General features: G+C 44.3%; 2 protein-coding genes across 4 annotated transcripts; one reads left to right on the top strand and one right to left on the bottom strand.

Moving 5' to 3' along the window:
- Nucleotides 1-14821: 14821 nt before the first annotated feature.
- Nucleotides 14822-70256, bottom strand: TUBD1 (tubulin delta 1). 2 transcript variants are annotated; one of them, XM_077296193.1, is made up of 9 exons: nt 70106-70256; nt 58441-58622; nt 57303-57450; nt 55932-56148; nt 33741-33972; nt 32376-32540; nt 31161-31295; nt 18524-18707; nt 14834-16597 (listed from the first exon to the last, which is right to left on the bottom strand). In XM_077296193.1, exons 2-9 carry the CDS (start codon nt 58607-58609, stop codon nt 16495-16497), a joined length of 1353 nt encoding a protein of 450 aa, XP_077152308.1. In that variant the 5' UTR covers nt 58610-58622; nt 70106-70256; the 3' UTR covers nt 14834-16494. The 2 variants fall into 2 exon arrangements, with proteins under 2 accessions (XP_077152309.1, XP_077152308.1); XM_077296194.1 differs by lacking the exon at nt 32376-32540 and having other exon boundaries at nt 14822-16597.
- A 139-nt stretch (nt 70257-70395) lies between these two features.
- Nucleotides 70396-115037, top strand: RPS6KB1 (ribosomal protein S6 kinase B1). 2 transcript variants are annotated; one of them, XM_077296191.1, is made up of 15 exons: nt 70396-70732; nt 79882-79928; nt 81199-81319; nt 84604-84672; nt 87319-87466; nt 87581-87638; nt 90061-90161; nt 92481-92571; nt 94142-94232; nt 97334-97441; nt 99490-99552; nt 101833-101910; nt 104293-104400; nt 105297-105409; nt 111712-115037. In XM_077296191.1, the coding sequence occupies exons 1-15, from the start codon at nt 70601-70603 to the stop codon at nt 111947-111949; spliced, it is 1566 nt and encodes a 521-aa protein (XP_077152306.1). In that variant the 5' UTR covers nt 70396-70600; the 3' UTR covers nt 111950-115037. The 2 variants fall into 2 exon arrangements, with proteins under 2 accessions (XP_077152306.1, XP_077152307.1); XM_077296192.1 differs by having other exon boundaries at nt 70554-70732; nt 79882-79940.
- Nucleotides 115038-144179: the final 29142 nt, after the last annotated feature.

The following is a 144179-nucleotide window of genomic DNA, read 5'->3' on the forward strand; positions in this document are numbered from 1 at the left end:
AAATTATCCTTCACAATTGGTGCAGAATCCAACCAGAGGAGCAGCACTTTTAGACCTAATACTATCTAATAGACAGAATAACAAATCTGCCAGTCGTCTTGCATCTAGGAAATAGCGACCACAATACTGTACAGTTTCACTTGTCTTTCGCTAGGGGGACTTGTCAGTGAGTCACACAAATACTGAACTTTAGGAAGGCAAAGTTTGACCAGCTTAGGCTACTTTCACACTAGCGTCGTGCACTGCACGTCGCTATGCGTCGTTTGGTTGAAAAAAAGCGTCCTGCAAAAGTGCTTGCAGGATGCGTTTTTTCACCATTATTTGCATTAGCGTCGCATTGCGACGCTTTGCCACACGTCGCAACCGTCGTGCGACGGTTGCGCCGTGTTGTGGCGGACCGTCGGCTGCAAAAAAGTTACATGTAACGTTTTTTGCTGCCGACGGACCGCCATTTCTGACCGCGCATGCGCGGCCGGAACTACGCCCCCACCTCCCCACACCTCCCCGCACCTCACAATGGGGCGGCGCATTCACTGCTAGCGTCGGTACGTCGGCCCGACGCACTGCGACGGGCCGAGTACGACGCTAGTGTGAAAGTAGCCTTAGAGATGCCCTTAATCTGGTTGACTGGGACAATGTCCTCAGAACTAAGAATACAGATAATAAATGGGAAATGTTTAAGAACATCCTAAATAGGCACTGTAAGCAGTTTATACCTTGTGGGAATAAAAGGACAAGAAATAGGAAAAAAACGAATGTGGCTAAATAAAGAAGTAAGAGGGGCAATTACCAGTAAAAAGAAAGCATTTAAACTACTAAAGCAGGATGGCACCGTTGAAGCGCTAAAAAATTATAGGGAGAAAAATACTTTATCTAAAAAACTAATTAAAGCTGCCAAAAAGGAAACAGAAGCACATTGCTAAGGAGAGTAAAACTAATCCCAAACTGTTCTTCAACTATATCAATAGTAAAAGAATCAAAAGTGAAAGTGTAGGCCCCTTAAAAAAATTGTGAGGAAAGAAAGGTTGTAGATGACGAGGAAAAAGCCTTCCTGACATGCGCCGTACTAGTACTGCTCTGCGGGAGCTGCGTTCCCGCAAACCACAGTGCTAGTACGGCGCTGCTATTTCCGGTCATCGTGCTGCTTTGCGCGGTGATCCGGTGAGGATGGCTGCTGTTCTTGATAGCATACCATCCCGGCACGTCACCACGTGGGGCTGATCCGCCCCCCTCACTTCGGCGATCGCTGTGATTGGCTGCTGAAATCTCACCAGCCAATCACAGAAAAGTTAGCAATAAAGTTGTAAAAAAAAAAAAAAAGCATGTGAGAGGCTGTGATCTATGCTGTGTGAAGTAGCACCAATCACAGCCGTCACAGTGGGTGGGTTGATCACCACGTCACCTCACCTGATTAACCCCGATGGTGCCGATTGGCTGAACAATAGCCATACCTCCCAACCGTCCCGGATCCCGCGGGACTGTCCTGATTTTGACAGTCAGTCCCGCGATCCCGGGAGGGACATTAGTTGTCCCGCACTACGTGCCTAGGGCGGGGACAATGCAGGGGGCGGCACCTGAGCAAGGTTTGTGGCTGTTTTTTTTTTTTTTTTTTTTATAAAAGCTGGGTCACCTCCCGACCGACCCCGCCCGCCTCCCACCCACCCTCCTTGAAGACGATACTAACCCTGCTCCAGCGATGGTCTCGGCTTCTGCAGCGCTCCTGAATGAGCGGTCACGTGGTACCGCTCATTATAGGTCATGAATATGCGCATATTCATGACCTTAATGAGGTATCACCTGACCGCTCACCCAGGAAGAAGGTGCTGAGCCGGGAGTCAGGACAGAGCGAGAGGGATGGCCGCGCGGTGAGGAGCAGGTAAGTATGAGGGACGGGGGACAGGATAGGGGGGATGAAGGACGGTAAGCCGCACCATTCAAGATGGGAGCGTGGGGGGGTGGAGAGATGAGCCATGCATACAGGAGGGGGGGTCATTATACAGTATGGAGCATCACGTGGGATAATTATACAGTATGGAGCATCATGTGCAGCCAGTATACAGTATGGAGCATCATGTGTGGCCCTTATATAGTATGGAGCATCATGTGTGGCCATTATAAAGTATGGAGCATCATGTGTGGCCATTATACAGTATTGATCACCATGTGGGGTCATTATACAGTATGGAGCACTGTGTGGCCAGTATACAGTATGGAGCATCATGTGCAGCCAGTATACAGTATGGAGCGCCATGTGTGGTCATTACACAGTATGGAGCGTCATGTGTGGTCATTATACAGTATGGAGCATCATGTGCGGCCATTATACAGTATGGAGCATCATGTGTGGCCATTATACAGTATGGAGCATCATGTGCGGCTAGTATACAGTATGGAGCATCATGTGCAGCCAGTATACAGTATGGAGCATCATGTGCGGTCATTATACAGTATGGAGCATCATGTGCGGTCATTATACAGTATGGAGCATCATGTGTGGTCATTATACAGTATGGAGAACTGTGTGTGGCCATTATACAGTATGGAGCATCATGTGCGGTCATTATACAGTATGGAGCATCATGTGTGGTCATTATACAGTATGGAACATCATGTGCGGTCATTATACAGTATGGAGCATCATGTGGGGTCATTATATAGTATGGAGCATCATGTGCGGTCATTATACAGTATGGAGCATCATGTGTGGTCATTATACAATATGGAGCATCATGTGTGGTCATCATACAGTATGGATTATCATGTGTGGCCATTATACAGTATGGGGCACTGTGTGGCCATATTTTTTTGTTTATAATTATTGTATATGAAACAGTGTGATCAGCAGTGCAAAATGGGTGTGGTTGGGACGTGGATATGGGTGTGACTAATTATGAATGGGTGTAGTCAGAGGCGTGGCCTAAAATTTGCCACAAACTTTATACCTCTTTCCCGTCTTAAAAAGTTGGGAGGTATGACAATAGCTTAGAGCCAATCACCACCAAAGGGGTTAATCTAAAATAGCGATCAATGACCTGCAAGCCATCTTTACCTCAGATGTGGCGTGCAGAGCGGTTGTCCAAGCTCCTCTGTGTCACCTAAGACAAAGACTCCATTGGTGGCCAGTGTGATCAACCCAGCAATCTCCTGCCTCCAAGTGCTGCTTCTCCATTGTGATCCTCCTGCGATCTGCCTGCTGTGTGACTCCTGTGATCACAGCAGAGCAGCACCACCTCCCCCACCCCTTTCCCATCCCCTCATCCCTGTTCCAGTACCCCCTCCCCCCTCCAATAGAATTTTTAGCGAACATTTTTGCACTTTTTTCCTGTGCGTGGCATCCCGCGCAGAGCATTGTGCTCTTCCTGTGTCCGCAGCGCTTTGATCAGTATCGCTGCTGATCAGAGACTGCGCCATGGGAATATTTATTTTTTTTGTAGCTAGTTAGCGTAGCGGACTACGCAGTCTAAGTGACGTCCGATTTTTTTTAAAGAAAAAATAATAATTGTAGTACAGTGTAGTTTTAGACGTAGCAAAGTAGCATAGCCAGCGTCAGTGTTTGACGTCCCCTTTCCCAGTCCCCCCATCCCTGTTCCAGTACCCCGCTCCCCCTCCTCCAATTGAATTTTTAGCGCATTTTTGCGCTTTATTTCTGTGTGCAACATCCTGCGCAGAGCATTCGTGCTCTTCCTGTGTCCGCAGCGCTTTGATCAGTATTGCTGCTGATCAGAGACTGTGCCATGGGAATTTTTATTTTTTTATCTAGTTAACGTAGCGGACATTGCAGTCTAAGCGACGTCCTATTTTTTTTCAGAAAAAAATAATAATAGTAGTTAGTACAGTGTAGTTTTAGACGTAGCAAAGTAGCGTAGCCGGCGTCAGAGTTTGGTTTTTCTTCTACATTTTATCTCTCTACTTTTTATTTCCTCTCTGTTTTCTTATAATAAAGAGCACCCTATACACAAGCCCCACACATTACACATGTAAAAGCACCACTTGCATACACATCCCCAGGGTTTGAAAAAAATTAAAAAAATGGCCCATTCGTCACGAAGGCGCAATTCACCAGAGGAGGCTTACGCCATCCTTGCGTCCGACACTGATTCAGCCAGTGAGGAAGATCCCACATTCCTCTATTCCTCCTCATCTAGTGAGGAAGGACCCCCAACAAGGCGCCCTAGGACCCAGGCAACTCCTGCAGCAATCGATCCCATATGGATTGCACCCCCCGAAAATTATCAGCCCGTCATTCCGGATTTCAGCAGCAACTCAGGAATCCAGTTTGACACCACTGGCCTCACTGAAATTGACTTCTTCAAATTCTTTTTCAGTGATGAAATAATAAATCTTATGGTGGCCCAGACAAACCTGTATGCCCAACAATTTTTCACCAAAATCCCATATCATATCATATGTCATATGCCAGATGGACCCCCGTAAATGCAGCAGATATGACGACATTTTGGGGAATTGTGCTGCATATGGGCATAATAAAAAAACAGCTTCAGCAATACTAGAGTACTGATATTCTCTACAGCACACCAGTATTCCGCATGGCCATAAAAAGGACACGATTTGAAGGGATCCAAACATTTTTGCATTATAGTGATAATGTGCAGTGTCCTCCCTGAGACTATCCCAACTTTGATCATTTATACAAAATTCGGCCAGTGGTTGAACACTTCAGCAGAAAATTTGCTGAGGCGTACATACCCCAGAGGGACATCGCTGTTGATGAATCTCTCATTCACTTCAAAGGGAGGCTAAAATTCCGACAATACCTGCTCAGTAAGAGGTCCTGGTATGGAATAAAGCTGTACAAACTGTGCGAGAGTACCTCAGGGTACACCCACAAATTTATGGCCTACGAGGGGAAAGGCCCCGTCTCACACAGCGACGCTGCAGCGATACAGACAACGATGCTGATCGCTGCAGCGTCGCTGTGTGGTCGCTGGGGAGCTGTCACACAGACAGCTCTCTCCAGTGACCAACGATCAGGGGAACGACTTCGGCATCGTTGAAACTGTCTTCAACGATGCCGAAGTCCCCCTGCAGCACCCGGGTAACCAGGGTAAACATCGGGTTACTAAGTGCAGGGCCGCGCTTAGTAACCCGATGTTTACCCTGGTTACCAAAAAAAACAAACACTACATACTCACCATCTGTTGCCCGTCAGGTCCCTTTCTGTCTGCTTCCTGCTCTGACTGAGCCGCCGTACAGTGAGAGCAGAGCGCAGCGGTGACGTCACTGCTGTGCTCTCACTTTACGGCGGCTCAGTCAGAGCAGGAAGCAGACGCCAAGGGACCTGACGGGCAACAGATGGTGAGTATGTACTGTTTTTTTTTTTTTTACATTTACGCTGGTAACCAGGGTAAACATCGGGTTACTAAGCGCGGCCCTACGCTTAGTAACCCGATGTTTACCCTGGTTACCAGTGAAGACATCGCTGGATCGGTGTCACACACACCGATTCAGCGATGTCAGCGGGACCTCAACGACCAAAAAAGGTCCAGACCATTCTGACACGACCAGCGATCTCACAGCAGGGGCCGGGTCGCTGGTACGTGTCACACATAGCGAGATCGCTACTGAGGTCCCTGTTGCGTCACAAAACTAGTGACTCAGCAGCGATCTCTCTAGCAATCTCGCTATGTGAGACGGGGCCTGAAGAACACACAAATTAACCCCCCTGAATGCCCCCCCGTCCTGGGGGTAAGTGGGAAAATTGTGTGGCAATTGCTGCACCCACTGCTAGAGAAGGGTTATCACCTCTACATTGATAACTTTTACACCAGCATCCCACTCTTGAAGGCCCTCTCTGCCAGAGGTACCGCTGCTTATGGCACCGTGCAAAAAAATCAGTGAGGCCTCCCTTAGCCGCTAATTAGGCAAATGCTGAGAAAAGGGGAAAGCAGAGCCCAATGCAGCGACAACATCCTGGTGGTCAAGTATAAGGACAAAAGGGATGTCCTTATCTTGACAACCATACACCGTGACAACAGCACCCTTGTCAATGTTCATGGGACCACAACACAAGTCCGAAAGCCAGATTGTTACTTGGATTACAATCGGTACATGGGGGGTGTGGATCTTTCAGATCAGGTCCTCCAACCATACAGTGCCATGCGAAAAGCCAAAGTATGGTACAAAAAATTGGCTGTTCACATTGTACAGATGGCACTGTACAATGCTTTTGTGCTGTTCCGGTCTGCAGGCAATATGAGGACCTTCCTTCAGTTTCAGGAGGAAGTCATCAAGGTCCTAATGTTTGGCACTCAGGGAGGTGAGGGCACCAGTACTTCTGAATCTGATAGTGCCCGTATTGTCCTAGGTCAACATTTCCCAGGACAGGTTCTCCAAACAGCGAAGACAGGCTGATCACAGAAACGGTGGAGTATGCTCCAAGAGGGGAATCTGAAAGGACACAACTTACCATAATGAAACCTGCCCTGAGAAACCTGGCCTTTGCATTAAGGATTGCTTCAAAGCGTACCACATGTCCACAAATTACTAAAATTAGTTTATACCCTGTTGACACAACACTTTTATAATCTGATGTACCCAGCACATCTTACACATAACACCACATTATAAATTCATACACCAGTAAAACCAAAAGCATTATAATTATTACTATAAAATTATGCCTCTAGATAAATTCTTTCAGAGGTGTAGTTTTCAAAATGGGGTCAATTGTGGAGGATTTCCACTGTTTAGGCACATCAGGGGCTCTGCAAATGCAACATGATGCCCGCAGACCATTCCATCAAAGTCTGCAATCCAAAACGTCACTCCTTCCATTCTGAGCCCTGCCGTGTGCACAAACAGTGGTTTTCCCCCACATATGGGGTATCGGCATACTTAGGAGAAAATGCGCAACAACTTTAGTGGTCTATTTTCTCCTGTTACCTTTGTGAAAATAAAAAAATTGGGGCTAAAAGATCATTTTTGTGGAAAAAATGTGTTTTTTTTATTTTCACGACTCAACGTTATAATTTTCTGTGAGGCACTTTGAGGTTCACGGTGCTCACCACATATCTCAATAAATTCCTTGGGAGGTCTAGTTACCAAAATGAGGTCACTTATGGGAGATTTCCACTGTTTAGGCACATCAGGAGCTCTGCAAATGCAACATGACGCCTGCAGACCATTCCATCAAAGTCTGCAATCCAAAACGTCACTCCTTCCATTCCGAGCCCTGCCGTGCACACAAACAGTGGTTTTCCCCCACATATGGGGTGTCAGCGTACTCAGGAGAAATTGCTCAATTTTAGTGGCCCATTTTCTCTTTTTACACTTGTGAAAATAAAAAAATCGTTGCTAAAGGATCATTTTGTGGAAAAAATGTGATTTTTTTTTCACGGCTCTACGTTATAAACTTTTGGGAAGAGCCTGGGGGTTCAAAGCGCTCACCACACAGCTACATAAGTTCTTTAAAGGGTCTAGTTTCCAAAATGTGGTCACTTGTGGGGGTTTTCCAATGTTTAGGCACATCAGGGGCTCTTCAAGCACGACATGGCATCCGCTCTCAATTCCAGCCAATTTTGCGTTCAAAAAGTCAAAAGGTGCTCCTTTCCTTCTGAGCCCTGTCGTGCGCCCAAACAGTGGTTTTCCCCCACATATGGGGTATCTGCGTACTCAGGAGAAATTGCTCAACTTTAGTGGACCATTTTCTCCTTTAACCCTTGTGAAAATAAACAGATTGTTGCTGAAAGATCATTTTTGTGACTAAAAAGTGAAATGTTCATTTTTTCCTTCCATGTTGCTTCAGCTCCTGTGAAGCACCTGAAGGGTTAAAAAAACTTCTTGAATGTAGTTTTGAGTACCTTGAGGGGTGCAGTTTTTGGAATGGTGTCCCTTTTGGGTATTTTCTGTCTTATAGACCCCTCAAAGTGACTTCAAATGTGAGGTGGTCCCTAAACAAAATGGTTTTGTAAATGTTATTGAAAAAATGAAAAATCGCTGGTCAACTTTTAACCCTTATAACTTCCTAACAAAAAAATATTTTGGTTCCAAAATTGTGCTGATGGGAAATGTTATTTATGAACTAATTTTTGTGTCATATCTCTCTGATTTAAGGGCATAAAAATTCAAAGTTCAAAAATTTATAAATGTTCAAAATTTTCACCAAATTTCAGTTTTTTTCCACAAATAAATGTAAGTCATATCGAAGAAATTTTACCAGGATCATAAAGTACAATACGTCACGAGAAAACAGTCTCAGAATCACCAGGAACCTTTAAAGTGTTCAAGAGTTATGGCCTGATAAAGTGACAGTGGTCAGAATTGAAAAAAATGGCCTGGTCAGAAAGTTGAATACAGGCTTCGGGGTGAAGAGGTTAAACACCTTCTTCTCAACGGTATTCACAGTGGAAAATAAAATGCTAGGTGAAATGCCAAGAGACAAAGAAAACCCTATATTAAAGGGAAGAGATGCAAAACCGGCTAAATAAGATTAAAATAGATAAATCTCCGGGTCCAGATGGCATACACCCATGAGTACTAAGAGAACTAAGTAATGTAATAGACAAACCAATATCTTATATTTAGGGACTCTATAGCGACGGGGTCTGCTCCACAGGACTGGTGCATAGCAAATGTGGTACCAATATTCAAAAAGGGCTCTAAAAGTGAACCTGGAAATTATAGGCCAATAAGTCTAACCTCTATTGTTGGTAAAATATTTGAAGGGTTTCTGAGGGATGTTATTCTGGATTATCTCAATGAGAATAACTGTTTATCTCCATATCAGCATGGGTTTATGAGGAATCGCTCCTGTCAAACCAATCTAATCAGTTTTTATGAAGAGGTAAGCTATAGACAGGACCAAGGTGAGCCACTCGACGTGGTATATCTTGATTTTTCCAAAGTGTTTGATACCGTACCACACAAGAGGCTGGTACACAAAATGAAAATGCTGGGTCTGGGGGAAAATGTGTGTAAATAGGTAAGTAACTGGCTTAGTGATAGAAAGCAGAGGGTGGTTATAACTGGTATATACTCTAACTGGGTAGCTGTGACCAGTGGGGTACCGCAGGGCTCGGTGTTGGGACCTAGTCTCTTCAACATATTTATTAACAAAATGGTGGAAGGTTTACACAGTAAAATATCGATGTTTGCAGATGATACAAAACTATACAAAGCAGTCAATACAAGAGAAGATAGTATTCTGCTACAGATGGATCTGGATAAGTTGGAAACTTGGGCCAACAGGTGGCAGATGCGGTTTAACAATGATAAATGTAAGGTTATACACATGGGAAGAAGGAATCAATATCACCATTACACAGTGAACGAGAAACCACTGGGTAAATCTGACATGGAGAAGGACTTGGGGATCCTGGTTAACCCGTTACTTGCCAAATTATAAATTTTCATTTTACGGATTTTTCAGAAAAGGGCGTCCCAATATTCAATTAAAAATGACAATGACATGATTTCCTATTTTGAAAACATTAACATTTACAAACACAACACAAAAAATTGGACCTAATTATAAAAATTATAAAATCTTAGTTGCTAGAAGCAAAAGATTAGGCATCCCCAAAAAAAGGACATTGGTAGATAATGGGTTAATGATCAACTTACCTGGAGCAGCCAGTGCCAGGTAGCGTCTGCCAAGACAAACAGGATCATGGGGTGCATTAAAGGGAATCTGTCACCCCAAAATTTGCCTATAAGCTAAGGCCACCGGCATCAGGGGCTTATCTACAGCATTCTGTAATGCTGTAGATAAGCCCCCGATGTAACCTGAAAGAGGAGAAAAACAGGTTATATTATACTCGCCCAGGGGTGGCCCCGGTTCTGTTCGGGTCCGATGGGTGTCACGGTCCGGCGCCTCCCATCTTCATACGATGGTGTCCTCTTCTTTTCTTCCTGTCACGGCTCCTGCGCAGGCGTACTTTATCTGCCCTGTTGAGGGCAGAGCAAAGTACTGCATTGTGCAGGCGCTGGGCCTCTCTGACCTTTCCCGGAACCTGTGCACTGCAGTACTTTACTCTGCCCTCAACAGGGCAGATAAAGTACGCATGCGCAGCAGCCGCGGCAGGAAGAAAAACAGAGGATGTCATCGCATGAAGATGGGATGCGCCAGACCTGGACATCCGTCGGACCAGAACCGAACCGCCCCTGGGTGAGTATAATATAACCTGTTTTTCTTATCTTGCAGGTTACATAGGGGACTTATCTACAGCATTACAGATTGCTGTAGATAAGCCCCTGATGCCGGTGGCCTTAGCTTATAGGCGAATTTTGGGGTGACAGATTCCCTTTAAAAGAGGTCTGCATACACATGATGAGAGCATTATACTGCCTCTGTACAAATCCCTGGTTAGACCGCGCATGGAGTACTGTGTACAGTTTTGGGCACTGATGCTCAGGAAGGATATAGTGGAACTAGAGCGAGTACAAAGGAGGGCAACAAAATTAATAAAGGGGATGGTGGAACTACAATACCCAGAGAGATTAGCAAAATTAGAATTATTTAGTCCAGAAAAAACATGATTGAGGGGTGATCTAATAACCATGTATAAGTATATAAGGGGACAATACAAATATCTCTCTGAGGATCTGTTTATACCAAGGAAGGTGACGGTCACAAGGGAGCATTCTCTGCATCTGGAGGAGAGAAGTTTTTTCCACCAACATAGAAGGGGATTCTTTACTATTAGGGCAGTGAGAATCTGGAATTCCTTGCCTAAGGAGGTGGTGATGGCGAACTCAGTCGAGGGATTCAAGAGAGGCCTGGATGTCTTCCTGGAGCGTAATAATATTGTATCTTACAGTTATTAGGTTCTTTAGAAGGACGTAGATCTGGGGATTTATTCTGACGGAATATACACTGTGTGCAGAATTATTAGGCAAGTTGTATTTTGATCACATGATACTTTTTATACATGTTGTCCTACTCCAAGCTGTTCAGTCTTGAGAGCCAACTACCAATTAAGTAAATCAGGTGATGTGTATCTCTGTAATGAGGAGGGGTGTTGTCTAATGACATCAAAACCCTATATAAGGTATACTTAATTATTAGGCAACTTCCTTTCCTTTGGCAAAATGGGTCAGAAGAGAGATTTGACGGGCTCTGAAAAGTCCAAAATTGTGAGATGTCTTGCAGAGGGATGCAGCAGTCTCGAAATTGCCAAACTTTCGAAGCGTGATCACTGAACAATCAAGCGTTTCATGGCAAATAGCCAACAGGGTCGCAAGAAGCGTGTTGGGCAAAAAAGGCGCAAAATAACTGCCCATGAATTGAGGAAAAATCAAGCGTGAAGCTGCCAAGATGCCATCAGTTTTGCCATATTTCAGAGCTGCAATGTTACTGAAGTAACAAAAAGCACAAGGTGTGCGATACTCAGGGACATGGCCAAAGTAAGGAAGGCTGAAAAACTACCACCTTTGAACAAGAAACATAATAAAACGTCAAGACTGGGCCAAGAAATATCTTAAGACTGACTTTTCAAAGGTTTTATGGACTGATGAAATGAGAGTGACTCTTGATGGGCCACATGGATGGGCTAGAGGCTGGATCAGTAAAGGGCAGAGAGCTCCACTCCGACTCAGACGCCAGCAAGGTGGAGGTGGGGTACTGGAATGGGCTGGTATAATCAAAGATGAACTTGTGGGACCTTTTCGGGTTGAGGATGAAGTGAAGCTCAACTCCCAGACCTACTGCCAGTTTCTGGAAGACAACTTCTTCAAGCAGTGGTACAGGAATAAGTCGGTATTGTTCAAGACAAACATGATTTTCATGCAGGACAATGCTCCATCACATGCCTCCAACTACTCCACAGCGTGGCTGGCCAGTAAAGGTCTCAAAAAGAAGAAAAAAATAATGACATGGCCCCCTTGTTCACCTGATCTGAACCCCATAGAGAACCTGTGGTCCCTCATAAAATTTGAGATCTACAGGGAGGGAAAACAGCACACCTCTCGGAACAGTGTCTGGGAGGCTGTGGTGGCTGCTGCACGCAATGTTGACCGTAAACAAATCAAGCAACTGACAGAATCTATGGATGGAAGGCTGTTGTGTGTCATCATAAAGAAAGGTGGCTATATTGGGCACTAATTTTTTGGGGTTTTGTTTTTGCATTTCAGAAATGTTTATTTCTAAATTTTGTGCAGTTATATTGGTTTACCTGGTAAAATAAACAAGTGAGATGGGAACATATTTGTTTTTTTATTAAGTTGCCTAATAATTCTGCACAGTAATAGTTACCTGCACAAACAGATATCCTCCTAAGAAAGCCAAATCTAAAAAAAACCCACTCCAACTTCCAAAAATATTAAGCTTTGATATTTATGAGTCTTTTGGGTTGATTGAGAAGATAGTTGTTGATCAATAATAAAAATAATTCTCTAAAATACAACTTGCCTAATAATTCTGCACACAGTGTAGACTGAACTGGATTGACAAATATCTTTTTTCGGCCTTGCTAACTATGTTACTATGATGCTTTTAGTCTGGGAGGGGGCCAGTATCCAAGGCCCCTCCCGACCTCGGACGAGATAGTACGTCCGGGGTCAGATCCCCTGCTTTGATATGGGCTCCGGCGGTGAACCCGCATCAAAGCCGGGACATGTCAGCTGTTTTGAACAGCTGACATGTGCCTGCAATAGCGGCGGGTGGAGTCGTGATTCACCCGCCGCTATTAACTAGTTAAATGCTGCTGTCAAACGCTGACAGCAGCATTTAACTAGCGCTTCCGGCCATCCGGCTGGAAATGCACGCATCGCTGACCCCCCATCACGTGATCGGGGGTCAGCGATGCGTCGGCATGACAACCAGAGGTCTCCTTGAGACCTCTATTGTTGTTGATGCTGGATTGCTGTGAGTGCCACCCTGTGGTCGGCGCTCATAGCAATGCTGTAATTCTCCTACATAGTGGTGATCTGAGCAACACCTCTATGTAGCAGAGGTAATCGAGTTGTGCCAGCTTCTAGCCTCCCGTGGAGGGTATTGAAGCATGGCAAAAAAAAAAAAAAAAGTTTTAAAAAATATGAAAAAAAAATAAAACAATATAAAAGTTTAAATCACCCCCCCTTTCGCCCCATTCAAAGTAAAACAATAAAAAAATAAATAAATCAAGAATACACATATTTGGAATCGTCGCGTTCAGAATCGCCCGATCAGTCAATAAAAAAAAGGATTAACCTGATTGCTATACGGCGTAGCGAGAAAAAAATCAAAACGCCAGAATTACGTTTTTTGGTCGCCGCGACATTTCATTAAAATGCAATAACGGGCGATCAAAAGAACGTATCTGCACCAAAATGGTATAATTAAAAACGTCAGCTCGGCATGCAAAAAATAAGCCCTCACCTAACCTGAGATCACAAAAAGTGGAGACACTACGGGAATCGGAAAATTGCGCTATTTTTTTAAATTTTTAGCAAAGTTTGGAATTTTTTTTTACCACTTAGATAAAAAAGAACCTATACATATTTGGTGTCTATGAACTCGTAATGACCTGGAGAATCATCAAAATGGCAGGTCAGTTTTCGCATTTAGCGAACCTAGCAAAAAAGTCAAACAAAAAACCAGTGTGGGATTGCACTTTTTTTTTTGCAATTTCACCGCACTTGGAATTTTTTTCCCATTTTCTAGTACATAACATGCTAAAACCAATGATGTCGTTCAAAAGTACAACTTGTCCAGCAAAAAAATAAGCCCTCACATGGCCACATTGACGGAAAAATAAAAAAAGTTATGGCTCTGGGAAGGAGGGGAGCGTAAAATGGAAACATGAAAATACCCAGGGTCATGAAGGGGTTAATACCAGCCTGCAGCCCGCCTGCCTAGCCTTTGCTGGTTATTAATTATAGGGGGACCCTATGTCATTTTTTTGGAGGGTCCCTCATTTTAATAACTAGGAAAACATAAGTATACAGCCATCAGCTGATATTAATAGCCTGGGAAGCTCCATGGGTATTACCCCCTTTCCAGGCTGTAAAACATCTGTCCCCAGCTGTCCGCTTTCCCTCTGCTAGTTAATAAAATTTCAGGGGACCCCACGCCATTTTTTTCAGAAAATAATTTATTTAGTAATAAAATATATGTACAGTAAACTACACACGCAAAACACTCATATAGCTCACTCACCTATTTATTTCTATTTGTATATCTATCTAATCTCTCATATATAAATCTTGAAGAACATTTCCTTGAAAAACTAAAGGTACCGTCACACTAAGTGACGCTGCAGCGATACAGACAACGATGCCGATCGCTGCAGCGTCGCTGTTTGGTCGCTGGAGAGCTGTCACACAGACAGCTCTCCAGCGACCAACGATGCCGAGGTCCCTGGGTAACCAGGGTAAACATCGGGTTGCTAAGCGCAGGGCCGCGCTTAGTAACCCGATGTTTACCCTGGTTATACCAGTGTAAAATGTAACCCGATGTTTACCCTGGTTATACCAGTGTAAAATGTAAAAAAACAAACAGTACATACTCACCTTCGCGTCCCTCGCCGTCCGCTTCCTGCACTGACTGAGTGCCGGCCCTAACAGCAGAGCGGTGACGTCACCGCTGTGCTGTGCTTTCACTTTACGGCCAGCGCTCAGTCAGTGCAGGAAGCGGACACCGGGGGACGCGAAGGTGAGTATGTACTGTTTGTTTTTTTACATTTTACACTGGTAACCAGGGTAAACATCGGGTTACTAAGCGCGGCCCTGCGCATAGTAACCCGATATTTACCCTGGTTACCATTGTAAAACATCGCTGGCATCGTTGCTTTTGCTGTCAAACACAACGATACACGGCGATCTGACGACCAAATAAAGTTCTGAACTTTCAGCAACGACCAGCGATATCACAGCAGGATCCTGATCGCTGCTGCGTGTCAAACAAAACGATATCGCTATCCAGGACGCTGCAACATCACGGATCGCTAGCGATATCGTTTAGTGCGACGGTACCTTAAGTGACAGAATTGCTCTCATGGTAAAATTACATTGCAGTCGGATTGCATTCGTATGCAAATCAGATGTCATTCGGATGCTAAGTGTTAAAAAAAATCACATTGTACTTGCAAGAAAATCGCATGACACTCATTTCACTTTTCTGGACATATATCAGACAGTGTTTTTTTTTTTAAACAGTGATGGGTATGAGCCCTTAAAGAGATTTTGCAGCCTTAGCCTACACGTCTGCAGTCACTATGTACACTGTGGTCTAGGGGGTAATGTTTCTCCTTATGGAGAGTGACATACCAGCTGGCTTGTCCAGGTAAGGAGGCTTATTCGCCGTGCAATGCTCCTCTGGGAAATTAAATATTCAAATTGCCTCTTCTGAGAAAAAGATGACTTAAACTCTATAGCGCCACCTGTTGGAAGTAGCGATCCTACAAGTCACAATCAACCCTTTAACGAGTCGTGCAATATGACTTAGGATAAAAGCCAAATCAGTATCTCAATTGCGAATGTACACTGTGAGGATTCTTCGCTGCCGGGAGTGGGCAATCATGTCATTACAAGTATGCAATCTGCATACTTCTGGCCACATTCAAATTAGACATGTCCTGCCTCGCTCAATACACGTGTCTTGTCAGTTCAAATTTTTTTGCTCTAAATCTAGCACCTCTACACAGAAACCCCCATATTTAGAGAGGCCATGCCTATCTAGTCATGTGATCATGCACCCGCCACTGGTCCTGGACAATACTCACAGCGCACATTGTGCACTATGAAAATTCACAAGTAGTCCAAGGCCAGACAACCCCTTTAACGAGAGTCAATCAACCATATTGTAAGTAGATCAGTGCTAGTTTATAAATGGTGCTATTCAAAACTGCAACACATGGAAAAATCAAGCGCTAATACAGCCATTTTACAGAGAAAAGAAAATATTACTCTTGGAAGAAGTGAAGTAAAAAATTAAAGTACAAAAATGGCAGTGGCAGGAAGGGGATAAAGTTGTATTCCCTTTTCAGAAAATTATGACATAACTATAGGATGTGGGTCCATGCTTAGCAATTTTTGGACTTTCCATAGAAGTGAACGTAGAGAGCTGTATCGAACCCCATTTTACTCACAGTGGGACCAGGATCGATCAGACATATATGGCAAGGGTGGTCATACCATTGTTGTAACCTGTGCCATCATTCAGGGGCCTAAGAAGTAATGGAGTCCATTTCCATATTCAGAGCCCGTGGAATTTTGTATTACGATGGGCTATATGACTTGCAAAGGGCCCTTACATAGTTCTTCCACAGGGGCATCTTCTGTCAGTGTCCACTAATAACTTATGCCGTATCCTGTGGTTGTGCCATAAACTTCTGAGACAGAAAATCTATTTAGTAGCTGCATTGGTCACAACAATCTGGCAGACTGTAGTTTCCATCTAGTTAACACTCTTTTTTATAGTAATGACAACAAAGGCAGAATAAATAAGATTTATTAAAAATATATCTTTCTAGTAAAAGCTGATACATTTCACTTCGGAGCAGCAGATCCTGCTATAAAACAAGCAGAATAATCATATCATGGGAATAAATACTGCACTCATAAAGTGGAGTAACTGGAAATAATTTGTTCAAGTGTTGTAAAACTCTGCAGGAAATCTTCTTCTTCAATGCCATATTTTGTGTATTGGTGAACATATGCTCTGAAATAGAAAAATCACTCATGAGTAACTCCACCCAAGTAATATTTCCAAGCTGGAAGCAGTTGATCTGTAAAACCTTGCTTTTGTGTGGTGTCACTCTAGACACCGATTTTATTTATGTGTATTTGATTTTTCATTGACTTAGAAGGTCTGGTTACTCCACGGACTGTATTCAATCTAATCTAGTCTTTTTATATTCTAATGCAATATGTTATAGCACCACTCATAGAAAACAAGCCCTTAAACAGCGGCATCGACAAAGTGGTGCCACTAATCTACGTTCCCCGCACTTAAGTCTCATACTTACCAGCCGCTGTGGTTGTCTTCTGCAGTTTGTGACCTGCCGGATCACTCCAGTGTTTCCCTCTCAATCCGGAAATCACAACTTAATGTAAGTCTATGGGTGCCAGAACAAGGCCAGAAGCAGGATCTCATAGACTTACACTGAGAGGTGTGCCCGTTATCTCTGACTTCCTGTCAGTCAGAAGTTGGGGTCACAAGATGGAAGATCGGGGTAGGAGTGGTGCTGGGAAAAGCTGAAGACAGCGGCTGGTGAGTATAATATGAGGGTCAGGGACTTTATGTTGGTGGCACCACTGCAACTCTAACATTTTAAAAATTAGTTGAAGTGGTGCTTTAAAGGTGTAATCCCATCTCCAAGATCCTATCCCAGCATATAGTAGGTGTAATAATATTAACAAATACGTCCAATTATTAGAAATGTAGTATAGTTCTCCTTGATTAGTTATGCCACTTTCCTCATGTGCAGGCATTGCAGTAGTTTAGGTATCCATGATTACGACCACTCATATAGTGACATAATTGAGTCACTATTTTACTACTTGCTGGCCTACTGTTAATAGATGCACGTTTATGCAAAAAGCGTGGCCATTATCAACAGGCAAGAGATTTGGACTAACCATCAGTAGAAAGACAAGTAAACTTTTATAAAGCTGTTGTATGGCAGCCACATCTTGGCTGTGTGTTATCCGCAAGCCAAACTCTTCGTGGGACCCCAGCCTCAAGCACTCTGCCCAAACACAATGAAGGAGGACTGTGCAGCTATTATAGAAAAATGCACAGTCCCCTTTATTTTCAATATGGCACTGATTTATAGGATCAGTTGGTATAGGAAGACAATATCAAACGTGATTAACCTCAATGAGCTGACTGCACTCAGTTTGCGGCCTTTAGACCAACGCTGAAGCCTGGGGTGGCGGGTAACCCGCTGATCATGAGGTATTTAATCCCTTGACCACAAGGTAATGATATAAACTCTATGTATTATTTAGACACTGTATTTCCCTATCTTTGAGTATTAGTACTGAACCCTGTAAGATTATATGTAATCCATTATTATATGGTACGGCTGTTTGGCTACAATACACTGATATTAATTCAGAAAACTGCCATTTTGTTACATTATTATATAATATCAAAATAATATACCGTACTGTGCCACTTTCTAACATGGTTATATTAATTGCATGGCCGTGATATTTGGGTAACCATATAAAAGTTTATATTGAGCGTTTGGGCTAATATGTGGAGCTTGTTTGACCCCATGATGTACTGTGGTGGGAAGTAGGCAAGGTATTATTTAAGCATTATAGGATATATCATTTATGGGCGAGTCACAACTGTACAGAACACTTTCAGAGTAAATCCGGCTGAAGCCCACCAATGTTGAAGGGCCTGGAAGTGAATATAAAATGTATAGAAGCCTCCAGATGTCAAATGTTAGAGATAAGAATAGGGCAGATTAATTTTTACTGCCATCTCCTTTTGTTCTAGAGGGGTGTAATCTATGGCCAGAGGGGTCTGACAGCTGCTTTCTCTCCTTAGAACACACACACTCAGCCAGCATTATGGCCCTCCAACATAAAAAAAAAAAGAGGATGAGGGATAAAGCAACAAGGTTCTTACTTTGAAGCAAACATGTTCCATGCTTTTCCAACAATGTTGTCTAAAGGCTTCAGGAGGCCTTGACTGTTGCTCATTAAAGTGGCAGACTTCTCGTATTTGTTAAAAGCTCTTGGTGTTTTCCAAATACTAAAGGAATCCTCCGGTGTCAACCAAGAAGTATACAATGCTGGATCTCTGAAGCCCTCTGCAATGAAATCAGACAGAAAACGCAATTGTCAAAGATCAACATGACATGTGATGCCTTACAGTGCTGATGGCACCACAGAAATACCGCTACAGTGCCACTAATGGTGCGGTCACAATACGCTGTAGTCAGATGGAACTCGGCAAGATGTCCTGTTGTAAAGTTTTATGCTAAAACCCAAGTGCCTCAGTCCTTCTCAGCCCTTAAGGTACCGTTACACTAAACGACTTACCAACGATCACGACCAGCGATGCGATCGTTGGTAAGTCGTTGTGTGGTCCCTGGGGAGCTGTCACACAGACAGCTCTCTCCAGCGACCAACGATCAGGGGAATGACTTCGGCATCGTTGAAACTGTCTTCAACGATGCCGAAGTCCCCCTGCAGCACCCGGGTAACCAGGGTAAACATCGGGTTACTAAGCGCAGGGCCGCGCTTAGTAACCCGATATTTACCCTGGTTACCATTGTAAAAGTAAAAAAAAACACTACATACTCACCTTCTGATGTCTGTCACGTCCCCCGCCGGCGGCTTCCCTGCACTGAATGTGTCAGCGCTGGCCGGCCGTAAAGCAGAGCACAGCGGTGACGTCACCGCTGTGCTCTGCTTTACGGCCGGCCGGCGCTGACACATTCAGTGCAGGGAAGCCGCCGGCGGGGGACGTGACAGACATCAGAAGGTGAGTATGTAGCGTTTTTATTTTTACTTTTACAATGGTAACCAGGGTAAATATCGGGTTACTAAGCGTGGCCCTGCGCTTAGTAACCCGATATTTACCCTGGTTACAAGTGAACACATCGCTGGATTGGTGTCACACACACCGATCCAGCGATGACAGCGGGTGATCAGCGATGAAATAAAGTTCTGGACTTCTAGCTCCGACCAACGATATCACAGCGGGATCCAGATCGCTGCTGCGTGTCAAACACAACGAGATCGCTATCCAGGACGCTGCAACGTCACGGATCGTCGTCGTTCTCGCTGCAAAGTCGCTTAGTGTGAAGGTACCTTTATCCACATGTACGCTTAACAAATGGTTAGGTTTTAATACTAGAGATTAGGACTATCCCAAATAGGGTCACTATGGTGTGGTGGGTTGGCATTTACATAGTTTTTTTTTCTTCTCAAAATTATGTTAACTAACCACCCTGTGTTGTCATGTGTTATTGCGATTCATTTACTGCAGGGTATTTGCTTGCTATGTTTTATCTTAGGTTTTTGTCTGTTTAGTTGCCAGTGTGAACATGCGCTGTATGTACACCAACTTATATTCCAGTTCATCTCTTTAGGTTTTTGTTAAAGTTTTATATTAGGGTATGTGCACACGTCAGGATTTCTTCAGGAATTTTTGCAGTTTTTTTGCGGATTTCCCTGATAAAAACGCCATAATACTGCATAAAAAACACATACATTATGCATCCTATCATTTAGAATGCATTCCGCATTTTGTGTGCACATGTTGCGTTTTTTTCCGCAAAAAAAACGCATTCCGGAAAAGAAGCAACATGTTCATTATTTTTGCGGATTTTTTGCGGATTTCCCATTAAATTGGAGTGTCAGGAAAAAAACGCAAAAAAAAAAACGCATGCGGATTTCTGGCAGAAATGTCCGGATTTTGTCAGGAAAATTTCTGCAAGAAATCCTGATGTGTGCACATACCCTTAAGCAAAAATTCCATTATGATAATACAGCTGTATTAAAGGGAACCTGTCACCCCCAAAATCAAAGGTGAGCTAAACCCACCGGCATCAGGGGCTTATCTACAGCATTCTGAAATGCTGTAGATAAGCCCCCGATGTATCCTGAAAGATGAGAAAAAGAGGTTAGATTATACTCACCCAGGGGCGGTCTCGCTGCGGTGGGCGTCGCGGTCCGGTCTGGGGCCTCCCTTTAAAGGACACAGCTATTTTGAGCCTCAAGGACAAAGCATTTTTTGGGGGGATTTTATTTATTACGGTGTCCCAAGCCATAGTGGTTTGATTGCTTAGATGACAGTCATCATAAGAGAGTTTGTTTTTTTTGGGAAGGACAAGTTGTATTTTATAATAAAATCACCTTTTTAACTTTACCTACAATTGATGTGCTAAATTTAGTCTTTGGGTCAGTACATATGTGGCCATACCAAATTTGTATAGGTTTTCTGTGCATAACAAACTATACAGAGCTATATTTTGTTGTATTTTATTTCCATCAACAGAGCTGTATGACAGCTCACTTGTGGCGCAAGTTGATGTGTTCATTGGATATATTTTGAGATACGTTAATTTTTATTTTATTCACTTTTTTGAGGTAGATAAATTAAAACTATCAATCCTTTTTTTTTTTTTAAATACAATGCTCACTCTATGTGATAGCTAGTGTAACATTGTTATAGCTGGAATCGTTATAAAATGGAAATGCCATTTATAATTTTTCATTTCATGTACTAAAGAAACTGATAAGGATAAAATGCATTTACGGTATTTATTTTTACATTTAACATTATTTTTTTTTTTACAGTTTTTATTTTAGTCCCACTTGAGGGCTTGAACTTGCATAATTTGAATAGAGATGGCGAACCCGAACAGTAAAATTCAGCATCCGTACCGAACACCTTCTGTTCGGGCACGGACACCGAACATGGACTTCACCCAGGAAGTCCATGTTACTGTTCGGGTTTGCTGTAAATAAATAATAAAAAAAAAAAAGAGAAAGAAAAAAAGTGGTGTTGGTTCCCCTGTATTTTTGATGACCAGCCAGGCACAACTCACAGTTGGGGGCTGCAAAGCTGGTTATGAAGAATAGAGGGTTCCCCACTCCGTTTTTTTAAATTATTTAAATAAATTTAAAAAAAACAGCGTGGGTTCCCCTCCATGATTGACAACTAGCCTTGCTAAAGCAGACAGCTGGGGGCGGGTATTCTCAGGCTGGTAAGGGGCCATTAGCATTAGAGCTGGCTGTCAGTCAGTGCGGGGTCGTGATTATAGCAGCAGCTCACCATGTACTGAGCGGTGACTTTTACGGACTTGGTGATACCAAAATCTTTTGGTTTTTTTTCTTTACATTTTTTAAATGGGGAAATGGGTAATTTGAGGCTATATTTTATTTTTTAATGTTTTCATTTTTTTTTATTTTACATTGCTTGCATCTGTGATTGTTTCATCATTTATACTATATACTGCAATAGAAGACTATTGCGGTATATAGTGAAAATTCTTGGTCTCCGATGTTTGAGCTGCACAGGGGTGACGAGAGAGGGGGTGTTCAGCAGACTCCTGGCTGTCATAGTAACCCCTACAGTTTCCAGTGATCGTGTCCTGAGGGGCTGATGGGGCCTGGTGTGCATTGCACTTAAACTTCTCGTTCAGAGATTGACAGTGGCATCTAAATGGTTAACAGAATCCAGAACTCTGCTCCAGCCAAGGCTGCTAGGTACAGATGCTTGCTAAGTAATATAGCCAGTATCTGCCACGTGTGGTAGGAGCTCCTGAGTCTCCTCCACACCTTTGGACCTCTTCCCAGGGTGCCAATTCATGTCTTAATGAGGGGAAGGCGCTAATAAAGCACCTGGGAACATTTGATATGGAATGCTCATTTACATCTGTGTCCATGCAGTATGACTACAGATTAAAACCAAAAAATAACTTGAACACTTTTAGCTCTAAAACGTGGAGCCACGCTACATGTTTTTTAATAGCACAAGCTTTTACTGTAAACCCGACAACCTTCAGACTCATTCATGAGTCCTATTACATAGTCTCCCTCAGACTGCAAAAAAAGGCTCTGAATCCTTCCTGGGGGAAAGAATACTTTGAGGTTTAACAAGTGACAATGACATAACATGGATGTTATACATTATAAGCCAATTTGACAATGTTTGGAAATTAGTGGTGGACCATCATCAATAACCAACATCATCTCACATGCATCTATGATATACCAGAAGATCATTACAACTGGAAATAAACATCTATCTTGTGACTATATCAGAAATGTATACATTTGGAAAAAATGTCCCATATACAGTGGGTGGGAAAAAACTGGGATTTTTGTGTACTCACTGTAAAATCCTTTTCTCCGAGCCACTCATTGGGGGACACAGGTATATGGGTATATGCTGCTGCCACTAGGCTGACACAAAGTGAATACAAAAAAGTTAGCTCCTCCTCTGCAGTATACAGCTACCACTGGCTCCAGCCCGAACCAGTTCAGTGACAAAGCAGTCGGAGATCATAACCATCAAATACAGGTACAACATGTCAAACCAAAGAACAAACATAGCCATCAGGTCAACAGGGTGGGTGTTGTGTCCCCCATTGAGTGGCTCAGAGAAAAGGATTTTACGATGAGTACAAAAAAATCCCTGTTGCTCCTTTGCCTCATTGGGGCATACAGGACCATGGGACATCCTAAAGCAGTCCCTGGGTGGGAAAACCGACACAACAGATTAAACCCCACATACCAACTGTCTAAAGATGCGCTACCACTGCCTGCAGAATCCAGTTCTGTATCTGCTAAGGCCTGAGTGTGGACATTGTAGTGTTTCAAGTATGTGTGCAGGCTGCACCAGGTCGCAGCTTTGCAAACCTGTTCTGCCGATGCCTGGTGCCGAATGGCCCAAGAAACGCCCACCGACCAAGTGAAATGTGCCTTGATCCCCGCTGAGGTAGGCTTGCCTGTGATGCGGTTAGATTCCTGAATTGTTGAGTGACTCCACCTGGCTATTGTCGACATTGAAGTGGCTAGTCCCTTCCTGTGGCCCTCGGGAGCATGAACAGCGTGTCAGTCTGACAAAAAGACTCCGTCCGTGAAACATACCTTCTGAGAGCTCTCACAAGATCCAAAGTATGAAGAGCCTTCTCCACACAGTGTACCGGTGCTGGGCAAAATGAGGGTAGGACAATGTCCTCGTTAAGGTGAAAGGAGGAAACTACTTTTGGCAAGAAGGGCGGAGACAGTCTGAGAACCCGCCTGATTGACGTTACCGCGACGAGGAAGGCGACCTTCCATGAAAGGTGCGTTAGCAAGACGTCCTGTAGCGGTTTGAAGGGAGACTGCTGTAGAACACCTAGCACCAGGTTAAGGTCCCAGGCGTCCAAAGGTGCTCTATAGGGAGGTACCACATGGGAGACCCCCTGAAAGAAAGTTCTCACCTGCGGCTTGGAAGCAATCCTGCACTGAAAAAAAAGAATCTGCCCCTTGAGGAAGCTCAGTGCTAGGCCCGAGTCCAGGCCGGACTGAAGGAATTCCAAAATAGTGGGAATGGAAAATACAAGAGGAGGATGACCGTGGTCTCTTCAACAAGTGAAAAAGACTTTCCAGGTGCGGTGATAGATGCGTACCGATACAGGCTTCCGAGCATTAATCATTGTGGTAATCACCTCTTGGGAGAAACCAGCTTGGGTTAGGACCCAGGATTCAAGGGCCAGGCCATTAAACACAGGGCCCCTGAGTTCTGGTAGCAAATCGGGTCCTGGGAGAGCAAGTCCGCTCAATCCGGTAGTCGCCAGGGGAAGTCGGCGACTAGTTGCACTAACTTTGCATACCACGCCTGACGTGGCCAGTCCGGAGCGACCAGGATCACTGGGACCCCTTCCGTTTTCATGTTCCTGATGACCCTCGGAAGCAACGGCAACAGGGGAAACACATATGGAAGATGAAACTGACACCACGGAAGAACCAGTGCGTCTACCCCGATGGCTTCTGGATCAGGGGACGGAGCTACAAACTCGGGCACCTTGGCATTTAACCTTGACGCCTTCAGGTCCACGTAAGGGGTCCCCCAGCAATGGCAGATCTGCTGGAAGACCTTCAGATGGAGAGACCGGGATTGCTGTGAAAGGACCGGAAATGTGTCTGCAGCTGGCGGCGAAAAGGTCGCCTAACTTTCTGCTGGGAGAGGAACTTACTCTTCCCACCTGTGGCATCCGAGATAAGCTGGTCCAGCCTCTCTCCGAACAAACGACCGCTCTGGTAAGGCAGAGAGGTTAGGGACTTCTTGGATGAAGAGTCTGCTCGCCATTCCCTGAGCCATAGCGCCCATCTAATAGATACCGCGTTTGATGCCGCAAGCACAGCGCAGTTAGCCGCGTCCAGGGATGCGTTTATCAAATAGTCCCAGGCCAAAGAGATCTGATTGGCCAGATCTGCTGCCTCTGGGGAAGATCACTATTCTGTATGGCCCTATTCAGAGAATCTACCCAGGATACCACGGCCATGTCGAGGCGAAGGAGGGAGAGAGTGCCGAGCCTGAAGCCTCAAAGACCGAACGGGCAAAACTGTCTATCACGCGGTCCGTGGGATCTTTAACCCCTTAACCACCTGGAGCTTTTTTTGGTTTCGCGTTTTTCGCTCCCCTCCTTCCCAGAGACATAACTTTTTTATTTTTCTGTCAATATGGCCATGTGAGAACTTATTTTTTGCAGGACAAGTTGTACTTTTGAATGACACCATTGGTTTTACCATGTCGTGTACTAGAAAACAGGAAAAAATCCAAGTGCGGTGAAATTGCAAAAAAAAGTGCAACCTCACACTTGATTTTTGTTTGGGTTTTTTGTTAGGTTCACTAAATGCTAACACTGACCTGCAATTATGATTCTCCAGGTCATTACGAGTTCATAGACACCAAACATGTCTAGGTTATTTTTTTATCTAAGTGGTAAAAAAAAAAAATTACAAACGTCTCAATTTTTTGTGATCTCTGGTTGGGTGAGGGCTTATTTTTTGCGAGCCGAGTTGATGTTGTTAATTATACCATTTTGGTGCAGATACGTTCTTTTGATCGCCCGTTATTGCATTTTTTTCTCGCTACAACCTTTAGCAATTAGGTTAGTTTTTTTTATTGATAGATCGGGCGATTCTGAACGCGGCGATACCAAATATGTGTAGGTTTGATTTTTTTTTAGTGTTTTATTTTGAATGGGATAAAAAGGGAGTGAACTTTAATATTTTTTAAATTTTTTTTCATATTTTTAAAAACATTTTTTTTTTTCTTTTGCCATGCTTCAATAGCTTCTTCTACATAGGGGCAATGCTCAGATTGCCCCTGTGTAGCTAAATTACAGCACTGCTATGAGAGCCGACCACAGGGTGGCGCTCACAGCAATCTGGCATCAACAACCATAGAGGTCTGCAGGAGACCTCTGGTTGTTATGCCGACGCACCGCTGACCCCCGATCACCGGCGCGTGCATTTCCGGCTGGATGGCCGGAAGCGCTTGTTAAATGCCGCTGTCAGAGTTTTTAATTGCGATTCCGCCTGCGCCTATTGCGGGCACATGTCAGCTGTTCAAAACAGCTGACATGTCCCAGTTTTGATGCAGGCTCACTGCTGAAGCCCGCATCAAAGCAGGAGTTCTGCTATCGGACGTACTATTCCGTCCGATGGCAGAAAGGGGTTAATGGAGGATCCGTCTGGCAAGGATAGGAGGGTTTTGGAGGCCAAGCGAAATAAAGGTGGATCCACTGGAGGGATTCCGCCCACTGCTTACGTCGATCAGATGAGAAAGGGTATCTGGCCTCAAGAGGCTTCTGAGCTGTGAAGCGTTTGTCTGGCCCCTCTCTATGCTGCCGAACTATGTCTTGAAGCTCGGCGTGATTGGCAAACATGCTATGAGGACGCTTGGTCCTTTTGAAGGACACCCCTAGGATGGGACAGGGCTGTTGTCCTGCTGTAGCCTGGCTTCAGAAGGGGGTACATGGAGGCGACACACCATGTTCCCATCTGTTGCTGGTGCGGGGAGATCGGCGCCCTGAAGGGAACCGTTACCCCTAAAATCGCTCAGGCCTGGCTTGCATGGTGCAGGAGGGGGTATGTGGAGACGACACTCCACGTTCCCGCCTGTTGTTGGTTTGGGGGAGATCGGGCCCTTGAAAGGATCCGTCGCCCCTATATTCCTCTTAGAAAATGGTAAAAGGTAAAAAAATTGAATAAAAAATAAAATAAAAAATTATGGTCTGAAGACCAGACCCATGTGCCTCCTACGGACACTAAGCATGAACTGGTTTTCTGTATTCTCTTAGTGTCAGCCTCCTAGTGGCAGCAGCATACACCCATGGTCCTGTGTCCCCCAATGGGGCGAAGGAGAAAAGTATTTAGTCAGCGACCAATTGTGCAAGTTCTCCCACTTAAATATATGAGAGAGGCCTGTATTTGACATCATATGTAGACCACAACTATGAGAGTCAAAATGAGAAAACAAATCCAGAAAATCACCTTGTCTGATTTGGCAAGATTTATTTTGCAAATTATGCTGGAAAATAAGTATTTGGTCACCTAAAAACATGCAAGATTTCTGGCTCTCACAGACCTGTAACTTCTTCTTTAAGAGGCTCCTCTGTTCTCCACTCATTACCTGTAATAATGACACTTGTTTGAACTTGTTATCAGTATAAAAGACACCTGTCCACAACCTCAGTCACACTCCAAACACCACTATGGTGAAGACCAAAGAGCTATCGACGAACACCAGAAACAAAATTGTATCCTTGCACCAGGCTGAGAAGACTGAATCTGCTATAAGTAAGCAGCTTGGCGTAATGAAATCAACTGTGGGAGCAATAATAAGAAAATAGAAGACATAAAAGACCACTGATAATCTCCCTCGATCTGGGGCTCCACGCAAGATATCACCTCGTGGGGTCAAAATGATCACAAGAACGGTGAGCAAAAATCCCTGAACCACATAGGGGAAGCTAGTGAATGACCTGCATAGAGCTGGGACCACCGTAACAAAGGATACCATCAGTAACACACTACGCCGCCAGGGACTCAGATCCTGCAGTGCCAGACGTGTCCCCCTGCTTAAGCTAGTACATATCCGGGCCCATCTGAAGGTTGCTAGAGAGCATTTGGATTATCCAGAAGAGTATTGGGAGAATGTCATATGGTCTGATGAAACCAAAGTAGAACTGTCTGGCAGATACAAAATTTGTCGTGTTTGGAGCAGAAAGAATGCCGAGTTGAATCCAAACAACACCATACCTACTGTGAAGCATGGGGGTGGCAACATCATACTTTGGGGCTGTTTCTCTGCAAAGGCACCAGGACGACTGATCTGTGTACATGAAAGAATGAATGGGGCCATGTATTGTGAGATTTTGAGTGCAAACCTCCTTCCATCAGCAAGAGCATTGAAGATGAAACGTGGATGGGGTCTTTCAGAATGATAATGATCCCAATCACACCGCCAGGGCAATGAAGGAGTGGCATCGTAAGAAGCATATGAAGGCCCTGGAGTGGCCTAGCCAGTCTCCAGATCTCAACCCCATAGAAAACCTTTGGAGGGAGTTGAAAGTCCGTGTTACCCAGCAACAGGCCCAAAACATCAGGGTCATTCCATGTCAAGTGAACCAATGATTTTTACCACTATATTTTTAATTCTTTTGAGATTTTGTTATTTGGTAATAGTGTGTCAGAGAATGCAAAATGTGAAGAAAAAAAGAATTCTAGATTTTTTTTTATTTTTTATTGATTTTCAAAGTTCGGAAAAAGTGCGAATTTCGGTGTTGCCTGCCTTTACATTTCTCCCCATAACTCAGGCTAGAAAAGAGATAGAGAAACAAAATAAACACCATTCTGCTCAGAACTGTACAGGCTTTCACCAGATATGTCACAAGAGTATCATTAATAATATTTTACACATGTGAAAGCAAACGCAAAACTTTAAAATGCATTTCCGAAAAAAAACGTTTAATTTAAAAATTTCAAAAACTGCACATGTGCCTGTTATGCTCCTAGCCACTTCTGCACCAAAATACAAGCTGGTATCATGATGGGATAAGATTTTAAAAAATAAAACTATTACAGTGTCAGTTCAAAAATCTGGATTTCAGGTCTGTTCAGCCTGTGGTGTAGAAGTGTGGGGTCCATATTTACCAAATAATCCATGATTGATAGATATTCCTGTATTATTTTATTATTTTAGAGCTTAGAAGCAGGAGAGGACAGAGGAGAAGCTTTGTTAGGGCCAAACCTGAGATAGAACAGGGGTAGACAGTGACTGCAGAGCAGATGACAGGCCGGCAGCTCGGGTCTCCAGAGGCCGTATTCACACCAAATCTTAACACCGATGCAACTCCTCAAATGGAGGGAGAAAAATACTCTTAACATCCAGTTCATGTATTGTACAAACCAGGACTACGTAGAGGAGGAGAGTTTGTTATATCGGTTACAGGAAGCAGAACCCATCACAGGGACTCAGCAACACCGGACTGTCATTCCATGTAGTGGAAATAAAGACAGTGACGTCCATGACGTGGTAGAAGGCGGCACGAGATCGGCAATGGATGACACAACTGGTTATGTGACCTGTGAATATGATCGTTGCTGGCGGCTACTGAACTCTCCAAAGATTGTGAAAATGAAGACGTAGAAAGGAGTTTTCTGTACCTTCTGGTCCAGCGCCGTCCTTTGTGTATCCAAGAAAATCAGACATTGTAAAAGTGAACAAAAAACAGATATAACTCAGGAGGGAGCCGAGCACCATGACAGCCGTCCATACTCTGACACAGAAGGAAACGGCCATTGCTAGTGAGCGCTTATGGACAAGATGACATTTCACCCACTAAAAGGGACACATTGATGATAACAGGCCAGTGTAAAAACCTACTATTAATTGTTTGATTAGTTCATATTTTATAGTACGAGGATTTAACTACTGGACTATTCTTCTTAAACACTTCAGAAATGACATGTTTAGTGATATAGTAGAAAAAAATTGTTCCATGTATAAATAGGTGGTAAAAATATTGGTTCTTTTATTCTTGTTTTTAACATATAATTAGGATCAGACTGTATTTAGATAATCACACTTGAGGATGTGATCACCTTTTATCTTTTGGCTTGTTCAATGAATTCAGGTTGAAAATGCTGAGCAAGTTGTTATGATGATTAAGATGTATTTATTCTGGCACTTCAGTAGTTGTTTTTTGCGTTTCTTTATTGTTGTTGTTATAAATGTTGAATGCAATAAGTTGTAATTTGAAAAGAAAAAGGGAAGAAACTCACACAAACATAAAATCAGATGATTCAAGGCTTAAAAAAAAATACAAATTTGATAGGTCCCAAGTTGAATCCCTGTATAAATATAAACAAGGACACAAGTAACACACATGCATGTTTTCACAAATTTAAAACATAAGTTTTTTTCAGAATTGCGCATCAAAATGTTTAATTTGATTTCACCAAAACAAAATATAAAGAAACATAGTCTTGTGACATATCAAATGAAAGCCGGTACCGTTCTGAGAAAAATGATGCCTCTCCCACCTCTATATCTTAATTCTAGCCCGAGATATGATAAAAAATACCAGGCCAAAATCGGCGCTTTTTTAAAACTTTAAAAATCTGTAAATAATTAACTGATGAAGAAAAAAATTCAAAACTTTTAATTTGTAATTAACTAAAGTTGTACTTCATAAAAGCAAAAAATAAAAAAAATCTAAAGACGTCAGGTAAAAAAAATAATTCATATTTGGATCACTTGAAATGGAATGACCCATCACTGGTTTAGAGGAGATCTGCATGGAGGAATGGGCCAACATACCACCAACAGTGTGTGCCAACCTTGTGAAGACTTACAGAAAACATTTGACCACTGTCATTGCCAACAAAGGATATATAACAAAATATTGAGATGAACTTTTGTTAATGACCAAATACTTATTTTTCCACCTGCAAATTGCCTCTTCAGAGAAAAAGAGGATTTGAACTCTGTAGCGCCACCTATTGGAAGTAGCGATCCTACAAGTCACAATCAATCCTTTAACGAGTCTTGTAATATGACTTAGGATAAAAGGCAAATCAGTATCTCAATTTTCAGACACGGTGTTTCGGGCTGTTGGCCCTCGTCAGTGCAAAGCATGAGAACTGATTTGGCTAGGTGAGAGGCTCTGGAGTGAGGTCTAAGTGGTAAGACCTGACGAGGGCCAACAGCCCGAAATACCGTGTCTGCAAATTGAGATACTGATTTGGCTTTTATCCTAAGTCATATTATAAGACTCATTAACGGGTTGATCGTGACTTGTAGGATCGCTACTTCCAACAGGTGGCGCTATAGAGTTCAAGTCCTCTTTTTCTCTGAAGGAGCAATATGCATATTAAATTTCCCAGAGGAGCATTGCATGGCGAATAAGCCTCCTTACCTTAACAAGCCAGAGCTGGTATGTCACAGTCCACAAGGAGAAACCTTATTTTTCCACCATATTTTGCAAATTAAATCTTGCCAAATCAGACAAGGTGTTTTTCTGGATTTGTGTTCTCATTTTGACTCTCATAGTTGTGGTCTACCTATGATGTCAATTACAGGCCTCTCTCATCTTTTTGAGTGGGAGAACTTGCACAATTGGTAGCTGACTAAATACTTTTTTCCCCCACTGTATGCTATTCACACAAATAAAAAAAATATAATCAGCAATAAGCACAGTACTGTATAATCATAGAAAAATTATATTTTATAAATGTCATACAAGACTCACCGGGTGAAGCACCTTCTATGTCTTTTCCACGGAATATAGCAAGGTTTGCTACAGATTTGTTGATCTGCAGCCCAGCTGTCAAAGAGTTTCTTCCTGTGGCTTCCTCAGACGGGAGTTGAACTTGCCAGTTGATGCCTAAAGATTAAAATGAGAATTCTTAAGTTATGTAACTATTGTTTTACTCTTAAGAATAACTTATCTATGGTTTATAGATCTGAATTTTTAATTTAAAGTTCTGGGTGTTGTGCCTGACTACCACTGCGATGTTGAGCCAAGTTTGACTCTATACTCGTCCCTGTCAGAGAAAATATCTGATTAATTGACTTACTGAAAGTCAATGACCTCTTTGACAATGCCCATCTATTGATCATGTATTACTACATGATTGGCTTTAACAACCTGAAGATCATGGCTGTCTCCATAATACCTGCAACCTTGGGGAAGGAAAAAAAAGGGGATGTCAACATTTTTGTGACAGTGCAGAAATTAAAGGCATTTTCATAGACAGGCTGAAGCTGCATAAACCCTTTAAGAGTACAAGGCATGTGCACGACGGATTGGCATTGTGCAAGTCTCGTATTCTAATGAATAAGACATATCTGCAGAACATGCACAAGCTTCGGCAAGTGTGTGGGGTTGTAACTTGATGGGCTCTGCTCACTTCCAATGCGACTCTGGATGATACTAGATATCCCCTTTCATTTAAAAATATACTAATTTAGATTGACTGTGTTTTCATGTAAAATAATAGCAATTTCAACATTTTTATTCTTACTGACCCTGAACTTTTTACTGGGGACACATCTGAGGTTCCTTTAGACACACACATATACATACGCAATAGTTGATTATTTTTGTTTCCAAAGAGCTTAAATTCTAACACGAAAGTTTAAAATGACCCAAGACAGACGAAAGAGCACCGAGTGCCAACTGCATGTCTAGTTGAGGACACAGATTCTGAGAAGTGTCTGTTTTAGTATGGGAGTTAATGTCGAATATTTTGGTGGAGTGTGGATTGTGGGTGCTGCAACCACACTATATGCCAGTAAAGATGCTTCTTTACTGTATGTGGAAGGAGTATTTTTTCCACTGAACTAGCCAAAGTCACCAGAGCAATATCCAACATAAATAAACCCACGACGCTTACAAGAACACACATTCAGGCTGCATAGTTATCTGTATTTATTTTAAGCTCCGCTACATGACTGCTCGCACCTTCTTCCATTTTTGCATCAGCAATGAGCATTTGTCTCAGATGTTTGATGAGACCATGCCAAGTAAATGTGCTATACGCCAGGGAGTGTTCAGACATCTGAGGAATGTTACGAAGACCTAACATCTTGAATTCCGGGTGTGGAACCAGGCTCTCCATTAGTTCCCCTGAGAAGTAAGGGAAAAAGCGTGTATTAGCAAATCTGACGAAAGCAAGTATAGTACGCATTATTTTAAAAGATTTCAATATAAAATAATGTTTCCAGTTTATTGGAATTTCAGATTGCAGATTAGTGTTCTCAGTGGTTAGCACTGCAGCCTTGCAGCGCTGGGGTCCTGGTTTCAAATCCCACTAAGGACAACATCTGCAAGAGGTTTGCATGTCCTCCCCATGTTTGCATGGGTTTCCTCTGGTTTCCTCCCACACGCCAAACACATACTGATAGGGAATTTAGATTGTGAGCCAGGGCCGTATTTGCCACTAGGCACGTGAGGGCAAGTGACTAGGGAGGGGACAATGCAGGGGGCGGCACCTGAGCAAGGTTTGTTGTTTTGTTTTTGTTTTTTTTATAAAATTTGGGTCACCTCCCGACCATTGTGGGCCATCATGTGTGGCCATTATGTGTGGCCATTATACAGTATGGAGAACTGTGTGTGGCCATCATACAGTATGGAGCATCATGTGGGGCCATTATACAGTATGGAGCATCGTGTGGCCATTATACAGTATGGAGCATCATGTGTGGCCATTATACAGTATGGAGCACTGTGGCCATATGTTTTTTTGTTTATAATTATTGTATATAAAACAGTGTGATCAGCAGTGCTAAATGGCTGTGGTTGGGACGTGGATATGGGTGTGACTAGTTGTTAAATGGGTGTGGTCAGAGGCGTGGCCTAAAATTTGCCGCGGCGCACTACGCGCGCCGCAAACTTTATACCTCCTTCCCTTCTTCAAAAGTTGGGAGGTATGGTACCGCATTTGCCAGATCATGGCAAGTGCCGCAAATCCCATAGGGAATGAATGAGGCCAAATGGCAGTGTTGCCGTAAGAGATCCGTTACGCGCCAGATGCAGAAAAACTGCCCGATCTGCTGCAAAAGGCGACTTTCACATCAGCGATTCTTGCCAAAGTCACTGCCGATAGTATCATACTCACCAAAGGGTGAGGCAGCACTAAAAGTGCCTAGGGCAGCAGAAACTCTAAATACGGCCCTGTTGTGAGCCCCAGTGGGAACAGTGATGATAATGTGTGCAAACTTGTAAAGCGCTGCGGAATATGTTAGCGCTATATAAAAATAAAGATTATTGTTATAGTGTTACTTTATGATCTCGAATCAGTGGCACATAATATACCATTTCACATACCCAGAGGATTCCTACTGTAGTGTGAGACATCATTTGCTGTGTATGCAGGCTGAAATACACTGCCAAGCTGGTGTGCAATGACTTTATTAACATCCCGAAAGGATATCTGCTTGATGTTCATCCGCTGAGAGCAGACCTTGTGGATAATGTCATTCTCATGAACCAAAAGAGCATCGGCAGATTGATAGAGGTGGGAGAGCGTTAAAATGGAGTTGTAATTCTGAACAATGACCTAGGAGCAAAAAGGGGGCTGGTTAAACATTTATAATAAGAAAATATCAAAAAAGAGATTTTCTACAAAAAAAATAACAGTAGCGTGAAGTACTCTTCAATAAGGAATGGTATGTGATGAGGCTAAAAGGATGTGGATAGTAGGTGGATATATTAAAACTTAACCTTTATTAGGTATTGAGGAGAGGGGGGCCCTAAATCATAAACAAAAGATAGGGGGAAGGGGGTCCTATTGCACATGACCCAGTAGACTGTAGGCTTATAGTTTCTGATAGAGGATATAATCTATACGACCAGGACAACTCAAAAATATAGATCCTCAGGATGTGCTTGTGGTTTATCAAGCCACTGATTATACCCTCATGATAATAACTGCATACAGGGCATGTCACTATTCACCAAATGCCAGAATATACAGTGCCCAAAATGTTGTTGCAGTTGAAGAGATCATTGTTGGAGGACAAATGGGTACCATTATATAACCTTATCAACACATATGCCTGGGCAATCACCTTGTCAAAATACCCATAGAAAATTACTCTAAAGCCAAGTATTGTCAGTAAAACATATGCAGCATCATGAGTGAGGCATAGTAACCAATATGTACCAAAAAAAATGCAAATGAGTAAATGGGATTATGCTTCCTCATCTAAAAATGAGCATCCCCTGTAGTCATTGTTGTCATAAGGCAACATTGGTGGTTATATCAGATGCAAGATTGTTATCATTGATACTGGCTTGTTTAGAACAGCATCAAAGTTTGCGGAGAAAAAAGGACTATAATGACCCAAATCCAATACTAAGTTTTATGTTTTTTTCCATAATTGAGAAGTTCAACTTTCCACTAACCCTTGACTCTGCCCTGTCTTTCAAACCATACATCCAAGCCCTCACCAACTCTTGGCACCTCCAAATTAAAAATATTACCAGAATTCAAACGCACATGGCTTCCCTGGACAGTGCACTCTCACACCATTTAAAATGACTTGTCCCTCCCCTTTCCTCTTATGTATTATCTAGTTCATACATTCTTGACAGGACCTCTCCCTCGTTTTACCTCTGTGGTCCGTGCCGCAGTGGTCGAGTCTGTTACCCAAACTGGCAGCCCGTTTTAATCCCTCATAAAGGATAGTCTTTACTCTCCTTTTAGTACCAAACTAATTGATCCTTACCAGTGTGAAATCCTAATGTCACATCCTCTCAAGTAAGTTCCAGCCGTTCCATTAATCATTAGATCTGGAATGAATTCTTACCTAATGGCCTGAATTAGGTTACTGTGTTTTTTTCTTTTATTTTCTTTGTTTTGACATGTTCTTTGCAAGTCTCAGATCAATAGCACATATGTCTCTATATCTTAGTGCAATATAATCTGAGCATTACTGCTATATTGTTATACGCATGTATATTATAAAAATTTATAAATAAAGATTTACAAAAAAAAAATATTTCCAGAATTCGGCCCTTCCTCAATCTGGTAAAATACTAGTGTATGCCCTCATCATCTCCTGCCTCGACTGTAGTATCCTCCACTGCGGCCTCCAAAGTAACACCCTCACACCACTCTAGTCCATCCTCAACTCTGCTGCCTGATAAATCCTCCTCTCCCCTCTTTACTCCTCCGCAAATCTGTTCATTGGCTCCCAACGTATTCAGTTTAAATTACTAACATTGACCTACAAAGCCATCTGTAATCTGTATTCTCCATATATCTCCAAACTAATCTGCCGACATCTATCGCCATAATCTCTGGTCCCCACAAGACCTCCTCTTCTCCACCCTGGTATGTTCCTCACCTTCAAGACTTCTCCTGAGCATCACCCATCTTCTGGAATTCTGTGCCTGGACATGTCCGATTGTCTCCAACATCCAGAACCTCCAAACAGAACTTGAATACCCAGCTCTTCAAGAAAGCTGACTGCTTGCAATGATCTTGCTGTTACCTCGCCACCACCAGAGCTGCTGCAACCCCTCCCAAACCTACGGTCTCTTTCCTCCTTACCCTGTAGGCTAAGCCCACAAGACCAGGGTCTTCTCTCCTCTGTAGCAGTTTGTTCATTGCAATTTTAGATTCATATTTTGTTAAATCAACATGACATCAGCAGTGACGCCCCATCGATAGAGCAGAAGAAAAATTACTTCTCTGTCAATGTAATAGGAAGTGAGAATCACCACTAGGTGTGGTTCTATGACCACATGGGCCACAGTGCAAAATTTGGACCAGGACTCCCACCTCTACATTGGTCAGATGCAAGGGCCTTTGTAGTGTTCTAGATCCTATAAAGACATTTGTGTAATAGTGTCCTCATCATGGCACCCTCCTGTAATAATGTCCCCCTTCCTGTCCTCTCTCTGTAACATGGTCTATCTTGTGCCTGTTTCTGTACCGATTTCCCCAGTCTTGTCACCCATTCTGTAATAATCTCTCTCAGCCTAGGCCCCGTGATTGTTACGCCCCTGGCGACCGCTGTAATCCATGAGAGATCAGCACATGGCAGAAGAACTAGGTAGCTGGCAACTACCTACCAATCAGTGCTTAGCCCCATTCCCATTTAGTCCCAGATATATTCCCTTTAACTGTAAATAAATAAAAACTTAGTCTGTGTTACCATTTTCTGAGACACAATAACTTTTTAATATTTTTGTCAATGTAGCTGTATAGGGTCTTGTTTTTAATGTCATCATTGTGTGGCGAATTTCGAATTTCAAATGTTTTGATTGTTTTCTATTTCATTTCCCTTACGGCGTTATCCTACAGGTTAAATAAGTTTATATGTTGATCAGCATTTTATGCGGATGCAACAATACAAAATATGCTTGTTTTATTTCTTTATTCTTAAATGGGAAAAGTGGCATGAGGATTCAAATACTTCTGATTTATTTTTGTTTTATTATATTTTAAAAACTTTTTTTTTTTTAATCACTTGTACTACATACTGCAATATTTTGGTGCTGCATTAGATAGTAAAAATCACGATCTTCTATAAAGCCCAGCCTGCAACTTCAAGGAGCATCAAGTCAGCAGCTCAGGGGGCGTTCAGCAGGCCCCTCGGGTACCATTGTAGCCCACTGTCCCTATTAAAATAAAATTGCAGGAAAACTGATGGGACGCCCAAAAAACGCCACAGGGATTGCGCCACTGTCAGAGACTGTTGTCACTTCACGGGTTAAACAGCAGCAATCTAAACTTCCTCTGCTTGCTGCTGTTAGCGGCAGATGCAGGATGGAAAACACAGCCAGGACTTGTACCCTGTGGAGGAAGTGCAACTCCTGAGCCCGCTCGATACACCCACATTCAGGGCTGCCAGAATGCCCTTATTGCTGTATGGGGCACGGTGAGCAGCAGTACAAAGGGGAGACCAGGCTCCGCCTCTTACGCTTCTGCTCGCCGGGCCCCATCATGCAATGAGAATCTGGGCGCGGTCCACACCTTGGTGGTGGGAGCTTTCTCGGAGCTACACGGCCGTCTAACCTGTGTGGCTGTGCAGCTCCACCTCCCTCCGCCCTCTGGACTTCCGGTCAGGTGACAGCGTGTACGCGCCATCTTGTACGAAGACACCAGAAGCGGAGCTACGCCTGCAGAGAATCTTCTGTGAGGTAAGTATGAAAAACTTTTTTTTTTTCCCTTTTTCAAATGAATAAACTGGGTGAGGGGGAAGGTGGAGGGGAACTGCACATGAAGTGGAGAGGAGGGGGACTGCACAAGGTGAAGTGAGTGGAGGGGGGAACTGCACATGATGAAGTGAGGGAGACTGCAAATGATTAAGTGAATGGGGGAGGGGGACTGCACATGATGAAGTCAGTGGGGGTGGGGGAGGGGGATTTCAAAGAGTGGTCATAAAGGTGACTAAATATGGTATCACAAGTTATTTATTGCAAAAATTCTGTGACTGAAAATAGGATTTATACTAATGAATGTTTTTTTTCTGCATTGATTTTTTTTACGATTCTTATCTGTGGAAATAGTCAATAAAATCAAAACAAGTCTGAACCCCGGGAAGAATAAAAAAAAATACATTTACCATAGGCAACCAGAACAACACACGCACAAGAGAGAAATCCCTGCTAACATAAATGGGGAGATGGTTTGGGATGCTCCAAGGAGTCCACTGACTTGTTCCAGGGAGGCAGAATAAAATATTGTAGTCGAAAAGTGTGATATTGGGAGAAGTACAGTACTGACCAAAAGTTTGGACACACCTTCTCATTTAAAGATTTTTCTGTATTTTCATGACTATGAGAATTGTACATTCACACTGAAGGCATCAAAACTATGAATTAACACATGTGGAATTATATACTTAACAAAAAAGTGCGAAACAACTGAAATTATGTCTTATATTCTAGGTTCTTCAAAGTAGCCACCTTTTGCTTTGATGACTGCTATGCTCACTCGGAAATTGTTTTCACTTCACAGGTCTGCCCTGTCAGGTTTAATAAGTGGGATTTCTTGCCTTATAAATGGGGTTGGGACCATCAGTTGTGTTGTGCGGAAGTCTGGTGGATACACAGCTAATAGTCCTACTGAATAGACTGTTAGAATTTGTATTATGGCAAGAAAAAAGCAGCTAAGTAAAGAAAAACGAGTGGCTATCATTACTTTAAGAAATTAAGGTCAGTCACACCGAAAAATTGGGAAAACTTTGAAAGTGTCCCCAAGTGCAGTGGCAAAAACCATCAACGCTACAAAGAAACTGGCTCACATGAGGACCGCCCCATGAAAGGAAGACCAAGAGTCACCTCTGCTTCTGAGGATAAGTTTATCTGAGTCACCAGCCTCAGAAATCGCAGGTTAACATCAGCTCAGTTTAGAGACCAGGTCAGTGCCACACAGAGTTCTAGCAGCAGACACATCTCTACAACAACTGTTAAGAGGAGACTTTGTGCAGCAGGCCTTCATGGTAAAATAGCTGCTAGGAAACCACTGCTAAGGACAGGCAACAAGCAGAAGAAACTTGTTTGGGCTAAAGAATACAAGGAATGGACATTAGACCAGTGGAAATCTGTGCTTTGGTCTGATGAGTTCAAATTTGAGATCTTTGGTTCCAACCACCGTGTCTTTGTGCGATGCAGAAAAGGTGATCGGATGGACTCTACATGCCTGGTTCCCACGGTGAAGCATGGAGGAGGAGGTGTGATGGTGTGGGGGGTGCTTTGCTGGTGACACTGTTGGGGATTTATTCAAAACTGAAGGCATACTGAACCAGCATAGCTACCACAGCATCTTGAAGCGGCATGCTATTCCATCCGGTTTGCATTTAGTTGGACCATCATTTATTTTTCAACAGGACAATGACCCCCAAAACACCTCCAGGCTGTGTAAGGCCTATTTGACCAAGATGGAGAGTGATGGGGTGCTACGCCAGATGACCTGGCCTCCCCAGTCACCAGACCTGAACCCAATCGAGATGGTTTGGGGTGAGCTGGACTGCAGAGGGAAGGCAAAAGGGCCAACAAGTGCTAAGCATCTCTGGGAACTCCTTCAAGATTGTTGGAAGACCATTCCCGGTGACTACCTCTTGAAGCTTATCAAGCGAATGCCAAGAGTGTGCAAAGCAGACATCAAAGCAAAAGGTGGCTACTTTGAAGAACCTAGAATATAAGACATATTTTCAGTTGTTTCACACTTTTTTGTTAAGTATATAATTTCACATGTGTTAATTAATAGTTTTGATGCCTTCAGTGTGAATGTACAATTTTCATAGTCATGAAAAATCTTTAAATGAGGTGTGTCCAAACTTTTGGTCTGTACTGTATGTATACTGCCTTGAAGCCTAAACCCATTCTGTCCAGCACAGGCATGCAAACACAGATGGACTAGTGTCAAGGTGAAAATATACTTTCTTATATACTTTTGTATTTTTATACTTTTATACTGTGAAACAATAAGTTTTTCCTAATTGCTGCTAATGCAAATGTAATTGTATTTAAAGATGGCCGCCAGTGTTCAGTTTCGTTTCAGTTTAGTGACCGAAGGGTTAAGAGTCATTTCTTTGGAAATCGAAACTTAGGAATGTGAAAGAAGAGGAGGAATCCACCAGAAGACGTCCAGCGAATCAGGAGGAGATTGAGCACTGGACGTATGCTGCTGAAACCCCGCATATTGCATTCCCTTTTTAGTATTGTGTATTTTAGAATAAAGCCAGTTGCTGTGACCGTTACACACACGTGTGTGGATCCACGAGCATGCACTGAGATTGAACCAGCTACCTGTCTGACTCATTCTTACCCGGTACCACATGCTTATAGTTTAATTTGGAATGACTGGTGAAGGAAGGGTATTTGTCGTTACGACCCCGACACTAGGAGGTCTACATTTGCAAATGAGCTAGCTCAAAGAAAAGAGAGCAACATCTTACCACCTCGTAGTCAAAGGTCATACCTAAAAATTACATGACATACACCGAGTTCCAAATTATTATGCATATTCTAGTTATTTTATTTTCCTAAATGGTTGATGCAGATCAGTCAGCATTATGTTCAAATCATTAACAGTTGGAGTATTAAACATTTTATTGAACAACCCTCCCAATGATAGCAGTATATATTTTTTAAACTAAAAAACAAACAAGCAAACCTTAGAATGCTTGGTTCCAAATTATTATGCACAACAGAGTTTCCAAACATTTTATAGGTTGTAAAGAACAAAAAAATGGTAATTTGTTCAGTTTGAAGCATTAAATGTCACATTTACTGCAATCAAAAGCTTTTTCAATTAAAAAAAACAAAACAAAAAATAAACATCAGGCCAAGTTACACGTTTAGGCTATGTGCACACGTAGGTCGGGTCCTCTGCGGGTTCTCCCGCAGCGGATTTGATAAATCTGCAGGGCAAAACCGCTGCGGTTATCCCTGCAGATTTATCGCGGTTTGTTTTGTGGTTTCCGCTGCGGGTTTACTCCTATACTATTGATGCTGCATATGCAGCAATATGCAGCATCAATAGTAATTTTAAAAATAATAAAAAAAATGGTTATACTCACCCTCTGACATCCCGATCTCCTCGGAGCTGCACGCGGCGGTCTGGTTCCAAAGATGCTGTGCGAGAAGGACCTTCGTGACGTCACGGTCATGTGACGGCGACGTCACCGCAGGCCCTGCTCCCACAGCAACCCTGCGACTGGACGGCCGCGTGCAGCGCTGAGAGGCGAGTATATCATTTTTATTTTAATTCTTTTTTTTTTTTTTTTTACACAAATATGGTTCCCAGGGCTTGGAGGAGAGTCTCCTCTCCTCCATCCCGGGTACCATCTGCACATGATCCGCTTACTTCCCGCATCGTGGGCACAGCCCCATGCGGGAAGTTAGCGGATCAATGCATTCCTATGTGTGCAGAATCGCAGCGATTCTGCACAAAGAAGTGACATGCTGCGGGATGTAAACCGCTGCGTTTCTGCGCGGTTTTTCCCGCAGCATGTGCACAGCGGATTGCGGTTTCCATAGGGTTTACATGTAAATGTAAACGCAATGGAAACTGCTGCGGACCCGCAGCTGCAGAAACGCTGCGGATCCGCGGTAAAACCCACAAAGTGTGAACATGGCCTCACATAGAACCCCGTCTTTGATATCACCTTCACAATTCTTGCATCCACTGAACTTGTGAGTTTTTGGATAGTTTCTGCTTGAATTTCTTTGCAGGATGTCCAAATAGCCTCCCAGAGCTGCTGTTCTTAGGTGAACTGCCTCCCTCCCTCATAAATCTTCTCCTTGTGGATAATATAAAGGTTTTCAATAGGATTGAGGTCAAGGGAGGATGGTCGCCATTCCAATAGTTTCTCTCCCTTTAATCCCCATAGAAGCCAATGACTCAGAGGTATTCTTTGCTGCATGAGATGGCGCTTTGTCATACATGAAGCTGATCTTGTTACAGATGGCACAGTTTTTTGTATCATGGAACAAAGTGGTTAGTCACAAACTACACTGCTCAAAAAATAAAGGGAACACTAAAATCCAACATCCTACATATCACTGAAAGAAATATTCCAGTTGTAAATCTTTATTCATTACATAATGGAATGTGTTGAGAACAATAAAACCTAAAAATGATCAACGTAAATCACAACTAATATTCCACAGAGGTCTGGAGTTGGAATGATGCTCAAAATCAAAGTGGAAAATGAAGTTACAGGCTAATCCAACTTCAGTGGAAATGCCTCAAGACAAGGAAATGATGTCAGTAGTGTGTGTGGCCTCCACGTGCCTGTATGACCTACCTCCCTATAACTCCTGGGCATGCTCCTGATGAGGCAGCTGATGGTCTCCTGAGGGATCTCCTCCCAGACACCTGGACTAAAGCATCCGCCAACTCCTGGACAGTCTGTGGTGCAATGTGATGTTGGTGGATGGTGCGAGACATGATGTCCAAGATGTGTTCAATTGGATTCAGGTCTGGGGAAAGGGCGGGCCAGTACATAGCTTCAATGCCTTCATCTTCTATAACTGCTGACACACTCCAGCCACATGAGGTCTGGCATTGTCCTATATTAGGAGGAACCCAGGGCCAACAGCACCAGCATATGGTCTCACAAGGGGTCTGAGGATCTCATCTCAGTACCTAATGACAGTCAGGCTACCTCTGGCGAGCACATGGAGGACTGTGCGGCCCTTCAAAGAAATGCCACCCCACACCAATACTGACCCACTGCCAAACAGGTCAAGCTGAAGGATGTTGCAGGCAGCAGATCGCTCTCCACAGCGTCTCCAGACTCTCACATGTGCTCAGTGTGAACCTGCTTTCATCTGTGAAGAGCACAGGGTGCCAGTGGCAAATTTGCCAATCCTGGTGTTCTGTGGCAAATGCCAAGGGTCCTGCACGGTGTTGGGCTGTGAGCACAACCCCCATCTTTGGACGTCGGGCACTCAGACCATCCTCATTGAGTCGGTTTCTAACCGTTTGTGCAGACACATGCACATCTGTTGCCTGCTGGAGGTCATTTTGCCGGGCTCTGGCAGTGCTCCTCCTGTTCCTCCTTGCACAAAGGCTGAGGTAGCGGTCCTGCTGCTGGGTTGTTGCCCTCCTACGGCCCCCTCCATGTCTCCTGGCCTGTCTCCTGGTAGCGCCTCCAGCCTCTAGACACTACGCTGAAAGACACAGCAAACCTTCTTGCCACAGCTCGCATTGATGTGCCATCCTGGATGAGCTGCACTACCTGAGCCACTTGTGTGGGTTGTAGAGTCCGTTTCATGCTACTACGAGTGTAAAAGCACAACCAACATTCAAAAGTGACCAAAACATCAGCCAGAAAGCATTGGTACTGATATGTAGTCTGTGGTCCTCACCCGCAGAACCACTCCTTTATTAAGTGTGTCTTGATAATTGCCAATAATTTCCATCTGTTGTATATTCCATTTGCACAACAGCATGTGAAATTGATTGTCAAACATTGCTGCTTCCTAAGTGGACAGTTTGATTTCATAGAAGTTTGATTTACTTGGAGTTATATTCTGTTGTTTAAGTGTTCCCTGTATTTTTTTGAGCAGTCTATATACATTTTTTTACGAGGTAATTTTCCCACCTTCAGGGGCACTAAAAGGGGCCTACCAGCTGTTTCCCTATGAATTGTTCCAACTCAAAACATGACTCCTTCATCTTCTGGCTGACTTTCCAGCCTTGTTGGGACATGATAGCAATAATAATAATAATAATAATAATAATAATAATAATGTTATTTATATAGCGCCAACATATTCCGCAGCACTTTACAGTTTAACAGTTTCAAACACAAGTCATGAGTAACAACGTTAACAATACAATAGTTAAAGCACAATAAGATGACCCTACTCGTGAGAGCTTACAATCTACAATGAGGTGGGGGAGATACAAAGTACAGGTGTGCATTTACAATGATGTGTTTACAATGATGGTCCAGCCATCTTCAGGGGGTGGGGGATAGATGGGGATAGTTAATGGGCTACACACACACAAACATAAAATGACTTTGATTAGTGAATGTAGTAGGCTGCACTGAAAAAATGTGTTTTGAGCAAGCGCCTAAAATTATGCAAATTGTGGATGGTCCTAATATCTTGGGGCAGAGCATTCCAGAGGATTGGTGCAGCACGGGAGAAGTCTTGGAGTCGGGAGTGGGAGGTACGGATTAGTGCAGAGGTCAGTCGAAAGTCATTTGCAGAGCGCAGTGGTCGGTTAGGCCAATAGACAGAAATGAGGGTGAGAGCAAGTACTTTGAATTGTATCCTGTAATGAATGGGCAGCCAGTGTAACGACTGGCGAAGAGCGGACGCGTTCAAGTAACGATTAGCCAGATGGACAACCCTGGCTGCTGCATTAAGGATGGACTGGAGAGGGGAAAGTCGAGTGAGTGGGTGGCCAATTAATAGAGCATTGCAGTAGTCCAGGAGGGAGTGGATCAGGGCGACAGTGAGTGTTTTTGTTGTTTCCATGGTGAGAAAAGGGAGAATTCTAGAGATGTTCTTTAGGTGTAAGCGGCATGAGCGGGCAAGAGATTGTATATGGGAGGTGAAGGAGAGATCGGAGTCAAACACCCAGCGCGCCTGCTGCCTAGGCGTTATTATGGTACCACCCACGGAGAGGGAAATGTCAGATTTAGGGAGGTTAGTAGACGGCGGGAGCAGAAGAAGGTCAGTTTTGGAGAGGTTTAGTTTCAGATAGAGAGCGGACATGAGTTTGGAGACTGCAGACAGTCAGTGGCGTTTTGTAGTACAGCGGGGGTAAGGTCAGGGGCTGATGTGTATAGTTGTGTGTCATCAGCATAAAGATGGTACTGAAAGCCAAATCTGCTGATGATCTGTCCAATTGGGGCTGTGTAGAGGGAGAAGAGAAGGGGGCCAAGGACTGAGCCCTGAGGTACCCCGACAATGAGAAGAAGAGGAGATGAAGTGGAGCCAGAGAACAGAACACTGAAGGAGCGGTCAGAAAGATAGGAAGAGAACCAGGAGAGAACAGTGTCCTTAATGCCTAGTGACTGGAGCCTAGAGAGTAGGAGAGGGTGGTCAAGTGTCGAAAGCTGCAGAAAGGTCGAGAAGAATGAGCAGAGAGTGGTCACCGTTACATTTTGCTGTCAGAAGGTCATTGGACACTTTGATGAGTGCAGTTTCTGTCGAATGTAGGGGGCGGAAACCGGACTGTGAAGGGTCTAGGAGGGAGTGAGTGGAGAGGTAACAGGTAAGGCGGGAGTAGATCAGGCGCTCCAAGAGTTTAGAGATGAAGGGGAGATTGGAGACCGGTCTGTAGTTGTTTGTGCAGGATGGGTCGAGGGTGGGTTTCTTTAGTAATTGAGTAATGATAGAGTGTTTGAAGGAGGAGGGGAAAATGCCAGAGGAGAGGGAAAGATTAAAGATTGTAGTTAGGTGAGTTGTGACGACTGGAGAGAGAGACTGGAGGAGGTGTGAGGGAATGGGGTCGGTGCCATCCACTACTCCATCCATCTGGACCATCCAAAGTTGCAAGGCACTCATCAGTAAACTGGGCCTACTGGAAGTGTATCTGCTTGTGAGAACTGTTTAGGGGTGGCCAAATTGGTGGTTTATGCACAACTGCAAGCCCGTGGAGGATCTTACACCTTGAGGTCCGTGAAACTCTAGCGACACGAGCAGCTTCAAATACATCTTTACTGCTTTGTAATGGTATTTTAGCAGCTGCTCTCTTAATTCAGTGAATTTGTAAGGCAGAAACCTTCATCATGCTTTTATCAACACGAACCCGCCTGTGCTGTGTATCAGCCACAAATGTTTTCACAGTAAGATGATCAAGCTTAAATTTTTGTGGAATATCTATTGTTTTCATACCTTGTCCAAGGCAACGTGGAGTCAATAGTCCAAATAGATAATTCAAAAGTTTATTATGTTGTACAGAAAAAAAGGCAAAAATAATAAAAATATACAAAAACTTCCGGGAGGCGGAGCTAGTGAATGGCCGCTTTTTAACAGAGCTCCTGGGTCAAGGGCGCTAATTTTATTTAAAGCATAGCTTTCTATCACCCAGAAACCAGGATAAGCACCGGACAAGGGACACTGACGGTAGTCCCAGCTCTCCGGATCTCCCTGGGAGTCAAAAGGCGCATTCAGCGCCACACACAGTGCAGTGCTCTGCACCGTTCCAGGTCAGCAGGGTCGGCGGCGGTGGAGGAGGCTAGGAGACCGAAGGAAGAAAGAGAGCGGCACACAGAGGCACTGACCTGGGCTGGTGAGGGGGACGGGAGCCGCTGAGAAGGACCGGAGGCGTGCAGGAGCGGTGAGAAGCTCCGGAGAGGCGCAGAAGATCAGCGCGGGAAAAGGAGGTGAGCCGACGCCATCTTGCTTGAAAGCACGCCAGCCCTCACAACCCGCTGCGCACAGCTAGAGGGGAGAGGTGAGCAGAACCGCAGCTATAACAGCTGCCAAAAGGACAAGGTGAGCAGCGCAGGAGACATAATTATTATCTCGGCACAAGGCAGCGCGACCTGACGTCCCCAGGAGGAAGGTGCACTAGACCCCCCCTCATATTGTGGGCTCTGACCGGTGGAGACTGGTAGCAAGTAGCAGCGCCGCTGTAGAGGAGTGGATGCAGCGCCCCTGATCTGAGTCAGGCACAAGGAGAGAAACATTTCTGCAGCACATTTGTTATAGGGTGATTTACAATCTGCATAGCAAAAGTCCAGTATTGGCTTTCTTCATAACTCTACAGTAACCACAGTGTCATTGCAACATATCTGGAGGTCACAGAGTTTTAGGTGAAAACTCACCTGAAGTGATAATGTAAAGGACATTTAGATTCATCTTCAAATGTAGCTATCAAGCACAAAGATATCACTAACAACTTAACAAATATCTCAGGCTCTCATCTCACCATGGACAAATATATGGGCAAGGGTACCAAGGCCAGCAGAAGCTCTACACGTAACCAGGCTGGTACATCTCCGGTATCATTTATTGCGGACACCAACACAGACAACCCTCAGTCAATAGCAACCGCTATCATAGAACGGCTAATGCCTGAGATAGACAATCGTTTGGCAGCTTTTCAAACTTCATTGGACACAATAGTCTCACAAGTTAATACCCAGGGAGCACGCATAACGGATGCAGAACAAAGAATATCAGATCTGGAGGACTCTGCCATAACTCTCACAAATAAACTAGATGATAAAGAAAAGATTATTTCGGATTTGATAGACAAAGTAGATGACCTCGAAAATAGGTCCCATCGTAACAATCTACGACTTATAGGCCTCCCAGAGTCAATCCCTTCCTCAGAACTAATAAAAATCACATCTGAATGGCTGCCTAGAGCTCTTGGAGTGTTGCCAACATCAGGCGTCGTGGCCATTGAAAGAGCACATAGACTAGGACCCCCAAGAGGAGGAGAAGGAGTAAGACCGCGTCCGGTCATTTTCAAAATCCTGGATTTCCAGGATAAAATTCGTATCTTGGCAGCATTCAGGAAACAACGTACTCTGTTGTATGAAAACCACAAACTATTACTATTCCAGGATTACTCGGCCGCCATGGCAGCTAAACGCAAAGCCTTTAATCCTGCCTGTAAAATTTTGGTGGATAAAAATATTCGCTTCAATCTGCAGTACCCTTCGATTCTGCGCTTTGTTATGGAGGGGAAAAACTGGTCCTTCAGTGATCCAGGAAAGGCTCTGGAATTCCTTCATAAAACATCCCCGGGTTCACTCTAATTCTGTTAAATCCTGTTAAGAAAGCTACTTTAATATGTCATTATTAAGTGATATCTTGCTAGTGCTAATATTTTTGTGCCCTTAAGTGGCATGTTTACTTTTTATGCTATGTTCACTTTAAGGTTGAATGTATCTGTTATCGTTATAGAGTTAAATTGGGAAGAGAAATTGGGAGGGGGGGATGGGCTCTGCTTGTGTACACTTAAATCTTGGGTCCAGGGAGATCTTACGCTCACTCGCTGGGATGGGTGGGGATCTCATTTACATCTTATACTGGTGGGTCTGATGGTCGCCCGAAAAGGGATAGGTTAATGACTGATCAGACAGGCACCAAAGATACCACTATCCGCTCTCTGCAGTGGTGCTCATGGAATGTCAACGGACTTAACTCCCCGGTCAAAAGGAAGAAAGTTTTACATTTCCTGCAAAAACAGAATTTCCACATTATTTTTCTCCAAGAGACACATTGGGTTAAGGGCAAACTCCCTTCTATGTTTAACAGAAAATATACACTTTGTGCTGAGGCCTCATTTACAAAAAAACAACGAGGAGTAGCCATATTGATATATAATGGCCTCAACTATGAGATACTAGACACTTTAGAAGATCCTCAAGGCAGATTTCTGCTAGTTAAAATCATGATTGAGGGATCGTGTTTTAGTCTAGTCAATATTTACGCCCCAAATGCACCTGAAGTCCAATTTCAAGTTAAACTACGAGAGAGACTGGCGGGCTGGGATACATCACGGGTGGTCATGGGAGGTGACTTTAATGAAGTGGCAGACATATCTATGGATAGATCTAACCCTAGGGATACTCATCGTTCAATGCAGGGTAGTGGCATTCAATCACTAATAGACCACTTTGATTTGATTGACATATGGAGGCTACAACATCCTTTGGAGAGGGACTACTCTCATTACTCCCATGTACACGACACACATGCCAGGATTGACTGTTGGTTATTACACGAATCTTTGTTACCCTTAGTAACATGCTCAAACATACAAAATATCCATATTTCGGATCATGCCCCGGTAACGTTTCAATCCAAATTAGTATCCCCAATCCACCAGGAACGGAGGTGGCGCTTTCCGTCATACCTATACCAATCAGACGATTTTAGAAAATACCTACAAATGTCATGGGAAGTATATAAAAATGATAACCAGGTCCACTGTGATAGCCCTCATCTGTTCTGGATGGCCTCTAAGGCCGTGATGAGAGGTCAAATCATTTCTTATGTCAGTCATAAAAAAAAAGACATTATGAATAAAGCCAGAGATACACAAAGATCACTAACTCAAGCATACAAAGATTTCAAACTAAATAACACTCCATTAACAAAGGAAAAATATTTGAGGGCAAAAGAAGAGGCAGACACTTTGGCCCATGAGTTAGCTTTATTTAACTTAGACTATCAAAAACAAAAATATTTTAAATGGGGTAACAAGCCGGGGAAAGTGTTGGCTTCTCTCACAAGACCATATAGGAAACAGACGAGAATACACAAAATACAACAACGCAGCGGTCACACCCTGATTAAAAATGAAGAGATAGTGGATGAGTTTCGTTCTTTTTTCAGTGAGTTGTATAGCTCAGAACCAGGGGGAGGGAGTGGGGAATTCCTCACAGACAGCCTTGCCCCAGCGCTTACAGAGGAAGAGAGAGAGACCATTAATTCCCCAATAACACCTTCAGAAATTGTACAGACCATAACTAAACTTAAAATATCTAAAGCACCCGGCCCAGATGGGTTCAGTAACGAACACTATAAGATCTTGGGTTCATGTATAGCTCCCTATTTGAGTGAATTATTTAATAAGATAGTTGAACTTGGTCAAATACCGGACTATTTTAATGAGGCGGTGGTTATTGTTCTCCCTAAACCGGGTAAAGACCATGCTCAGGTCGAAGGTTATAGACCTATTTCATTATTAAATTCAGATTTTAAAATCTTTACAAAAATTCTGGCAGACAGATTACAGAAAATAATGCCAAATTTGATATCACCACAACAAACTGGTTTTATTCACGGGAAATCCATTACATTCAATATTAGGACAGCGGTGGGTGCAATATCTTATAGTAGAGCAAATAAACATATGAAAACCATTGTGGTAAGCCTAGACGCGGACAAGGCGTTTGATAGAGTAGCCTGGAACTATTTGTATGATTTGTTATCATTCCGAGAGTTTGGTCCGTGGTTTAGTGAAGCGGTCAAAACAATTTATAGGAAACCACTGTCCAGGATGTCCGTGAACAATGTTCTATCCAGACCCTTTGAGATTCAGAGGGGAACCCGACAGGGCTGCCCCTTGTCTCCACTATTATTCAACATAGCATTAGACCCATTTCTAAGAAGGTTACAAAACGAGACGGCATTTGAAGGGGTGAGGGTGGGAACTGAGTCGGTAAAGATCTCGGCCTTTGCTGATGATGTTCTTTTATTTATCGCCAACCCAGTTAAGGCAATCCCGGCCATTATGCTTATTTTGGAGAGTTTTGGTAAATGCTCTGGTTTCAAAGTCAATTACAGTAAATCTGAAGCCCTAGCAGTTTTCAGATCCGGGAGATTGAGTGACCCCACATTCCCATTCCATTGGTGTCAGGAATCTATTAAATACCTGGGGATAAAGTTGCCTGCAGACCCTTCTATTTTGTATAGAGCGAATTATAGGCCACTGGTCTCCTCCATAATTGATCTTCTCCACTCCTGGAAACACTTTTCACTGTCTTTCTCGGGTAGATGCTATTTAATCAAAATGATAGTTTTTCCCAAACTGCTTTATGCCTTCCAGACTCTGCCACTACTGCTGACTCAGTCGGATCAAGATTTGTTGAATTGAAACTTCCGAAGATTCATTTGGGGGATTGGAGGTAGATCACGCATTAGTCTTGCAAAACTACAGGCATCTAAACTGGAGGGTGGTGTTAACTTTCCTGATTTGGGAAGATATAATTTAGCAGCTAACCTTAGATATGCAATCGATTGGATTAGGGGTCTTTCTCATTTTGCAAACGTTAGATTGGAGCAGCAGTTTTATCCACACATTTCACTACCATCTTTATTACATCTAGGTGGGGAGGAACTTCCAGTGGGAATACATGACCACCCATCACTTTGGCAAACGATACAGACTTGGAGACGTTGTAGGAAGATTGGTGGTTTAAGATATAATTTATCTCCATTCCAGACCTTTTTGGGAAACCCGAAATTCATGGAGGGCTCCACACCGTCTTTTTATAAGATTTTGGCTTCTCAGGGTTGCAGGCAGGTGGTAGATCTCTTAGATCTTAATTTCTCAATAATATCTTTTGAAAAGGCATCACAACAATACCCATTATTTAATAATAAACCGTTTCTATTTCTTCAAGCACGTAGCCTGGTTCGAAAATGTCAGACACTGGGGGAGACAACAGAGGGAAAGGCCAACTTAGATAGGTTTATTCGGAATGCAAAATCTAACCCGGCTTCTATAAGTAACATTTACTTAATATTGCGTGGAAAATGGGTGGGGGAAGGGAAAACCACTGGTGTGGCGAGATGGCTGAAGGATATGCCTGACTTGGAGGTGAATGACCTTTTTGAGGCTACCATGACACAAAGGAAAATTTTACCATATAGCAGTTATACTGACATGGCACTTCTAATATTACATAGAGCCTATATCACACCATGTATGCAATCTAAAATGTCCCCTTCCATCGTCTACTCATGCTCCAAATGCAAAGCTCGTAATACTGACATATACCATCACTTATGGAGTTGCCCGCAAATTCGGGAACTTTGGGGAGAGGTACACAAAGAACTGCAAAAAATTTGTGGCACGGGTTTTGCACTTACCCCACAATGGGCTATTTTCAATATCCTAGATGAAACATCTCGAAAACTACCCAAACATATCAAGGCAACACTCACGATATGGGCTTCAGCAACTAGAAAGAGTATTTTGCATCAGTGGTTGAATCCTTTAGTTCCTTCACTCTCTTTCATTCGCACAAAAATACAGTATATATTTAAAATGGAGTGGTTGGAGGCACTGACTAACAAAGAAAAACAAGTATGCAAATTCTTTTCTACATGGGTTACTTTTATTCCATCGCTCCCTATGGAGACTAGGGAGAAACTGAGAGCACAGTTTGAAAACACCCAGTGGTATTTACTGCAGCGGATAGGTGGTGACTCACCAATTCCTTGAGGTACCTTTATGGTTAGAGGTATGCAGAGTCCAGAGGTTTATGTTTTTGGTTTAGGTAGGGGTGGGAGGGTTTGGGGATCCATTATTGTTAAAATTGTCACATTTCTGTATCATCATCATTGGCAATGTATGTTGTGTATTATATTGTACTTTAAACTTCAATAAAAAGATTTAAAAAAAAAAAAAAAAAAAATATACAAAAAAATACAAAGTCAAAAGCATTGACTCAGGTATTTATGGCATGTGATCCACATATAAAGAACTGGGATCCTACATGCATAAAGTTAATCAAAAAGTGCCAGTGCATAAATATTCTAACATTATAGCATAAGGTTGGTTAGACTTACAGTATCTGCACTAAGTAATTAATTCCAAATCTAATCAGAAAAACTACATTCCTAATCATAACACAAAAAGTGAGGTCATATATGTAAACTGCAAATATTTGCAAATGCTATGCCCAAGTAAAGAGACATCTCTTCCACATAGGGAGACATGGGTAACACCTTTAATTGGGCTCACCTGGCAATACTATCGCAGGCATTTGAGATGATTTCAGTGAACAAAAGAATCGAGGCACAATCCCATTAATGAATTTGTTTGAAAAACAAAAAATTAAATCTTCGACACTTAAATCCAATTTGCATAATTTGGAACGCAGTGTATGACTTTTGTCTATTGATAATCCAACTAAAGAGTTGCAAGAAATCCATAGCGATTTGGAGACAGGTCAGATTATCCTCCTGGTCACCCAGATAGGGGATGAAGGCTACCCCTTAGCCATGGAGGAGTGCCAACTTTACTGAAAACTCTTTGAGCTGCTGCTGGTCCTTATGGCAAGGTGACAAACTGGAAACAAAGATAACGGATGGCGAAGCAAAGAAATAGTGGTGATGGAGAAGTGAAGATACGTGTTGTGTAAGTCTACTGAAGAGGGGAATTCTCCTGGCTGCAGTGATGTGACTAAAGATCACAGAGATTCAATGCAAAATTTTCTAACCCACACAAATCTGTTGAGTCCACAATGGGCCTAACCAAGCAGTGCTTTTTGTGAACTATAAACATATTGGAGAACTATTCCTGAAACAAAAACAATGACTATGTGAAGGTTGTAGATAGTCTGGAAGAATGTGGACATGTGAGGTGAAGCCTTTGTCCCTTCAAAAGGAAAAAACTGTGATGGTAATGAGATCGATTATTTAACCCAGAGATACCACCTTCTTGACTCAGGAATCGTCCAAGTGACTATCCAAATCTCTCTAAAAAGGATTGATGTTCCCCAATCAGATAATTTTTTTTTCCAACAAAAGCTACGGGATTTCATAAATGGCAGAGAAAGTTTACAGTTTTGGGGAAGGAGAGTACTTTCAGCCACTGTGGCTTCCTTGATGATCATGCCTATGGGGCAAAACAACCAAATAATTGGAAAATCTTCCCGAGGCGGCCTGGAAGATAAACTCTAGTGAAAGTGCTTAGACTAGGCCAAGGAGGTCTTTCTGATACAAGATACAGAGATAGTAAGTTGTAAGACAGACAATGCAGCCAAAAAATGGTGCTTTTGAGATGGAGTTAATTTTTTTTTATTATACAGCAGATCATTGCAAAGACAAGTTAGTGGCTCTAGAGGTACAAGCTACCTGGTGATGAACAGATGGAAATGTGGACCGTTTGGTAGCCAATTCCTCATGCAAAGTGAAAAAGTAATTAAAACCTCCTAGAGGATGGCATGCACCTGTCTGAGTGTTAATATTGTTTGGTAAGAGGATAGGGAAAATCTTTCTGGTTGGCAAAGGCGATCTGTTGTCAGTGATTCAATTGTAGGCAAATTAATTACAGGGCAACAGAGGTAGACTCATCCTTGACTTTGAGGGTGTTTGTGTTTCCAGGATAGAGTCCTGCATGGGCAAGGTCAGCTTAGTATTTTACTTGGACTGAGTCTGAGGTGGTTCCCAGGTATTCAGACAGGGCAGAGGGAAAAGCAGTATCATCTGCTGTGGCTTTTTCCCAGAAATGTCTATGGAAGCCAAAGAGGATTTGTAGGAACTTATCCTACATTTATTCTGAGCATGGATGTGGAATAGACTCCTCAAGTTCTAGGTCGGAACATTAATTGACAAGCAAGAACTCCAGGAAATAAACCACAGAGTAGGAGGGGATGGCAAGGTTATTTCCTGAGGGGTATTTGAGGGGTCCTGAGTAGACAGAGGGATAGGGCACTGAGCGTACAGAAAGCTTGGTTGACCACATGGCAAATGATTGCTGAAGCACAAACAGAATAGCTGATAAGTGTGAAGGGGACTGCCTGTGGAATCTTCCCAGGAAAAGGAGATAATGCGTAGAAAAAAGATTAATAGATCCAGAGGGGCACCTACTAATATGCAGGAGTAGTTCAGGAGATGTAAAACCACCGAACTATGTCCCTAAATGCTGATAGTGGCAGAAAGACAGCTGCAGACTTTGGGTTTATAACGTGCCGGATGACCAGGAGGATAAATGCAGGCAGAGGAGTCACTGGCAAACGTGAGGCTAGGGCTGGAGCCAAAAAGAACCCCAAAGTAAAAAGAAGCAGGTTTCGCCCCCCCACCAAAAAAATAGCACAAAAAGAGCCAATTGACAGCAGAAAGCCTAGTCTTCATTTCCCCCCTTCGGCCACCGATTAAGGGGCGGAAGTTAGAGAAAGAACCAAGCAATCTAGGGTCTTCTGATACCCAGAAGCTTATGCCTTTGGTAACATCTTAGGATTCTGAAGTCACTGCCAGTCTGATGTGGCAAAAGCCCCGATCGCCAGGTGATAGATGGAGATGTGGGGTCCACAGGGAGGAACACTACAGTGGAGCACATGGAGTGTCCTCATTGAAGTGACAGAAAAAGGTGGGGGAAAACCATGCCACTTAACAAAAATGGGTTAAAAAGTAAAAAAAAAAAAAAAAAAAAAAAAAAAAGGAAGTAAAACGAAAATGAAAAAAAATGCAAAAGACCATACACAGATTCTGTATGTTACCGAGACACTAGGCTAAAGCTAAGCTGCCTAGTGTCCTAGGAGAGGGTGCAGCCCACCAGTCAGAGTAGACCCTCTCTCCCCCTTCCACACACACAGTGTCCAGTTTTTTTTTTGTTTTTTTTTACAAGTAGTGTCAAGGGTGTATACCATAGTCCTGTTTCACTCGATACCAAAGAGAGGAATAAGCATAATCTAAAGCCAAGGATGACCGCACAGCACAGTACTGAGAATATCAGTGCATAAATCCTCATAATGGGGGCCCCATGTCACCTGTCTAAATGGAGCCAGTGCAATGCGTTTATGTCTACCTCTCCATTCACTTATTGGGATCACTAGTGTGCATGTGTGACCCCAAACAATAAATGGAGCCCTACCATTCACAAAGAAAACATGGATCCCCTTTTACGGTGGCTCCACCAATTACATATTTAACACATATCCTGTTCGTAGTTGATAGATTTGGTTAGTGGCGTACAAAACAGTAGGAACCAAATACAGTTTAAGGAAAATAAGCCAGCTTCAAATTTAAAAGCCATGCTTGTGCCTGTCGTTTTATGTCATTTGTTTGAACCCTTGGTCTGCAGAATTCTATTTTTTGTCTTGATATACATAGTTCTGAGTCCTTTAAGGAGAAGCTATGACACAGACATACACAAATAGTACAAAGTGCCAGCAATCAACAGTGTTTTGTTTGTATAAACAAGGCTAAAACAACATTAGAGAATGACCTGAGTCACCAAGTAAAGTCCACTGGGCTTCGCTACAGGACTCACCCTTCAAATGAATAAATACTCCATGTCATTTCCCTAACTGTAGGCTGACCCTAGAATCCTACAGCAAACTGTAAATTGAATAAAACATTTTTTTAAAGAATAAATTCTCTGCAAAAATAAGATTAGGATATAGTGTATTGACTTATTATATCTGATACTTATTTAAAAAAAAAAAAATCTTATACAAACCCTAGAGATAATTTACAGAATAAAACAGACCCCCCAAAAAAAACCACAAACCACAAGCTACAAAACAAACTAAATAATAATAAAAAAGTATATGCTTCCAAAAGATCAAGGCATATTCTTGTACTTCTATAAGTGAAAAAGTACAACATATTTACCTCTCCTGTTCCATAAGGCCAAATAACCTCATTAAGTAATAAGGCGTTGGGATAGATATCACGTAAACATCTTGTGATGAAGGTTCCCATGCCAGAGCCAGTGCCACCTGCCATACTCATTATTGTGATGAAACCACCTAATCGGTCACACTTTTCTGCTTCCTTTCTAACCAAGTTCATGATAATATCCTTATGTTTCGGTCCATGTGCATAGAATCTATAATTATAAAAGTATTATAAAAAAATAATAATAAGCCATTAGCTTATAGCAAATAACATAAAATATAATACTAAAACTCTAAGTCCTCTATAATACACTTTATTTAGAGTTTTCCCCTAGCTGATTAGGCAGAGGACAATCCATGTATGAGGTTTATAAAGTTGAAATTTTCCCCCGAAAGAGTTACCACTCATGTACAGTATAGGTAATAAATGAATGATGGCTGGATGATGGATCCACTGCCAGGACCACTACAATCAATAGAGAAGGGATACCAAGTCTCCTGCTTACTTTTATGGCATGATATTATATTGAATACTAGACATATAGGTAAAACAATAGGAATAAGACCCCAAAAGATAAGATGCTGGTGGCTCCGCCACAAAAAACGATGGCAAGACCGCCAGCAAAACAGTTTCAGGAAAAACCAATTCAAATCATGCAGAATTTCAATTCTTTCAGCGTGTTTTAGCCATTCAAATGAATGTGGGAAAAAAAAGCATCGTTTTGCGCACAATTTATGCATTTTTCTTGCCAAAAGACAAGTACGGTATATGCTGCAGACATTTCTGCACTAAAAAATGTAATGTGTGCACATATCCCTAGTTAAGAGTGCAGTGTATTATTCTCAGAGCTCTTACCAACCAACATGTTTTGTGCCGATTTGGCTACTGGGAATATGATATGGTGCTTACATAGGGCTGCATGTTAAGCCGAGAGATACGCTTTAAGAAATCAGACTTCTCAGGGGCAATTGTGCCCATATAAAAAAGCCAAAAAGACAAGCCCCATCTCTATGACTGGTTGAAGGTTAAAAATCACATCATTACTGTTTCTAAGGTGAGTCATATAAGACTCCATTCAGGTTCTGATTTTAGACATCTTTGCAAATAAAACAATCTGTGTGAACTAGAAGAGGTAGGTAGCCAGACGGCAGTGTCACATAGGGATGCCATTTCGAGAGCACACACTCAGCAATATTAGGCCATCTTTAACAGACCTCCCCTTTTAAGGGAGCTTGTTAGAAAGACTGGAATTAAACTACGGTAATCTACTTTTTAAAGAGTAACATAGTAGATAGAAGATGCCACCACAAAATAGCATACTGCGAGAAGTAGTTTTAACCAAGTGCTGCAATATATACTTCTTACCCATTTGCCCAGTTGTTCCCCGATCCCTGCTTTTGAGAAAATTGTGAGTCCTCACTATATTTCCATTTACCAGAATGGGCTGCCATTGATAAAGTTTGAGAAATTACTTTTGGTTCCATGTCAAGAAGTACTGCCCGGCTTACAAAATCTATAAAAAATAAATACATATCGTCAATACAGTGAAGCAAAGCATCATCTATCTATATAATCGTCTAAGGTCCACTTCTGTCTGCTTGTCTGTCACGGAAATCCCGCGTCGCTGATTGGTCGCAGCTGGCTGGGCGTGACCAATCAGCAACAGGCACAGTCCGGCCGCGAATTGGCCCCTCCCTACTCCCCTCCAGTCAGAACCCACAAAGCGTTTAAGCAGTCCTTTAAACGGACTGCGTTACACCGCGGCATAACGCGGTGTAACGCAGACCGTTAACGCTGCCATTACCCCTGTTACCGGGCGCATCGCCAACGCATGTCATACTGGGCATGCGCTAGCGATGTGTCGTCATTCTGTGACGGACCTGGAAACGCTGCCTGCGGCATTTCCGGGTCCGTCACCGCTTTTGACAAGTGTGACCAACTTACGCAGCATCAATAGTAAAAACATATAATGTTAAAAATAATAATAATAAAAAAAAAAAATTGTGATATTCTCACCTTCCGGCGTCCCCGGCAGCTTTTTTCGCTCCTCGCGATCCTCCCGTCCCAGTAATGCTTTGCGATAATGACCCTAGATGACAGGGACAGGCGCAGTCACGGCCCGGCCGGCCGCGACCAATCAGCGACATTGGCGCGGGATTTAAACCACGCTTCACTGACCAATCAGTGACAGGTCCAGTCCGGCCACGAATTGGCGCGGGGATTTAAATCACGCTTCAGGCCGGACTGCGCCTGTCTGTGATTGGTCGTGCCTGGCGTGCCGCGACCAATCAGCGAAGCATGGTTCAAATCCCGCGCCAATTCACGTCCGGACTGCGCCTGTCGCTGATTGGCGCGGGAATTATTTTACCTGGAAAATCACTGTGTATTCATTGCATTATTCTTAAATCTTCATAAATAAACTACATACATATTCTAGAATACCTGATGCGTTAGAATCGGGCCACCATCTAGTAGCTTATAAAAGTCTGAGAACAATGTATACCTCCAGATTCAGTCTCATCAAAGAATCTGTCCTTAGACGCAGCTTGATAGAGCCCATTTTCCTTCCTGGGGCACAGTCCATTGCTGTGGAAATCATTGCAAATGGCATCAAATAACTCATAGCCAATTTGATTGCCACACTGGCCCAACTGTAGTGTAATAAGAGCCATGACCAGTTTTTATCTGCAGAAGGAAAGGCAAGAAATATAAAAAGTGCACAAAAGTATTCTAGCATGTACTGAGCAGTCTTTTCACTGAAAGGGAACTTGTGATAACTTGTGCAACCGCTGTCAATCCCGGGGCGTTCCTGAGTACGTTGCAAGAGCCAAAGTCTCGGTCTGTGCATGTGTGACCCCCCCGGGAATGTTGGCATTTGTGCAAGATCTCTGGAGGGGAGCAGGATTACAGCGACTTAACATAGATAATATGGGGTACAAAAATCTGCTGATAAGTTTCCTTAACCCCTTCACCCCCAAGGGTGGTTTGCACGTTATGGACCGGGCCAATTTTTACAATTCTGACCACTGTCCCTTTATGAGGTTATAACTCTGGAACGCTTCAACGGATCCTGGTGATTCTGACACTGTTTTCTCGTGACATATTGTACTTCATGATAGTGGTAAAATTTCTTTGATATTACCTGCGTTTATTTGTGAAAAAAATGGAAATTTGGCGAAAATTTTGAAAATTTCGCAATTTTCCAAATTTGAATTTTTATGCAATTAAATCACAGTGATATGTCACACAAAATACTTAATAAGTAACATTTCCCACATGTCTACTTTACATCAGCACCATTTTGGAACCAAAATTTTTTTTTGTTAGGGAGTTATAAGGGTTAAAAGTTGACCAGCAATTTCTCATTTTTACAACACCATTTTTTTTTTAGGGACCACATCTCATTTGAAGTCATTTTGAGGGGTCTATATGATAGAAAATACCCAAGTGTGACACCATTCTAAAAACTGCACCCCTCAAGGTGCTCAAAACCACATTCAAAAAGTTTATTAACCCTTCAGGTGTTTCACAGGAATTTTTGGAATGTTTAAATAAAAATGAACATTTAACTTTTTTTCACACAAAATTTACTTCAGCTCCAATTTGTTTTATTTTCCCAAGGGTAAGAGAAGAAATTGGACCCCAAAAGTTGTTGTACAATTTGTCCTGAGTACGCTGATACCCCATATGTGGGGGTAAACCACTGTTTGGGCACATGGGAGAGCTCGGAAGGGAAGGAGCGCCGTTTGACTTTTCACTGCAAAATTGACAGGAATTGAGATGGGAAGCCATGTTGCGTTTGGAGAGCCACTGATGTGCCTAAACATTGAAACCCCCCACAAGTGACACCATTTTGGAAAGTAGACCCCCTAAGGAACTTATCTAGATGTGTGGTGAGCACTTTGACCCACCAAGTGCTTCACAGAAGTTTATAATGCAGAGCCGTAAAAATAAAACAAAATTTTTTTCCCACAAAAATTATTTTTTAGCCCCCAGTTTTCTATTTTCCCAAGGGTAACAGGAGAAATTGGACCCCAATAGTTGTTGTCCAATTTGTCCTGAGTATGCTGATACCCCATATGTGGGGGGGAACCACCGTTTGGGCGCATGGGAGGGCTCGGAAGGGATGGAGCGCCATTTGGAATGCAGACTTAGGGTACCGTCACACAGTCACACTTTGATCGCTACGACGGCACAATCCGTGACGTCGCAGCGATCGTATGAGTATCGCTCCAGCGTCGTAGACTGCAGTCACACGTTGCAATCACGGCGCTGGAGCGATGCCGAAGTCCCCGGGTAACCAGGGTAAACATCGGGTAACTAAGCGCAGGGCCGCGCTTAGTAACCCGATGTTTACCCTGGTTACCAGCGTAAAAGTAAAAAAAAAACAAACAGTACATACTTACATTCCGGTGTCTGTCCTCCGGCGTCTCAGCTTCTCTGCACTGTGTAAGCACTGCGGCCGGAAAGCAGAGCGGTGACGTCAGACGTCACCGCTGTGCTCGCTTTCTGGCTGGCCGCCGCTCACAGTGCAGAGAAGCTGAGACGCCGGGGGACAGACACCGGAATGTAAGTATGTACTGTTTGTTTTTTTTTACTCTTACGCTGGTAACCACGGTAAATATCGGGTTACTAAGCGCGGCCCTGCGCTTAGTTACCCGATGTTTACCCTGGTTACAAGCGAACACATCGCTGGATCGGTGTCACACACAACGATCCAGCGATGTCAGCGGGTGATCAAGCGACGAAAGAAAGTTCCATACGATCTGCTACGACGTACGATTCTCAGCAGGATCCCTGATCGCTGCTGCGTGTCAGACACAGCGATATCGTATGGATATCGCTGGAACGTCACGGATCGTATGGTCGTAGCGATCAAAGTGTGACTGTGTGACGGTACCCTTAGATGGAATGGTCTGCAAGCATCACATTGCGTTTGCAGAGCCCCTAATGTACCTAAACAGTAAAACCCCCCCACAAGTGACACCATTTTGGAAAGTAGACCCCCTAAGGAACTCATCTAGATGTGTTGTGAGAGCTTTGAACCCCCAAGTGTTTCACTACAGTTTATAACGCAGAGCCGTGCAAATAAAAAATTATTTTTTTCCACAAAAATTATTTTTTAGCCCCCAGTTTTGTATTTTTCCAAGGGTAACAGGAGAAATTGGACCCTATATATTGTTGTCCAATTTGTCCTGAGTACGCTGATACCTGATATCTGGGGGTGAACCACTGTTTGAGCGCATGGCAGAGCTCGGAAGGGAAGGATCATCATTTGCAATGCAGACTTAGATGGATTGGTCTACAGGCGTCACATTGCGTTTGCAGAGCCCCTAATGTACCTAAACAGTATAAACCCCCCACAAGTGACCCAATATTGGAAACTAGACCCCCCAAGGAACTTATCTAGTTGTGTTGTGAGAACTTTGAACCCCCAAGCGTTTCACTACAGTTTAGAACGCAGAGCCGTGAAGATAAAAAAAATAAAACATTTCCCCAAAAAATTATTTTTTAGCCCCCAGTTTTGTATTTTCCCAATGGTAACAGGAGAAATTGGACCCCAAAAGTTGTTGTCCAATTTGTCTTGAGTACGCTGATACCCCATATGTGGGGGGGAACCACCGTTTGGGTGCATGGGAGGGCTCGGAAAGGAAGGAACGCCATTTGGAACGCAGACTTAGATGGAATGGTCTGCAGGCGTCACATTGCGTTTGCAGAGCCCCTAATGTACCTAAACAGTAGAAACCCCCCACAAGTGACACCATTTTGGAAAGTAGAACCCCTAAGGAACTCATCTAGATGTGTTGTGAGAGCTTTGAACCCCCAAGTGTTTCACTACAGTTTATAACGCAGATCCATGCAAATAATTTTTTTTTTTTTTTCCACAAAAATTATTTTTTAGCCCCTAGTTTTGTATTTTCCCAAGGGTAACAGGAGAAATTGGACCCCAAAAGTTGTTCTCCAATGTGTTCCGAGTACGCTGATACCCCATATGTTGGGGTAAACCCCTGTTTGGGCGCACGGGAGAGCTTGGAAGGGAAGAAGCACTGTTTTACTTTTTCAACACAGAATTGGCTGGAATTGAAATCGGACGCCATGTCACGTTTGGAGAGCCCCTGATGTGCCTAAACAGTGGAAACCCCCCAATTATAACTGAAACCCTAATCCAAACACACCCCTAACCCTAATCCCAACGGTAACCCTAACCATACCTCTAACCCAGACACACCCCTAATCCTAATCCCAACCCTAATCCCAACCGTAAATGTAATCCAAACCCTAACCCTAACTTTAGCCCCAACTCTAGCCCTAACCCTAACCCTAGCCCTAACCCTAATGGGAAAATGGAAATAAATACATTTTTTACATTTTTTTAATTTTTCCCTAACTAAGCGGGTGATGAAGGGGGGTTTGATTTACTTTTATAGCGGGTTATTTAGCGGATTTTTATGATTGGCAGCCATCGCACATGAAAGACGCTTTTTATTGCAAAAAATATTTTTTGCGTTACCACATTTTGAGAGCTATAATTTTTCCATATTTGAGACCACAGAGTCATGTGAGGTCTTGTTTTTTGTGGGACGAGTTGTCGTTTTTATTGGTAACATGTTCGGGCACGGGATATTTTTTTGATCGCTTTTTATTCCGATTTTTGTGAGGCAGAATGACCAAAAACCAGCTATTCATGAATTTCTTTGGGGGAGGCGTTTATACCGTTCCGCGTTTGGTAAAATTGATAAAGCAGTTTTATTCTTCGGGTCAGTACGATTACAGCGATACCTCATTTATATAATTTTTTTTTGTTTTGGCGCTTTTATACGATAAAAGCTATTTTATAGAAAAAATAATTATTTTGGCATCGCTTTATTCTGAGGACTATAACTTTTTTATTTTTTCGCACATGATGGTGTATGGCGGCTCGTTTTTTGCGGGACAAGATGACGTTTTCAGCGGTACCATGGTATTTTATATCCGTCTTTTTGATCGCGTGTTATTCCTCTTTTTGTTTGGCGGTATGAGAATAAAGCGTTGTTTTTTGCCTCGTTTTTTTTTTTTTTTTACGGTGTTCACTGAAGGGGTTAACTAGTGATATAGTTTTATAGGTGGGGTCGTTACGGACGTGGCGATACTAAATATGTGTACTTTTATTGTTTGATTTTTTTTTATTTAGATAAAGAAATGTATTTATGGGAATAATATTTTTTTTTAATTTATTTATTTAGGAATTTTTTTTTAATTTTTTTTTTTACACATGTGGACATTTTTTTTAAACTTTTTTACTTTGTCCCAGGGGGGGACATTACAGATCATTGATCTGGCAGTGTGCACAGCACTCTGTCAGATCGACAATCTGCTGTGCAGGGCTGCAGGCTTACCAAGTGTCTGCTCTGAGCAGACACTCGGTAAGCCACCTCCCTCCCTGCAGGACCCGGATGCCGCGGCCATCTTGGATCCGGGACCTGCGGCGAGGAGGGAGGTAGGAGACCCTCGGAGCAACGCGATCACATCGCGTTGCTCCGGGGGTCTCAGGGAAGCCCGCAGGGAGCCCCCTCCCTGCGCGATGCTTCCCTATACCGCCGGCACACCGCGATCATGTTTGATCGCGGTGTGCCGGGGGTTAATGTGCCGGGGGTGGTCCGTGACCGCTCCTGGCACATAGTGCCGGATGTCAGCTGCGATAGTCAGCTGACACCCGGCCGCGATCGGCCGCGCTCCCCCCGTGAGCGTGGCCGATCGCGTATGACGTACTATTCCACCCTTGGGAAGTAGGGCCCACCCCACATGGACGGAATAGTACGTCTAATGACAGAAAGGGGTTAAGGCTATGTGCACACGTTGCGGATTAGGCTTAGGAATTTCTGGTGTGGATTCTGCCTCTCCTGGCAGAAAACGCACCTGCGGTTTTTTGTGCGGTTTCGCAGCGGTTTTTTTGTGCGTTTTTGCTGCGGTTTTCTTGCGGATTTGCTGCGGTTTTTACCCCTGCGGTTTTCTATAATGGAGTGGGTACAAAAACGCTGCAGATTCACAAAAAAGAAGTGACATGCTACTTCTTTTAAACCGCAGCGTTTCCGCAGCGGATTTTCCGCAAAGTGTGCACAGCATTTTTTTTTTCTCATTGATTTACATTGTACTGTAAATCAATTGCGGATCTGCAGCATTTCTGCACCTCAAAAAACGCTGCGGATCCGCAGCAAATCCGCAACGTGTGCACATACTCTTAAGGGTATGTGCACAAGATGCAGATTTAGTGCAGAATTGGTGCAGAACTGCAGCAGATTTTTCTGCTGCAGAAACGCTGCAGAACTGCACTGTGATTTAGGCTGTGTGCACACGTTGCTGATTTTTTGCGTTTTTTTCGCGACAAAAACGCTATAAAACCGCAAAAAACAGCATACAATATGCATCCCATCATTTAGAATGAATTCCGCATGTTTTGTGCACATGATGTGTTTTTTTTCCGTGAAAAAAACGCATCGCGGTAAAAAACACACATGTTCATTAATTTTGCGTTTTTTTGCGGATTTCCCACTATAAAATGCATTGGGAAATGTCCGGAAAAAAACGCACCAAAACCGCGGCAAAAACGCGTCAAAACCGCGGCAAAAACGCATGCAGATTTCTTGCAGAAAATTTCAGGTTTTTCTCAGGAATTTTCTGCAAGAAATCCTGACGTGTGCACATAGCCTAACAATACAATGTAAATCAATGTGAAAAAAAAAGAAAAGCTGTGCACATGGTGCAGAAAAATCTGCACAGAAACGCTGCAGATTTCAAAGAAGTGCATGTCACTTCTTTTGTGCGTTTCTGCAGCGTTTCTGCACCCCTCCATTAATAGAAATCTGCAGTGGTAAAATCTGCACAAAAACTGCACAAAAACCGCATAAAAAACGCATAAACAATGCACCTGCGGATTCTGCCAGGAGATGCAGATTTAGTGCAGAAAATTCTGCACCACATTTCCTACGTGTGCACATAGCCTTAAGGGTACATAGCGGGTTACATTGCCCTACGTTTTTTATATTAGCATGCAAGTCTTTGAAGCATAAAACAATCAATACCTCCCCCTCACTTTTTTAAATAAATCTTTATCAATTATCAAACATGTTTTAAAAGTATGTTTTGTTTTTTTTAATGTTACTCATGAAACATTCTCCCACCACTCATCACTGGAGAGGAGGGGAGGGAGGGGAGAGAAAAAAAAACATACACAAACACATACACAGAAAAACTAATCCAAACCAATATAATTATTTTTCAAGGCTACTTAAGCTTTCAATCAAAATGTTCTATTTTGCAAAAAAAAAAATTGATAATTTTTGAAAATGCTATTACACTTTTCAAAAATTATGAGGCCATTCACAATTTCTCCAAGCTTCATAAGAAGTCTGCCATGCAGCTAAAACACTATCTAGTTTGGCTAGAAAGAAGAATTGTAACAGTAATCTCGTTTTGATAATCTGCATCATTATGTTGTCCCTGTAAGGGTATGTGCACACGTCAGGATTTCTTGCAGAAATTTCCTGAAGAAAACCGAAAATTTTCTGCAAGAAATCAGCATTTTTTTTTTTGAGTTTTTTTCCCGGTTTTTTCTCGTTTTTTTTTTTTTTTAGCATTTTGCAAGCGAAATTAGCTTGCAGAATGCTAAAGTTTTCCAAGCGATCTGTAGCATCGCTTGGAAAACTGATTGACAGGTCGGTCACACTTGTCAAACATAGTGTTTGACAAGTGTGACCAACTTTTTACTATAGATGCTGCTTATGCAGCATCTATAGTAAAAGATAGAATGTTTAAAAATAATAAAAAAAATTAAAAAAATGGTTATACTCACCTGCAGACAGCCGATCTCCTCAGCGGCGTCCGTTCCTATAGATGGTGTGTGTGTGCAGGACCTTCGATGACGTCGCGGTCACGTGAGCGGTCACATGAGCGGCCACGCGACCAATCACAAGACCGCGACGTCATCGCAGGTCCTTCACACACACTATCTATAGGAACGGAAGCGGCAGCTTGCACCGATGAGAGGCGGGAAGACTTCGGGGCCATCAGAGGGTTAGTATATGACTATTTTTTATTTTAATTCTTTTTTTTTTACCAATTATATGGTGCCCAGTCCGTGGAGGAGAGTCTCCTCTGCTCCACCCTGGGTACCAACCGCACATGATCTGCTTACTTCCCGCATGGTGGGCACAGCCACATGCGGAAAGTAAGCAGATCAATGCATTCCTAGTTGTGCGGAATCCCCGCAATTCCGCAATTTAATGAACATGTTGCTTTTTTTTCTGCGATGCGATTTTTTCGCGGAAAAAAAAGCAACATTTGCACAAGAAATGCGGAATACACTGTAAATAATAGGAGGCATATGTAAGCGTTTTTTTTCACGTTTTTATAGCGAAAAAAACGCGAAAAATACTGAACGTGTGCACATGGCCTCAGGGTGCCTTCTGATTACGTTAAGGCACCCATTCAGTAGCTCCAAAAACTCAGATGCAGTCTACTATATCTGAGTGTCTGCCTCCAATAGGAGTAAATGCAGGATAAATTGGACCCTAAACGTTGTTGTCCAATTTGTCCTGAGTATGCTGATACCCCATATGTGGGGGGGGAACCACTTTTTGGGCGCATGGCAGAGCTCGGAAGGGAAGGAGCGCCATTTGGAATGCAGACTTAGATGGATTGGTCTGCAGGCGTCACGTTGCATTTGCAGAGCCCCTGATGTACCCAAACAGTAGAAACCCCCCACAAGTGACCCCATATTGGAAACTAGACCTCCCAAGGAACTTATCTAGATGTGTTGTGAGAACTTTGAACCCCCAAGTGTTTCATTACAGTTTACAACGCAGAGCCGTGAAAATAAAAAAAATTTTTTTTCCCAAAAAAATGATTTTTAGCCCCCCAAATTTTCATTTTCCAAAGGATAACAAGAGAACTTCGACCCCAAAAGTTGTTGTCCAATTTGTCCCGAGTACGCTGATACCCCATGTGTTGGGGTAAACCCCTGTTTGGGCGCATGGGAGAGCTCGGAAGGGAAGGAGCACTGTTTTACTTTTTCAACGCAGAATTGGCTGGAATTGAGATCGGACGCCATGTCGCGTTTGGAGAGCCCCTGATGTGCCTGAACAGTGGAAACTCCCCAATTCTACCTGAAACCCTAATCCAAACACACCCCTAACCCTAATCCCAACGGTAACCCTAACCACACCCGTAACCCTGACACACCCCTAACTCTAATCCCAACCGTAAATGTAATCCAAACCCTAACCCTAACTTTAGCCCCAACCCTAACCCTAACTTTAGCCCCAACCCTAACCCTAACTTTAGCCCCAACCCTAGCCCTAATGGGAAAATGGAAATAAATACATTTTTTTTAATTATTTTTCCCTAACTAAGGGGGTGATGAAGGGGGGTTTGATTTACTTTTATAGCGTTTTTTATATCGGATGTTTATGATTGGCAGCTGTCACACACTAAAAGACGCTTTTTATAGCAAAAAAGTTTTTGCGTCTCCACATTTTGAGACCTATAATTTTTCCATATTTTGTCCACAGAGTCATGTGAGGTCTTGTTTTTTGCGGGACAAGTTGATGTTTTTATTGGTAACATTTTCGGACACGTGACAGTTTTCGATCGCTTTTTATTCCGATTTTTGTGAGGCAGAATGACCAAAAACCAGCTATTCATGAATTTCTTTTGGGGGAGGCGTTCATACCGTTCCACGTTTGGTAAAATTGATAAAGCAGTTTTATTTTTCGGGTCAGTATGATTACAGCGATACCTCATTTATGTCATTTTTTTATGTTTTGGCTCTTTTATACGATAAAAGCTATTTTATAGAAAAAATAATTATTTTGGCATCGCTTTATTCTGAGGACTATAACTTTTTAATTTTTTTGCTTATGATGCTGTATGGCGGCTCGTTTTTTGCGGGACAAGATGACGTTTTTAGCGGTACCATGGTTATTTATATCCGTCTTTTTGATTGCGTGTTATTCCAGTTTTTGTTCGGCGGTATGATAATAAAGCGTTGTTTTTTGGCTTTTTTTTTTTTTTTTCTTACTGTGTTCACTGAAGGGGTTAACTAGTGGGACAGTTTTATAGGTTGGGTCATTACAGACACGGCGATACTAAATATGTGTACTTTTATTGTTTTTTTAGATAAAGAAATGTATTTATGGGAATAAATTTTTTTTTTTCCTTTATTTAGGAATTTTTTTTTTCTTACTTTGTCCCAGGGGGGGGGGACATCACAGATCGCTGATCTGACAGTTTGCACAGCACTCTGTCAGGTCAGCGATCTGACATACAGCCATGCAGGCTTACTAGCGCCTGCTGTGGACCCGGAAGTACTCCCTGCAGGACCCGGATGCAGCCCCGCGGCCATTTTGGATTCGGGGACTGCAGGGAGGAGACGCTTGGTACAAGGTAAGTACATCGCCTTGTACCGATCGTCTCAGGGAAGCCCGCAGGGAGACCCCTCCCTGCGCAATGCTTCCCTGTACCGCCGGTACACTGCGATCATGTTTAATCGCAGTGTGCCGGGGGTTAATGTGTCGGGGGCGGTCCGTGACCGCTCCTGGCACATAGTGCCGGATGTCAGCTGCGATAGTCAGCTGACACCCGGCCGCGATCCCCCCGTGAGCCGATCGCATATGACGTACTATCCCGTCGGTGGTCATACGGGCCCACCCCACCTCGACGGGATAGTACATCAGATGTCAGAAAGGGGTTAAGCTCTAATGAAGTCCTCACTGTTATTAGGCTACTTTCGCACTAGTTCCGTGCACTGCATGTTGCTATGCGTCGTTTTGTAGAAAAAACGCATCCTGCAAAAGTGCTTGCAGGATGCGTTTTTTCTCCATAGACTTGCATTAGCGACGCATTGCCACACGTTGCAACTATCGTGCGTCGTGTTGCGTCGGTCCATCGCCACCATAAAACATTGCATGTAACGTTTTTTGGTGCGTCGATACCGTCTTTTCCGACCGCGCATGAGCGGCCGAAACTCCGCCCCCGCCTATCACAATGGGGCAGCGGATGCGTTGAAAAACAGCATCCGCTGCCCCCGTTGTGCGGCGCTTCCACAGTATGCGTCGGTGCGCCGCAACGTCGCATTGCGACGTGCAGTGCACGATGCTAATGTGAAAGTAGCCTTACTATTCTCTCTCTGTTCCCCGTGGTCGGATAGAACAAAACCCGTATGACTGATGGCCTGAGGCTTGTTTATAGGGACCCTAGAGACGCCCCGACCCCACAGTTTGCCACCTGTCTTCTTAGGTATTAATGTCGGGCAGCCAACTTGGAATTGACGGTCCTGCCAGTCTCTGAAGCAATGGCGTAGAGCACTTTACTCCCTCGGTATTCTGGCTACCGGAACGCGCACCAGAAGGATGCAGCTCCTCTCGTCTACTATCCTCTCTGGTATCTACTTGTTGCTATGCCTTCATTTCTCACTCACTAGAACATGCTTCCTTTCAATGTCTCTTTCCTAGGATGCTGCCGCACGTGGGGCAGGTGCAGCTCCGTGGACCCTCGTCCTCCTCAGACCAAAGTCTGGATCTGCTTGAGATCACTCCAGACAGCTCGGCCTGGAGACCTTTCTCTCCCGGCCTCCAGCTAGGAACTCACTCTGACTAACTTTCCCTCCAACTCCCAGTTTTACCTAACTGTGAGGAGTGGCCTAATAGAGAGAACCTTTGCTCCCCCTGGTGGCTGGAGTGTGAAGTGTGTGGTGTGTTTGTGATACCTGGACAGGGGCTCTCCTTTATTGCCTCCAGACGTAATGTTGCTCCCCCTGGTGGGAGAACAACATTACTGCAGCAACCAGGACTCTGGGGCGCTGCATTTTCACGGCAAAATCTTCTAAAATTCTATGATGCAGTTTGTGAGTTAACCATTCTAACCACACATTGGGCTGTTCAGACCCCAGCTTCTCGGAATTGGTGGGGGGGACCCCCAGCGATATAAGGATATGGGATCGCTTCCAAACATGGTACAACCCCTTTAAACAATGGTTGCGGAGCAGTGAACAACCCCTTTAAGAGATTCTGTGGCTTGCGGACAAGTTTCACGTGTATTGGGTCAGTGATAGAAGCTGTGCATGACAATAAGATAAACCAAGCTAGAATAACGAACAATAAAAAGAGACAATTTCAGAAGGACCACGGACATACCTGCCAGGGAGAGCTCAGGCCTCAGGAACACATGCGAGGCTCTGCAGATCATCAGCTCTGACAGACCAGGCAGACGTTTGCACGGTTTCCCATCTCCTGCAGCCTGTCCCAAGCGGATCTTTGTCTGCAGCTAAGGAGCCATTTTGTTGAAGCCTGTAAAGACAAGTGTTGGCTACATGTCAGGTCGCACACCAGCCGGCAGCAGTATTGGTGTCTCCATTCGTTATTTGGGTCACTGCACAGAAACGACGTTATCAATAGCTGCTGTGGCAACTAGTGTGAGTCTCCACACACAGGCTTCAGGTGCCAGGCTGCGCAAGCGCACTGACAGCCTACCTTGGTAGCATCTTCTGCGCATGTGCACTTTGTTGTCCCTACAGAGTGTTCGCACCCTGTGTAGCCGGGAGCGCGCACGCAGAGGACCTGGGAAGTAGAGGCGTTCGGGGGCGCCGCTGCGCTTCAACGTCCGGTGATGGCGGCCGTGTGTCGGAGCCCATGAGGCGGGGGACCGGGATACCGAACCGCGCTGCGGGGAAGCCGAGAACATCCGAAGCCATGGCGGGCGTGTTTGATATAGACCTGGACCAGCCCGAAGACGCTATTTCGGATGATGAATTGGAGGACGGGGTGAGTGGAAGCTGCACTCTGCTAGCAGGCCCCTGAGCGTGGAGGCCACACTGTGCATGTGACGCGGAGGCCGGGTGCCGGCGGCGCGGAGGCTGCTGGGAGATGGCTGGCTTTCTGCAGGCCCGCTGTCCCAGGCTTCAGAGCGGCACATGCTCCTATGCTGCCGAGATCCCCGCACACTAGGAATGCCATCTGTTCCCCAGCCAGTGCTTCCCATCAGTGGTCATGCTCCTATGCTGCCGAGATCCCCGCACACTAGTAATGCCATCTGTTCCCCAGCCTGTGCTTCCCATCAGTGGTCATGCTCCTATGCTGCCGAGATCCCCGCACACTAGGAATGCCATCTGTTCCCCAGCCAGTGCTTCCCGTCAGTGGTCATGCTCCTATGCTGCCGAGATCCCCGCACACTAGTAATGCCATCTGTTCCCCAGCCTGTGCTTCCCATCAGTGGTCATGCTCCTATGCTGCCGAGATCCCCGCACACTAGTAATGCCATCTGTTCCCCAGCCAGTGCTTCCCATCAGTGGTCATGCTCCTATGCTGCCGAGATCCCCGCACACTAGGAATGCCATCTGTTCCCCAGCCAGTGCTTCCCATCAGTGGTCATGCTCCTATGCTGCCGAGATCCCCGCACACTAGGAATGCCATCTGTTCCCCAGCCAGTGCTTCCCATCAGTGGTCATGCTCCTATGCTGCCGAGATCCCCCGCACACTAGGAATGCCATCTGTTCCCCAGCCAGTGCTTCCCATCAGTGGTCATGCTCCTATGCTGCCGAGATCCCCGCACACTAGGAATGCCATCTGTTCCCCAGCCAGTGCTTCCCATCAGTGGTCATGCTCCTATGCTGCCGAGATCCCCGCACACTAGTAATGCCATCTATTCCCCAGCCTGTGCTTCCCATCAGTGGTCATGCTCCTATGCTGCCGAGATCCCCGCACACTAGTAATGCCATCTATTCCCCAGCCAGTGCTTCCCGTCAGTGGTCATGCTCCTATGCTGCCGAGATCCCCGCACACTAGAAATGCCATCTGTTCCCCAGCCAGTGCTTCCCGTCAGTGGTCATGCTCCTATGCTGCCGAGATCCCCGCACACTAGTAATGCCATCTATTCCCCAGCCAGTGCTTCCCGTCAGTGGTCATGCTCCTATGCTGCCGAGATCCCCGCACACTAGAAATGCCATCTGTTCCCCAGCCAGTGCTTCCCGTCAGTGGTCATGCTCCTATGCTGCCGAGATCCCCGCACACTAGTAATGCCATCTGTTCCCCAGCCAGTGCTTCCCATCAGTGGTCATGCTCCTATGCTGCCGAGATCCCCCACACAAGTAATGCCATCTATTCCCCAGCCAGTGCTTCCCATCAGTGGTCATGCTCCTATGCTGCCGAGATCCCCGCACACTAGAAATGCCATCTGTTCCCCAGCCAGTGCTTCCCGTCAGTGGTCATGCTCCTATGCTGCCGAGATCCCCGCACACTAGTAATGCCATCTGTTCCCCAGCCAGTGCTTCCCATCAGTGGTCATGCTCCTATGCTGCCGAGATCCCCGCACACTAGTAATGCCATCTGTTCCCCAGCCAGTGCTTCCCATCAGTGGTCATGCTCCTATGCTGCCGAGATCCTTGCACACTAGTAATGCCATCTGTTCCCCAGCCAGTGCTTCCCATCAGTGGTCATGGCCACAGGCACAAAGGGAGCATTCCACTCTGGGGATCCAAGTCTCTGTAGAGAAAATCCAGTGTTAGCTGGCGCCTCCTGATTATGGGGCTTCAGTGTTACCTGATCATGCCCACTTAGAGTGAATTCTGGTAGCATAATAACAGTGGGGTCCTGGGATGCCTCAGGTTGGTCTCCCTGTGACATGAGCGCTGACCTGGAATGGCTGTGGCAGGGGCAGCTCATGAATTTGTGGGGGTCTGGTGTATGACACTTGCTGGATGTTGTACGATTGCCCTGACAACTGTACAATTGCATTTCTCCATATCATCAGACTAGGGTGTGACCATAAAGACCCTTTTTAGATAGGCTGGCAATCCCCACCACAGAAGTCCAATTCTTGCTCATGGGTTGATTTGTTTGTTTTTTTATATCTCTACATATCAGTCGTCTCTATGACTTCAGTGGCCTGTGTAATAAACAGAGAGGTACGGACGCTGCAAACAACTTGTATATAGTCATCTGGATGTGAAATCAGACAGCGTCAGTGGCTTAATGGTGTTGGAGGGGTACTAAGTGATCTGCAATGACTAAAGATTCTATACAATAGAGAACTGGCCCCTGTCTGACCAAAACCTACTGCAATTTTACATCACATGGACATAAGTAAGGGTACCGTCTCACAGTGGCACTTTGGTCGCTACGACGGCACGATTCGTGACGTTCCAGCGATATACTTACGATCTCGCTGTGTCTGACACGCTACTGCGATCAGGGACCCCGCTGAGAATCGTACGTCGTAGCAGATCGTTTGAAACTTTCTTTCGTCGTCAAGTGTCCCGCTGTGGCGGCATGATCGCATCGTGTAACAAAGGTGTGCACGATATTGTATACGATGTAATGGGTGGAGGAGCTTGATGATGTCCCGTACGACTTCTACATCGCAAATACGTCATGAAATTATCACTCCAGCGCCGTGCATTGCGAAGTGTGACCGCAGTCTACGACGCTGGAGCGATAATGGAGCGACGCTGGAGCGTCACGGATCGTGCCTTCGTAGCGACCAAAGTGTCACTGTGAGACTGTACCCTTACATAGAAACTTGCAGCAATTATTTCTCTCAATGTCTTTGGTTAGTAAAGCCTTGAGTGGTGTAACTGGCTCCTGAGGTCTGCAGGAATTCACACTCCGCTGCATACAAACATGTTGTACTTGTGGAGAAGCCTCCATCAGTCTTGTTGACAGTTCTGCTGGTGTGCACTGTGTGCTGTCCTTAGTGTACAGATTAGATAATGACTGTGCTCTGAGCTTTGCTGATTGTTCTTTCACTGAATTCCAACAATACATCAAAAGTGAGCGTACACTGCATGGACAAAAGTATTAGTACACCTCTTAAGGTACCGTTACACTAAACGACTTACCAACGATCACGACCAGCGATACGACCTGGCCGTGATCGTTGGTAAGTCGTTGTGTGGTCGCTGGGGAGCTGTCACACAGACAGCTCTCCAGCGACCAACGATCAGGGGAACGACTTCGGCATAGTTGAAACTGTCTTCAACGATGCCGAAGTCCCCCTGCAGCACCCGAGTAAACATCGGGTTACTAAGTGCAGGGCCGCGCTTAGTAACCCGATATTTACCCTGATTACCATTGTAAAAGTAAAAAAAAAAAAACACTACATACTCACATTCTGATGTCTGTCACGTCCCCCGCCGGCGTCCACAGGGTTAACTGCTTTCGGCAGGAGCGCTGCTTATGCACGCGCTGCTGCCGAGAGCTTCCCTGCACTGAATGTGTCAGCGCCGGCAGTAACAGCGTTGTGGATAAACTTGGCACACACATGATCAAATGAAAGTGAGATTTAATTGAAAGAGAGTACATACAATATTGACGTTTCGGTCTCAGATTAGACCTTCATCAATGTACCTCTCAGAGTATTTCACAGATTGACGTACTAATGGGAGATTAATCCCTCTGCTTGTGGCTGGTACAGCTATAAATAGCAGGCTACACTTGGTGCCGGTGCTGTGCTATGCGGACGCGGCTTCCACCGCTCGTCCTGCGACCCTGCTCTTAGTAACCCAATATTTACCCTGGTTACAAGTGAACACATCGCTGGATCGGCATCACACACGCCGATCCAGCGATGACAGCGGGTGATCAGCGACCAAAAAATGGTCCTGATCATTCCCATCGACCAACGATCTCCCAGCAGGGGCCTGATCGTTGGTCGCTGTCACACATAACGAGATCGTTAGCGGGATCGTTGCTACGTCACCAAAAGCGTGACGTTGCAACGATATCGTTATGTGTGACTCAGCCTTTAATAAATTCAAGGTTTCTTATCCAGTCCCACTGATGTGTAAAGTCAAGCTGCTAGCCATGCAGTCTGCCTTTACCAACAGTTGTGACGGAGTGGCTCATTCTACAGTGCTCAGAGTTCGAGCTACAGTATGTTACTGTAATAGGAGCGACTGTTGGAACTAGTCAGTGACTTTCTCTCCTAAATATTCCAGGATCAACTGATAGGGTGCAGACAGACGCCGTATCATGACCGCACCTCTCCTGACCTGAGCATGACAGTGTCATGTATTTTGATGCAGCTGTCACTCTCAGGTCAGGAGAGCAGAAAGCCAGTACAAGGATTTTGCTGTAATCATCGCCCGAGTTATATGGCCGGCGATCTACGTCTTTAGGCTATGTGCACACATTGCGGATTCGTGTGTGGATTTTTCCACACCGTTTTTTAAAAATCCGCAGGTAAAACATAGTGCGTTTACCTGTGGATTACCCGCAGATTTCGTGAGTGTTTTGTGCGGATTTCACCTGCGTTTTTACACCTGCGGATTCCTATTGAGGAGCAGGTGTAAAACACTGCGGAATCCGCACAAAGAATTGACATGCTGCGGAAAATACAATGCAGCGTTTCCGCGCTGCTTTTTCCGCACTATGGGCACAGCGGATTTGGTTTTCCATAGGTTTACATGGTACTGTAAACCTGATGGAAAACTGCTGCGAATCCACAGTGTCCAATCCGCTGCGGATCTGCAGGCAAATCCGCAACGTGTGCACATACCCTTAGGGTACCGTCACACATTGAAATTTCCATCGCTACGACGTTACGATTCGTGACGTTCTAGCGATATCGTTACGATATCGCAGTGTCTGACACGCAGCAGTGATCAGGGATCCTGCTGAGAATCGTACGTCGTAGCAGATCGTATGGAACTTTCTTTCGTCGCTTGATCACCCGCTGACATCGCTGGATCGTTGTGTGTGACAGCGATCCAGCGATGTCTTCGCTTGTAACCAGGGTAAACATCGGGTAACTAAGCGCAGGGCCGCGCTTAGTAACCCGATGTTTACCCTGGTTACAAGCGTAAACGTAAAAAAACAAACCGTACATGCTCACCCGTCGGTGTCCTTCAGGTCCCTTGCCGTCTGCTTCCTGCTCTGTCTGCCGGCCGGAAAGTGAGAGCAGATCACAGCAGTGCTGCGATCTGCTCTCACTGTGCGGCTGCACTCAGAGCAGGAAGCAGACGGCAAGGGACCTGAAGGACACCGACGGGTGAGTATGTACTGTTTGTTTTTTTACGTTTACGCTGGTAACCAGGGTAAACATCGGGTTACTAAGCGCGGCCCTGCGCTTAGTTACCCGATGTTTACCCTGGTTACCCGGGGACTTCGGCATCGCTCCAGCGCCGTGATTGCAACGTGTGACCGCAGTCTACGACGCTGGAGCGATATTCATACGATCGCTGCGACGTCACGGATCGTGCCGTCGCAGCGATGAAAATTTCAATGTGTGACGGTACCCTTAGAAGTATTATTGAAAAGTGGAAGAGTTTAGGTAAAGTGATAGAGTTGAGGTGTTTGGTGCCTAAGTCTGCAACGCTGACTCAATAACTAGAGTGTTCTACACCTTATCTGATCAGCTACGGCAGAGCACTCCACTGCGGAGAAGAATTACGCTATCCTTGCAGCAAACCGGCCCTGGCTTCACTCTCCCCACCATTATATATATCCAGAAGTGAGGGCTGTTGCTGCTCACACTTCCTCTTGATGTATATGCTTTGTCCGAAGGCATGGACAGTGAAGCCAGGGCTGATTGGCCACAGGAATTGCATGATGTAACCATGTCACAGAATCCCCGGAGAGCCAATGCCGACACCGCTGGAATGGAGCCTGCACCGAAGGTGAGTATTATTATTTTACAAGGGTAGAAATATAAAGATTGATAAAGGTTTGTCCTATTAGTTGCCTATTTGTTGAAGCGTGGTGGCACTGGTCTCGCTACACGCCGGGTATTCTGACAACGCTCACTGACAGTGCACTCTGTTGCCGACTCGTTGCTGCTGATCTGAGACAGTGCGTTATCATTGCAGACATCGCTCCGTGCATGTCGCACAGGGACTAGCCTAACCCCTGAAATTAAGGTCACTGATGACGTTTTGTTTCACGGAGAGGGCAGTGGTCCCATGATGATACTTTGTTTGATTATCTCATCATGCACTGGGATTGGATTCTGAAACAAAGTATCCTCAAAAAAGAAGTTGGAAAAAAAGAAAAGCAATTATGTAGTGTAGATGGGGAAGGACAGGGATTTTTAAATTCAAGTATATTAGAAAATAGTTTAGATTATGACATTGAGTAGATAGGGGTTTAGGGTGAAAATTAATTTGAAGTTCAGACCACACCCCATTAAGCCCCACGTACACAGCTGTTAGCCGAACGATCATTTGGCTGATGGCTACCTCTCCCAACTCCGCTCTCTGAGAGAAATGCTGTGAGACTCCTGGTAGAGGCTTATCTTATCAAGAACAAAAGGAATGGCAGTCTTAGGGTACCTTTACACAGTGCAATTTTGATCGCTACGACGGCACGATTTGTGACGTTCCAGCGATGCATTTACGATATCGTTGTGTCTGACACGCTACTGCGATCCGGATCCCCGCTGAGAATCGTACGTCGTAGCAGATCGTTTGAAACTTTCTTTCGTCGTCTAGTGTCCCGCTGTGGCGGCATGATTGCATCGTGTGACACAGGTTGTATACGATGTGCGCACGGTAACCAACGGCTTCTACATCGCAAATACGTCATGAAATTATCGCTCCAGCGCTGTGTATTGCACCGTGTAACCGCAGTCTACGACGCTGGAGCGATAATCATACGACGCTGCAACGTCACGAATCGTGCCGTCGTAGCGATCAAAATTGCACTGTGTAAAGGTACCCTTAGGGTATGTGCACACGTTCAGGATTTCTTGCAGAAATTTCCTGAAGAAAACCGGAAATTTTCTGCAAGAAATCCGCATTTTTTTTTTTGCGTTTTTTTTCCGTTTTTTTCGCGTTTTTTTAGCATTCTGCAAGCGTAATTAGCTTGCAGAATGCTAAAGTTTTCCAAGCGATCTGTAGCATCGCTTGGAAAACTGACTGACAGGTTGGTCACACTTGTCAAACATAGCGTTTGACAAGTGTGACCAACTTTTTACTATAGATGCAGCTTATGCCGCATCTATAGTAAAAGATAGAATGTTTAAAAATAATAAAAAAAATAAAAAAATGCTTATACTCACCCAGACATCTCCTCACCGGCGTCCGGCTCCTCTTCCTATAGCTGGTCTGTGCGCACAGGACCTTCCGTGACGTCACGGTCACGTGAGCGGTCACATGACCGCTCACGACCAATCACAGGACAGTGACGTCATCGGCAGGTCTTTCGCCGCACACCAGCTACAGGAACCGAACGGCAGCGTGCAGTGGAGGCGGGAAGACATCAAGGGTGAGTATAGGACTGTTTTTTATTTTAATTCTTATTTTTTGACCACTTATATGGTGCCCAGTGCGTGGAGGAAAGTCTCCTCTCCTCCACCCTGGGTACCAACCGCACATAATCTGCTTACTTCCCGCATGGTGGGCACAGCCCCGTGCGGGAAGTAAGCAGATCAATGGACTTCTAGGTGTGCGGAATCCCCTGCAATTCCGCATTTTAATGAACATGTTGCTTTTTTTTCCGCGATGCGGTTTTTTCGCGGAAAAAAAGGCTACATTTGCACAAAAAATGCGGAATACACTTAAAATAATAGGAGGCATATGTAAGCGTTTTTTTCGCGTTTTTATCACGTTTTTATAGCGAAAAAACGCGAAAAAAACGCGAAAAATACTGAACGTGTGCACATGGCCTTAAACCACACATGTTGTGGAGGCCCCCAGACACAGAATGTTCTGAGCCTGCTGACGTGCATTCAACCAAAATCTGTATTTCCATGAAGGCCAATAAAGACTTAATTGAGTGCCAGGCTCTTACACCAGTTTTTACAGGTTTGGGTTATGCAGTCTTCTGCAGATGTGTATAATCTTAATTTTGTATATGGACCATCCCATTTTCCATTGCATGTTATATGTTCATTGATTTCCAGGATGCTGTACAGTTTCATGTTGTGGTCTAAAATATTCTTTCACCCTGTACCACCAAAGACAGGCAGCTACATGATGACACCCCTAAGGCCATGTGCACACGTTCAGTATGTTTCGCGTTTTTTTCGCGTTTTTTCACTATAAAAACGTGATAAAAGCGCGAAAAAAACCGCTAACATATGCCTCCCATTATTTTCAGTGTATTCCGCATTTTTTGTGCAAATGTAGCCTTTTTTTCCGCAAAAAAATCGCATCGCGGAAAAAAAAGCAACATGTTCATTAAAATGCGGAATTGCAGGGGATTCCGCACACCTAGGAGTGCATTGATCTGCTTACTTCCTGCACGGGGCTGTGCACACCATGCGGGAAGTAAGCAGATCATGTGCGGTTGGTACCCAGGGTGGAGGAGAGGAGACTCTCCTCCACGGACTGGGCACCATATAATTGGTCAAAAAAAAAGAATTAAAACAAAAAATAGTCATATACTCACCTTCGATGTCTTCCCGCCTCTCAGCTGCATGCTGCCGCTTCGGTTTCTATAGCTGGTGTGCGGTGAAGGACCTGCGATGACGTCACGGTCTTGTGATTGGTCGAGACCGGTCATGTGACCGCTCACGTGACCGTGACGTCATGGAAGGTCCTGAACCACAACGGCATCTATAGGAACGGACGCCTGCAGGTGAGTATAACCATTTTTTTTATTATTTTTAAACATTCTATCTTTTACTATAGATGCTGCATAGGCAGCATCTATAGTAAAAAGATGGTCACACTTGTCAAACGCTGTCAGTCAGTTTTCCAAGCGATGCTACAGATCGCTTGGAAAACTTTAGCATTCTGCAAGCTAATTACGCTTGCAGAATGCTAAAAAAAAACGTGAAAAAAACGGAAAAAAAAAATGCGGATTTCTTGCAGAAAATTTCCGGTTTTCTTCAGGAAATTTCTGCAAGAAATCCGGACGTGTGCACATACCCTAACAGTGAGCAGCTCCACCACACACAAATGTTGAAATCTTGCACAGAAAGATAGTGTGAATGATGGTTACATAATTGTAATGAAATTCTGTTTATCTTTTTACAGAGCAATATTAATGAATTCATGGAGCATGGTGGCATGTCATATGAACTGTAAGTTGTTATGTGAGTAGTTTTATCTAAAAGTACTGCAGTCTAAAAGGTTCTTGTACTCTACACACAACATTATTTTAAAGAAACCATATTAAATACTAAAAAGCCAAAATAACAGTTAGGGTCTGATTCATCTGTGTATACCTGGTGTAAAACACTTTGAAATCTTAAATATTTGTGCAATGTGACAATGTTGCTATTTGGCGTATTCACACCAGCAGAGGACTGGGTGTGACTGTGTCAACCTGTCCATCATCAGATGTGACACCACTTCAGTGACGTAACCTACTCAAGAAACGTTACTCCAGTAGTTGCATTTGTGGTGAGACTCGTGCCTCAAGGTGCACATTCATTAAGTGGAGTGCACCTCTTAATTTCATGCATCTTACGCCACTACGCCCTTTCATTATGACTAGTATGTATAATGCCAGCCTTAGTGAATCGTCCCATTAGCGTCATTTTTTTTTTCACTGTCGATGATGTATTGTGTGAAGGTTTCCATCTGCATATACTTTTTGCTCCCAGTACATTTACTTTACTCTCAGGTTTGTTTTTCTTTACTAAGTTTAGACTTTTCTTTTATACTAAATATTACACATATTTATTTATTTATTTTTAACCGTAATTTGGATTCTTTTCTGTGTTTTTTGTGACCCCCGATTATTTTATGGAGCAGGTTTTAACTGCACACAAAAGACCTAATATTTTTGTATCCGCATCCATGCAGTTTAGGGTTGATGTCTTCCAAGTAATGCTGCATTTACACTGCCAACTTTGGCTCGTCAGTGCACCACATACACAATATATACTTATACACAAGTCATTCAGCACACATTTGCGGCAAAGAATTAAGGAGACAGAATGATCACTAATACGATTGCTCTGTCCCCTTACAGTATCATAATATTGGTAGCACGTCCGCTGTTTACACGGAGGGGTGTACTTCTAATTCTGATGTGTTATTTGTTTTTCGTGCCTGCATAAATGATCTGACCATCCAGTGAACAAACTTTGCTTATTCATTGGGCGATCCCTGACCTGTTTACTTTTCCACCATAAGAACAGTTGTCGGCCAGTGGTACATATTTTTGCCTTGGCCACAAATCCAATATTTTCCCTTTCAAGTGAACCCACAGAATCAACCTTGCTACTAGTATACAGGATTTGGCACACATTTTGTATACTTTATGTACATATCCAAGCGTTAAATGGTCTTGTTTTATTTCATGATATGTTCCATGTTAACAAACTTCCCTTTTTCTGCATTTAGTGGTATGGAGCATTGTGAAAAGTTTGAGATCTCGGAGACCAGTGTGAATAGGGGTCCAGAAAAGATCAGGCCAGAGTGTTTTGAGCTTCTTCGTGTTCTTGGAAAAGGTGGTTATGGGAAGGTAAGAGACCATATAATTTGTTTTTACTCCAAGTTTAGTGTTGCCATAACTTAAGCTGCCACAGGACTAAAAATTGGCTTTGCGTTTTTAGGAAATAAAGATTCAAGTGCTTCTGTAATGTTGCCTTCCCATTTAACCTGTTGGAAGAGGATCCATTCACCAGACCAGAGTTCTCAACCGTACCCCTCAGCATTCACTAGCATCTTTCCATGCCCAACTTAACATTGTTTTAGTGGCATTTTAAAGGGAAACTGTCATGAGGATTTTTTTTACTCAAACTAATGACATGTATGTACAGTCACTTCTATGCTGATTAAATCCATTTTGTGGTTTGAGAAATCCAGCGGTTGAATCATATACCCATGAGCTGCAAGTGCTTTTGGATGGAATGTGCACTTGCAGCTCTCCTGCTCCCCTTCCGTTTTCCCCGCCATCTGCCTCTAAGGATTTGTTGCTGACACTTCTTCACTGCTGATCTGCTTGTCTCCTCAGATGGGGCGGTGCATGCACAGATCAACTCACTGGGTCTGGCGACATCATGTGGACCTTACTGAGCATGCACTGCCCCAGACACTGCCTATGCATGCGCGCGATCACTTTCGTAGGATGCAGGTCGCTGAAGCAAGAGTGATGTGTCAGTCTAATGCAGGAAGCGGAGGATGTTCCACTCCGAAGCACTTGAGGTTCATTAGCATACAATTTCAATGCTGGATTTTTCAGAAACTGCGAAACTGATTTCTACAATCAAGATTTTGATTTAAACAGAATGAAGCCATCTGTACATTCATGCCTATAGTGTGAGGTATGAAACCCCCATAACTGGTTCCCTTTAATTTTTCAATAATGAATTTATTAATTGTGCTTTTTAACCCCCCCCCCCCCCACCGTTGTCAAAATATTTTTTCCTATTAGTTAATTTTAAGATTATTGTTTACAGCAGACACACTTAATTTTAAGATAATGTAAACTAACACTAGACAGCCTTAAAATGAGTTCAATTTATCACCATGGCTCATGCTGCTTAATTAAAGGGGTATTCCTGTCTTGTATATTTATTGCTCACTAGATGGAGGCCCGATGCTATTACATCGGGAGGGTGGTGACGTCCCGATGGGGGCAGCTTTTGCAGTACTGAGATTCTCTCGTCCCCAAGCCCCATATAATGCTGCATAAAGGTTGATTATGGCCCCATAAGATGCTCCATAGAAAATGTGCCCCATCTAATGCTGCATAAAGGTTAATAATGGCCCCATAAGATGCTCCATAGAAAATGTGCCCCATATAATGCTGCATAAAGGTTAATAATGGCCCCATAAGATGCTCCATAGAAAATGTGCCCCATATAATGCTGCATAAAGGTTGATTATGGCCCCATAAGATGCTCCATGGAAACATGTGCCCCATATGCTGCTGTGATAAAAAAAAAAAAAATAATAATTACATACTTACCCCTTGTCCTGAGCAGGCCCCCGGAACTTGCGATATTCACCTGTCCCCGTTCCACCACCGGTCGCCACTCAGTCTTCCGCGTCCTCTGCAGTGGCTGTTCAGGCAGAGGGCAGCGCGCACACTAATCGCGTCAACGCGCCCCCTGACCTGAAAGTGACAGCCAGAGGACACGGAAGATGGAGCGGTGCGCTGAGGTGGAACGGGGACAGGTGAATATCTGAATGCTCACCCTCCCCTGTTATACTCACCTGCTCCCGGCGTGGTCCCTGGCAGCTTCTCACTGTCAGATGGTCTCCAGAAGCCGACAGCTTCTTCCTATGTTCAGCGGTCACATCGTACCGCTGAACACAGGAAGAAGCTGCCGGCGCCGGAGAAGCAAGGACATGCAGAGATGCGCCGGGAGCAGGTGAGTATGATGGACAGCTGCCGCTCCCCTCCCCCGCTGACCCGGAAGGTTTGGCGATGACCCGCTGTTGGTACTGCGCAAGGGCCTGGGACCACCAGCGGGTGCCATATTGGAATACCCATCACTTGGGTATTCCAATATGGTGGTCGGCGTACTTCCGGTGTGGCGCGGTGGATTGTGGGATTCGAGGACATCCAGACGGAAGTGGATGACAGACGATTTAAGGCAATTATATAAATAGATCTTCTGGATGTGATAGTCGATACAAGTACCACCAACGTGACCTGCATGTCTCGTATAGTGCCTTGATGTAGTGGAGAGGTTGTTGGAATCTCCCCTTCACTCCACTATCAGCAGCTCCCAAGATAAATACAGGCCCCATTAGTGGCACCCACCTCTACTACAAATTTATGGCTTATCACTGGGTAGAATAGTTTTGCACTTTACTATATAGGGTTGTCCATCATCTAAAATGGCCTTAAGTGGTTTTACACTACTATTTTGTAAGAAATACTATTACTGTTGACAATATCGAATTACAAGAATACTGAGCAATAACAATATCAAGAAATATTATTGCCAACCTCAATATCAAATGATAAAAGTACTCTTGCGCAACAGCAATATTCTTATGTAGACTTAAGGGGTGGGCAGCAAAGAGAGCGCACTTAACAGGAGTCTATGAAAAGAAGTCCTGCCTAGAATCAAATGAACAGCATAAAACAAATTATAAAACAAGATTCAGATTGCAATACTTCATACAAGCAATACTCCTTAATTCCTTAAAGGGAATCTGTCACCCCCTGGGAAGCTTTTAAGCCATTACTATGGGCATACAGGTAGTAGAATAGTTAAGATAGTCTTATGTGTATGCCTTATAGCTGCAGTGTAGTTGTTGAGCAAATGAGCTTTAAACCTTTGTTAATGAGTTCTTCCAGGCTCCCAGTGCTTCGAAAGAAATCTCTGCTCTGCCTCCTCTCTTCATTACAAGACCACCCCCCTCCCATGCACATAACACTGCCCTGTGAGGTTTGGTGTGGTTTCCAGATGTTTTTGCCTGGCTCCTCAATTTCAACTTTTCAAAGTGGCAAATTTGTTTGCACATATGTACTCTCGAGCCTTTACTCTCAAAGTTTACTGTATCGGGCAACTTTTTTTCGCTCTAACAAGTCAGAAAACAGGGTAAAAACAGAAATAAAGAACGTTTTGTTTCATTTTTATGATTGTTTGCTATTTTGACAACTTTGGCACACAAAAGAAGTCCGCAAATACTATAAGTCAAAAGAAGAAAATGGAGTTAAAAAAATCACGAATGATTAATTGGCTCTTTAGCGCCTTTGACTTAAGAAAACAAGTATTTGTATAATCTTTATATTGTCTTTTGAACTTCCAGTGAGCAGGGGAAAAAAAACCTTTATCTATTGTGCAGGTTTTTCAAGTACGCAAAGTAATAGGAGCTCATACTGGGAAGATATTTGCCATGAAGGTACTTAAAAAGGTAAGTTGCATCTGTACACACAGTTTGTTAGATCTCAATGTTTCCCATAGATTGTTGCAAACATTCTTGTTTTAATTTGAATTGTCCTTTTTTAATAAGGTTAATCAATGCAGAATGGCATTAGAAGCCGTTTTCCTCTATACATCTGTTTTGAGTTCTTTGCTAGATCACATTTCCTTCCACTGTCCTCTTATGGAACTTGTACTTGTTAAATGAGGATAGAGGCATGCAGTAAGAGGGAAGCTAGATCTATAGCTATGCAAACACCTCTGGTGGGGTGTCACATGTAGACAGCTCCTGTCCATAAGTCCTCTCGGGTTCCTCATCCGAAACAGAATGTCAATCTGCATTTTAATGAGCTACTTTGTTTTCTGGCAGACTTGATCCATCTTTGTAATTTCTGGAATGATGACCATGTAATATTACGTTTCCCGTGCGGTAGCCTTCTGTGGCCATATACGCTGTTAGGGTATGTACACACGTTCAGGATTTCTTGCAGAAATTTCCTGACCAAAACCGGACATTTCTGCCAGAAATCCGCATGCATTTTTTTTCCGGAGCTTTCCCAATGTATTAAATAGCAGGAAAAACGTGAAAAATATTCAAAATTAATGAACATGCTGCTTTTTTTTACCGCAGTGCATTTTTTTCACAGAAAAAAAACGCATCATGTGCACAAAAATTGCGGAATGCATTCTAAATGATAGGATGCATATGTATGCGTTTTTATTGCGTTTTATAGCGAAAAAAACGTAAGAACGTGTGCACATAGCCTTAGAGGTTGAGATTTTGAATGATCAGCTGACTGCCTCAGATGCCACATTTTGAAATGGGAAGTCTCTGACATAACACCCTTTAAAGCAGCTCTAAATGTGAAGCATTAATTTGACCAGTCACTCTGTTAATCGTAGCCACTATTAGCCCTTTTATTCCGCAATAAAGATATGGGCCTTTTGATTTGGTGCTAATTATTATCTTTAACCTCTGGGGTAATAATGCAAAACAGCCTAAAGACATGCTCCCTAGTAAAGTCCATAAAATCGGCACTAAATTAAGAGGTCTCTGGAACTGTATTGCGGAAATAAAGGGAACAAATGCGGAATACTCGGGGGAGCAGTGGGTATAAAATAAGAGTAACATATCCAAGCCCTTTCCACTTCCTGCCAACTTCAACTCAAAAATATTTCACGGATCCGTACATTCCTAAACCAAGAATCTGCAAAAACCCTAGTCCATGCCCTCATCATCTCCCGCCTTGACTTCTGCAACCTCCTACTCTGTGGCCTCCCCTCTAAGGCTACGTTCACACATCCGTCAGTACGGGGCCGTCGCAAACCGTCGGCCCGACGTACCGACGGACGTTGTGCTAAATGTAGCACAACGTGGGCAGCGGATTCAGTTTTACAACTCATCCGCTGCCCATTGTGAGTTCCGGGGAGGAGGGGACGGAGTTTCGGCCGCGCATGCGCTGTCGAAAATGGCAGACCCAACGCACAAAAAAAGTTACATTGAAAGTTTTTTTTGTGCGTCGCGGCCGCCAAAACACGATACATCCGTTGCACGACGGATGCGACGTGTGGCCATACGTCGCAGTGCGTCGCTAATGCAAGTCTATGGAGAAAAAAAACGCATCCTGCGGTCAACTTTGCAGGATGCTTTTTTTGTTCTCCAAAACGACGCATTGCGACGTATCCCTAAAGACGGAAGTGTGAAAGTAGCCTTAGGCTGCCATCACACTAGCAGTATTTGGTCAGTATTTTACATCCGTATTTTTAAGCCAAAACCAGGAGTGGAACAATTAGAGGAAAAGTATAATAGAAACATGCACCACTTCTGCATTTATCACCCACTCCTGGTTTTGGCTTACAAATACTGATGAAAAATCCTGACCAAATACTGCTAGTGACACGGCAGCCTTACACTCTCGCACCCCTCCAATCTAATCTAAACTCTGCTGCCTGACTAATCCACCTGTCCTCCCCCTATTCCCCGGCCTCTCCCCTCTGTCAATCCCTTCACTGGCTCCCCATTACCCAGAGACTTCAGTACAAAACCCTAACCATGACATACAAAGTCATCCACAACCTGTCTCCTCCATACATCTGTGACCTCGTCTCCCAGTACCTACCAGCACACAACCTCCGATCCTCACAAGATCTCCTTCTCTACTCCCCTCTTATCTCCTCTTCCCACATTCGCATACAAGATTTCTCTCGCGCATCACCCCTACTCTGGAACCCTCTACCCCAACATATCAGTCTCGCGCCTACCGAGGAAACCTTCAAAAAGAACCTGAAGACCTACCTCTTCCGACAAGCCTACAACCTGCAGTAACCACTGATCCACCAAACCGCTGCATGACCAGCTCTATCCTCACCTACTGTATTCTCACCCATCCCTTGTAGATTGTGAGCCCTCGCGGGCAGGGTCCTCTCTCCTCCTGTACCAGTCGTGACTTGTATTGTTTAAGATTATTGTACTTGTTTTTATGTATACCCCTCCTCACATGTAAAGCGCCATGGAATAAATGGCGCTATAATAAATAATAATAAGAGTAAAACCTGGTCATCTATGTCATGGTGACAGGTTCTCTATAATGTGGACATTTTCCTATCTAGACTCATGTACTGTGTGATTTTCTCCTAGGCTATGATTGTGCGGAATGCAAAAGACACGGCACATACAAAGGCAGAACGTAATATCCTGGAAGAAGTGAAGCATCCTTTTATTGTGGATTTAATTTATGCCTTTCAAACTGGTGGAAAACTCTACCTCATTCTGGAGTATCTTAGCGGTCGGTCACTTTCTGCAACTAAAAAATGTCTGGCCTCAAACACATTGGTCTTTTTTTTTTTTTTTTTTTCCAGGTTTTTCATTTCAAACCTTTCAAACTCGTATTTTTATTTAGGTGGAGAACTCTTCATGCAGTTGGAGCGTGAAGGGATCTTTATGGAAGATACTGCCTGGTGAGTAATATCTGTAACTGATGCAGCCATAAACCACTTCCTCTTCTATGAGACAGTGTTGCCCAATATCCTTTCATCCGATACTATTGTAGCTTCTGTTTCCTTTTTTAACATAAGTGAGGTGTATTTATGTATAACAAATTTAGCCAGAAATAAAGTGTGATCCTAAGATGGTAAGCCCTAGCCACAGGATAGCGAATAACTTGCTGATTTCTGGGGGTCCGATCACTGGGCTCCCAGAGATCCCAAAAATGGGGCTCTGGAATCCAAGGACTGGACTTGGCAAACCTACACCGTGTATGGAACAGAGCTATGGTGCACGTTTCATTGATTGTTCATAGGACTGCTGGGAATAGCTGAGTGTTGTGACCTGGTTTTTCCTTGATATTCACGGACCCCCAGTGATCCCCTATGTATATGGGATAGTTTACTATCTTGGGAATAACCCTTTAACTTAAAAATAGATGTATAAGAATGGCAGTAAAAAGTTTGTGAGTGGCGTAAGTTGCCTCTTTCATTGCAGTTTAAAAAGTAGTAGTATTTTTCTAGTTTTTTTTACTTCACCTAAAAAAAAATATCTTAGTAACTGAGCCAAAAAGCATAGCAATATAAAGATCAAAAAAGAGGAGGAGCTTTCAATATTGACCACGTATAAAACAAATAATTTTATTGAACAAACATGTAGAATACCAGAAATGGGTACATATAAAAAGTGAGAAACCACAGAAGAGGCAAATGGTGGGTATGCCTGGCTGTTCATTTGCAAATAGTAATCAAATGATTTGGGCATAACTAAAAAGCTCAAAGACCATGGTATAAGGTAATCGGTGAAAAGTCTAGCACTATTATTTCGGTATAGCATTCCAAAATGTAACCAACTGAGAGTTAAGCTATGATATTTCTACACGCCACACATATTACATCAGATATACATACAAATACACACATGAACAATAAATACTTAATTACATTTCGCATAAAGTTACCTTTAAAAAAGATGTCCAGGGGCTCACCACACCTGACACACGTTTTACAATGAAATGGACTAGGCATTACTATTTTAATATGAACATCCAGGCATACCCACCATTTGCCTCTTGTGTGGTTTCTCGCTTTTTAGATCTACCTATTTCTAGTTTTATATGTTTATTTAATATAATTGATTTTATAAGAGGCCCAAGTTTAAAGTTCCTTTTCCTTTTTTGTTGTATGTGTGTGTATATATAATATCTGTGTGTATGTAGAACTATAATTTTAAAAACTGGGGATCTGAAACTGTGATCACTTCTTCTATTACTAAAGTACTGACTTCAACATTTTAAGGGGTTTAAAAGGAGCAATCAGAGCTTTGTTGTATAACAAGTTTTCAGATCATCTTTTGTGTCATTTGGATTATAATAAAGATATTACTTTGAAGTTTAAATATAGTTTCTTGACCTCTTCACCATCAGTCAGTTATCGTGTAACCCATCTGCCGGGTATGATACAAGCTCAGTCCTTGAGGCTGGATTAGACATGCACCGTACATGTACGCCAGATGCCGGGAAAGATTTAAGAAGTAATAATGCGTGTAGCCATGTTTTTTTCCTAAGCTGGTACTAGCCAGTGTTTAGAGCGCTTAGGCAATTTTGAGATTTTTTTGCAGCTTAACTGATGGATATTAACTATGTAGTCAGGTAGACACTGGGGGGACATTTGTGTATGCATGCTTGTAAAGCAAAGATATTTTGGAACACGTTCATTTTGTGCAAAAAAGTTCAAATTTTTTTTGTTTTTTGCTTATTTTTTTACACTTCTTTTTACAAAGTTTCCCTTTTTGAAGAAAGGGTGTTGCCTCTTAAACATTCCCGATTGAGTATTATGCTATCTTGCAGACTGCAACTTTCCCTTGATGTACAAATAAGGCTAGGTTCCCATTGCGCTAATGGGTGAGCGCTAACGGACAGCGTTGCACGGCGAAATTAACGCCGTGCACCGCGTCTGTTAGCGCTCTCATTGCCAGCAATGTTTAAGCGCATTGCTAGCGCGTGTCATTTTCGGCACGCGCTAGCGATGTGCCGTTCTTTTGCAGCGTGCCTCGGACGCTGCTTGTAGCGTCCGCGGCGCGCCCGAGGTCCGTTCCCCGCTCTCGCAGATCGGGGATCTGCGCTAGCGGGGACGTTTAACGCGACCCCTTAAAAGACATTGCGTTAGCGCAATCCGCTAGCGCTAAACGGATTGCCCTAACGCAATCTGAACCTAGCCTTATGCTTCAAAAAGGATTCATAAGCCCAGCCCTCATTCTCTAAAACATGTTATAGTTTGATGTTAACAAGCTACCTCTTAGATAAACTTATAAATGGCCAATGATATTTAAATGAATATATTTTTTTCTGTTCTGAATCTGTATATGAAAGTTATATCATTCCTTGTTTATTTTCAGCTTTTACTTGGCTGAGATCTCAATGGCTTTGGGACATTTGCATCAGAAAGGAATAATTTATCGTGACCTGAAACCGGAAAACATCATGCTTAACCATCAAGGTGGAAACACAGCAACTTGCGACTCTCCAACTTATTTTTTATTTTACATAGATGCAATTCAACAGCAGTCTGCTCACTACTTCAGAATTTTGAACAGAAGCAGTCCCACCCCAGACATTTAATATTTATAGAACATTTCCAGAATATGGCATGCATATTCAATGACTCAACACCCCTTTAACTTAGACTTGGCTTATTCACACTTGTTTATTAGAGAACTACCATATTTTTCGGACTATAAGACACACCGAGGTTTTAGAGGAGGAAAATAGAAAAAAAAAGTATAACAAAAAAGTTGGTCATGATGAACTGTTACGGGGGGTGATCTGCCGCTGATACTGTTATAGGGGTAATGTCCTCCAATTCTGTACTAATGTGACCCATCCTGGTGTGTATATACATATGCCCCCCCCTATCCAGCTGGTGTGTATATACATATGCCCCTCTATCCAGGTATGCATGGCCCCAACTATCCAGGTATACATGCCCCAACCCCCCCCGATCCAGGTATACAGGTTCCACCCCCAACTCAAGTATACATGTCTGCGGAAATTTCCACGGCAATTCTGCAACTCTTGCCGGGGGTATATCGCATGCAGAATCTGCATGCATATTCCTGCTAAACACTAGCGTTTTGCAAGCGTAATTAGCTTGCAGAATGCTAGCGTTTCGAAGCGATCTGTAGCATCGCATGGAAAACTGATTGACAGGTTGGTCACACTTGTCAAACTTGAAATGGAACTACATTTTTATGCAACTTGTATCTGCAGAAAAAAGTGCAATGCAGTCCTGATAGGTGGCACTAGAGTTCAAGTCCTCTTCCTCTAGAGACTATTTGCATGTTTGATTTACAGAGGAACATTATATGGCCTATAAGTCTCCTTACGCCAACTTGGCACTCTCTACAACGAAAAACGTTCCCCAATAATCCCACAGTCTGAAGCCTCTTATTTAACCAAATCAGATCTCCTGCTTTGCACTGATGAGGGGCAAACACCAGAAAACCTGTCAGCAAGTGGAGTGTGTGATTTGGCTTAGGCTGGTTTCACACTTGCGTTTTTATCTGCATGCGTTTTTAAAAAAAAACGCATGTGTGAAAAACGCATGTAAACGCGGTAAAACGCATGCGTTTTTAGACACATGCGTTTTTATAGAAAAGCACAAGAAAACACAAGAAAACCCTAACCCTACCCCTAACCCTAACCCTAAACGTGACTGAAATACGTGGCACTGAAATACGTGCAACTGAAATACGTGGTACTTAAATACGTGGCACTTAAATACGTGGCACGTGGCACTTAAATACGTGGCACTTAAATACGTGGCACGTGGCACTTAAATACGTGGCACGTGGCACTTAAATATGTGGTACTTAAATACGTGGCACTTAAATACGTGGCACTTAAATACGTGGCACGTGGCACTTAAATATGTGGTACTTAAATACGTGGCACTTAAATACGTGGCACGTGGCACTTAAATACGTGGCACGTGGCATACGTGGCACTGAAATACGTGATACGTGGCACTTAAATACGTGGCACTGAAATACGTGATACGTGGCACTTAAATACGTGGCAATATGACTGTCAGAAAATGTTCATTAAACGGTTAGGGGTGAGGTTAGGGGTAGAGTTAGGGTTAGGGTTTGGATCCCTTTATCACCTTGATGGTGGTGGGTGGCTTTTCAGTGTGTTTTCTGGTTTTTTTCTATAAAAACGCATGCGTTTTTAGCGCAAACAAACGCATGTGCTTAAAAACGCATGCGTTTACATAGACAGCAATGCATTTTTTTGCCGCGAAAAAACGCATGCGTTTTTTCGCGGCAAAAAAACGCGCAAGAAAATACTGCAGGTAGCATTTTTGAAAATGAACGCATGCAGACAAAAAACGCATGCGTTTGAAAACGCGATCAAACGCATGTGCAAAAAAACGCATGCGTTTTCAATGTTAAATATAGGGAAAAAAACGCATGCGTTTTTTGTGCAAAAACGCTGCAGACAAAAACGCAAGTGTGAAACCAGCCTTATTCTCCCAAGTCATATGGTAAGACTTGTGAAAGGGTCAATATTGACTTTATTAAGGATTGCTACATCTGATAGGTGGTGCTAGATTTTAAATCTTGATAAATCGGAAGCATCTTATTCAAGCGGACACTTCATCAAGAATCCTGTAGAAAACACCCATCTGGATAAGTCTGGGCACAAAATGCCGGTCTTGATGAATTGGGGCCTATGTACATAGTGATCTGTGTAAACTTTTACAGAAATAAGCGGTTATCTGTTTTTGAAAGTAAATCTCTTTTGAATTCTTCTTTAGGACATGTGAAGCTAACAGATTTTGGACTTTGTAAGGAATCCATTCATGATGGCACAGTAACGCATACGTTTTGTGGCACAATAGAATACATGTGAGCTTTCTATTTTCATTGTGTTTGTACTAGTTATTCGTAGGACTTGTGCTGTATGGACAGGGGCATCTCCTTGGTCCATGTAGTCAAATGTGGTCTTTGCTTTTGCATTGTGATTGTTCTCGCACACTTTTTATACAGAAATAAAAACATAAATTCAAAAATAAGAAAGGTTTTGCCCCTATACACATATATTTTCTTAAAGTGAACACCAAGCGTATTATGAAAATACCATTTCATTGGTTTAGTGGATGATTACATAATACATATGAAGCTTTTTTTCATCTTGTTAGTAGAAATAACAAGGAAGCCCTCTCTATATGACAGTCGGAGAGCGCATGCATAGATATTTTTGCTAAAACCCCTTAAATTAAACCTGAAAGTCTACACTTCAATTACATCTCAGTTGTTTATTTTAAATCCAAACTGGTGACACACACAGCCCAAATCGCATAGATTTGTGGACATAACTGTATTTATTTATTTATTTATTTATTTTTACTAATTTCTATGTTTGTTATAACCTGGGGTCTAGTGAGACCCCAGAACATAAGGGTACCGTCACACAGTACCATTTTAATCGCTACGACGGCACGATCCGTGACGTCGCAGCGATCGTATGAATATCGCTCCAGCGTCGTAGACTGCGGTCACACGTTGCAATCACGGCGCTGGAGCGATGCCGAAGTCCCCGGTAACCAGGGTAAACATCGGGTAACTAAGCGCAGGGCCGCGCTTAGTAACCCGATGTTTACCCTGGTTACCAGCGTAAACGTAAAAAAAACAAACAGTACATACTCACATTCCGGTGTCTGTACCCCGGCGTTCTGCTTCTCCACTGTGTAAGCGCCATAGCCGGAAAGCACAGCGGTGACGTCAGACGTCACCGCTGTGCTCGCTTTCCGGCCGGTGCTCACACTGCAGAGAAGCTGAGACGCCGGAGGACAGACACCGGAATGTGAGTATGTACTGTTTGTTTTTTTTTACGTTTACGCTGGTAACCACGGTAAACATCGGGTTACTAAGCGCGGCCCTGCGCTTAGTTACCCGATGTTTACCCTGGTTACAAGCGAACACATCGCTGGATCGCTGTCACACACAACGATCCAGCGATGTCAGCGGGTGATCAAGCGACGAAAGAAAGTTCCATACGATCTGCTACGACGTACGATTCTCAGCAGGATCCCTGATCGCTGCTGCGTGTCAGACACTGCGATATCGTAACGATATCGCTAGAACGTCACGAATCGTACCGTCGTAGCGATCAAAATGGTACTGTGTGACGGTACCCTAAGGAACATTCAATTTGCATCAAATTACTTCCCTGCAATAGGATAGAGGGGGGGGTAGAGAAGCTTGGGTATACTAGCATTTACTGAAGACTGGGGGAAGTATAATAAGGTTTTTTTCATAGGTTAACCAAACATGCAAGTCTCCAAATATTCCCATGTTGCTACTGATAACAGCGATCATAGTACCTGTGTGGTTTTAGTTCTAACAGATTGCTTTAATGTTATTGTTATTGTTTTTTTTTATGAAGTCTATAAATACTTTTAATCTTATTTTTCAGGGCTCCAGAGATTCTGATGAGAAGTGGCCATAATCGTGCAGTGGACTGGTGGAGTTTGGGAGCCTTGATGTATGACATGCTAACTGGAGCTGTAAGTGTGAAGATGTTTGTGCAGTAAAAAAAACATCTGCAATCTATACTAGTCTGCTGGCATGTCCTAATGAGTAGCATAGTATTACCTACCGATAGTATTATCTACCAATATGCATGTACTTCTATGTCGGAATGTAATTCTTGCGTGATGCTATAGATGTGGCCACGAAATGGCTGAAGATATACAACCCAAATGCCAAAAAAGTTGGCACGCTGTGTAAAATGTGAAGAAAACATGAATGCAATGATTTAGAAATCCTTTATAGCAATATTTTAATCACAGCAAAACCTTAAACCACATCAGAAATTGAAAGTGAGATACTTTTCCATTTCATTCAAGAAAATTCTGTCATTTAGAAAATGATTGCAGCAATGCATCTCAAAAACCTCACTCAAGACAGGTGTAACAAATGGCTGGAAACGTGGTACTAATGAAAAAAACAGCTGTAGGGTTTGTCTAATAAGTCACATGACTGTATAAAAAACATCATGCTAGAGAGGCAGAGTCTCACAGAAGCAAAGATGGTTAGAGGTTCAGCAATCTGTGAACTAAAAGTATCTAAAAATTGTGGAACAATTTCAGAAAAATGTTCAACGTAAAATAGCAAAGGGATGTCAAACTCCAATAAACAGAGAGCTATAATTAAAACTTGAACAAAGTTGCAGGCCAACCTTGATATATATTTAAAAAAAGTCTTCAATTGGAAATTTTTCCTTATCAAATATAATGATGAACATTTTCATATGAAAACAAACCTAAAGTGGTTGTCCCACGCACAAAATACATTTTAATTAATAGATCTTGGAATAAAATATTGAAATAATTTAATATGGAAGAGTAGTGAAAAGCATATGACCCAATAGCCTAATTTAAATATGTAATAACGAAGGATAAAAAACCTTTAATGGTGCAAATAATAAAGTATGATGCAAACAAAAGTACCCCCAAGCACAGTATCATACCCGCACAGTAAATTCCTCCACAGTACCCTCCACACGCACGGTATGATAACCCTACTGTACATGCTCCCTCAATCCCCCAGACAAAAACGGTGACCCCATCACAGTTTGATTTTCCTAATGTAATCCCCATACAGCCCTCAATGCAGCATAATGGCCACAAAAAGTTCTCCATGCAATATAATAGGCTCTGCATAGTCCTCCTTACATTACAATGGCCCCACATAGTTCTTCATATAGTATAATGGCCCCACATAGTGCTCCATGCGGTATAACGGGCGCCACATAGTGCTCCATGCGGTATAACGGGCCTCACATAGTTCTCCATGCGGTATAATGGGCCCCACATAGAGCTCTATGCGGTATAATGGGCCCCACATAGAGCTCCATGCGGTATAATGGGCCCCACATAGAGCTCCCTGCGGTATAATGGGCCCCACAGAGAGCTCCATGTGGTATAATGGGCGCCACAGAGTGCTCCATGCGGTATAATGGGCGCCACAGAGTGCTCCATGCGGTATAATGGGCGCCACAGAGTGCTCCATGCAAGTATAATGGGCCCCACAGAGAGGTCCATGCGGTATAATGGGCGCCACAGAGAGCTCCATGCGGTATAATGGGCGCCACAGAGTGCTCCATGCGAGTATAATGGGCCCCACAGAGTGCTCCATGCAAGTATAATGGGCCCCACAGAGAGGTCCATGCGGTATAATGGGCGCCACAGAGTGCTCCCTGCGGTATAATGGGCCCCACAGAGAGCTCCATGTGGTATAATGGGCCCCACAGAGTGCTCCATGCAAGTATAATGGGCGCCACAGAGAGCTCCATGCGGTATAATGGGTGCCACAGAGTGCTCCCTGCGGTATAATGGGCCCCACAGAGAGCTCCATGTGGTATAATGGGCCCCACAGAGTGCTCCATGCAAGTATAATGGGCCCCACAGAGAGCTCTATGCGGTATAATGGGTGCCACAGAGTGCTCCCTGCGGTATAATGGGCCCCACAGAGAGCTCCATGTGGTATAATGGGCGCCACAGAGTGCTCCATGCAAGTATAATGGGCGCCTCTATTCTTGATAACCAACCTTGCAGAAGCTGACAGCTGGGGGCAAGCCGGACTGGCCATCTGGCAATTCTGGCAAATGCCAGAAGGGCCTGTCTGGTCATGGGCTGCCTTGTCTGCTACATTGTTAACAGAATCGGTGTTCTCAAGACACCTATACTGTTAAGAGTTATGATGGAGCACAAAGTCGGTATCATTAGAAATATTGGTGTTGTAGAAAATCTTCTTTTCCTCCATCGAGAGTAATATTAATAATATATTTCATCTGGTGCTTGGGGACGGGGACAACATGGGCATGTGTGATTTCAAATGCCAGGGCTGAATTTCAGCCCCAGTCCGTACGTGGCTGGGGGTTGCAGTTTTTTATGGTTGGTTCAAGAAAATAGAGGGGAACCCATGTCGGGTTTTTCATTCATTTATTTCCAAACAATCGCAGCCGGCGGCTGTGGAATACCCCGATCATCCGCACCTACTGTCACTGTTATTAGTGGCAGCAGGTGTCGGATGATGGGGGTAAGAGTCCCAAAAGCCCCCACCTGCTGTCATTCGGACTTTAATATAACGCTCATCATTCTCCTCTGATCGCCGGCTGAGCAGTGGAGAATGAGAGCTGGCTTCAGCACCAGCCGCCGGGGAACAGCACTTACTGTAGTGCTTCTTCCCCTGTGCTGATGCGTGTCACACGGAGGACATCAATGTGTGTTCTACGTGTGCTGGGCGTTCTTCTGTCTGTGCTGGCAGTAAAAAACGGACATGTCAGCGTGTTTTGCCACGGACACACACTGACATGTGCACAGACCCATACATTTCAGTGGGTCTGTGTGTGTCTCCGGTATGTGTGAAAACTCGCCACTTGTACCGTAGACACGGACGTGCAAAGAGGCCTTACATTAAGGTTGGAAGACATCATATTCCTTATTTGCAATGAGGCTGCAGAGTTTGGTACATGTCATATATGTAGGATAGGCCTGCTAAATGTCCTAAAATCTCATAAGCATTGTTAGGTTTTATGTGGGACTGGCTATCCACTTCCAGTGTATTTGTTAAACAAGTTTTTTTTTTTTTTTTCCCCCTTCAGCCACCATTTACTGGAGAAAATCGTAAAAAGACTATTGACAAAATTCTTAAGTGTAAACTTAACTTGCCCCCCTACCTCACCCAAGAAGCCAGGGATTTACTTAAAAAGGTAGGTACTGGTATTTCCACATCTACTGATACAAATTCACATTATGGGCACCTTCTGATACCTCTTTACAAGCATTTATTGTGATTGTTATTTTTTTCTAATTACATTTTTGAAGATCTGTGCATTTGAAAAAACATCCCATAACCTTAAAGGGAACCTGTCACCCCCCCAGGCGTTTTTAACTAAAAGAGCCACCTTGTGCTGCACTAATGCTGCATTCTGTCAAGGTGGCTCTTTTAGTTGGGGTCCCTTCCAACGCTGAAATATTCATTTTTATAATTTGCCCCTCATACCTGTAGTCTGTCCGGGGGGCATGTCTTTTCCCCCAAGACACAAACGCCTCCGAGCCATCACTCGGCCCCTCCGGGCGCCGCCTCCTCTACAGTCATTAACGTCCCCGGCGCCTGCACTGTAAGTTTTTGTTTTTGTTTTTTCGGGCATGCGCAGTTTGCGCTTCCCTTCGACTCCCATCACATGATGGGAGCTTACAGCACAGGCGCCGGGGATGTTAATGAAGGCAGAGGAGGCAGCGCCCAGAAGGGCTGAGTGATCGCTGGGAGGCGTTTGTGTCTGGGGGAAAAGATGGGCCCCCTTGACAAACTACAGGTAGGAAAGGCAAATTATAAAAAGGAATATTTCAGCGTTGGTAGGGACCCCAACTAAAAGAGCCACCTTGACAGAATGCAGCATTAGTGCTGCACAAAGTGGCTCTTTTAGTTAAAAACGCCTGGGGGGGTGACAAGTTCCCTTTAAAAATGCGCTGTATGTAGACTTTTTTTTTTCTATACACTTTAATTTCTGATAGTGTTTTTGAACAAAAAGAAACCACTTTGAAAAACAGTCTGAAGACCATTTCTCCATTTCTGTTCATGTGCTCCTTTAGGACTTAAGTATGTTGTATGTGGAATTCCATGTTGAGGACCTTACTCTCAGAGGCAGGGTAGAAAGATTTGAGAGCTGCACATCTCCTATTGCTGACTCAGTATGTCATTGTATTACATAACAACCACTTCTCTGAATGCTAGTCATGTGATATTACACCTTCCCTACAGCACTTCCGCACCATAATTGTCTGCTTGCTGGGAGCTAAACCCACGGTAAAAAGCTGTTTGCTGCACTGTTTGCAGCCTTGATGCAGATGACACAACTAGTGATGAGCAAGGTGTTATCTGAGCATGCTCATGTGCTAACCCGAGTCTTCGGCATGCTGGAAAAATATGTTTGAGGCCACGAGACATGCAGTCGCGAGGACTCTAACATATTTTTCAAGAACACCGAAGACACTCGGTTAGCACACGAGCATGCTCAGATAACACCTTATCCAAGCACGTTTGCTTATCACTAGACACAGTTCGTTAAAAACAGTGTAAATTCAGCCCGGAAGAGTTTTCTCACTTTTGTCATCGATGAAATTTGTGTGCGAGACTGAAGTTGCTTTTACATTTTGATCATATTGAGCCCCGTACTGATTCTTATAGGCTTACATTGTAAAAGTGATTTTTGGCTCACACATAAACCCTAATGTGACTCAGTGAGTGATAAAAGGACCGTAGAGGCGCTAGAAACTTTGGAAGAGAAGTATCTTATTCTACTACATTACACATTAACACAGGTTTTGGGGAAATATTCCCTGGGGGGGGCTTTAAAGACAGGTCTATTATGGGCCATGAGGACCAAGAAATGTATTTTAACTTATCACTGTGTTCCAAGTGCCGTATCTTGTGTAACAAGTTGTAGTTTATGGGAAACGTTTAGGGGTGCACATAATTTATTTAATAAAGGCATCTTGAAACTCCATGAATTTTTTTTTTTACCGTTTTGTTAAATAACAGAAGCATTATTACTCATCTTGCCAATACCTTCCCTGGTCCTTGGTTGCCGTTTCCCATACTCGCCAAAGCATCTAAGAATTTAAACAGCTGATATTGGAGGATTCTCTGAACCTCTCTATGGCTACTGTGTCCATGCTATCTTCCTGACATGATTTTGTTTTTTCTTTTTCATTTTCTTTTTTTTTTTTTTTTTTTTTTTTTTTTTATACCTGTAAGCTGCTAAAAAGAAATGCTGCCTCACGCCTTGGAGCTGGTATTGGTGATGCTGGGGATGTTCAGGTAAACGCCCATTCCTTTTGTTTTACTATTAAATGGCTCTGAAAGCAAAGAATGCCTTTCCATTTTGGTCAATGAGCATACACTTTGGGAAATGTAAATGTTGGAAGGTGGAATTTGTGCCTTGGAATTTGTGGATGTAGTGGAGCAGAGTGCTTTTCTGACTACTACTTCTGCTTAATTTACGCTTACTTTCCAAAAGGTTAGTCTGTGCTAAACTAGGAATGGATTCTGGCTTTAGGTAGTCTTGCCCAAAGAGTAAGTCTAAAGTAAACATTTCCCTGTGGTCTTCGGATAGAATACAAGTTATTTTCCCACATAGTAATACATCTGGCAGTACACACTAGATTGGCTAAACCAGGATTGTCCAACTTATCTTCTAAACCATTCCGCAGTTCTCTGATCCTCACAGGTAGCTTGCCAGTGAAGGGTAATACCAATTTATGGGCAACACAAGATTCACAATAGTTAATCTCTGAGCTCACGTTTTCCCTCTCACTATGTAGTAAGCTTTGCATAGGTGACAAAACATGCCTGGAAAACTCCCATGAACATCTCCAGCCATTAGATCTTGTGGTTCATGTGGGTACTAATGGATATCTCTAGATTCTGTTGAAGCACCACTCCAGTGTTTCCACTAATGTAAGTTCCCTGACCTTAGTATTATACTCACCAGCCGCTGTCTTCAGCTGTTCCCGCCACTGCTTCAGTCCTGCGCCGCCATCTTGTGACCACAACTTCTGACTGACTGGAAGTGAGAGGTAACAGTCACAAGCTATGTGTAAGTCTGACAGCCTTGTTCTGGCTCTCATAGACTTACATTGAGTAGTGACTTCAGGTCTGTTCAACAAACACTGGAGCGATCAGATTGGTCTTCTGCAGGTTGTGACCTAACAGAGGGGCACCAAAAACAAAGGAAGACCGTGGCTGGAGAGTATAAAACTAGGGCCGTGGAACTTGGTGACACCACACCAACGGTAAAATAAAAAAAAATGCTAGAGTGGTGCTTTAGAAGTCGTCCAGTCAAGGTAGATGTACCTTAATAATGTACAGAATCATTATAATATTAAAGCTAATCTGTCAGCAGGTTTTTGCTATCATCTAGGAGCAGCATGAGGTAGGCAAAGAAACCCTGAACCCAATGTGTCACTTAGGGTACTGTCACACAGTGCAACTTTCCAACGATCAGGACCAGCGATACGACCTGGCCGTGATCGTTGGAAAGTCGTTGTGTGGTCGCTGGAGAGCTGTCACACAGACCGCTCTCCAGCGACCAACGATGCCGAGGTCCCCGGGTAACCAGGGTAAACATCGGGTTACTAAGCGCAGGGCCGCGCTTAGTAACCCGATGTTTACCCTGGTTACCATCGTAAAAGTAAAAAAAAAAAAACAGTACATATTTACATTCCGGTGTCCTTCAGGTCCCTTGCAGTCTGCTTCCGCTCTGACTGAGTGCCGCCGTAAAGTGAAAGCAGATCACAGCGGTGACGTCACCGCTGTGCTCTGCTCCGGCCGGCAGTCAGTCAGAGCGGGAAGCAGACGGCAAGGGACCTGACGGACACCGGAATGTGAGTATGTACGTTTTTTTTTTTTTTTTACTTTTACGCTGGTAACCACGGTAAACATCGGGTTACTAAGCGGTGCCCTGCGCTTAGTAACCCGATGCGTTCGCTTGTAACCAGGGTAAACATCGCTGGATCGCTGTCACACACAACGATCCAGCAATGACAGCGGGAGATCCAGCGACGAAAGAAAGTTCCAAACGTTCTGCTACGACGTACGATTCTCAGCAGGGTCCCTGATCGCTGCTGCTTGTCAGACACAGCGATATCGTATGGATATCGCTGGAACGTCACGGATCGTACCGTCGTAGCGACAAAAGTGCCACTGTGAGAGTTTTTCAGATTTAGCATGATACAGGTGAGAAAGCTTAACCCCGTCCCCACCAGGCTCTGTATAGAAAGTGTTTATAGACAGTGAGGTGCTTATCACAGAAGTGTGTGCAATCAGAACAGGAGGCAATAAGCACCTGGTGCTAAAACAATCATTGCAAGTAAAGGAAACCACAGGCTTTGCTGAAATCTGTGTTTTAACCCCTACAGCATGCTGTCTTCAGATTACATAGCAAAAACCTGCTGACAGATTCCGTTTTATAACATAATAATAATAATAATAATAATAATAATAATAATAAGAAGAAGAAATAATAATATATAAAAAAAAAAGTCTGGTTTTAATTATTAAAAATATACATTCCCTTTTTAATGTTTAAATTTGTTTTAGGCTCATCCTTTTTTCAGACACATTAATTGGGAAGATCTCTTGGCTCGAAAGGTAGAACCCCCCTTTAAACCACTTTTGGTAAGTTGTAAATAAAGCATTTTGTTAAAATGTTTATGGGGACCAACAGCTTCTGTATGTAAATAATGCAAAATGCTTAGTTGTTTTAGATTACCAATAAATTGAACCCCTTCCCAACATAGTGTATATTATTAATTCGTATGGTGGGTCACCAAATATGGAGACTGTTTTGGCACTGAGACCAAACCATATCCAGCGGATGCCGACTGTGTTATACATCTGGCCTTTGTAACAGCAGTGACCGGAACTTGTTCTGACCGTGCCATTTAAACCCTGCGAACTTAGGGTGTTGATGGGCTGTCATGGCAGACTGATCTGCTGATAGCCCGTGGCTGCCATTGTTGTTGTCCTGCGAAGCCCAGTCTTTACAGCAGAACATCATTTTCTTCTATACTTCAATACTGTAGAACAAGCGATCTTAGGTTGAAGTCCCCCAAGGAGACTAAAAATTAATTAGAAAATAAAAAATATATAAAATTTTAAGTCTAAATTTAAAATGATGTTGCCAGGTCACTGTTATTGCACCGTGAATAACAATGGGGGAACTACAGACTCTTTTTTTCACCATTTCACTGCACTTGGACATTTTTTTCCCATTTTTTATTTAGTTACCGTATATACTCGAGTATAAGCCAACCCGAGTATAAGCCGAGACCCCAAATTTTGCCACGAAAAACTGGGAAACCTTAATGACTCGAGTCTAAGCCTAGGGTGGAAAATGCAGCAGCTACCGGTAAATTTCAAAAATAAAAATAGATACCAATAAAAGTAAAATTAATTGAGACATCAGTAGGTTAAGTGTTTTTGAATATCCATATTGAATCAGGAGCCCCATATAATGCTCCATACAGTTCATGATGGGCCCCATAAGATGCTTCATATTAAAATATGCCCCATATAATGCTGCACAAATGTGGATTATGACCCCATAAGATGCTCCATACAGACATTTGCCCCATACAATGCTGCACAAATGTTGATTATGGCCCCATAAGATGCTCCATAGACAAATTTGCCCCATATAATGCTGCACATGGCCCCATACAGATATTTGCCCCATTTAATGCTGCACATGGCCCCATACAGATATTTGCCCCATATAATGCTGTACATGGCCCCATACAGATATTTGCCCCATGTAATGCTGCACATGGACCCATACAGATATTTGCCCCATATAACGCTGCACATGGCCCCATAAGATGCTCCATACAGGCATTTGCCCCATATGCTGTTGCTGTGATAAAAAAAAAATATATATATATATGACATACTCACATCTCAGGCCCCCCGGCACTTGCTATATTCACCGGTCCGCGTTCCACCGACGGCTGCCGCTGTGTCTTCCCTGTCCTCTGCACTGACGTTCAGGCAGAGGGCGGCGCGCACACTAATCGCGTCACTGCGCCCTCTGACCTGAGCGTCAATGCAGAGGACGGGGAAGACACAGCGGCGGCCGTCGGTGGAACAGGGAACAGGTGAATATCACACACTGCGTTATACTCGCCTGGTCCTGGCGCGGTGCACTCCCTGGTTCCCTGGCGCTGGCAGCTTCTTCCTGTAGTGAGCGGTCACATGGTACCGCTCATTACAGTAATGAATATGCGGCTCCACCCCTATGGGAGTGAAGCCGGGTCCATATTCATTACTGTAATGAGCGGTACCATGTGACCGCTCACTACAGGAAGAAGCTGCCTGCACCCAGAGAACCAGGGACGTGCAGGGACCGCGCCAGGAGCAGGTGAGTATTATTAGACAGCTGCCGCTCCCCCTCCCCTGCCGACCCCTGGGTATGACTCGAGTATAAGCGGAGAGGGGCAATTTCAGCCTTAAAAAATGAGCTGAAATTCTCGGCTTATACTCGAGTTTATACGGTATATGATACAATGGGTGGTGTCATTCCATATAGAAGGAAACATAAAGTGTATATGGCATTTGTATAAAGGGGAGGGAAAAAACAAGCGCAAAAATGGCAAAAGCAGAAAGGGGTACGAAACTGACAAACTGAAGATTGCATTGGTGCCATTTGTCTCTTTAAAGGCGGTTTCCTGTTTTAAGCTACAAGTTTAGTCACCCTATGTGACTGCAGACTTGTGAATCCTCACACTGTGCACACTGCTCTCTGTGAGGATTCTCTGGTGCCAGCAGCGAGTGGTCATGTGACCATAAGTATGCCTTTTGCATATTTACAACCACATTCCGACTAGACTATATCTGGCCTTGCTCAAAACACTTGCATTGAGTGAGGATGGATTCAGTCTAGTCTGCATGTATCCGCAGGTAAGCATATCACGTTGCACGTGATGTGAGGATTCACAAGCCTGCAGTAGCTGTAGTTTTAGACCAGACAACTCTTTATATATATATTTTTTTTCTGTAAAGCAATCTGAGGAAGATGTGAGCCAATTTGATTCAAAGTTTACACGACAAACCCCTGTAGACAGTCCAGATGAATCCACTCTCAGTGAAAGTGCCAACCAAGTGTTTGTGGTAAGTTAACCCTGTGAATGTTAGATTTTGTCTTAAACAGTGTTTCCCCCTCCCCACACTTGTTAAAGGGAATCTGTCAGCAAGGTTCTGCTATGTAATCTGAGAGCACCATTATGTAGACGAAGCGCAGATTCCAGCATTATTACTTACTAGGCTGTGTTTTGCTGTATCAATACTGTTAGTGTTTTATCAGCAGGAGATTATCACTATAGGACTGGGTGTCTTGTGCCTCTTGGTCCAACCACTCACCCCCACTCCACTGATTAGCAGCTCTCTGTCACTATACAATATAAACAGAAAGCTGTAGTGTGTACAAGGTTATACACAGCTCAACATCTGAGCTCTGCTGAATTTGCAGCAGAGAAAACTGAATCTATCATAACTGCTGCGCCCAGAAAACTAAGTGATACATGGCTGGAATCAGGATTTCTGTCCCTACCTCACACTGCTATCGGATTACATAGCAAAACCTACGGACTGATTCCCTTTAACAAATCATTGTTTGGAAAGTAACATATTTGAGCCAAGCTGTAGTATAAAAGGCATTGACTGTTTTGTAATGCATTTTTGTTCAGAACACTTTATACGAAGAATTGCAAGTTTTAAAAGTTCTAATTTCTTTCACAATTGTGTATGTAAATGTTTTTGAGTACATGAATAGGGTTGCTGTCCTTTCTTCCCTCCCAGGGTGTCTCCAGTTGGCCTCTCATGGTCTTGAGTTGGCAATGTACACCACTATACTGTACATAGCATTCACTTGCACAGCAGTAATACTTCAGATACACTCCTTGCCCATTGTGCACTTGGAATTTTTAGTTGAAACCCATCAATTATAAGGAAAGAAGTCAGAAAGTATCTGTTTACTTGTTTGATAACTATCTGATTGTAATCTGTAGGGATTTACATATGTGGCTCCTTCTGTACTTGAAAGTGTAAAAGAGAAGTTTTCTTTTGAACCAAAAATTCGGTCTCCTCGTCGATTCATTGGCAGCCCAAGGACGCCTGTGAGGTAATGTTGTAGTTTTTTTTTCTCCACCAATCTTGTTTGGCATTTTTGCTTATGATTAATTTACTTAAGAATAAATAATATACAGACACAACAGTGTATCATCACCTGACAGGAGCCCTCAATTCAGATTCTCTACCATGAAGGATTTCCTTGGGTCACAGAGAAAATGACAAATTTAGTACACTGTGCGCAGAACTATTAGGCAAGTTGTATTTCAGAGGATTATTTTTATTATAGATCAACAACTATGTTCTCAATCAACCCAAAAGAATCAGAAATATCAAAGCTTAATATTTTTGGAAATTGGAGTGGGTTTTTTTTTAGATTTGACTATCTTAGGAGGATATCTGTTTATGCAGGTAACTATTACTGTGCAGAATTATTAGGCAACTTAATAAAAACCAAATATATTCCCATCTCACTTATTTATTTTCACCAGGTAAACCAAAATAACTGCATAAAATTTAGAAATAAACATTTCTGACATGCAAAAACAACAAAAAAAAATTAGTGACCAATATAGCCACCTTTCTTTCTGATGACACTCAACAGCCTTCCATCCATAGATTCTGTCAGTTGCTTGATCTGTTTACGATCAACATTGCGTGCAGCAGTCACCACAGCCTCCCAGACACTGTTCCGAGAGGTGGACTGTTTTCCCTCCCTGTAGATCTCACATTTTATGAGGGACCACAGGTTATCTATGGGGTTCAGATCAGGAGAACAAGGGGGCCATGTCATTATGTTTTCTTCTTTGATACCTTTACTGGCCAGCCACGCTGTGGAGTAGTTGGAGGTATGGGATGGAGTGTTGTCCTGCATGAAAATCATGTTTTTCTTGAACGATACCGACTTCTTCCTGTACCACTGCTTGAAGAAGTTGTCTTCCAGAAAGCGGCAGTAGGTCTGGGAGTTGAGCTTCACTCCATCCTGGACCCGAAAAGGTCCCACAAGTTCATCTTTGATGATACCAGCCCATACCAGTACCCCACCTCCACCTTGCTGGCGTCTGAGTCGGAGTGGAGCTCTCTGCCCTTTACTGATCCAGCCTCTGGCCCATCCATCTGGCCCATCAAGAGTCACTCTCATTTCATCAGTCCATAAAACCTTTGAAAAGTCAGTCTTAAGATATTTCTTGGCCCAGTCTTGACGTTTTATCTTATGTTTCTTGTTCAAAGGTGGTCGTTTTTCAGCCTTCCTTACCTTGGCCATGTCCCTGAGTATCGCACAACTTGTGCTTTTTGTTACTCCAGTAACGTTGCATCTCTGAAATATGGCACAACTGGTGGCAAATGGCATCTTGGCAGCTTCACGCTTGATTTTCCTCAATTCATGGGCAGTTATTTTGCCCCTTTTTTGCCCAACACTCTTGTGACCCTGTTGGCTATTTGCCATGAAACGCTTGATTGTTCGGTGATAACGCTTCAAAAGTTTGGCAATTTCAACACTGCTTCATCCCTCTGCAAGACATCTCACAATTTTGGACTTTTCAGAGCCTGTCAAATCTCTCTTCTGACCCATTTTGCCAAAGGAAAGAAAGTTGCTTAATAATTAAGCACACCTTATATAGGGTGTTGATGTCATTAGACAACATTCCTCCTCATTACAGAGATGCACATCACCTGATTTACTTAACTGGTAGTTGGCTCTCAAGCCTGAACAGCTTGGAGTAGGACAAGATGTATAAAAAGTATCATGTGATCCAAAAAACAACTTGCCTAATAATTCTGCACGCAGTGTATGTCTGCCCCTTATAAATACACTGATATAAAGCTGCCTGCACACTGCATTTGTGGCCACTGTCAGACCTACCGTATTTTTCGGACTATAAGACGCACCCCAAATTTTCAGAATAAAAATAAGGAAAAAAAAAAATGTTTCAAATGGGGGTACGTCTTACAGTCCGAATTCAGCTTACCAGTGAAGGGATCGCCACAGATGGAGAAGTGGTCACAGGGGCCTTTCGGTGGTCCAGGCTGGTGCGTTGGCCTCCAAGAAATCCCATCCCAGGCTGGTGCTCTGTGCTTGGTCAGGGGTGGAGGCTCTGTGTCCGGGGCAGGGGCTGTGCTCCGCTCCAGAACAGTGGCTGGGCTCCGGGGCACAGGCTGGGCTCTGGGGCACAAGCTGTGCTGTGGGCAGTGGCTGGGCTCCGGGGCACAGGCTGGGCTCCGGGGCACAGGCTGGGCTCCGGGGCACAGGCTGGGCTCCGGGGCACAGGCTGGGCTCCGGGGCACAGGCTGGGCTCCGGCTCAGTGGGGGCTCCGACGGCATTTCTTCAAAGCCCGGAGGCCCCCCGCTCATCCGGCATGTTGCGGTGGCCTCCGAGAACATGGGCGCCAGGAAAATGGCCGCCGGGCTGGCGCACGCTCAGATTCAGATCTTGTTGCCGAGATCTCGCCCCGAGATCTCGGGAGACGAGATCTCGTTGACGAGATTTGAATCTGAGCGTGCGCCCGCCCGGCGGCCATTTTCCTGGCGCCTATGTTCTCGGAGGCCACCGCAACATGCCGGATGAGCGGGGGGCCTCCGGGCTTTGAAGAAATGCCGTCGGAGCCCCCACTGAGCCCAGAGAGCCGCTGCCACAGCCCCACAGCACAGCCCCTGCCCGCAGCACAGCCACAGCTGCACCAGCATGGGAAGGGAGGCTGCATCGGGACCGCTGCCGCATAATTTGTAAGTATATTCCGACTACAAGACGCACCCCCATTTTCCCCTTACATTTTTTGGGGAAAAAGTGCGTCTTGTAGTCCGAAAAATACGGTATGTACACCAGGCTTTTGGTTGACAGTCTTGATCGATGCATTAGTATCTAACCACTATAAGGACTCCTTGCAAATTTTGCAGTGGTCTCCTCTATAGGAAAGGGCAGTCAAAGGGAACCTATCATGTTAAGAAAAAAAACACCATGGCAGTTAAAGGGAACCTGTCACCCCAAAAATTGAAGGTGAGCTAAGCCCACCAGCATCAGGGGCTTATCTACAGCATTCTGTAATGCTGTAAATAAGCCCCCGATGTATCCTGAAAGATGGAAAAAAAGGGGTTAGATTATACTCACCCAGGGGCAGTCCCGTTGTGGTCCGGTCCCATTGGCGTCGCAGTCCGGGGCCTCCCATCTTCTTACGATGACGTCCTCTTCTTGTCTTCACGCTGCGGCTCCGGCGTACTTTGTCTGCCCTGTTGAGGGCAGAGCAAAGTACTGCAGTGCGCAGGGAAAGGTCAGAGAGGCTCGGCGCCTGCGCACTGCAGTACTTTTCTCTGCCCTCAACAGGGCAGACAAAGTACGCCTGCACCGGAGCCGCAGCGTGTAGACAAGAAGAGGACGTCATCGTAAGAAGATGGGAGGCCCCGGACCGGACCGGACCGCGACACCCATCGGACCGGACCGCAGCGGGACAGCCCCTGGGTGAGTATAATCTAACCTCTTTTTCTCATCTGTCAGGATACATCGGGGGCTTTATCTACAGCATTCCAGAATGCTATAGATAAGCCCCTGATGCTGGTGGGCTTAGCTCATCTTCGATTTTGGGGGTGACAGGTTCCCTTTAATCTGCAGGTTAGTGGTGTTTTGAAGCCATGCAGCCGCTGCACACAATTCCAGACTGCCAGAAGGAAAAAAGTGAATTTCCTCCCACCAGTCAGGCTTTCCCAGTGTGGTGGCCGCACGGCTTCAAAATGTTATTAACCTGCAGATTAACCAGATATCTACAGTTTAATAGTGTTTTTTGACCTAATAATCTCCATTTTAAATTGAATGCAGACACCAATTAAAGGGGGACACAAAAACACTCTTTTGACTCCATCTGGTGAATCTGGGACTGGGGAGAATGTTTAAGCATATGCCTGGAGCATTTTCCGGCCTACAAGTTCAGCTAAGTGCACAATTCAGTGTGCAATTAGCCTTATACTATGTGCACAATGTTTGTGCCATTTACTTTTGTGCATGTTGCCAAATTAGTTTATGGTCTAGACAGGATTTTGAACTGTCTTTTTGGGGTGACCATCACTGATAATTTAAAGGGTCTCTGTCAGCACAGAATGACTGTTCAAAACCAAGTACAGGTGTTCGGTGCATCATGGCAGGGCCAATCATTTTAAATACACCTTCCCTCCTGCTTTTCCGTCTCTCTACCCTTCTCTAGCTCTAGTTCATTTTCTCCACAGAGCGTTAAGCTGCGTGCAGGCATGGCCAGCATTATAACGCTATTAGCCTGCAGACTAACATCATATCTGCAGGGCTCCTAACTTATTCAGTGGACGGAAGGCCCAGATATATGCGATAATGCAGACTTCTGTATGGACTAGAGATATCTTTCCACTACTCTATGCCATGGAGTAAAAAATGCATGGTACCATCACATAACATACTATCCTACACTGTGTTCCAAATTATTATGCAAATAATATTTCCTCATATTTTCTCTAAATTACCTATCTGAATTGCAGTCAGTTATTTTCCAGTCATCTACTATTCTAGTATAATTGCAATGTTTTGGAACAAACTGCCTATGAAAACAGTATCTTTTAAAAAAAAAAACCTAAAAAAAAAAAAAAAAAACTCAAAATGCATGTTCCAAATTATTATGCACAGCAGTTTTTAACCTTTTTTATTATTTTGAACAAAAAAATGGTCATCTGTGAAGTTATAAGCATTATCAGCTTATTACAAAATGAAATCAAACAGTTTTCAAGTGAAAACTTTATTCTAGGTGATGTTACATTTGCACATAGGACCCCTTGTTCAAAAGAAGCTTCTGAACTCTCTCGTCCATTGAATTTGTCAGTTTTTGGATGGTTTCTGCTTCAATTGTTTTGCATGTGGACAGAATACCCTCCCAGAGCTGTTGCTTAGATGTGAACTGCCTTCTGCCATCATAGACACTCCTTTTGATGATGCTCCAGAGGTTCTCAATGGGGTTGAGGTCAGGGGAAGATGGTGGCCACACCATAAGTTTGTCCTCTTTTATGCCCATAGCAGCCAGAGATGTAGATGTGTTTTTTGCAGCATGGGACGGTGCATTATCATGCATGAAAATGATCTTGCTGCGGAAAGCATGGTTCTTCCTCTTGAACCATGGCAGGAAGTGTTGTTTTAGAAACTCCACATAGATTATGGAGTTCATCTTTACCCCTTCAGGGATCATAAAGGGGCCGACAATCTCTCTCCCCATGATTCCAGCCCAAAACATTACTCCACCTCCTCCTTGTTGGCGCCTTAGCCGTGTTTTCATGGGGTGTCCATCAACCAGCCATCCTCCACTCCATCCATCTAGACTATCGAGCGTTGCACGGCACTCATCGGTGAACAAAACAGTTTGGAAGTCAGTCTTCATGTATCGTTTGGCCCACTGGAGCCGTTTCTGCTTGTGTGCAGTGGATAGAGGTGGTCGAAAGGATGGCTTACGCACAGCTGCAAACCTCTGAAGGACCCTGCATCTTGTTGCTCTGGGGACGTTGGAGGTACTAGCAGCTTGAAAAACTTGTCTGCTGCTATGAGAAGGCATTTTTGCAGCTGCTCTTTTAACCTTACGCAATTGCCTGTTGGAAAGAGTCCTCAATTTTTCCTTATCAGCACGCACACTTGTGTGCTGGGAATCCGCTACATACTACTTGATTGTGCGATGATCACGATGAAGTGTCTTGGTAATGTTGATTGTAGTCATGCCTTGACCTAAATACTCCACAATTTGTTGCTTCTCAGCAGCCGACACATCCTTTTTCTTTCCCATTTTGGCCAAAAATGTAGGCTGCTTAATAATGTGGAACAGCCTTCTTAAGTAGCCTTGCCTTTATTTGGACACACCTGCCAAACTAGTTTGCACAGGTATCTGCAATTGCTTTCAGTGATATAAAGAGCCCTGACACACATCACCATCAATGAGTTTAAATGACAAACAAAAAAATTCTAACCTTATCACTCCTAAACTTTGTGCATAATAATTGTATATGTGTATATTCCTCAATGCATGCTAAATAGACTTTTGGTGTATGTTTTGTTATGTCACTTAACTGTAATTTTTGTGCTCCTCTGCTTAAACATCATTATTGATTTCAGCAAAAAGTCTTATTTTGTGATGACAAAGAGCCTTTGAATGTGTATAAAATGAAAACAAGAAAACTTGTACAAAGTTGCTTATCCTAATAAGAGGATTTTTATTGCGTAAATGCTAAATGAAGGCTAATGTACCCTACTGTCGGATCTTAAGAATTTATGTCTTATATGATTCAGAAAATTGTAGCAATTACTAAATTCACAAAGTTCGCTTGGCAGCGATTTGACATTGCTTTCCGGTTAAATGTTTCAGCCCTGTGAAGTTTTCCCCTGGCGATTTCTGGGGACGAGGAACAGCTGCTGGAGTCACCAGTGCGCAAGCACCTGCTGATTTCCGAATGGAAACAAGTGGTGTGGAACAAATGGATGTAACAGTAAGCGGAGAAGCCTCAGCACCTTTACCAATCAGACAGTCTAATGTGGGGCCATACAAGAAGCAAACTTATCCGTTGATCCCTAAACGACCGGAACATCTACGTATGAATCTATGACATTGTAGTGTTTCCTGACACGTTGACTTGTACAGGTGGTGAAACCAACGGACATAAACCTAACTGAAAGCAAAACAACATATATAGGTTTTGGGTTCTTTTTCAGCTTCCCATGAGTGGGAAAGTGAAATGTAGTCCTGCTTACTGCATGGATCAGTTTGGCAAGATTAAGGTGCGAACGCATAATTTTTAAGATATAATATATATATGCTCAAATATATATATATTTCAATCAGTGGTGCAAAAAAGCAGAATAGGAAACTGCAATCAGAAATAGAGACCCAGCATACTCTTTCAATGCCATAGTGGAAAAATGAACATATTTTCTCAAGGATTTCACCTTACTTTACACGTTTACATTTTTTAAAATATCACCATAAAATGAGCTCAATGGATGGAAAATATGATTCTGCGAGGACAATAAGTCGTGTTTCAAGTAACAGAAAAAGTGTTGTCTTAAAAGCTAAAATGTGTTTTGCACAGAATGATTGAACATGTAGGAGTTTCTTGAACCAAAACACAGGTGCCATGCATAATATTGAACTTCCCTAATGCCATGTTGGATAGGGCTAGTTCTACCCAGAAACCATTGGCAGTCTTCCATTGTGTTTTGGGAAATACATGCATTGGGGTGACTTCTGCATCAGTGTGTGATTTCTTGCAATTGTAACGAGTTGCTTTGCGGTTCAACAAGAGAAAATGAGTATTGACGGCTTCAATCGAATCCAAGGCACATGTGAACCTTGACACTGGAGTGTTACATACTACCAGTAATGTATTCCTTTACTATTTTATCTTTTCCTTTTCTCTTCCTCCATATATTAAGCTTTCTCTGCTGTTAGACGAACTTGAAATGCTGGGGCTTTCCGATTGTAAAAGTATTATATGGCCTTTCTACTTGTGTCTTCCATAGATGGGGAATACTTTCCCTTGACCAAGGGAATGTTATCACACTGCTGGTCTTGGATTCTGTATGAATGGTTTAACTCTTTGGCTTATAGGTACAAAGAAATAAAGGTAACTTTACCTTAACTGCCTTAACAAAGCAATTTTGTGAACATCTTTGAGAAGGTAAATCATGATCACTTTTGTATTGTACACTTAATGGCATCACATAAGTGTTTTACTTATCTACTTGTATTCATGTAATAAAGTTCATTAAGACTGGAGTATGGTAGCATCACCTGAATCTGCCACACACAACCTTCAACCCATAGTTGAGCCTAGGAAACAAGCCATACCAATGTTTATGTATCGATGTCACTGATTGAATAAAGAAAGCATCCATTTGGTGCAATTGGCATTGTAGCTATTGCGATTTGTTTCATGTATGATGCCCAGCCTACCACACTCGCAACCATGTCAAAAACTGGCACCCTACCACAGCTTCTATAAAATTACCTGTTGGAGACCGGCCAATCATCTGCTGTATGTTTTAATTTTCAATGCATATAGTAAACTCTGTATTATGTGGACCCATACCAGAGAAGGTACAGTTGAGTAGCTTGCAAGCACAAAGGGGAGCTATTGTTGCACCCAAAAAATGGATAAATGTATATATTGGACTGTAAAGGACTGCTATGCAGTATACAGCTGAAGCACTAGTGGGTTCATTTGTATTTGACTTTTATTTCACACTCATCATTTCCAGTAGAGTTTAGTGTGCTCTAATGATGAGCAGTTCTTACATTTGAAAATGTTCAATATGGGTTGTAATTTAGACCAATTCCTACATTACGGTGTTAAAGAAAATCTAGGTTTGCGCCTTACTTTGACAATGATTGAGAAGACTGCTTTTATGCCAAATTTTAAAGAGCTTTAGTTTATATTTCAGATATTTATATACTTACAAAATCTTTGCTAGCACAGTAGTCAAGGAAAACTCCACCCAAAACCCTAGTGTCAGGTTTAGTCAGCTGTAGTCTCTTCGAGTCACTGTACACTGTTTTACCACCGATAGTTCGTCAATGGTTTAAACATTGGTTACAATCTTCTTCTGGACATTTCTATAAATAAAGATTCATATTCTGTAGGCAAATTCAATCATAGCGACGTTTATTCTGTATATATTGGATGTGTTATTTACAGATATCACTAACAATTACCGGTAGTTTACTGATTTTCTGAATGTAAATTATAGATCAGTGAATCGATTCGCAAGACACAGGTTAAGAAGTCAGATCAATATTTAGTGGCTACTTGACAGGAACCCTGCGAACCACCTCATACCTGAAGATACCCGTGGCTCCTCTTTTGACTAGCCAGTCTGATAGGAGGCAGCTCACAGGGCTCCCATCCAGTAGCCACAACATACTGACTTGATTGCCAGAACAGGGTTTTGCAAATGTATTTGCTCGTCTCTAATGTAGACTAAATGTTACAATTTCTTAGAAACTAACAAATCATTAGTGTTATTGCTAAATGTACATGGGCCTATACCCACTTTCACTCTGTAAAACATGGGCATGCATACTTTCTGGGTGGGAGAATTGGCAAGTACAATATTGGCAGGTGGGGTTAAAAGCAGATACCAGAATGTTTGCTTTTGGTGTGGAGTTTTCCTTTCATGAAAGCTATTTTACAGAATGATTGCTTTTAAAACGTTGGATGTGTTGTTTTGTGAAGCAAACATACTGTTTAATAGCAGATGTGATGCCTATATTAGAAATAAGTATTGACAGTAGACAGTATTCAGTTCCTTAATTGATTTTTATTTATGATTTTTATATAAATTTGGTTTTTATAACCTCATTTGACTTCTCGTGCTACAAATTGTAAACAGATGCGTGTTTTATCTATTTTCCCTAATAAATTACATATGACTGCCACACAATTATCAGGTGGGTGTGAACACTTGTTCTTTGCTTTTTTTCATTCTTTTACCAATGTAATACATAATTGCTAATCACTGTTGGTTGCAATTATAAATCCACACACTTCTATTGAGTATTCCCATTTTAGATATTTAAATAGCCACAGTTGTTTCAATAAACCACTGCTCATCTTACAGCCAATGTATTAACTAAATTGTATAGTACCTTATTTGTCCAAAATTATGTTTTTAGCAAAATAAAATTCCTCCAAAGCTTGGTGTCTCCAATCTAACTTGCTGTTCACTGCCTATTGTAAAGTGTAATCTGTGTAGCAGTAGATAGGCCGAGCCATTTACAAAAAGTGGTGTGGGGCAGGCCTTCCTCTCTGCTCCTGCTCTTCTGTCTGTCAAACTGCAAACAGTCATAACCAAGAGGCAGCCTCACAGTTGGAGGAACAGAAGCCATTTCACAATGGTAGACATGCTGGGATGCTGATTCATAGGAAATCACTCAATCAAGTTACAAAGAATGGGAATCTGATAGTTTGTGAACATATTTTACGGCTTTTTGCACCAAAAGCAGGTTTAAAGTGTTATTTTACAAATTGATCTAAAGCAAATTAGTCACCTCGAGAAATGCCATTTATCTGCCGATATAGGATTAATCGGCAGGTAAATGGTGTCTAAACCTTTTGTAGCTGACTTACTGGAAGCGCAGCAACAGGTTTCAAATTACAATTTAGAGTAATCACTCCCAGCACTTTCACAACCCGCGCTGCAGCATGTGTGTGCAGAGCAGGCTGTCAATCAGTGCGCCGGGGTGATTACAGCCCCCTGCTCGCAGTAAGCTGGCTACACAGGGGTTTGAACGCCATTTACATGCATATTAACCCTTTCCTGATATGTGCAGTGTATATATACACATCATGGAAGGGATGGACTTCCTGACTAATGCACTATACTCGTATACACCACGTGGTCGCCAGGTGTTCCAGCCAGCATACATCACAGCTGACATCCATCTCCCACTATTTCCTGCAGTTTAGCCCACTAACTGCTGCAATAAATACAGAGGGCCCGATGGCATGGTGACCTGTGGTAAGTAAAAAATATATATATATAATATATATATAAATTTTTGTAATTGCCAAATTAAAAAGAAAAGAAAAATTTATACATATACACTACCGTTCAAACGTTTAGAGTCACTTAGAAATGTCCTTATTTTTTTAAAGAAAAGCACAGATTTTTTCCAATAAAGCTAACATTAAATAATTCAGAAATAAATTCTATACATTGTTAATGTGATAAATGACTATTCTAGCTGCAAACATCTGGTTTGTAATGCAATATCTTCATAGGTGTATACTGGCTCATTTCCAACAACCATCACTCCAGTGTTCTTATGGTAATGTGTTTGCTAATTGTGTAAGAAGGCTAATAGATGGTTAGAATACCCTTGAAAACCCTTGTGCAAGTATGTTAGCACAGCTGAAAACAGTTTGGCTGATTAGAGAACGTATAATCCTGACCTTCCTTTGAGCTAGTTGAGAATATGGAGAATTACATTTCTTGGTTCTGTTAAACTCTCAAAATGGCCAGAAAAAGGAGATTTTTGTTTACTCACCATAAAATCTTTCTCTTAGCCTCTAATTGGGGGACACAGGACCATGGGTGTTATGCTGCTGTCCACTAGGAGGCGACACTGTCGGGGTCGTTACGACAATAAATCCTTCCTTCACCAGTCATTCCAAATTAATATGTGTGCAAGGCATCTGGTACCGGATAAGAATGAGTCAGACAGGTAGCTGGTTCAAACTTAGTTAATGCCCCGTGCATCCACACATGTCCGCAACGGTCACACCAACTGGCTTTATTCTAAAATACACAATACTAAAAGGGAATGCAATAGGCGGGGTTTCAGCAGCATACGTCTAGTGCTCAATCTCTCTCTCTGATTCGTCAGAACGTCTCCCGTGGTTACTTCTTTCTTCACATTCCTGAGTTATCTTTTCAGGAGAAATGAAACTTAACTCTTTAGACACTGAACTAAAATAAAAATGAACACTGGCAGCCATCTTTAAATACAGTTACATAAGCAAGCAATTAGGAAAAACTTATTGTTTCACAGTATAAGAGTATAAAAATACAAAAGTATATAAGAAAATATATTTTCACCTTGACAATCCCCCCTAAACACTAAGTTTTTCCCTTAAAGGAAGATCCTTTGAGACTGTCCATGTGATGGGAAAAGGGGAGGTGGATTTCTTCATCCAGACACCTCAGAAACTCTCCCCTAGCGAGAGGCCTCCAGGCAGCTGAACCCTTCACTAACCTCACATGGAGTTCTCCCACTGTCCCTAAACTAAATCTCTTAGCATCATCTGAGAATGGGGGGTTTTGTCTACTCTCTTGAGGGGGACATACTTAGGGATCTCCCCTGGATCAGTACCATCGTACTCTGGTGGGTCTACTTCTTGATTGAGGAAGGTGCCAGTCGGAGTTGCTTTGGCAATAACCTTTTTATACAAGGGAATAACACAACAGAGAATTATCGATCCAATTATAAGGAGGGCAATCAGTACTAAACAAGCTTGTTGAAGGAATCCCTTGATCCCACCCAACCAACCAGAAAAGAAAGATGTGTCTACTCCAGCATACATGACACGTCGTCTTATTGTCCTAATTTGGCTCAACTTCTTTAGAAACCTTCAGGTCTCTTGGATCTACATTTTTTCATTCAGATCTGGCTGTCTATATTTCGTGTCGTAAGTCTTTGGTCATACCGTCAATGAATGTATTTACCAATACTCTAACATCAAGTGAGTTTATGGGACTGTACTCCATGTCTTCCCATTTCAGCTGTAACCGTCCAAAGTATAGCTCTACACTCTCTCCTTTTATCACATCTGTAAAAAGTCTTAATTTACGTCCTAGCACGTCACCTGTTTTTGTGCTCACTAACTACCTAGGCCTGCCCAGGTGCACTTATACGTCCATCATATGGTCATTATTGTCTGTAAAATGAGAAAGGTTGGTACTCCAGGTCAGCCAATTGTTTTTGCGTGGCTAGCTAGTCAGAGGGCCTCCAGGGATAATACTCCTGTATCTGTCTTACCCTACCTGATGTGGTTGGTTCTCTGGTGGTGGGGAGTGACGTGACATGCTGGTCTACAGCTCCTTCCCAAAAGGATTACTGTCAGCCTACTTCCAAAAGTTAATGTCCCCACTATCCACCAACCACAATCCTATGTCAGCTTCTTATATCACTACATGTGATCTTGTCTGGACAGGATTCAGTGTAATTCTCTTAGGTCGGGTTGCAGCACGGGTCATACAAATGTCAGGGCCCAAATCCTCAACTATACCCTGAAAGGCATCACAGCTATAATTGACAAACCTTTGTTCACTGTAATATATGTAATTGATCCATTCAACATTTTTATTAATCTGCACCTGTGGGATTGTAGAAGCAATGCCAGCATAAATCTGGTTCTGGGCTTTAAATTGGTCAGACACCCCCCTTGGCACTCCAATGGCATCAATATATACTAGTGGATCTTCTTCATAACTCATGTGAAGCTGATCGAGGCTTCTCCTCTTTCTGGTAGGTTCATCAGGTATCTTTGGATTCCAGGGTAGAATCTTGAACTGCATAGCTAGTTTAACAAGGGTGCATTGGCCTGTCCAGGCATTAGGCAACTTGGGACGGAGCTTACCATCTCCACATAACCAATAAATGTCGTACATATATTGTGTATGCTTAATTTGCAAGTCAGTATCTAGAGAACTGTTCTCTTTGCAGAAACTTGTCTTGAAGATCCCTACTGGTGTACCTGTGGTGTCGTGGGAATTATAGCAGGTGTAATTGTCAGCTAATACGGTTACTCCTCCTGGAACCTTTAGTTTAGGTTCCTTATGAATTAGTGGGACATAATCTGGGCAATCAGTGGTATCCACTACTAAATACATAATTATAATGCCTTCCCAGTACATACGTCTGCAGATCAGCAGATTGGGGGCTTTCAAGATTTAGGAGGAGGGGGTGACAACTTTTACCCCATTTACAGCCCCTAAGTGGTTGCAGAAGGGCTGTTAGATGCATTCTCTCACGAAGACTCCTACCCATCCCATCCTTGGGAACATGGCTTCGCTAGGTTTATATCCCCAATCATCTCCCGTATTCCAGGCAGCATCTGTCCAATAATAACAATTATTGTTGTCATTTCTGGTAACACACATATAAAACTGGATAATTCCCTCTACCACCCGTTCAGTCTCGAGGCACTTGACTACATCACAGAAATCAAATCGCCAGATATTTGCCGGGGCTGTCAGGTTTACCCAGAGAATAGTGGGACCAGGATTCTTATTTACAATAGGGGCCGAAGAGGTAGGGGCGAGGATGGCCCCCAGTTCCAGGACCAAAAACAATAGCAACATTTCCCTTCAATCACTACTGTGACTAAACACTGATTCGGTCTCTTTTACAGTGTGAGGCGTGGATCTGGCTAGGTTTTCCTTCCAGCTTTACTGCAGTGGGGGTAACCAGGATCACCGTGTGGGGTCCTTCAAATCTTGGCTGGAGACAATCTCTGCGCACAAACTTTTTCACATACACCAGGTCTCCTGGCACATAGGGATGGTGTCCAGGAACCTTGTCTGGGTCTAGAAGAGAACTGAAGACAGTTAAATGCACTTTGGCAAGGTGTCCATGTAAGGCCTGCACATAGCTAGTCAAGTCCTGGTACTTGGGTTGCAACTGTTATGGAAAGAAACATTCAAAATTGGGGCTCCTGCCAAACAGAATCTCATACGGTGACAGTCCTGTCTTCCTGTTTGGGGTATATCTTACTGAAAACAAAGCTAGAGGAAGGCATTCTGTCCATGGTTTACCAGTCTCTGTCATTGCCTTCTGGATTTTAAGCTTAAGAGTTCCATTTAGTCTCCACTTTTCCACTGCTCTACGGATGGAGTATGCAATGCTTGACTTACCCCCAGTGCTGCCATTACCTCTGACATGATCTCTCCAGTAAAAATGGGAACCCTGATCGCTTTCAATGACTTCAGGAACTCCATACCTGCATATGATCTCAGCCATCAGTTTCTTCGCCGTTGTCTTAGCTGTAGCTTTGGCAACTGGGTAGGCTTCTGGCCAACCTGAAAATAAATCAATGCAGACCAACACATACTCATATGTCCCTACCCTGGGTAACTAAACATAATCAATCTGCAGTCTCTGGAATGGGTTAAAGGGCCGGGGAGCGTGTTTGGATGGGGTTTTCACTGTCCTGCCCTGATTATGTGTGGCACATATCATGCAGATCTGTACCTGCCTTTATGCACAGGTGGAAAGCCCGGGGGGGGGGGGGGGGCAATCCATTGTTTCTGTAGGGTGTCACACATGGCCGTCTTCGAGTGGTGCACATTCCCGTGCAGAACCTGTGCCATCATTGAGTACAGTACCTGTGGTAGGCAGACCTTTTCACCCCTCCCCCATAGTCCAGTGACGGTATCAGAGCAAGCCCCTATCTTTTGCCACCTATTTTTCTCCTCCTTACTTGCCTGTTCTTGTAACCGGGCTAAGATGTCTTTCAACACAAATAGAGATGGTGGGGTGTCTAGGTGATGTACTTGAGAGGCTACAGGAGTGCTTGCTGCTTTCTTGGCAGCCTGGTCTGCCAGTGCGTTACCCTTTGTCCATCCATCAGTGCCTTTGGTATGTGCCTTTACCTTTATGATGCCTGCTTGGGTGGGAAGCTGTAGTGCATTCATAAGTTGCTGGACTGCCTCAGCACGTTTAAAGGGGTGGCCATTTGCTGTCAGGAAAGCCCTGGCTCTCCAGATAGGCCCATAATCGTGTGCAATGCCAAAAGCATACCTGGAATCAGTGTAGATATTTACAGTCTTACCTTCTGCTAGTTTGCACGCTTCTATGAGCGCCTTGAGCTCTGCTTCTTGTGCAGACATATGAGCTGGCATTGACTCTGCCTTGATTACCTCATGTTCTGAGACCACAGCATATCTGGTACAGAAGCGTCCTTGGTCATCTTGGTGACGGGATCCATCTACAAAAAGCTCAAAATCAGCATTAGAATAGGCACACTAGAGACCAGCCGTTTCCTAAGACATTAATTCTAGACAATCATGTGGTTTGGAAACCTAATCTTGTTCCTCTGGATCCATTCTAGAAAGAAAAAGAGTGTCCTTGCTCATGTCACCTACCTCTCCCCCCTTTGGATCCATAGGAACTAGGAAAAGAATAGCGGGGTTCAGAACAGTGCACCTTTTCAAAGTCACATTAGTAGGCATGAGAATAGCACACTGAAAACGCAGCTGTCCAGCCATGGACATGTGGCTAGGTTGTACTTGGTTAAGGATACTATGTACATCGTGTGGGGTGTGGACCATCAGTGGGTGATCCAAAACAATCTCTGAAGACTTGTGTAGCAACAGCTGGACAGACAACACGGCCCGAACACAGAAGGGGCTTTCTCTTGCCACCGTATCCAGGCGGCCGTTGTAATGAACAACAGGTCTCTGTTTGTCTCCATGTAGCTGAGTCAGCACACCTGTAGCATGTCCTGCATAGGTGAGCTCTGTCTGCAAGGCAGTCTGCAATACTGTACAGCAGTGCTCGGGTGTCTTGTAATCATATATAGGGCCTGCAGTGTGTAACACTATATCACAGGGCAAATTCCCTCCCTGCGTGGACATAGCATCTCCTGGTTGTAAGGGGCCATAATTGGCAAGGTAGGCCTGACACTCTTGGGCTATGACTAGGCCCCCCTTTTTCTCCGGCTCACAGCACCGAAGGGAGAAATTTCAAGCAGGTCGCACAGGGACTCCTCGCCCCTCCTCTCCAGAAACACGGAGATAAGAACTTTCACTGCATTCTTCAGCGCTGAAGGGAGAGCAAAAGCCCAACTCTATACCCCCCTTTCTCCAGCACGTAGCGCAGATAAGGAGAAAAGAGGAGAACTGACAAAGAAATCTCGCAGCGGTCCGCTCCCCCCCTCCCATCTCCTACAAAGTAACAAATTGCAGCAGTTTTCAGACTTAATTTCTACAAAACTTTCCTATGATCCTCCGTGGTCTGGGCGGAGCCCCAAGGACCGCCCGTACGCACACACACGGCAGGTTTCCACCCAGGTTGGATTCTGCACAACACAAACAGGACACACCCACGCTTCTGGAGAGCTCATCCCGTCGCCATTACAGGACAATGGCTGGGACTGCATTTTCATCATCAGTGGCACGGCGGCAGAGGCGTAGCTAGGGTTTTGGTCCAGGGGGGGCGAAGGTTCTGAGTGGGCCCCTAACCAGGTAACCTTCATTACAATTCAGTGATGCGCCCTAATAGTGGAGGAGACCGCGCTGTTACTGAAGATAATCTCTATATAAAGACCAACACTGATATTACCGCCATATGGTCAGTGGTAGATACCAGTCCTACAGAACATATAACAGATCACTGCACAGTTACAGATAATGACTTACCTCTGACGTTCTTTCTGATAGAATTGTTCATTTTTCCCGTCTTTTCCATCTGGCCCAGACCGACATGACAACTTCTTCCAGCTACAACTCATCTGCAAAGATTACAACAAAGACACGTTTCACTTCTCACATTCCAGCACCATCACCATCTATTCCCAACCTGCACAAACTCCTCATCCTACTGATAGCCCAATACTGAGCCGCTGCTGCCGTATGTGTCCCTATTACTGCACCTGCTGTGTGGTTCTCTGTGCCCTCTAAATTCTAAAGCACCCCTCTATAATATAGTAATGCCGGGTGCAAGTGCCCTAGAAAACAGTGCCCACATTTTGTCCCCTAGAAAGTAATAATGCCCTCTGTGTGTGACCCTTTGATAGTCACAGTAACCTGAGTCCCCCTGTAAGAATAAGTGCCCACTTTACATTTAATAAAGTCCCAAGTCTCCCCCACTGTACAGCTCCCCTATACACAGTATGATGCCCCCCACTGTATATACTGACCCGTTAATATCCTCCAAACTGGCTCCAACACTGTATGATGGCCCCGTCGCTGTAATCTCCACACTGAATGATGGCCCTCTAGATAGCCTCCATATAGCATAATACACCGGATAGTCCTCAATATGGTATAATACATTCCCCATAGGCCTCCATATAGTATCATGCACTCCCCATAGGCAGACCCTATAGTATAATGCCCTTCACATAGGAAGACTATATAGTATAATGCAGCTCCCATAGGCAGCCTCTATAAGGAAGGCTGTAAATGTGTCCCCAATCCCCTCCTCAAGGCATAAAAATTACCTCTCATTATACTCACCAATGGCTCTCACCAAGGCATCGCTGGTCTTGACTTAAGATCGCCATCCTCCATTACTGCTTCATCTGTATGACACATCCTACGTCATCCACACAGTGTCACCCATTGCGCTCCTGTGCAGGCGCACTTCTCTCTAGGCTGCTGAAAGCAGAGCCAAGTACTGTAGTGCATGTGCGCTGGGAAAGGCCAAAGGGCGCTGATGACCTGGAAATAAAGCCGGCGCATGCGCACTACAATACTGTGCTCTGACTTCAGCAGGGCAAAGAGAAGTGCACCTGCACGGGAGTGTGATAGAGGACACTGAATGCATGATGTAGGACGCATCTTCCACACGAAGCGGGACAGCGATCACAGGAAGAAAGACGGCGCCGGGTCAAGACTGTGACGCCCGGACTGCGCCATCCGTGATTATAATAAAAGCTCTTTTTTGTGCCTTGCATATGCAGCGCCCCAGAGTCCTGGTCGTTGCAGTACTGTGGCTCCGCCACTAAGGGGAGCCATGGTGCGTTCGATGGCACTGAAGGAGTTCCTCCAATCAGGTATCACAGACACCAATATGTTTCACAGCTGGGCCTCCGGGGGGAGCTAAGGGTGCTATTCATTAGGCCACTCCCCACCATAGTGGGTAAACTGGGGGTCAGGCAGGAAGTTAGTGGAGAAAGCTGACCGGATCGAACGAAGCAACACCTAGTGAGAGAGGGTGTTGTGGAGGAAGAGACAGTAGGGTCTCTGCCAGGGGTGGGATCCTGGCAGAGGCTTGGCATTGAAAGAACGTAACGGGACCGTGCCTGCTCAGAATAGCGGCGGTGCCCTAAGAAAGGATTAGAAGCGAGATAGATTGTGCTGAGTGAGAAACGAAATCAAGCAGAAGGAGAATACCAGCAGGGGTTTTGTTGAAAGAGGCAGCACCTTGCTGAGGCGCATTACCGGTGGCCGGAACGCCGAGGGAGTGGAATAATATACAGCTTTAAGCCATACTCCAAACAGCGGCAGGACAGTCAGTCTCAGGCGGGCTGTCTACCACATATCACCTATGAAGTCTTGGGGGGCAATTGCGGGAGAGGGGCGTCTCTAGGGTCCCGGAAGAACTCCAGGCCTACCTGACAAACGGGTGCCGTTCTTACTGTAACATCAGGAAGGGACGGAAGATTAGCAGAAGATCAGTTAATCGAGTTGTGAGGGAACTTAAGAAACAGACACAACAGTTGTGGGGTACTTTCCGTAAGCACAGCAGGGAAGGACTACAACACAAAGCGCTAAGAAGGAAGGCACGGATTTCCACCTGTGAGGAGAACTCTGGAGGTGCCATTGGACCGGCCGGACTTGCGCAGCCTGGTGGACCGGATTCTGGACTGAGGACCGAGAGATCTCCAGTAAAGAGGTAAAGAGACTGCAACCTGGTGTCCTCGTTATTTACCGCGACCTGCACCCCACAACTGCACCGCTATACCACCGTTAACAGCACCTCTTTGCAACGGACGTCCCCCACTGACAGACAGGGCCACGGACCGGGTCTAGCCACCGTGACAACCCCAGGACTGAGATCCCAGAGGCCCGGCTCCGGGTACCCCTCGGCCCTGCGGCGGTGTGGGGGCGCTCCGCACATAGAGGATTGGGGACATAGAGAGCATTCTAGAACACTATGTTAGGGTGTACAGATGCTGGCCGGACCTTATATGATGACAGGCTCCCACATGTAAAAGCCGTCCTGCAAGATTCCAGACGCTCGCAAACTTAAGAAAATAATCATTCTCCTTCTCATAAGCTAATCAGCAGTAAATAAATGATGTGCGAAGACACTTATCGATCACATGTCAGTGTTCAGTGTCTGTCCAGATTGCAGGATAAACAAGACATACAAGTTTAAAGGGAACCTGTCACCCCGTTTTTTAAAGATGAGATAAAAATAGCGTTAAATAGGGGCAGAGCTGTGCTTTACATTGGTGTCTTTTGTGTGCCTTGATTCCCCAGCTATGCTGCCGAAATACCTTTGTAAAGTCGCCATTTTGGGCTGTCACTCACGCTGGTCTGGTCAAATGGGCGTGGTGACATCGCTGTTTCTTCCCCCAGACCTTGCTCATCTGTCCGTTGGTGGCGTAGTGGTGTGCGCCATCTTCCTGAGGCTGCGCGTGCGCAGATGGAGTGCTCGGCTTCCCGGGGCTTCAGGAAAATGGCCGCCGCGATCTCCATCTGCTCACGCGCGACATCCCGCAGCCATTTTCCTGAAGCCCCGTGCAGCAGAGCACTCCATCTGCGCACGTGCGGCCTCAGGAAGATGGCCGCCCCCACCGATCACCAGGGGAACAGCGCAGATCGCGTTCTTTTCCTTCACCTGGGCAGTGGATTCGGCAGCTGGACATGCGCAGACCACTACGCCACCAACGGACAGATAAGCAAGATCTGGGGGAAGAAACAGCGCTGTCACCACGCCCATTTGACCAGACCAGCGTGAGTGACAGCCCAAAACGGCGACTTTACAAAGGTATTTCGACAGCATAGGTGGGGAATAAAGGCACAAAAAAGACACTAATGTAACGCCCAGCTCTGCCCCTATTTAACGCTATTTTTATCTCATCTTTTAAAAACGGGGTGACAGGTTCCCTTTAAGAACCTTCATTGCTTTATATACTGTGCCTGTATGTATGTATTCAAGGCAACAGATCAGACATATCAAATAGCAAATGACATGTGCCAAGATACTCATCATGCTGTGTGGAGAGTGTCCTCTGGTCCTGGGGGCTGCTCCTCAGGCTCCTCCAAGTCAGATGCTGCAGACATCATGTGCAGGCAGTGAGCTCAGGTCAGTCAGAGGCAGAGTCCCCCTGCGGCCCCGGCTGCTGCTGCTGCTGGAGCTGATCACTTCTCTGCAGCACAGGAGCTTTGAAGCAGAGCGCGCTCAGCCGGGATTGGGTGAGTGGCCTCCCTTCCCCCTCTCCTCCACAGACTGCAGAAGAGCGATCACATGACTCACTCCCTGCACTCTGATTGGAGGCCTTCTCTTCTCTCTGCTGACTCCCTGTGAGTGTTTGTACCGTGCATGTTACTTAACTTACTTTAGCTACATACACAGTACAAACGCAGGGGAAATTACAGATAAACATTGACCGGAGGCAGGGGCCCCTAACGCCGGCCCTGACAGTAGCGTAGCTCCGGGTGGGCCCCCTCAGAGCACAGGGCCCGGGGCGACCGCCCCCTCTGCCCCCCTGGTAGCTACGCTACTGCACGGCGGCCATTTTACAATCTGTAAGATCACAGTTCAAAGGCATTTTATAACCAAACACAGGCTCTGCATTCTCTGACCCTCCCTCTCCATCAACCTATTTTCATCCTTTGTTCTTTAAGCCTCGCGCAACTCGCAGATAAACTTCTTGACTGCCTCTTGCCATCCCGTGACCATTGTCTTGACTTCCACAGCATCCTCATCTAACTTGTGGGGCACAGACTTTTTCTGCTTTAAGAGACGCAACATCTTTTCACAGAATACTATGGTTTTTCTGCAGTAAACCACTGGTAGCGATATCACTGGTGTTCCACAGTAAGGAGCCTCACGTTCGACGTACTAGGAAAAGAGCCTCGCGCTCAATATTTCCTGTCCCTAAACTAGAACAACAGTGATTAACAAACTATCCTACCACGATATTCCAAACAGTCGGGAGGCGGTCTCCTAGTGAGAGCCCTCCACAGAAATATAGGTGGTCCCCTCACGGAACGTCTTAAGTTACCTATCTGGACAGGTGGTCCCCTCTCGGAACGTCTTAAGTTACCTGTCAGCACAGGTGGTCCCCTCACGGAACGCCTTAGTTACCTGTCAGCACAGGTGGTCCCCTCACGGAACGCCTTAGTTACCTGTCAGCACAGGTGGTCCCCTCACGGAACGCCTTAGTTACCTGTCAGCACAATATCACAGAGGCTGCGTCTCCTATCCCTTTCTCTAAGCTGCCCCACACTCTACAACTAGCTCAATTTATCACTCCACTTCACTACTAGACAATAGTCACGGGTAGGATGGTTGGTGTACAGAGGACGCACAGGATGCGACGTCTCTCAGTTGCTGGTTCAGAACGTGGCACAGGATCGCGTTCGATCTCACCACTCGACCGGTCACTCCCCAGACCCAAGGAGACCACAGACAAACCAATAGCGGCTGAGACACTAGCAAGTGTGACACATACAGTGTATATGATCACCACTTACCGTGTGCGGAGGGTGATCAGTCCTCGAGGTCAGCCACTACGGGTATCATCCACAGACATCCAGGCATGGGTCCAGGGGGCCTCGGATCGCTGGCCACGCCCCACGTTGGTCGCGCCAAATTGTCGGGGTCGTTACGACAATAAATCCTTCCTTCACCAGTCATTCCAAATTAATATGTGTGCAAGGCATCTGGTACCGGATAAGAATGAGTCAGACAGGTAGCTAGTTCAAACTTAGTTAATGCCCCGTGCGTCCACACATGTCCGCAACGGTCACACCAACTGGCTTTATTCTAAAATACACAATACTAAAAGGGAATGCAATAGGCGGGGTTTCAGCAGCATACGTCTAGTGCTCAATCTCTCTCTCTGATTCGTCAGAACGTCTCCCGTGGTTACTTCTTTCTTCACATTCCTGAGTTATCTTTTCAGGAGAAATGAAACTTAACTCTTTAGACACTGAACTAAAATAAAAATGAACACTGGCAGCCATCTTTAAATACAGTTACATTTGCAAGCAAGCAATTAGGAAAAACTTATTGTTTCACAGTATAAGAGTATAAAAATACAAAAGTATATAAGAAAATATATTTTCACCTTGACAACACTATGCATAATCTGAAAAAGATTAACCTTGGCTCCTCCTCTGCAGTATACACCCCTGGACGGCGTCAGCCTTCTCCAGTTTTGTGCAAAAGCATTAGGAGAAATGTAACATGAATAACATAGACATGCTTATAAAAAGGCCACTATGTACGAGCTCAAGGAACAATATGAGAACTCAACAGTAACAACAGCCCGTAAAGGGCAACAGGGTGGGAGCTGTGTCCCCCAATTAGAGGCTAAGAGAAAGATTTTACGGTGAGTACACAAAAATCTCCTTTACTCTGTCGCCTCATTGGGGGACACAGCACCATGGGACGTCCCAAAGCAGTCCCTGGGTGGGAAGCAATGGACGAATATTGTGCAGACAGGCCCCTAAACTTGGGGCACCGCCGCCTGCAGAACCCGTCTACCCAGGCTCGCGTCCGCTGAGGACTGGGTATGAGCTCTGTACTGTTTAGTAAACGTGTGTAGGCTAGTCCAAGTGGCCGCCTTACACACTTGTTGTGCCGAAGCCTGGTGCTGAATGGCCCAGGAGGCCCCTACCGCCCGTGTAGAGTGTGCCGTAATACCGGCTGGAAGAGGAGAATTCTTAAGGCGGTAGGCCTCCTGTATGGTGGATTTGATCCACCTGGTAACAGTAGCTTTGGAAGCTGGCAGACCCTTGTGGCCGCCTTCCGGAAGAAGGATAAGAGAATCAGACCTCCGAAAGGACGCAGTCCTAGACACATATATACGCAATGCCCTGACAAGGTCAAGCGTATCACACACAAGAAAGAACAGTATACTGTGCTATAAAAAGAATTAACTTTATTGAACAAACACTACAATATGTAGCCAAATCATTAGATTACATTTATATCAGATACCAATAGGTATTAGTATATGAACACTACTTGATAAATTAGGAAAATACATCAACGTGAGTCTGGTCTACCCTCCATGAAAAAAGTGCACCGTGCTACTCTCAATACTGACCCCAGTGATGTCCTCGCAAGATAGACATCTGAATCCCTAAAGGGTTAAATAAAGACATATAAATATGCACTTACTGGGGCGCTGTGGAAAACCACGTTGGTCAGGTCACCTCTCCAGTAAGTGCATATTTATATGTCTTTATTTAACCCTTTAGGGATTCAGATGTCTATCTTGCGAGGACATCACTGGGGTCAGTATTGAGAGTAGCACGGTGCACTTTTTTCATGGAGGGTAGACCAGACTCACGTTGATGTATTTTCCTAATTTATCAAGTAGTGTTCATGTACTAATACCTATTGGTATCTGATATAAATGTAATCTAATGATTTGGCTACATATTGTAGTGTTTGTTCAATAAAGTTAATTCTTTTTATAGCACAGTATACTGTTCTTTCTTGTGTGTGATCTGTACTTTGGTCAGTTATATGTGCCACTATATGCTAAGGGGATTTTGTGTTGTGCTAAGGTCAAGCGTATGCAGAGCCTTCTCCACTCTATGAACCGGGACCCGACAAAGGGAAGGCAGAGAAATTTCATTGAGGTGGAAGGTGGACACAACCTTCGGAAGGAAGGATGGGACCGCACGGAGGACTACCTTGTCCTGGTGAAAAGCCAGAAAGGGCCGTCTGCAGGAGAGTGCTGTCAGTTCAGACACCCTGCATAGCGAGGTGATTGCCACCAGGAAAACCACCTTCTGGGAGAGAAGGCAGAGCGGGACCTCCTTAAGGGGTTCGAAGGGTGGTCCCTGCAATGCTGTCAGGACCAGGTTGTGGTCCCACGTTTCTAATGGTCATCTGTAGGGGGGGAACCAATCGGGAAACCCCCTGAAGGAATGTCCTTACTTGCGGCTTGGTAGCAATGCGCCTTTGAAAAAGCACTGAGAGGGCTGACACCTGGCTCTTAAGCGAGCCCAGGGACAGCCTGGCCTGCAGACCCGAATGAAGAAAACCAAGTAGTTTGGGGAGGGAATAAGGCTACTTTCACACTAGCGTTGTGCACTGCACGTTGCTATGCGTAGTTTTGTAGAAAAAAGCATCCTGCAAAAGTGCTTGCAGGATGCGTTTTTTCTCCATTGACTTGCATTAGCGACACCTTGCCACATGTCGCAACCATGCGTCATGTTGCGTCGGTCCGTCGCCACCAAAAAACGTTGCATGTAACGTTTTTTGGTGCGTCGAGACCGTCTTTTCCGACCGCGCATGCGCGGCTGGAACTCCGCCCCCGCCTCCCTGCACCTCACATTTTGAAAAACAGCATCCGCTGCCCCCGTTGTGCGGCGCATTCACTGCTAGCGTCGGTACGTCGCAACAACGCAATTCGGCGTACGATGCTAGTGTGAAAGTAGCCTAAGGGAATGGGGTCTGGCCACGAGATTCGCACCAAGTAAAGAAAGCTTTCCAGGTACGGTAATAAATCTTGGCAGAGGCTGGCTTCTGTGCCCTGATCATGATTCCAATGACGTCCGGCAAGAGCCCTGCCTGGGTGAGAACCCAGGTCTCAAGGGCCAGGCCGTCAAATTGAGAGCCCCTGAGTTCTGGTGGTAGAACGGGCCTTGTGATAGAAGATCGGGGCAGTCGGGGAGAAGCCAGGGGGCATCTGCTGTAAGTTGTACGATGACTGTGTACCATGTACGTCTGGGCCAGTCCGGTGCGATTAGGATGGTTGGAATCCCTTTTGCTTGATCTTCCTCACCACCCTGGGTATCAAGGGGAGAGGTGGAGAAATTTACAGAAGCTGGAACTGGGTCCAGTCCTGAACCAGAGCGTCTGCTCCGAGCGACCGTGGATCGTGTGTTCTGGCCATGAAGTTGGAGACCTTGGCATTGGAGTGGGATGCCATTAGGTCCACATCTGGGGTCCCCCAGCGGTGGCAGATCTGGCAAAAAATTTCAGGATGGAGAGACCACTCTCCCGAGTCTATTCCTTGTCGGCTGAGGAAGTCTGCTTCCCAGTTGTCCACACCCGGAATGTGGACCGCGGAGAGAACTGACCCTTTGTCCTCCACCCAGTGGAGGATGTGTGACACTTCTCGCATCGCCTGGGTACTGCGGGTCCCCCCTTGGTGATTCACATATGCCACGGCCGTGGCATTGTCCGACTATTCTGATGTGAGAAGCTGCCAGTAAGTGATGGAAGGCCCTCAATGCCAGGAGGATGGCACGAATTTCCAGGATGTTGATGGGCATGGTCGCTTCCACTGGGGACCACTTGCCCTGTGGTGTAGGTGCACCGCACCCCAACCCTTCAGGCTCGTGTCGGTTAAAACCTTCCATTGACCTGTGAGAAAGGATTTCCCCTTTGCTAGCGAGGTTGGCTTGAGCCACCAGTGCAGGGACCTCCTGGTTGACGACGTTAGCTGGAACTCCCTGTTGAGAGAAAAGGGATTCCTGTCCCAGGACTTGAGAATGGCTAGTTGGAGAGGCCTGAGGTGAAACTGGGCAAATGGGACCGCTTCTATTGCTGCCCCATCTTGCCAAGGACTCTCATGCCAAACCGGAGAGATCGAGGGGGTTTGCGGAGGAGGGTGCGGAGAGCCAGTGCCTTGTCCTTGGGAAGGAGCACTAGACCCCTGGAGGTGTTAAATAGCAATCCCAGGAAGGTCCGGGACTGACTCGGATTTGGTGATGACTTTTGTAGGTTGATTAACCAGCCCATGCGACTGAGAGTATCGATTGTGATTGAGACGCTGAGCTCGCAATCTTTGAAGGTGGGAGCCTTGATAAGTAGATCGTCCAGGTATGAACGACTACTATGCCTCTGGAGTGCAGGACGTCCATGGTGGCTCCCATGACTTTGGACTCGCCACGTTCACCAAACGGGAGAGCCACGAATTGGTAGTGGTCCTGGCCTATTGCGAACCTGAGAAATTTCTGATGGGCAGGTGCAATCGGTATATGCAGGTATGCATCTTGTATGTCTATGGAGGCGAGATATTCTCCCTTCTCCATGGACGCAATGATGGACCGAAGGGACTCCATGCGGAAGTGACGGACCCGTACTGATTGGTTGAGCCGTTTTAGGTCTAGTATGAGCCGTACGCTGCCTCCTTTCTTGGGAACTACGAACAGATTGGAGTAGAACCCTCGGAAGCGGTCAGTCGTGGGGACCGGTACTATGACTCCTGCTTGAAAAAGCGAGGAGACCGCTTGGTGGTAGACACGAGCCTTGGCTGGTGGTTTTGGGGGGACAGAGGAAGAATCGGTCCGGTGGGTTGGCGGTGAACTCTATTTTGTATCCAGAAGACACTAGTTCCCTGACCCACCTGTCTTCTGTAATAGGCAGCCAGACTTGATGAAAGAGCAAAAGTCGGCCGCCTACTGGTGTGGTGTCTTCCGGCATCCGTGAGTCATGATGAGGAGAAAGTCTGAGATTTTCCTCCTCTGGGCTTAGGCTGGCCTGCTTTTGACTGCCAGGTCTTGTCCGACCTTTGCGTCGATCGTGAGTTGTCCCTGCGTGGGGAACGGTTACGATTCTGTGCTGGACGCGAGACGGACCAGCCCGAGGAAAGGATCGGAATTGACTTTGGTTACGCTTCTTGTAAGTGCGTTTAGGTTTTAGTTGGGGAAGAAAAGTACTCTTACCCCCGGTAGCGTTGGATATCATCTTGTCCAACTGTTCACCGAAAAGTCACCCACTGAGGTAGGGGAGGTGCGTGAGTGACCTCTTTGAGGCTGCGTCCGCTTTCCATTCCCGCAGCCAGAGGATACGCCAAATTGTGATGGCGTTTGATGCTATCCCTGCTACTCCCCTTGCTGAATCCAGAGCTGCATGAAGCGTGTAATCTGCTACAACTGCTATTTGAACTGCTTGGTCCGACAGCTCAGGAGCGGATGCTTGAAGAGCTTGTAAATTTTTCGCCCAGGCCAGAATGGCCTTGGCGGCCCAAACTGAGGTGAACGCGGGAGCCAGGGATGCCCCTGCAGCCTCGAAAAATTGAACGAGCCATGCGTTCTACCTGCCTGTCTGCTGCGTCCCTGAGGGTTGAGCTATCTGACCGTGAAAGGAGGGTCTGTGCTGCTGGCCTAGAGACTGGGAGGTCACTTTGGGTGGATCTGTCCATTCCTTAGTGTCCTTCTGCGGGAAGGGGTACCTCGCCTCCAGATATTTGCGATTAGCAAATTTTTTCTCAGGCTGTGAGAGCTGCTTTTTAAGGATCGCCTTAAACTCTGGGTGGTTAGAGAAAACCTTAGGCGGCTTCAGAGGTCCTTCAAAGGAAATCTTGTTTTCTGGGGCCTCTGGTGGCGGATCAGAAATGTCCAGCACCCGATGGATGGAAGAGATTATGTCCTCAACTAGCGCTGTATTGCTAGGGGGGATTGGGATCAGGGTCCTCTCCGTTTCCCTGTCTGAGTCGGAGTCACAGATGCCTTCCGAATCCTGTGTATCGCTGAGGCGTCCCTTGCTGGGTGAGCTGGGGAGGCCTTCTCTGGTCGGTGATTGCGGAGATCTGCATTGTCTGTCCCTGGAAGGGGACATTCTAGATGACCTGGAGCTACGGTGGCTCTCCCTAGAGGGGGATGACCGTGTGCTATGGGATGACCCAGATGGACTTGATCTATGGGTCCGCTTGCGTCCTGACCTAGACGTGGATGTGCCAGGGTCGTCTTGTTCCTGAGTCAAGCTCTCCCTTTGCTGCGTAACTGTCATAGCCGAGGCATGACTCTGCAGAGCCTGGAGCAATGTGGAGGTTAGGTTATCTATAGACTGTGTCATAGATTGCGACATCTGAGTAGCCCATTCCGGCGTGGCATTAGACACCAAAGCAGTGTCAATGTGCTGCCACTGAGGAGAGCTGTCCCGCAGGCTGTGCAGAATGCATAATAGCAGTCCTGCCTGGTTCTCTTGGACCTTGAGCCCAGCATAGTGCACAGAGTGTAGAAGGGCTGGCTATGTAGAGGACCCTATAGTTATGCAGAGAAGCCTATAGGGGAGCCTTATAAGGAATATGGATTCACAGCTGAGTAAAAAACCCAGCTGTGATCTTACCCCACCAGTGTGCCCCTAGGTCCAGCGCCGAAGATCCAGTCCTGCGCCCCCCGGAGACTGGCTGGCCTGGTCCTGCTGACTGGGAGATGCAGGGTTAATCCCTGTGCAGCAGAAATGGCCGCTGAGAAGAAGAGGAAGGGGGAGAAGGAAAAAGGCGGCAGAACTGTGTAAAAACGCACTCTTTCTGTCTCGATCCGCCTTTCTATGACACTGTAGAGTCATCTTTGTCATCCGGGGGGCAGAGAGGAGGCGGCGGCTTCTGCTAGGCCGAAGCCGGGGCCTAAATTAGATGCCGGGGCCTAAATTAGATGCCTGGCCTGATGCCTAGAAGGGCTCCAGGCCGGCGCGAAGGTCCGGGAGGAGGTCGGATCTGAACCGGACCCCCCCCGGATTTAAAGGCAGGATAGCAGTGGGGCTATAAGCGGAAGCGGGGGGTCCCCCTGAGGCAGTATAGAGCTGGTGCTGCCGCAGAGACAGGGGCTGTGTCTATTGTGCCATGCCTGCCTGCACTCCCCCGGCCCCGACAGCCCACAGCTGGGCTGGGGTCCCTGGATGCAGGCGCAGTGTGCTGGCCCATTGCTGGGAGCTGCAGAGTGATGCCTGTACAGGCCCTACCTGAGGCGTCTCAACCTAATGCCCCTGGAGGGGGATTAGGGAGGGTTCTGTGTGACCATCAGGGGGCTTTATCCTCGCCTCGACCTCAACCCAGAAACCAAAAAGGAATTGGGGAAGGAGAGGGGTCTTGACTTCGAACCAGCACCCGAGAGACTGGGGAAGGAGCGACATGGGGAATAGCCATCTCCACTTCAACCGGGCACACCGTGATAGGGGGCTGAGGAAAGCTATGCCGGGAGTCTCACAGAAGACCCACTTTTCTTTATCTGTATACCCGTCGGAAAAAAACGGAGTAACAAAAATTTTTTAGGTGTGCCTCCTATGCAACACTAAGCAAAAACTGGAGAAGGCTGACGCCGTCCAGGGTTGTATACTGCAGAGGAGGAGCCACGGTTAATCTTTTTCAGATTATGCATAATGTCACCTCCTGGTGGACAGCAGCATAACACCCATGGTCCTGTGACCCCCAATGAGGCGACAGAGTAAAAAAACTTTCATGTGAAACTCGACAGTCTATTCTTGTTCTTAGAAATGAAGGCTATTCCATGTGAGAAATTGCCAAGAAACTGAAGATTTCCTACAATGGTGTGTTCTACTTCCTTCAGAGGAGAGCACAAACAGGCTCTAACCAGTGTAGAAAGAGAAGTGGGAGGCCCCGCTGCACAACTGAGCAACAAGACAAGTACATTAGAGTCTGTAGTTTGAGAAATCGACACCTCACTGGTCCTCAACTGGCAGCTTCATTAAATAGTACACGTAAAACGCCAGTCTCAACGTCTACAGTGAAGAGGTGACTCCGGGATGCTGGCTTTCAGGGCAGAGTGGCAAAGAAAAAGCTATATCGGAGACTGGCTAATAAAAGGAAAATATTAATATGGCCAATAGAACACAGACAGAGGAAGATTGGAAAAAAGTGTTATGGACAGACAAATCCAAGTTTGAGGTGTTTGGATCACACACAAAAACATTTGTGAGACGCAGAACAACTGAAAAGATGCTGGAAAAGTGTCTGACGCCATCTGTCAATCATGGTTGGAGGTAATGTGATGGTCTGGGGTTACTTTAGTGCTGGTAAAGTGGGGATTTGTACAAGGTAAAAGGGATTTTGAATAAGAAAGGCTATCACTCTATTTTGCAATGCCATACCCTGTGGACAGTGCTTGATTGGAGCCAATTTCATCCTACAACAGGACAATGACCCAAAGCACACCTCCAAATTATGCAAGAACTATTTAGGGAAGAAGCAGGCAGCGGATATTCTATCTGTAATGGAGTGGCTAGCGCAGTCACCAGATCTCAACCCCATTGAGCTGTTGTGGGAGCAGCTTGACCGTATGATACGCAAAAAGTGCCCATCAAGCCAAACCAACTTGTGGGAGGGTCTTCTGGAAACATGGGGTGAAATTTCTCCAGATTACATCAGCAAATTAACTGCTAGAATGCCAAAGGTCTGCAATGCTGTAATTGCTGCAAAGGGAGCATTCTTTGAATAAGCAAAAGCTGAAGGAGAAAATTATTTCAAATAAAAATCTTTTTTTTTTGAACCTTGTCAATGTCTGGACTAGATTTTCAATTCATTTGGCAACTCATTTGATTAATAAAAGTATGGGTTTTCATGGAAAACACAAAACTGTCTGGGTTACCCTAAACTTTTGAACGGTAGTGTGTGTGTGTGTGTATGTACAGTATGTATGTATGTATGTATATCTTAAAAAATAAAGGGAATATTAAAATACCACATCCTAGATATCTCTGAAAGAAATATTCCAGTTGCAAATTTGTATTCATTGCATAGTGGAATGTGTCCAGAACAATAAAACATAACAATTATCCATGTAAATCAAAATGAATATCCCATGGAGGTCTGGATTTGGAATGATACTCAAAATCAAAGTGGAAAATCAAATTATAGGCTGATCCAACTTCAGTGGAAATGCCTCATGACAGTATTGTGTGTGGCCTCCACGTGCCTGTATGACCTCCCTACTGTACAACGCCTAGGCATGCTCCTGATGAGGCGACGGATGGTCTCCTGAGGGATCTCCTCCCAGACCTGGACTAAAGCATCCGCCAACCCTGTAAACTTTTATTCCCAAAACTAACACCTGCATCAAATTAGATCTGATAGTCTGCATCTAAAAAGGAGTGATCACACAGGAAAGGACAGGATCTAAGCTGTGTCCTCCAAGAAATTATATATAAGAACCAAAAAATCCTCTTTTCTCAGGTGCTTCAATGGGAGACAAAAGAATCCTGAGACATCATAAAACAATCCCCCTTGGTTTGGAAAAAAGTAATGAATGTCAATCCCTCAGGTCATCACCTGCCTATTGCCTGTAGCATTTTCCTGCCAATGCTTGTGACCGTAGATACAAAAGTGTGTACCTTCTAAAACTTAGAGACCACAGCCTTACAGAGTTGCAGTTCCTACACCTGATTACGCATAGCTCAGTATGCACCTACTGCTTGAGGAGTGACCCTGAAGGGGTTGAGCTCTGGCCTTCCGCCAATAAGCCTCCAAAATGGCTCATCGCAACCAGTAAGCGATGGTTGCTTTGGAGACAGCATAACATTTGCGAAGACCCTCTGGGACAAATCCACTACGAATAGAGAGATGCATTGCTCTGACCACATCCAATTTGTGCAGAGCTCTTTCTGTAGGATAACACTGTGAAGGGTAGAACAAAGGTAGAACTTCTTTGCTGAGCTGATATGAGTCTACCAGAGAACCATCCTATCCTTGTGGAAGAGAAGGACACGAGAATGACTAGAAAGAGCCACTAGTTCGGAGACTTGTCTGATGCTACCAAAAATAACACCTTCCAAGAGATCGGCTACAGCGTGAATTCCCTGAGTGTCTCGAATGGAGGAGATTGTAGAGAGTTCTATATCCGGGTAAGATCACACATGTACAACAGGGACTGGCAGAGTCACACCAAATCGGCTACACACTGAAGAAAGGTTTTGATTTGAGGTCTAGAAGTTACCTCCTTCTGAAAAATAATTGCCAATGCAGAGATTTGGCCCTTCATAAAACTGAGGGCCAAACCAATATAGATCTGACTGCGATAAGGGCAGTTACGGAACAGGACATGGGAGCGATTTTATTCAATTTGCACCAACTGAAAGGTGCTTTCCACATGCGATGTCTTCATCATGGTTTGGATTATGTGATCGCAGAGACTGAATCTTTCATTATTGCAGTCTTGACAGCCATGCTGTTAAATCCATCAATTGTCAATTTGAGTGTAAGAGAGGACCCCGGGGAATCAGGTCTAACCAATCTGAGAGGTTGCAGGGGACATCTGCAACCAGATTAGCACAAGACAGAGAAGCTCCATAAATATATAAAATTCGAAAAAATTTTGAGCCATGAGAACTGTCTTCAAAATATATAGAAAATAGATTAAATAAAAGTCAAGTAAAAACAGTAGTAGAATATAAGGGTATACATAGATACACACAAGTTAAACATGGATATTCAAACTATGAAGGACACAGGTAAAGAGTGTCCAGAAGACAACACTAAAATGAAACGTATACGACCAGAGAATTCAAGTTCTTAAGAAAAATAGACCATGCGATATAATGTGTATATGCCTTTAAGGACAAATAGTAAAGTGGCTAATTTAAGGTTGATCCTCAGCCATGTTAGTCGCAGTGTATGTCAGTGGACTTCCAGACCCTACGCATGTTTCGCATAGGCTTCTTTGGGGGGGCCCATATGTGGTTGAAAACTACTTTTAAGGCACAGTGCACCAGTACGCTGTAGTGACCAGTACGTTATGCCCAGCTTATGCTTCGGGACACACCTGTAAATCAGGTGGGCTCTCATCACTACAGAAATGCCAAACGTGGGTGCTAAATGTGGTTTAGACACACTGGGGCCCACACTGAGGGGGCATTTGGACCACAGTGAGGGAGGCATTTGGATTTAGGAGCGAAGAATTTGCTAAATTTCTTTTGTGGAGCGAGGAGCCATTTAGCTTTTCCAGAGCCTTAGTGCTACCAGTAATGTGGAAGCACCCTATATTTCCATTAACAGATTACAGACCTGAGTGGGGACTTGCTTTTTTTGTGGAATGAGTTGAAGCTTTTATTGGGAACATTTTACATAACGTTTGGGATCACATGTACTCGGCGCTCTACGCTGAGCACTTACTTTGGGGTTTCCATCTGAGGGCTCATTTCCACTTACGAGACATACGTCCATGTCTCGCAGGTTAAAACCAAGCTCTGGCGCCGGCACTTGGGAGCGGAGTGTGCAACTCCATGTGTTTCTATGCAGCCGCATGCTCCGCTCTGGAGTGCCGGCGCCAGAGGATGTTTTTAACCTGCGAGACACGGACGTATATCTCGCAAGTGGAAATGAACCCTAAATCTTCTCTGAGTGACGTGATTCAAATGAAACCCCCAAGAGATCCATTCACTATAATGAGGCAGAAGAGTTACTCTAGACTCCATCTGGCCTCTGTTCAGCTGTGTCCTTTTCAGAAGTGCACAAAACTGGCCGACGGCACTTTTATGCAAAAAGACGGACACCACTGGATCACAGGTCTTATTGTGTCCACATTGCCTCCATCTGCCTTATTATAGGGAATCTTCCACCGGGGATTCTGTCTGAATCACGTATTTCAGAGATTTACTCACGTGGTTAAAATTGTTGATACCCTTCGTTTAATGACAGAAAAACCCACAATGGTCACAGAAATAACTGGAATCCGACAAAAGTAATAATAAATAAAAAATCTATGAAAATGAACAAATGAAAATTAGACATTGCTTTTCAACCATGCTTCCACAGAATAAAAAAAAAAATAATAAAACTCATGAAACAGGCCTGGACAGAAATGATTTTACCCTTAACTTTAATATTTTGTTGCACAACCTTTTGAGGCAATCACTGCAAACGATTCCTGTAACTGTCAATGAGACTTCTGCACCACTCGACAGGTATTTTGGCCCACTCCTCAAGAGCAAACTGCTCCAGTTGTCTTGTGTTTGAAGGTTGTCTTTTCCAGACGGCATTGTTTCAGCTCTTTCCAAAGATGCCCAACAGGATTTAGGTCAGGGATCATAGAACGCCACTTCAGAATAGTCCAATGTTTTCCCCTTAGCCGTTCTTGGGTGATTTTAGCTGTGTGTTTTGGGTCATTATCCCGTTGCAATAAAGGCACGGATGATTGACCTCGTGGAGACCAAAACATCCAACACTGCGGAGACACCATCACGTGTTTCTCAACGCAGTGATCCAGAACACTGCCCCCAAATATGCAAATGCAAGTAGAGGAGCTGCGGAGACACCATCACGTGTTTCTCAACGCAGGCAGTGAATAGCCAGGCCTTTCCCCGGGAAGGAACAACCAAGGAAAGGGCAGCATCCAATAAAGGAAAACATCCAATAAAGGAAAACCACCTATGCCAAGCATGGTATCCATCCACAGACAGCTGTTTCGGGGTTTTTGCCCCTCATCAGTGTGGAGTAGGAAACTGGCTATCAGGAGCAGTGCCTAGTAGAAAGACTATAAAGGCACGGATGATTGACCTCGTGGAGACCAAAACATCCAACACTGCGGAGACACCATCACGTGTTTCTCAACGCAGTGATCCAGAACACTGCCCCCAAATATGCAAATGCAAGTAGAGGAGCTGCGGAGACACCATCACGTGTTTCTCAACGCAGGCAGTGAATAGCCAGGCCTTTCCCCGGGAAGGAACAACCAAGGGAAGGGCAGCATCCAATAAAGGAAAACATCCAATAAAGGAAAACCACCTATGCCAAGCATGGTATCCATCCACAGACAGCTGTTTCGGGGTTTTTGCCCCTCATCAGTGTGGAGTAGGAAACTGGCTATCAGGAGCAGTGCCTAGTAGAAAGACTATAAAGGCACGGATGATTGACCTCGTGGAGACCAAAACATCCAACACTGCGGAGACACCATCACGTGTTTCTCAACGCAGTGATCCAGAACACTGCCCCCAAATATGCAAATGCAAGTAGAGGAGCTGCGGAGATACCATCACGTGTTTCTCAACGCAGGCAGTGAATAGCCAGGCCTTTCCCCGGGAAGGAACAACCAAGGGAAGGGCAGCATCCAATAAAGGAAAACATCCAATAAAGGAAAACCACCTATGCCAAGCATGGTATCCATCCACAGACAGCTGTTTTGGGGTTTTTGCCCCTCATCAGTGTGGAGTAGGAAACTGGCTATCAGGAGCAGTGCCTAGTAGAAAGACTATAAAGGCACAGATGATTGACCTCGTGGAGACCAAAACATCCAACACTGCGGAGACACCATCACGTGTTTCTCAACGCAGTGATCCAGAACACTGCCCCCAAATATGCAAATGCAAGTAGAGGAGCTGCGGAGACACCATCACGTGTTTCTCAACGCAGGCAGTGAATAGCCAGGCCTTTCCCCAGGAAGGAACAACCAAGGGAAGGGCAGCATCCAATAAAGGAAAACATCCAATAAAGGAAAACCACCTATGCCAAGCATGGTATCCATCCACAGACAGCTGTTTCGGGGTTTTTGCCCCTCATCAGTGTGGAGTAGGAAACTGGCTATCAGGAGCAGTGCCTAGTAGAAAGACTATAAAGGCACGGATGATTGACCTCGTGGAGACCAAAACATCCAACACTGCGGAGACACCATCACGTGTTTCTCAACGCAGTGATCCAGAACACTGCCCCCAAATATGCAAATGCAAGTAGAGGAGCTGCGGAGACACCATCACGTGTTTCTCAACGCAGGCAGTGAATAGCCAGGCCTTTCCCCGGGAAGGAACAACCAAGGGAAGGGCAGCATCCAATAAAGGAAAACATCCAATAAAGGAAAACCACCTATGCCAAGCATGGTATCCATCCACAGACAGCTTTTTTTTTTTTTTTTTTTTCCCCTCAGATGGGAAGTTCCACAGTCAGGTAACCAAAACTATAAGGAACTCATCTCCCAAAACAGCGTGCCACACACTTAGTGCCACCGCCATTCCCATCATCATTGGAAAACACACAAAAAATGTTTTAATTAACAACCAAAAACCACTTCAAGATACATTAACAAAATGTTTCCACTTTTTAGTCTTCCAAATTCCCTCTGCATCCACCTCCCCTCTCCTCCTCTGATCACACACAAAGCAAAAATACAATTTTCCCAAAATAATTTTTATACAGTTTTTAACCTCAATATCCTTCCTTTTAAACACATACACATTCCTCACATCCCACAAAACCTCTTTTATACATGCCATCATCAACCACAATACTCTCTCCTTCTCCCCACACATACCCAATCCAAACATAAAGAGCTCAAAAGACAACAGATTTACCTCACACAGCTCCTTACACAAACGACCCAGACCTGCAATCACACTTCTAGCATACTGACAATTCCAAAACAAATGCACCACACTCTCACTCCCACCACATCCACTCCTCGGACACCTCTCACTCCTCACTAAACCCCGATTTTTCAGAAACTCCCTCACTGGCAACACCCCATGCAATGACTGCCATACAATCTCACTCTGCCTATTTGTCATACCATTCACACGTACCTTCTTCCATACTTTCTGCACATCATCCCCTCTTACCATTTTAAAATCTGGCAAGAACAGCCTATGGGCTCGTCCTACAATAATGTCACATTCCATCTCTCTACACTCAATCATCTTATATACAGCTTTCTTCTTTTCTAACAATCTCACATCCACATCACAAAGTTCATACTTCACTAGAAATTTGTAAACCCACACATACCACACAGGAACCTCAAAAGCCACTGGGCTCCTAAGATCTCTTTCACGCCATTTCAAACGAAACAAGAAATTTCCAAACAAAAACCTGCACATACATGCATACTTCCCATCCATCCTAATCACACCTAGTACAAACACCATAATATTCACGCCGAAAAAAACATTCAAATTTGGGAAACCCAGTCCCCCCTTATCCAAACTCTTCATAACAATCTCTCTCCTTGCACGCTCCATACATGAACCCCAAAAAAAGACAAACAAAACCCTATTTAATCTTCTAATACACATGTGGCTTGGTGGAAACACCATCGCAACATACAAAAAAATAGGTAACACAACACTCTTAATAACTAAAATTTTACCAAAAAACGTAAGATCCCTCAAACTCCAAAAATTTAACTTACGCTCCACTCTCTCTCTCACATCCACCCAGCTTTCCTCTCCATCCAATTTCTCTGAAAATTTCACACCCAAAACCTTTATCGATCCACTCACCACATTCACTCCAACATCATCGCTCAGACTCCTTCCCCCAAAATTCTTACACTCACTCTTCTCCCAATTCACTTTAACCCCTTCCCGACATTTGACGTACTATCCCGTCGAGGTGGGGTGGGCCCGTATGACCGCCGACGGGATAGTACGTCATCATCGATCAGCGGCGCTCACGGGGGGAGCGCGGCCGATCGCGGCCGGGTGTCAGCTGCATATCGCAGCTGACATCCGGCACTATGTGCCAGGAGCGGTCACGGACCGCCCCCGGCACATTAACCCCCGGCACACCGCGATCAAACATGATCGCAGTGTACCGGCGGTATAGGGAAGCATCGCGCAGGGAGGGGGCTCCCTGCGGGCTTCCCTGAGACCCCCGGAGCAACGCGATGTGATCGCGTTGCTCTGAGGGTCTCCTACCTCCCTCCTCGCCGCAGGTCCCGGATCCAAGATGGCCGCGGCATCCGGGTCCTGCAGGGAGGGAGGTGGCTTACCGAGTGTCTGCTCAGAGCAGACACTTGGAAAGCCTGCAGCCCTGCACAGCAGATCGTCGATCTGGCAGAGTGCTGTGCACACTGCCAGATCAATGATCTGTGATGTCCCCCCCTGGGACAAAGTAAAAAAGTAAAAAAAAAATTTTTCCACATGTGTAAAAAAAAAAAAAAAAAAAAATTCCTAAATAAATAATAATAAAAAAAATATATTATTCCCATAAATACATTTCTTTATCTAAATAAAAAAAACAAAACAATAAAAGTACACATATTTAGTATCGCCGCGTCCGTAACGACCCAACCTATAAAACTGCCCCACTAGTTAACCCCTTCAGTAAACACCGTAAGAAAAAAAAAAAAAAAACGAGGCAAAAAACAACGCTTTATTACCATACCGCCGAACAAAAAGTGGAATAACACACGATCAAAAAGACTGATATAAATATCCATGGTACCGCTGAAAACGTCATCTTGTCCCGCAAAAAAAAAGCCGCCATACAGCATCATCAGCAAAAAAATAAAAAAGTTATAGTCCTGAGAATAAAGCGATACCAAAATAATTATTTTTTCTATATTTTAGTTTTTATCGTATAAAAGCGCCAAAACATAAAAAAATGATATAAATGAGATATCGCTGTAATCGTACTGACCCGACGAATAAAACTGCTTTATCAATTTTACCAAACGCGGAACGGTATAAACGCCTCTCCCAAAAGAAATTCATGAATAGCAGGTTTTTGGTCATTCTGCCTCACAAAAATCGGAATAAAAAGCGATCAAAAATGGTCACGTGTCCGAAAATGTTACCAATAAAAACGTCAACTCGTCCCGCAAAAAACAAGACCTCACATGACTATGTGGAGCAAAATGTGGAAAAATTATAGGTCTCAAAATGTGGAGACGCAAAAACTTTTTTGCTATAAAAAGCGTCGCTGGTTTCACACTTGCGTTTTTGTCTGCAGCGTTTTTTGCACAAAAAAC

The sequence above is a fragment of the Ranitomeya variabilis genome, chromosome 3 (genome assembly GCF_051348905.1).
Source record: "Ranitomeya variabilis isolate aRanVar5 chromosome 3, aRanVar5.hap1, whole genome shotgun sequence".
NCBI lineage: Eukaryota > Metazoa > Chordata > Amphibia > Anura > Dendrobatidae > Ranitomeya > Ranitomeya variabilis.

Bases quoted from the DNA above. Each gene is read 5' to 3' on its own strand.
- TUBD1 (XM_077296193.1), bottom strand. From the start codon at position 58,609: ATGGCTCTTATTACACTACAGTTGGGCCAGTGTGGCAATCAAATTGGC. The intron at 57,451-58,440 runs GTATACATTGTT...TATTTTTTATAG, and splicing joins TGATGAGACTGAATCTGGAG to ATTTTGTAAGCCGGGCAGTA. The intron at 32,541-33,740 runs GTATGTGAAATG...CTTACTTCTCAG, and splicing joins CTACAGTAGGAATCCTCTGG to GGGAACTAATGGAGAGCCTG.
- RPS6KB1 (XM_077296191.1), top strand. From the start codon at position 70,601: ATGAGGCGGGGGACCGGGATACCGAACCGCGCTGCGGGGAAGCCGAGA. The intron at 87,467-87,580 runs GTCGGTCACTTT...ATTTTTATTTAG, and splicing joins CATTCTGGAGTATCTTAGCG to GTGGAGAACTCTTCATGCAG. The intron at 87,639-90,060 runs GTGAGTAATATC...GTTTATTTTCAG, and splicing joins TTTATGGAAGATACTGCCTG to CTTTTACTTGGCTGAGATCT.